At 44.8% G+C, this 143110-nt stretch overlaps 9 protein-coding genes across 10 annotated transcripts in view; 6 read left to right on the top strand and 3 right to left on the bottom strand.

Annotated features, from left to right (window-relative positions):
- The first annotated feature begins 39822 nt into the window (after positions 1-39822).
- On the top strand, positions 39823-54655 carry xpnpep2 (X-prolyl aminopeptidase (aminopeptidase P) 2, membrane-bound). Its single transcript, XM_080008570.1, has 20 exons — positions 39823-39866; positions 40035-40145; positions 41746-41809; positions 42659-42763; positions 43371-43457; positions 43583-43726; positions 44147-44248; positions 44574-44655; positions 44814-45018; positions 45428-45517; positions 46018-46127; positions 49843-49920; positions 50039-50110; positions 50706-50766; positions 50977-51046; positions 52845-52949; positions 53138-53197; positions 53363-53439; positions 53526-53615; positions 54370-54655. Exons 1-20 carry the CDS (start codon positions 39825-39827, stop codon positions 54568-54570), a joined length of 1956 nt encoding a protein of 651 aa, XP_079864696.1. The 5' UTR covers positions 39823-39824; the 3' UTR covers positions 54571-54655.
- A 2117-nt stretch (positions 54656-56772) lies between these two features.
- On the top strand, positions 56773-65273 carry sash3 (SAM and SH3 domain containing 3). Of its 2 annotated transcripts, none has more exons than XM_080008354.1 (8): positions 56773-57007; positions 59344-59436; positions 60197-60331; positions 61857-61995; positions 62350-62507; positions 62719-62931; positions 63074-63218; positions 64195-65273. In XM_080008354.1, the coding sequence occupies exons 1-8, from the start codon at positions 56942-56944 to the stop codon at positions 64413-64415; spliced, it is 1170 nt and encodes a 389-aa protein (XP_079864480.1). In that variant the 5' UTR covers positions 56773-56941; the 3' UTR covers positions 64416-65273. The 2 variants fall into 2 exon arrangements, with proteins under 2 accessions (XP_079864480.1, XP_079864479.1); XM_080008353.1 differs by having other exon boundaries at positions 60188-60331.
- Positions 65274-67880: 2607 nt separating this feature from the next.
- Positions 67881-93849, bottom strand: zdhhc9 (zDHHC palmitoyltransferase 9; the record flags this gene model as incomplete). Its single annotated transcript, XM_080008700.1, is given in 9 exon segments — positions 67881-68129; positions 68847-68949; positions 69818-69921; positions 79078-79182; positions 79185-79216; positions 81046-81183; positions 84511-84669; positions 86915-87075; positions 93413-93849. Coding segments are annotated over 9 exon segments (1215 nt in total). The 5' UTR covers positions 93577-93849.
- Positions 93850-96977: 3128 nt separating this feature from the next.
- Positions 96978-98966, top strand: trmt12 (tRNA methyltransferase 12 homolog). Its single transcript, XM_080008643.1, has 7 exons — positions 96978-97086; positions 97211-97379; positions 97573-97705; positions 97788-97938; positions 98009-98118; positions 98257-98414; positions 98557-98966. Exons 1-7 carry the CDS (start codon positions 97034-97036, stop codon positions 98920-98922), a joined length of 1140 nt encoding a protein of 379 aa, XP_079864769.1. The 5' UTR covers positions 96978-97033; the 3' UTR covers positions 98923-98966.
- Positions 98967-100743: 1777 nt separating this feature from the next.
- sytl4 (synaptotagmin-like 4) lies at positions 100744-108605 on the top strand. The gene is made up of 17 exons (XM_080008227.1): positions 100744-100767; positions 102659-102840; positions 102944-103159; positions 103440-103549; positions 103665-103773; positions 103864-104001; positions 104085-104199; positions 104291-104390; positions 104495-104592; positions 104887-104979; positions 105412-105590; positions 106061-106163; positions 106692-106853; positions 107107-107212; positions 107298-107406; positions 107939-108147; positions 108454-108605. Exons 2-17 carry the CDS (start codon positions 102725-102727, stop codon positions 108600-108602), a joined length of 2112 nt encoding a protein of 703 aa, XP_079864353.1. The 5' UTR covers positions 100744-100767; positions 102659-102724; the 3' UTR covers positions 108603-108605.
- Positions 108606-108689: 84 nt separating this feature from the next.
- On the bottom strand, positions 108690-115971 carry srpx2 (sushi-repeat containing protein X-linked 2). Its single transcript, XM_080008676.1, has 10 exons — positions 115777-115971; positions 113020-113094; positions 112615-112806; positions 112343-112519; positions 111060-111183; positions 110840-110961; positions 110244-110423; positions 110009-110142; positions 109761-109882; positions 108690-109624 (listed from the first exon to the last, which is right to left on the bottom strand). Exons 1-10 carry the CDS (start codon positions 115856-115858, stop codon positions 109444-109446), a joined length of 1389 nt encoding a protein of 462 aa, XP_079864802.1. The 5' UTR covers positions 115859-115971; the 3' UTR covers positions 108690-109443.
- Positions 115972-117271: 1300 nt separating this feature from the next.
- Positions 117272-121124, top strand: tspan6 (tetraspanin 6). The gene is made up of 8 exons (XM_080007931.1): positions 117272-117485; positions 118875-119063; positions 119151-119225; positions 119314-119409; positions 119669-119824; positions 119977-120060; positions 120214-120295; positions 120441-121124. The coding sequence occupies exons 1-7, from the start codon at positions 117399-117401 to the stop codon at positions 120280-120282; spliced, it is 756 nt and encodes a 251-aa protein (XP_079864057.1). The 5' UTR covers positions 117272-117398; the 3' UTR covers positions 120283-120295; positions 120441-121124.
- Positions 121125-123146: 2022 nt separating this feature from the next.
- mid1ip1l (MID1 interacting protein 1, like) lies at positions 123147-125100 on the top strand. The gene is made up of 2 exons (XM_080008573.1): positions 123147-123261; positions 123747-125100. Exon 2 carries the CDS (start codon positions 123894-123896, stop codon positions 124371-124373), a length of 480 nt encoding a protein of 159 aa, XP_079864699.1. The 5' UTR covers positions 123147-123261; positions 123747-123893; the 3' UTR covers positions 124374-125100.
- Positions 125101-137164: 12064 nt separating this feature from the next.
- The window catches only part of bcorl1 (BCL6 corepressor-like 1), a gene marked incomplete at both ends in the record, with an annotated part of 15648 nt that continues 9702 nt past the window's right edge, over positions 137165-143110 (bottom strand). Inside the window, 8 exons of the mRNA XM_080008226.1 lie at positions 137165-137567; positions 137818-137992; positions 140044-140121; positions 141086-141231; positions 141647-141813; positions 141931-142194; positions 142486-142673; positions 142950-143110. The exon at positions 142950-143110 is cut by the window's right edge and continues 220 nt beyond it. Of these exons, the coding sequence (XP_079864352.1) occupies positions 137165-137567; positions 137818-137992; positions 140044-140121; positions 141086-141231; positions 141647-141813; positions 141931-142194; positions 142486-142673; positions 142950-143110 (1582 nt within the window). The remainder of the gene's footprint in view (positions 137568-137817; positions 137993-140043; positions 140122-141085; positions 141232-141646; positions 141814-141930; positions 142195-142485; positions 142674-142949) is intronic.

Genomic DNA, 143110 nt, shown 5'->3' with positions numbered 1-143110 from the left:
TATGAGGCAGATGGTTCATGTTCTTAATTCTAAATCTTGTTATGGATGTCTGAGTTATTTACTGAGAATAGATATTTGGATGAAGTAGAGTGAAAAATAAATTAAAATCAAAGCAATATGTCATAGATAATAATAATAATAATAATAATAATAATAATAATAATAATAATAACATTAACAATAATAATGATAATAATAATAATAATAATAATAATAATAATAATAATAATAAGTACTGTTCAAACAAAGTTATTTTCCCAGATATATCTGAAAAAACGATGTTAAACTAATTCTGTTTGACTCAAGCACTCAAAGGGGTCTTTGGATTTAAAGAAAGGAATTCTGCACTCACCCCCAGACAGCGATGGTGTTTTGGATACCTGTTGACAGGTTGCAATGGTTTTCTGACCCCGGGGTCGTGGACTCAAAGAGTGTGGCGCTTCCCCATGAATAGGAGAATGATTAACAACTTTGAACTTTATTTTCACGTATTCAAGCCTTAAACTTGAGAATTCTCGCAGTTCAACTTCAGCGTGTGAGAACCGAGAAGAGGGGGGAGAAAATAATATACTTGCAGTGTTTTTGATGCTTTGTCTCTTATGTCTCCGTGAGATTCCCCTTTGATATACCGTCTTCTTCTGCATTATGCATTCTCTTTGCCTTTTCAGGGTACAATGACTTCACAATCTGCATTTCGACATTTGCCGTTTCTCCAATGTGCGCAATAAACATAATTTATTCATTGTCACATGCGCTATAAAGTTAAAGTAGGTCTGGCGACACTTTTTCTACAGCTGCTATTGTTGTCAGATAAAAGAGGAAAAGGGCACCAAAAGGCAACTTTATTATTGACACATAATGTTTCATGGCTGACTTAGAACTTCAAATGTGCCGAGCATAAATTGTTTCTTTTTATATGTGCCACCCTGGTCCCCACCTGCCTTGTGTGGAGTCGATAAAGGGGCATTTCTCTACATGGGCTAAGGGACCCATTAAACAGGGTTTGACTTTTTTTTTTTTTTATATTCACCATAACTGAATACAGATGGAGGGGAAAACCTGAGAGTCCACCGAATGACGACCATATTCCCGGAGTTCAGTGGATTTACCGTGTGCGAGTGTAGGAACCGGTTTGCCTCGAGTAGGACACGAGACTCAGCGAGATTTAGTGGCGCATTAAAAATGCGAACGAGAAAATGACGTAAATCAGCTTGAATGGCGACGTGATGTTTGGAAACATTAGCATCTACTTACAATACAGCAAACGCACGTTAGTTGTTTGTTTTCCGTCTATTGGAAATGCCTGCATGGTAAAAGGAGCCGGCAAAGGATGACCTGTCCTTTGCATGCTTGGCGCGTTGGCAGCGCTTGATGAATGGATGTTTCTGGAGGAACTCCGTGGCTCCGGCGAGGCCGCCTGACCTCGCTGGGTTAGGTAGCAACGGCGCGTTTGATGGCGGGAAGTGGAGTTCATGTCATTTCGGCCCGTGAAAGCGCACAGGACATAAATCTTGAAAGGGCGATACGTCTTTCATTTACCATCCACTACAACATTTCTCTCAGTTATGCAAAGGTCAAGTGAATGGTTCCCGGCATTTATCTGCTCGACGGCCAGACGGAGTTTTCCTGGTATTATGTCTGACACAAAAAAAAAAAAACTACCTCGTGCTTTAGGAAAACTTGGTAAAACACACACACACACACGCAGACACACGCACGCACACACACACACACACGCACACACACACACACAAAATATTGAATTTCACACTAAAGGCTACTGGGATATGGACACATTCAAAAACACATTTTGACCACAGCAAATGCAAATGCAAAAAATAAAAAGGCAAAAAGGCAAAAAAAGAACCCTAACAACATTCAAATTAAGCCTAAAAAGACCAGATAAATCACATTGTTCTTTCCAAAACCCTGTTTCATTCATTGGCTCCAGGCATTCTTCCAAAGTACTAATGAAAGAATGTTTATGGTTATTGTGCAGGAATCACAACTTCCCCATTGATTTTATAATCATCGACTGCCAGCTTGAGATTCTCTGTGTTCAATCATTTTGCTGTAGAGTGTTCAAAAACGTCTACTCCATGGTCCAAATGATATGAAATAGAGTTTTGGAGTGTTATAGTGGAAAAGTAAAATACAAGTGAAATATCGAGGCATAAAGTCAAAGTATGAGGAAAAACAGCCAAAAGGGATGTTATTTATCTATGTTCATTAAGGAGCTAATTGAGAAAACTAGAATTAAAATCCAAAGCACAGTGGCTATAGATAGGCAATTGCTGTTTATATCCTTGTTATTAAAATGTTCTTTGCAGGTCTTGGTCCGACAGTGACGACCAGACTGGTATTTACAGTTTGCCGGTGACTCTCGCTGGACATTGACACCGGTTCCTGCCGCCTCAGGTTGCAGCCACGGCGTCATTTGACATTCCGCTCACGCTCTCCGTGCTCAACACCGGCTCAGAAGCCGCAGGAAAGCCACCCCCGAGCCGCGCTCCAGCCAGGCACAGGGCTGGGTGGAACAATGGCTCCGTCCCAAAGATGCAAAGACAGGTGAGCGCGTGGTCTCGAGCGCCGCGTTCCATCCAATTCCCAACTCGGAAAAACGCGGCCTCGTCGTGGAAAAGTGCGGAAGGGAAGGCCATTTACATGTGAGTTGGAATTCCAAGTCGGAAATTGCCGAGATGACGGACCTGACGTCACGACAACGGGGGGGCTTTTAATTTGAAAACCCGTCTAACATCCGTCTGACCTCCTCTTTTTATGTTATTATCTTTGTTTTGTCACCTGTAGAATTCACAACCTTGCCAAATAAATACAAGTTTGCTGCCGGCGTCCGTGGTTTCCCGAACAGAATCGATTATGAGCTCGGAAACCGGCTCGGAAATACCGACTCCCAACTTCTGATGGAATTCATCGAAAACAAACCTGCTCCCTCGCAAAAAGCATTTTTCCTGCATTTGAATTAGCACCCACGACCCTGACGTCCTCGTTCGGTGCTCAATGTCATCGGGTGTTTAATGCGTCGCTTCAGGCTTTTTACCGAGAAGAGCTGCATCGGTGCGTCGGGCTTTCGGCTCCACGACCCACACCTGAAGCCAGGGAACGTCACTGAAGCGCCCGCACATCGCCGCCCATCCTTTCTCCTCCCTTCCTCCCTCCCTCCTAAATTCTCCCGTTCGTCCAAAGGTATTTGGCCAAAGGCGATGGCCCGTTCCCGTCTTCCGTCATCACCCCGGTTCAGATGGTTGAACGGGCGTGCCGATGCTGTATTTTTGTACTGCTGGGCTCTATGCGTCGGGAGGCCAAACGGGTTGCCTGGGCCTGCGTCACGCGGCGGGAGGCTCTCCAGCCCAGATAAGACCGGAATGCTCAAGGCGTGGCGCCGCTTTACGTGAAACGGCACGCCGCATGTTTGTTTGTTTTTCCGCGGCGGCGGTGACTTGGTTGTCTTTTCTTTTCTTTTTTTCTTTTTTTCTGTTCCGTTTTCGCCGTGGCGTAGAAGTAACCGAAAGGATCGGATCGTTTGAATCCCCCCCCCCCGAGAAAATTCTCCCGTTTGGACAGAATACAGCGTTTTTATGCGTCTCGCTTTCCTTTAAAGGCGTGCTTTCGATTCCGTCTCCCGGACTGCTTCTGGCGTCTCCCGTGGCTGCGGTTGGTTTGCACGCGATAAACAAAAACAAAACAAAACAATACAGTCAAAAACATGAACACTTTCTGTCGATGTTGATGCACGGCGGCGGGGCTCCGGAACGTCTCCTGCCCACTTCTCTCCGCGCTTCGCAGTTGGTAAATGAAATGATTTATTTGGTTTGGGAGGACTGCGGCACACAATCAACTCAGTAATTATGTGGCTTCGATTTTCATGTTTGTTTCCAGCTGCGACAAGCTGGTCCGTCTCCGAGAGGAGAGCGCCATGATTTATTATATATTTTTTATCATTCCGGCATCACAACACACTATCATACAAAATATAATCACAATAAGTGATAATGGGTGATGACATTGATTGCACAGATTCAAAGTGAAATTCAAATTATTTGTTGTTAAACTTAATAGGTAATGGTTATTAGCATTTGACATTATCGGTATGTATGTGTATGAAAGCATTGGATTTCTTGCCTATACTCATTAGACTCTTTGTAAATGAAAAAAACAATGTACAATTTTATCTGAAGCAATGTCTTTAAAATGGCTACCCACATCAACGGTTAGTGACTGAGGTTATTGCTGGTTCCCTGTTGTTCCAGTTAAAAGTCTTCTGTTGCTTTAATGCACAAATAGGAACCGCATCACATGAAACTTGCCCGGGGGTGAGAAACCATGGGGGTGGACGGACCAAACTTTGGTGTTGGCCATCTGTGTGCTATTTAGACCAGTCCCAATAGCCATGGCTGCTTAATTCAAAAACTGTCAGGGAGTGTCATTAGGTGCAACCATTTAAAAGCTTCAGATTTCATTAGCCACAGGAAGGGCCACATTACCCTCAGGATTAATGTCAGGTTTTGCGGTTCAGTGCCACAGAAATGGACTGCATTAACATGACTGCAGCTGACCCCCTTGTTTAAATACACCCTAACTCAGTAAAGATTATGTAGGCCAAGGGGAACCCTTAAATAGACCCTGAATTACGGCCATTTTTTACAAGCGCCATTCCGTTTTATACCACAAAAAAATCCCATCACCCACTCTTTCCTCTTCCCGAGACTCCATTTCGGAACGTTAAATCAGAGGTGTGTCGTCCCTCGGCCAACGAACAGTCTGTTTACATATTTGAAGGGACCTTTGTTTTCGGCGCTGCATTGTCCTGGGTGTTTCGCAAGTTTTTGCGCTCATTTCCTGATTGGGTGGCACTGATGAAATGCCAAAAGCCCTTCTCTCATCAGGAAGCGCGCGCCACTGCTAGGCTATCTGTCGGAAGACGCGGGGAGCTGAGTCAGAGCGTGGCGGGTGCACCGGGGAAGAAAACACTCGCTCGGGATGAGCCGAGTCATCACTCCTCTTATGTTAATTAGGAAGCGCCAAACCCTTCAGCGGCCAATCATGTCATCCACTTCCTTCCCTGCCATGATTAAAGAAAAAGGAGTCGTATCGCTTCGCTCGGAGCCGGTCCGGATGAAGCGCTGCGGCTCGAAATTTTTTAGGGCGTATACTTCTGTGCCGCGTTTGAGGGGATTTCAGTATCATATTTAACCCGCTGCGTAATGAGAGGGGGATATGTCAGCAATGGCGAGCTGGATGAGGCTTAAACGAGCGACGCACATCTCCCTCTACAATTTTGCCACATCATGCTGACATCTTCCCAAGGCCAGAGGCTGTGAATGTAATATATTCTGTTCTCCCGAGGGTTGGCAGTGTGTGTGTGTGTGTGTGTGTGTGTGTGTGTGTGTGTGTGTGTGTGTGTGTGTGTGTGTGTGTGTGTGTGTGTGTGTGCGTGTGTGTGCGTGTGTGTGTGCGTGTGTGAGCGTGTGCGTGTGCGTGCGAATGTGTGTATGTGTGTCTGTGTAAAAGTGTGGGCGGCATAGAGTCTCTGTGTTTCATCACTCAGCCATTCATCACGATGTCACCGTGTGCCTGCATGTCAGGGCTCCCAGCGTGCATTTCCAGGTGTGAGCGGAGCCTGCGCTTGTGGCTCCTAATCAGAAAATGATTGCAACCCAACCTGATTCATGTTGTGCCCTGGCTGCATAATGTATATGTTAAACTCCAGAAGTGCAGGCTTAAGGTCAAAGTCTACGTAGCAGCACGTATTGTTTGTTTTGTAGTTGAGATGAAGTGGACGCCTGATATCTGGCTATTCCAATTCGAAAGAAATGCATATACATATGTACAGTATATACTGTATATTCAGCGTATATACAGGTGGTGGACAAAATAATGAAAAACACAGCAACATATGAATATCAAGAACCTCATAAGGAGTTAGGACCACCCTTTAGAACAGAGCAGCTGCAGTCCTTCATGGGAAGCTTTCATACAAATCGTGAACTGTGTGTAGTGGGATATTGCACCATTCCTAAAAGAGGAACAGCCTGCAGTTCTCCGGGCAATGAAGATGGAAATCTACTCAGGACTCGCTCCAGAACGTAACCCATAAAGGTTTTCGATGATGTTCAGATGGCGCGATCCAGGAGACCGTTGACTGCATCCTGCCGTTCCTGAAAGCCGCCGTGGAGTTTGTCAAACGGTGTGTGCGCGTGAGGACGTTGTCATCCTGTGGAAGCGTCACGAAGAACCCGTGTTTGCGCCGCAGGGTGCACCTGGTCTTGTAAAATGGCCTGATAGTCCTGGCCCTTACACGACCACGGGGAGCAATTTTTAGACCCAGTGATACCCATGAGGCGGCTGCCAATACTGTTAGGGATCTCCCGCAATGTTGGACTTTGAACATCAGACATTGCAGGTTGGAGGCATCCTTTGGCTTTCTCCAAATGTAAAACCCGTCCAGATATAGGATATAGGTTGAAAGGTCACCGATTAGACCATATTACTTTTTCCCAGATTTCGGGCTCTTTAAACCAGGTTACTTGATCTACGGCCACTTGATCTACGGTACATGTCGTTTTTTGTTGAGACTGTGGCACAGCGCCGCTGATCATTTTTTAGGCTGTATTTTTGTTGCACTCTTCTTAGTGTCCATCTATCCCTGTTGGTGAGCTTTGACTTACCACCACTGAGATTCACTGTCGACACGGTTTGTCCATGTTTCTCATATGCATGTGTAAATTTTCACTGTTTTTTTCTGTTGCTATCTAGTTTTCTATCCCAATTAAAAACGCTGTTTAAAAATCCTTTGAGAATGTTGTGTTTTAAAACCCTGAAATGTCAGCCAGTTCCAGACAGATTATACAGAGAAGAAGGAGCATTGAGGTTGAACAACAGCCGTTAACCATTGTTCGGTGACTTTTTGCAGCAATTGATCATATTCAGCAAGCTAGTCTCATTCATGTTTTAAGTATCTTGTTAACTTCTGACCCACTCACAGGAAACAACGTTCTAATATATGTCAATTGAAAGGACCTTGGCCTACATTCATACAACGAGCCATGAAATGGCAAGTGGCCTAATAAACGAAATGAGCCAAAAATGAGTGGCAATTGCTTGTTTTTTTCTAACTGTTCATTCATAAAAGTCCGGTTTTGGCAGTGCCTACACCCAGAGCATGCCACCAAGCATCGTATGGTTCACTGCTGCGGAAAAATCCTAATGATGACTATTCTGAACAGTGAAGAGCTTATTGAGCTTCCCCCCAGGAAGCCTCCCCCGTGCATCATTTGGAGCTGCAGCCTTCCACTGCAGAGACTCCAATTACTGACCAAGTCCCACCCGGATGGCTGCTAACTGTGACTAGCAAATTAGAAAAGGAGAGGGGGGGGGGCATTTAAAAAGGGCGAGCTGAAAGTTTAGTTGCAGCCGAGAGGAAACTAAAGAAGACAGACTTCAAGCAGAGTTTTAACAAGTGCAATTCTTTAGCGGAGTGGGGGAGAGAGGCACCTCTGTTCAGGAATTGGACGTGCTCCAACCGCCTGCGCCATAGGATTTTCTTCGATAATCCACCGAGTGTCTGATTTATCGCCAGTATAAAACTGTTGACCAAACCTCCTGTGTAAAATATTTCCCTTGAACTAAACCTCTTGGATGTGTAAATAGATATCTGTATTTACAACTTCATCTATATCTATATTTATATCTCCATCTATAGCTATAGCTATCTGTATATATGTTATCGGCCCCCGCAAACAAAACCAATTATCTCTGGGCCTCAGAGCGGCTGTTTTTTTCCAACAGAGTAACGCCATGTTTTTCGGAGCACTTTCCCTGGACCCGAGGCACTTTCAACCCACAAGTTATTTCTGTTCCTCTTCTGTTTTGACTTGATATCATGTTCCTCAAGACAGGAGCTTGTACTCCGGTGGGATGGGGGGGGGAGTCAATGTGCCACATTTGACATTTGAGGCAAGACTACCCCGTTTCCTGCGAACAGACAGACATTAAACAAGAGGAGATCGGGCGGAGAGGCAGGTCGGAGGTTACCGTGCACGTGTGCACCTCCGCACGGGGCTTTGAGATGGAACTGACAGCTGGTCCAACCGTCACTATTTCAGTTGTGTCCAGACTCCCGAGACCGATTGATGTCTTCTGCACACCGCACGAGCTCATAGTAAAACCATGTCCCTACATATGATTATTATTCTGCTGCGATAACATAAGCATGAAATATCGATAAAGTAAATTAGATTGTGGAAGAATTCACTTTAAATGCCATATATGGAATTAACTTTTTAATTAAATGTTGGAGGAATCCCTACTCCGAGTCACATAGTATGTGGCAGACATGGTAATAATATTGGACAAGAAAACAATACATTCATACTACTGGCAGTCTCGAATATATCGAGATATTAAAAGGAAAATGTCATGATGAGAAGCCCGATTGGACTTAACTGTTGTGTGTTTTGGTTCGTTGAACTTCATGGCATGTCATCATTTGTGATTTGTTCATCAGATTTGAATTAGAGGCTCATCCGCATACAGTTCTAGTGGCTAAATTCACGTCTCAGCATTCACCTTTCGTGGCAAATACAAAAAAATGACTCTCCTAATGTATTGCACTTAGCCTACTGCTATCTTAACAGAAACGGTGTCTCTGGGTCGGTTTCAGTGAAAAAAGACAGTTTCTCAGATAGTTCCTCATGTTCAGACTGGTTGCTTATCTTCACAAGGTTTACATCCGTGCTTTGCGTTACACGGAGCTAGAGCCGTATCTTTTCCACTCCCACCTTTTCCACTTCCACTCCCGTGGGTTTGGTGACACTTTGATGAATATTTTGTCAAACGTAGTATATGTTGAGCTCTCCTTTAAAAGTTTGGATAATATATATTTCCCGTTGGCAGAAACGCTCCCAATACTGTGATAATGTTTTCACATGGACGATAACCTTTGAGAAGCAGCTTCTGGGCTCTTTGCATTTTTGTGAAGGGTATAATTGTGATGCTTTTACTGCGTATGTGGAGTTTTGCACATTGAATTCCAGCAAAAGGAAAGGTCAAGTGTGCATTGCAAGCAAGCTATTGAGTTCAGCCGACCACTCAAGGCGAGGTGCGCGGAAGACAGAACAGTGCACCTCGCTCCAGCTATGAAAACATCCAATGGATGTTAATTCACGCATGGCTGATTCAGTAGACAGTACCATCATAACAGCTTCGTCTTGATGTTCTGCAAAGTGTGTGTGTGTGTGTGTGTGTGTGTGTGTGTGTGTGTGTGTGTGTGTGTGTGCATGCGTGCTTGTGTCTGTGTGCGCACGTGTGTGTGTGTGTGTGTCTGTGTGTGTGTGTGTGTGTGTGTGTGTGTGTGCGTGTGTGTGCACGTGTTGGACTAGAGGATGTGAGTCCCATGTGTGTGCCAAGAAGTGACCCCCGAGATAACCCGAGGATTAATGGTCTCCAGTGGTCCAGGTTTTTAGGGGGGATGTGAATGTGGTCGGTGTACGGTGGTCCGCCATACCCCAGCTGTACCGCTGCATCAAGATGTGTGTGGAGCCATCTGAGAAGAAAGGGGGAGAGATTTTCTCCAGGCAGTCATGTGACCCAATAGTCCCAAATGGCAGGTATGGGAAACCGGATGCAACCGTCCAAGGGCACCCTTGGTGGCAAGTCAGGCTTCTTGATCTGTGCCATGGCACTTTTCATCAAAAAAGGTACAAGGGCACTCTTTGAGCGGCCATATTGGCTGGAAATGCAGTCTGTTTACCACTACACTGAGGCACAGAGAACACCAATAACATTTTCTTAATTTGTTTAGTTTTGATTCGTTTAAAAGTGAGCTGAAAAGTAATACGGGCAGGAATGCATATCACTCCGCTACATGAGAAAATGTGAGGCATTGTGTTGGTTTATGCAACCTCTAGAGGGGAGTGACGGTTGATTTGGTTTCTGATTGTTCACCAAAGAACATTTCCCTCGACCAATAACCTCCTTACACTTTATTTAAGGGCTTTTTGCCGTCTTAGAAGAAGAAGCGAGCGCAAGCAAGATCTGTTGCTTTCTTCTTGCGGCAGGGCTCCGTCTGCCTTCTGTGACCTCTGCTACGCGTCGCACACGAGGAGGCAGACAAGAGGGCTGCTATTGAACATCAAGAGGGCCAAGGAGGCGAGCCACATGCTGGTGCCATCTCACTGTCTCTCTGTATGGCAGCATGAAAAAAAGGTCAAACAGCCAAGGCTTCTCTTCATGTCCCAATCTATTAGATTTTCTGATGCCCTGCCTTTCCCAGAGATCAAATCACTTCCTGCCGACCAGATTATAAGTGCTGGCGGGTGGGGTGGGGGAGTGCGGGGGTGGGGGGGTACACAGGCTTGGAGAGGGGTAACAGGCTTATATTAGAATGGACTCCTGCTGTTGACAAGACTTTGAACAGGGGTGAGGGGTACGTACCCGGGAGAAATGTGGCCCTTTCCCAAAAAACACACCTTTGAAACACACCAAGGTGATACGACTCCAAATCCCGCATTTTTTCACTGCGGCAGTTACAGTCTACAGTTGTGTTTTATTATGCAGGTATGAAACTGTTGAACAAGCTTTTTTGTCTTTCTTGGCTCCGTTGCTCCTAAACAGTTAAGTATATTCCGTATTTTTCGTTCATGAGTCGGGTTTATCTCACCTTGAATTATGTTCTGATTTCCCAGATAGTCGGTTGTGTTATCTGGGTGAAGTAGACGGTGCATAATTATTCATGGTTTTTGTAAAATATGTTTTGTACTTCTTGGCTAAAGGGGTGGATTAATCTTTTTATCCATTCTCTAATAAAATGGAGTACATAAGTTGATTATTATAAATAATAGCTCATTCATGATGATATCAAATAACTAAGTTATTACTCTTTAATCCTTCTATAATCATGCTCTTATTCCATAGGCAATTTATTTCTTTAATCTAATTAAATTCTTTGCCAAATTTTGACTTTTAGTTTGTTTAAGAAGGCTTGTTTCCTATCACTTCAATCTGCATAAGTACATTCAAGACTTAGAGAGAGGTTTACATGACGTTCCATTTGTGATCATTTTGTAATCTAAGAGTTTTCAGCTTATCCCAAGATCCACTGATCTTTCTTAAATAGTTAATTATCTAATTGGTGAAATCTGTTCACCAAAAAGCCCGGCCGCCACTCTTTTTCCTGCGGGGCTTACATTGGCACCGGCACGGCCCGTCTCTGTGTCCTGTCGTCATTAATCTGAAGTCGAGGCTGTGCCAATGAAATGAACAGGCTCCAACCCGCTCCTCGTAGAACGCGGGGGCGGGGTCTGTTTCCAAAAAAGGCCCGGCCATCCAGTCGGTTTCACTCATGTATATCCCCTAATCTGACGACGGCTCTTTAAGGATAGCGGGCGGATTTAAAAGTCGAGCAGACGGACAGACAGAAAAGCAGAGTGCATGGCGGTGGCCTGGCCCAGGATGTCAGTATTCAGGGTGGGTGACAGTGTTATTCGCTGCCATCTGCTTCGCAGGCTGCGGTCCAGCAGTGCTGCATTGGACCCACAGGAATGCGGGCGAAGGTTGCGGCCCAGCTCCGCCGCACGATGGGAATTGCGGAATACGACGCGGTGGCACGCGGCCGGCTCCCTCGCTGGGGGAAAAAGGCCACGACGAACCCTCCTCTGTGTGCCGCAAACTCTGACGTGGCGCTCTGTTTAACTTAGACCGTCTCCTGTCCGTCTCTCGGCCTCTCCTCCCCATCTGTCTGTCTCTCAGATCGGTGGCACCTTCCCAACGGCCTTTTTGCGAGGAGGCCGTTTCGCTCCGCATTGCTGAGCTATAAAGTTACAAATGGCCGACGGCGAACAGCGAGGTGATTATTGATTTAGAGAAAGTACAACTGTTTTTGCCGTCCCCGCGTCCAGGCTTCGGGCGCTTCGCCACCGATCGCATAAGGGGACCCGCTTTGCGTTTGGTGACGCGGCGCATGCCTCAAACGGCCGTATCGTCTTCTCTTTGAGTGTGTTACCCAAACACCACCGGAATGTTATGGGAGCAATGGGGTCTCATCACTCAACTTTTATATGGGAAGACCTCACAAAGGCCCAAGTCACTCTCTCGCTCCGTCCCCCTCCATGTCTCCGTTGTCACCCTCAGGAAAAGTGATTAGGCCGTAAATCACCTTGGCAGCTCTGTGTTTTGGAGCGTCAGCCCGCCTACGGCCATTGTCATAGTTGGTTGCCCGGCTCATCGTGCCACGGCCAAAAGGCTCCAGAAATCGCCCTGTTTTGTTTTTTTCCCACCGGTGCAGATACGTCGGCCAAAGTAAGGACGAATAGAAAGAGGCGTCCGCAGAAAGCCGCCGAAGGGACCTCCAAAGCTTCACCGGAACCTCAGTTCAACCTTTGTCCAGCGTCTGAACCCCACGGAATTCAGTTAATTCCTTTCGCGACCAAAGCGAAGGCTTTCTTGCATGTTATGAGGATGTGAACCCGAACGTATAAGCACTAACCTGCATTAACGTGCACGCTTTTTTGTACACAATGAATAACTTTGTGAGCGGGGTGAGGGGAAAGCTGAAGAAAGAAAGAGGAATGTGGGAGCATTTAATCAAGAAGGAGAAGATGTTTACCAAAAAAATAAATAAAATAACCTTCAATTTCAAGCCCAGAGAGTTAGGTATTACATCCTCTACTACTGCAGAGTGTAGCGTACAGCCATACATGTACAACAACAACAAAAAAACACATTTGTGTATGTCTACATACATGCGTGTTTATGTGTAAATCCAAAAACATCCGGGGGATTAACGGCCGGATTATTTCTTTCCCCAACGCTCTTTGTTTGAAGAAAATGGTGCTGATTGACAGCTCAGCTCCCGGAGCCGACTCAGCCGGGGTTCAACGCGGATGCCTGGTTAATGAGGTCGACTACGGGGATTACAATCAGACAGGGAATATTAGCGTTCTCGCGTGTCAGCCGAGACGGGAAACCTCCCGGTGCTGCGGTGTCAAAATAAGGGTTTTGGTTTTTTTCGGCTTCCGTTTGGTTCATATTTACCGCAAAACAACACACCGTAGACTCCCCAGGGTGGCTTAAAGCTGTCTCAAGTCCGTGACAGGTCATAGAGGAAGGAGTTATGGTGGAAAATCTCACGATGGACATTGAGGGCAACCCCCGCAAGAACAAATTAGCCTTCTAACAATAAAAAGGCACTAGTTTTAACCCCGCGGCCTTTCACCCCAAACCACATCAATCCCGCCCAAAAGGTGGACTTCAAGCCGAGACAGAATCGCTAATTTGGCCCTGAAATTTATTAATGGGCATAACCCCCAGGCTCTCCAAGCTCGAGAGCAATCACCTCTTTCTCTCTCTCTCTCTCTCTCTCTCTCTCTCTCTCTCTCTCTCTCTCTCTCTCTCTCTCCTGCTCAGCCCATTAAAATAGAAAAACAGAGGATGAGACGAGAGAAGGGAAGAAAACATGGGGAAAAGAGACGACTCACACGAGCAAGTGATGTGACATATGGAAGCCGTCACAAGCCTGGGCTCCCATCTGTGTGGGCCGCCGTGGCCTGCTGGCACCCACTAGTCACTGTTCACGATGGGAATAATCCACCCGAAGAGGATCCGCGGAATTGTGATGAGAAGAGGAGGAATCCCTTGAGGACAGGACTTAAAAGGTTTTTTGGGGGTTTTTTTGGGGGGTTTTTTTAAACAGGGGCTGGAGCTTGGACTCGGACGGCTGCGGCAGAGGGTGTTATCCTGGGAGGCGTGGAAGCCGACTGGTGCTTACAGGAAAAAAACAGGTGCCAGGCGACTCAGCGGGGTTCCGACGGGTTTATGAGCTCTCGATTTCGCAGGTTTCAGTTTGCGACAAACGCCCCGCGGACGTTCAAAATCCCCTGCGATTCCATCTCCTTGTCTTTCACCGACTTACATTTAACCGCTCATATAGGCAGCACATTCTGGCCCCCCCTCCCCTACAGAAACTGTTTGTACAGCGGATCCAACTGTGCGACGCTGGGCTTTCTGCACCCCAACGCTTTTGATTTATGTCGACTTCACTTCTGTTGAAAAAAGGCCAAAAACCAAATCATCAGTGCGTCTAATCAACTGAAATGAAAGTAAATGAAAGGCATAATTGGATAAGGAAATTGGCTTTCCCTTCTTAATTCTCATGTTTGCATTGCTGCATTAGCCTAAAGGAACAAAATTCAAATCCATCATTACAAGGCGCAGAGTTAAGTGGTGGGGTAATTTAGGAGTCTCCCGGCCACATTTAGTCACACACCTTACTGTGTTTTAGTGCAGATCTAATCAGCGGCGTCAATGGTATTCACACCCTCCGGTCACGGTGCATTTCATTGCTCTGCTCCATCGCAACCTTTCTGTCTTTGAACAGTCATCTTCAGGCAAGACCTAATTACCTTTTTTTTACAAGAATAGAAACAAACGAGTTTGGATATTATCTCTCCAGCGGCGCGAGAGAAAGAACCGGAGGACGGGTTTCGCACGTCTTTTTCCGGGGTTCCACGAACGCCGTCTTCCATGCCCTCTCATCCAGGGCTAGAACTCGCAAGCTGGAAGAGCCAAAGTTTTTATCGGTGAAAAATTTATGGTCAGGCGGTAAATTTTTTATCATCCCATTTCAGTGGACTCCTGATGGTATGGTTTGCTGGGGGGGCCGTATCAATCCCGCAGTGGATTTCCCCCAGCATTTGCTAGCATGTGCCTCAGAACACACACACACACACACACACACACACACAGACACACACACACACACACACACATACACACACACGTGTGCGCACACATACACACACACACCCACACACACACACACACAAACACACACACACATAACACACATACTGTATGAAGTATCTCCTTGATAGCAATAGCTGAAATGGCCGTCTTACGATAGAGACCACCAGAGAGAGGCTTCACCTCCAGCAGAACAAATTGGTCATATGCTTTGAACTCTGCGCAGCTGAATGAAGGTAACATGTGATCTTGTGTGACAGTGCGGTCGGGTCCCCGGGGTCCTCGGCCGGGCCGGGGTCAACGCAGCCCAGGGGGCGCAGAAAGAGCGGAACCCTCCCGACTTAACACCTCGCAGACATGTAGGCACCTGGGATTTATTACCGGCTGCTCACACATAGAGACAACAGACTTGGGAAAGCCTTGGCCTTGCTTTTTGGTTCGTACAAAAGGGAAAGGAAACCAGCGAGAAGCCGCGTTCTTTGTTCTGCATTTGTTTTATCTGCATTTCATCCACCCTTGCTCCTCATCCATCTTCAGCGGTGTGAAGAAGCAGGCGACGGTTGAGGGGTGATGGGGCGGGGTGGGGCAGGAGGGGGGGGGGTGGTCTTTTCAAGCTTGACTAATGTGGTTCAGATAGCGTGCAGCGGCGATGATGGTGGAGCACCTTGATCGGGGCCGCACCTTGTTTGTTGTGGCGGCTGCACCTCCGTCGCTTCTACCCGCCCTCCCTTCTCCTCTCCCCTCCGCAGAGAACCCTTCAGCGGTGCTCTGCCTCGCTAATCCGGCCAAATGAAAGAACAGCTGTCTGACCCCCTTTTCGGTCTGATTGCGTGCCGGAGAGGCACGGAGCGCTCCACGGTCCACGGCTCCATGGTCTTTATCTGCAGGACGGAGCGTCAACCGGCAGCCAATCATCTGGAACAGGACGTTGGCCTCCGCATGACTACGGCCGCTTCACCTCTAATCACCAGCTTCTCTTATCACCAGGAAGTATTTGTGGATAGGATGTTTTTGTGTTTTGTTTTGTTTTTCATTTGTTTTTTTGGTTTTTTTTTGGTATGGTTTCCTCTACTGCAAACAATTTGACGATATCCTGGGATGGGGAAGGGAGCCTTGTCGTGCTCCATACAGCCGGGGGTGACACAGCACGCATCGGTACAGTAATGGAGTCATCCATCAGCAGGCTCCATTAAAACACCTTGACAAGCCAGCTGAGGCCACCCCAGTGGCCATGGCGACCACTCTCAAGGTTGGCAGCTTCTTCTCAGAAAGAAAACCGGAAAAAAACACTTGCTGTGGATCTAACATTGGCCCCATTCTAACCCCTTGATGCTCGCTGGCGCTTCCGAAGTGTTGCTCTCACTGCCTTATTCTCTCAATCCATGTGTCTGTTGATGCTTCTCTTTATATTATGAAAATAGCTGGCTTACCATTACTAGCACTAATATTTTATTGGTAAAAGTGGCTTTTTACTGGTATTGGATTGACCTAGAAAAGGAGTGAAAAGTTGCCAATGACTCACACATGACTTCAGCTCGACAAGCTGTTTTCGCTGTCCATAAACTAATAGAACTCCTTTAACTTTTATTTACCTTTCCTTATTGCAATCTCAATTGGAATAATCCATTTCATTTTAAATGGCATTTCCCCTTTTTCAGACAGATTTATTGGTTTCCCAAGGGCTCCATAGAGCATTTCACATTATTTGGCAGGAGATACAAGCTGTGTCCAATATGGTGACTTAACAAAAATAAGAGAGATCCATTTATTTACCCATTTTAGGAAATGTAACTGTTATTATGACTGTATGTTATTTATAAATACAATTTATACCAGGAAGAGAGATTTAGATACTTTCTTCAAAATGATCCTTATTAAAGAAGACTACGTCCAAGAAGTGAAATGTACTCTGGGTGTGTATAAAATGGTACAAGACTCAAGATGTATTTAGCTTATTTGACTATTTAAGCTTATCTTGGCTGCTAAGTCCAGTTCAATAAAGACCAGTTATCCAGACAGCCTAGTGCTAACATATAGTACAATATACTTGTGCAAATTTTGGCAATTTTATTTGTTAGCAGATTGTGTTAAAGCCACCAAAAGAAGATAAAAATGTCTAAACATGGTATTTGAAAGCAGAAAAGGATCATGTGTATCCTTTGAAGAAAGGGACGTTTTCTGCCGTTTTAGAGCTCTATCCCTAATTCCCTCTGCTTTAAAGCCTCTGTGAACTCAGAGTGAGAGCAATTATGTGCAATTTCAGCTCTCAAGCCCATCTGCAGCAATCACCATGGCGATATTTAAAATGTGGTTAAAATCAGAAAGCAGACACAGGACCTGGTAATATGTTCCCCTTTTCTGACCTCCTTTTTGTTCTCCTGGGCTCCAACTAATTTACAAACAAATCAATTTGCAAACAAACCACCGACGGTGACCTCCTTTTTTTAATGCTAGTTAAAATGACATTTGCTTAACCATATAGTGAAATCAAGATTGCATCATAATTATGGCTGTAATGCTTTGAATTGTGCAGGCTGCACCCACAGACACACAGATTTCTCCCCAAATTCCACCCCATTACCCAGGGGCATCATGCAAGCCAGAAATTCATAGTTAGAGCGGCAGACATGTTACATCTGGCACATAACGGCAACATGATGGCCATACTATTATACCACTGAACAACGTTCCCTTTGTATGGATTATTATTTATTTCAACATGTACAATGTGGTTTTGAACTACAGAGAACCAGGAGAAAAGACAATAATTGGTGCACAATAGTCAATAATAGTTGATTGTGCGCAAAAAAAGCTCCACAGAGGGAGGTAGTGACTAGGAGCACTGAGCAGTGGAGCCAGAGCATGTGCATATGTGCATACAAAAAGCACGTTTACTCAATTTCTCAATCCCTAACTTCTCTTATTTCACTTATTTCCATTGAAGATTGGAGAAACGTTGTACTTTCCCTCTCTGTCCTATCTGACTGGGCTTTCACGCACGGAGAAATCCGGTTGACCGCTGGTCAACAGCGGGTCGGCAACATGGTGGCGTGCACCGTTAACGATGAACTTGCAACTCTGTGCATAGCTGCTGTTGTGAACTTTTGGAAGAATCCAGTACCATAGGAAAAGGGGACGTGTGACTTTTTGAGGTATGATCTAATACATAATTAGAAGAACAAGTTTCACTGTTAATATAAAAGGATCATAACGACATATTATTAAAAAAAATAATAGTAATAAAATAAAACATAAAAAATCCACGTATTAAAATCTGGTGGAGCATGTGCCCCCCCCAGCTTGAATGGGCATGACGCCCCTGGTATTACCTTTGTTTTTCCTTTATTTTTTTCAAAATTTAGGACATAGGGCAAAAAAACGTCCCCATTCCCCAATCCCCAAGTGTATTTACTATACAAGTCCAGTGATCAGGGTCTTATTCACAAGAATCTATCTCCCGATCTGCGGCATTTGGACAGGCATCCTCCTGCATTCCAGTCCCTTTGTTTGCAGAGCTGGGGGAAGGACATTAACGAGTCTTCCAGTGACTTGACATCCTTGGAATGGCCGCACACCTGCTACCTATAGGGCGTTGGAATCCCTGCTTGACGACTGCCGAGGATGTGTTGCCGAAACTATGCGGGCTGCACAAGGCCACGAGGCAGCGCAGCGTGCGTCGAGGAAGCACTAAAGAATGTCAACCTGAAGATCGCCTCCGCATCCACATCAGCGGCCAAGAATGTGGCCATTGTTTGAAAAGAAGTGCGCTCTCCATCATGGATATTGAGCACCTGCAGACTTAATATACTCTGATCTGCCACCGTGCTGTCCTTTGTTTTGGCGGGGGACGCCGGGTCAAACAGCGGCAGCAGGGGGGTTAACCGATCGCGGCTGTTCATGCCACGTTTTTCGTGCCTTGGCGGGGATTTTTCCAGGGCTTAAACGGTTGGATCGCGGCACCGTAGGTCGATTATTCCAGTAGATATTGGGTCACATTAAAAAGCCTCTGCATCTTAGGTAAGTGTAAAAAAATAACGCCCGGTAGCTAGAAAGGACAGAGACAAGAGAAGGAATGCACCTCACGTTGGTGTTTGATTAGATTCGCTCTCAGTAAAGGGTCAAGTCCTGAAGAGCAGGCGGGTGAGCCTCAGAGATGGACTGTGATGCGCACAGGTATTTGTGATGATGAGTGGGTGATCATTCCCACCTGATTTGACCTAGATGTTCTGCGGCACCGTGCCCAGCCCATACATCACATCCGCCGTAGCCCGTTTTATCTGCGCTATGACTATTTGATAATAATTGCTTCTGATCTGTGCTCTCCCGGCGGAGTAAGGACGGCAAAGAACAGATCACACGTTGAATAACTCCTCAGTATAAATACCGTGTGAAGTGTGAACCCCGGGTCTTAGACTGATAAAAGGGAGAGCTCATCACAATAAATCTGTCAAAAGGAATATATAATGCGACAGGCATATAGGACGCGTTGCCTTTTTAGGTGCAGTGCCTATGCATCAAATGAATATAAATTAGAATTGTATTGGAAAACTTGTTTCTGTATATCTGGCATCTTAAATACTGTGTCCTCTTAACAGGCTAATAAAGACTCTATATGAGTCCGTAAACAGCTCAGGTCTATGCGTGTTAATGCCACATGCCCTTGAATTGACTCATCCTTCATCTTTGTGCGGAAAAGTGTGTGTTAAGCGACGACGGGGGATGCACCGAGCTGAGTTTATGAGGTCATGGGTCAGCGAGAAAACATACTTGACTAATTGTTATAGCTTCCTCAGTTGACATATTTTCCTTTCGCTCTCGCCGAATCGATGTTTAAATCATCAACTTTTACGACGGTTAACCCACCGTCCCTGGCCTAAAAGGTGTGAAGCGCCGCAGGCGTATTCAAATACTGCTGAAAGGTTAGATATACAAGAAGGAAACTCTCCCGTGATGGCCGCAGCTTCCCAGCAGGGCTTACGGATCCCCAGCAACACACCAGTGTGTTGTCGTTCCTTTTCCCTCTCTGGCCCAAAAACAACACGGTACCCAACAGTGCTGCCCTGCGATGATCTGTGGCTCCAGGGTCTCCCAGAAGAGCTTGGGCTCGATTTATGAGTGCCATGCTTTTTGTTTAACCAAGAGCGTCCAGCTTTGTTTTGGCTCCCCTTTAAGAGGCTACGAGCTGAGATAATGAATCAACAGAAGAGGACGGAGGCCATGTGTCCACAGTGAGCCTCCCCTGGTCGGTCATCTGGTTTGACTGTTTGTTCAATAATCCAAGACATAGGGGTTGTTTCTTTGGCCTTGCTCTCCTTCTTCCGTGTCCGTCTGTTTTCATTTCTTTGTCGCCGTCTCTCGCACTTTCTCCGGTGATTAGTACCGTGCGCTGTATTATATCACGCAGTCGGTCTGCCCTGTTCGCCGTGTGCAAATTAAAGAATATAGTAATTGCACAAATCTCCAATAGAGAAACTTGCAATTAAAATCTATTCAAGGAACCTCAACGCCCCATTACACCAAACATGAACCCATCACCTGAAAGCCAATGCAGTATTATGGAAATGGTCCATGTGGCACCGTATAATTCATTATTCCTTTCACCTCTGTTGATACATTCAATGATATACAGGGGCTGTCGGAATGCCAAAAGCAATCTGTTTTCTAACATCTAAAAATAACATTTGTTCATGACCAAGCAGCCTGCAAATGGTAGAATGTGGGCCTGGTCGCTTCAAATGAAAAATAAGGGTGCAGTGAAAGGTGGGGAGTAGCCGCAGAATAAAAGGTGGAAGGGCTGCCGTAAGCTATAAATAGTATGTCACCAGAGTAGCAAGAGGAAGGCGCTTGGATGGATCACAGCTCGCAGTTGATATGTTGACTGAGGTCAACTTGTGCGTGCAGATCGCCGTGCCTGCCTTTTTCCATTGGTCACCGCGGGCGGCCATTAAAAGCCCGGTGCATGACAGCGGCATGCAGGTTTGTGTTTTTCTTTGCTTTTCAAGAGAGGTGTGAAAGCGATGCTTCCAGCATTTACAGCGTAAGGGTTGAAAAGCATGTAAATCACATCCCTTGTGCACATTTAGAGGTACGGTTTGTGAAGCTGAAAGGCTTTATTTTGATAACCACATTTAATACTGCGTGTCCCACTGCAAAATTTGTGTTTCAGTCAGAAGGAATTACATGCGCGGTATTTTTTATAAATTTTTTAGTAAACAAGGCAGTTTTAAAATCATGGTGGAATGAGGTTTGGTTGAGTTAATAGAAATGTTTATTTTATTTGGTTTCTTATTGGGTTGGCAATACAATTCAACATGCAATGCGGGCTTTTCCTACCTATTTTCTTGTTTACTTACATTAAGTTACTATTTCCCGCGCCTGCGTAGCAGCACCGCAAACTGCAGATTGCTTTTCTTCTCACTCTGAAGCCGTTTTGCACCGAAAGAGTTTTATTTGTAATCATGACATTCTACAGTCAAGTAGAGATGAAGAGCTGCTATTTTCTGCCCCTGCCTTTCACCCCAAACATCCCATATCTGCATCAGAAAGGCAGTTCACGGACCTAAGGCCTCCCTCCCATACCAGCCTCGGGTCTGTTTCTCTGTTTACGGGGGACGAGCTTAGCCCCCCCCCCAGCCAGTGTGCATAATGGGCCATCTTGACTGGCTGCCTTGACACGCTGTCCTCCCTTCATAATGGGGTCAGAGGCAGCTACAGCAGAGCAGTTTACAAGTGTCAAAAGGGGGGAGGAATTTGTGGCGAGGAGGCAAAAAGTCCCCGCAAATGAGCATCGGGCGCCTTTTCTTTACGGTGGTCTGTTCACAGTAGCTCAGAGCCCTCTGAGCCAGAATCACTGGGGGTCTCGGGGTCACGTTAGGCACCCAACTTATCCTATTTCAAGCCTATTATGAGCTTCTGAATGCGCCGGCATGAGCACAGCAATCCCGTAAGTTTTTAAGGCGGACCGACACTCTGGACGTTCCGCCTCAACATCTCTCACGTTTCGGCCCAACTAAGCACCATGTGTAAATTCTGAACTTCTCGTTCCTCTCTGGCTACGCAGATCATTTACACATCTTTTACAAGGAATCTGCTCCCAATTTCACTTGAAGGTCGTCGGGTTGATTGCTTGCATTCAAATCCGCTGGGAGCCATGAAAATATTCGCCATTTTCACAAGATTAGAAATGTACAGAAATGGGGGGAATTCAGTAATATGCAGACCAGCCGCCTGATCCAGGTGGTGAACCGGGCGCAGCCTCCTGCCGCGATACGTGAAGTGTTTACGTGTTTACGTACGAGCATTTGGCCGCTCAGAGATAAGCCGGCGGAACGGACTTCCCCCATACGGTCACATCCTATGTAATTAAAATGGAGCAAATTCCAATGACCAATAAATGGTACCAATTATAGATACCTTTGGAAAAACACGTTGGCATAATGACAAATTCACAGTTAGAAGCAAAAGCACAAACACACACACACACACACGCAGGTACACACACACATACACACACACACACACACACACACACACACACACACACACACACACACACACACACACACACACACACACACAGGATGTCAAGACGCGAGGAAACAGTGAATCAATAGGAAACAACGCTGCAGCAGCAGGAGTGTGTCCCTCGTCCCTGGAGGTGGCGTGCGCTCGAACCAGGTGCCTTCCCCTGTGTTGTTTTCCTGTTTACCGACTCGGTCAGTCGCTTGCTTTGGATGTTTTCCTTCGGTCCCTGAAGTCAATTTCTTCCTGTGGAGCGTGAGGAACTCGGCTGACTTCACCCGTCTTTCCTGGCCGCCGGACGTCATTAAAAGGCCCCAGAATATTGACCGGGGGGAAGTGGAGTGGACTCCGGAGTGCGGTGCATTGTTTTTCAAAACCACCCAGGTTTTGGCTTTGGCTATTTCTGGAGCCGCCCCGTTTGCCTCCCGCATGTCAACTGTATTCAGATGTAAGAAGCAGTTATTTTGCGCCCACGACAACGCGGCTAAATAAAACAATGCCTCTCAAGGACTTCCTTCAAGTGCAAATGTATTTCCTGTTGCTGAACTGTTTGCCTTTGCGCTGACAGAATTGTTGGAAACAGATTGGTCTCCAGTGTAAATGAATAACTTGGTTAGTAGTTAGTTGAGATGGGTGCGGAGATTCATATGTTAGGAGATTCAGATGTTCATATCATAGTTTAATACCTTAATTGTATATGTCAAGCGTTGGAGTTGCGGGTGTTAAAAATGTATATATTTTCAGGAAGTGGATCCGTGCCAGAATATCAAACTGTCAACAGAACGCGCAGCTCTGATTTTCTCTCGAATGTTTGTCCGTCACGTCCGTTCTTTGTCTCTGCATCGCTCTGCTATCAGATGGGCGTGCGCCGCATCCTCCCGTTAACCGCTCGCATTTCTTGGCCTTTTTCCTGATGGCTTGTCTGACCTTAGCTGGTGATATTGCACAGATGTGCTTCACTCAGACCCGATATCAGGGTCACCGATTGGTCCTTTATAGCTTGACCTTTGATTTAAGACATTATCGGCCACACAATAGACCCCGGACTGCACTGCACATTTACGGGCGCTCCGCACACACACACACACACACCCACACACACACACACACACACACACACACACACACACACACACACCCCGCACACGCGCACGCACACACATGCACATACTCGCACACATGCACACTTTTGCCTGTGTTTGTTCATTACACACCGAACACCTCCACTTCTCATCCACATCCAAGACAAACAAGAAGAAGGAACTGTTCTGGAGAATCAGTCGGGGCAATTTCTCCTGTGACTTTCAGCCGCTCACCAACACCGACCTTTATCAGTCGTTTATCAATCAAAGCCCTCCAGTCTTAACACTTCGACTATCTACTGTACTCAGGGCTGTGTGTGAGCTATATGAAGCGATTTCCTCAGCCGTTTGGAATTTGCCACTCAGAGATCGTAATGGAAGGCTGGCAGGCCCACACAGGGAATGTCTCCCAGCGCTGCGGTGCTGGAGTGTAACCCCCGTCACCCAACACCAAGCGCGCACACGCACGCACACACACACACACACACACACACACTCACACATTATCATCGCTGGCTAATGCCTCAATGGCTGGACTGCATGGTCTCAAATAGTATCTCTACAGTGTGTAGAATAGGAGCCCTTGTCCTTGAGTGTCATTGAAAATAGAGAACGAAAACCGCAGCAAGCAATGGCTTTCCCCCCCTCAAATGCAGTGGTGGTCGGGCACTGGTCCTATTTCATCTCGCACCAAAGTGGATCTCAAGTCTCAAAGTGACTCTTATTATGTGGTCGGCTTTACTGTTAAATAAATGCAAAGTATTTACTTTCCAGTCTCACCAAAACATTGTGATTACCGCTAAACCGCCGCAGAGCAGAAGCCTTTTTTGTTGTTGTTTTCATTTGGTGAGTTTTTTATCATCGGGGCCTTCAGTGCTGTTTTCAGGTGTTGTTTCTTTAGTACAGTAGGAAATACTTTGCGGTGATTTCAGGCTGTTTTGTTACTCAGGGATTATTCTAGGGTGAATCCACATGTTTTCCCAACGCGAAACACCACAACACACATGTTAAAGCTTTGAATCTTTAATGTGCCCTTAAAGAACTTTCCCTGAGGTTGCCAAGGGATTCCTTCTGTTACACTTTGAGCCACAGTGTACTTGTACCGTAGGTATTTACGTGAGAAAATGATTCAATGGCCTTCAGGCAATCTAACAGATTCCATCTGATGGCCTGTCGGGGAGAATAACTCCACCACGCCACAAAGTTCTGCAAATTGCCTTAACTATGCTATCTTGTCAGCCTAAAGTCGATTACGTTATCGAAAAGACAGAGTTGAGGAATGGCAGGCTCAACCATTTGTTCCCCCGAGCACCACACACTGCTCCACTGTAAAACATGATACCTCTTCATTAATCCTGGTGATTGGAGAGAAGCCCAGTAGGATGTACAGTTTGAGGCCATGCAGTGCGGAGGAAGTGTATACGACTTCAAGTGTTTGAGTGTGTGTGCGTGTGTGTGTGCGTGTGTGTGTGTGTGTGTGTGTGTGTGTGTGTGTGTGTCTGTGTGTGTGTGTGTGTGTGTGTCTGTGTGTGTGTGTGTGTGTGTGTGTGCGTGCCTGTGTGTTCAGAAGTAAGCGTGCACATACTTTTGCATCTTTGCGCCGTCATGTGTCTTTTAATGCAAAGTGATGCCTATGTGCCCTGTGACCAGAACCCCTCCACCTCTTGAGTGTATGCATGTGTGTACGAGTGTGTGTTTGTGTGTGTGTGTGTGTGTGTGTGTGTGTGTGTGTGTGTGTGTGTGTGTGTGTGTGTGTGTGTGTGTGCATGTGTGAATTTGTGTGTGAGCACCAAAGGAGAGGTCTTGCATCAATCTCATTTGACAGCTCACAACCTTCTCTTAATCCCGGTTTTCTCTCACTATCTCACTCCACATTACCTCACACATACATAGACAAACACGCGGTTTGCACGCACACACACACACATACACGCACAGACACATACAGGCACAAACAGCATGCAGACAGCATGCATGTGACCTGCCACACATCAAAGCCAGTCGGCTCATTCATCAGTGGTTCAATTGACTGGAAATGGCACTCAGGACTTCATCATCTCCTGCTGGACAAAGTCTGGTGCCATCCTATCTGCATTCCAGTTGTGATGCTAGAAGTCCCTCAATCTTTCTCTATCCTCTGCCCGTCCAATCTGGTCGACTGGGAGAGATCAAATTTTTCCTTGAATGGAAGATATCGTGCAAGGAATTCCTTCAAGCCGCTTTCTCCGAGTAAATCCTTTTTGCTCAACTGTAAATAACAAGATCTTATTACCTCGGCCGTACAGTATGTATCTTCTTTAGCAACGTTATGGAGGCGCTGTATGACTTTGCAATTACACAGAACATTTTTTAACAACAGATAAAACTCCCCCCTCCTTGGAAAAAAACGTCAAAGGTGTTACTCCTGTTCTATCCGTGAATCTCTGGATGCGAGCCTTTGTCTTCCAACACTACCTGATTTACTGCATGCTATCCTCCGCCTCCCCCATCTCTCCCAACAATCTGGTTTCACTTGGGCTCCCGGCTCTATTTAAGAGCACTTTGTCAACACAATGGGAGGAGGAGATTGTCGTCCCCGCTGAAGCGGCCAAAATTATGTATTGTGTAGCAAAGAAAGGGAAGAATGATTTCATACAGTCGGCGCTGAAGTCTGCTAATATCTTCAAGATGTTGGGTGCTGGTGAATGCTTTGTGGTAGGGAAGAAAAATATGTATTTTTCCAAATGCAACTCGATGCCATGAAATGATGTTGGGGCGCAGATGTAACAGTAGCCCGGCCAGTTCAGACGAAAAAATAATTGCATCTAATCCTACTTTGCAGTTTACGATTTGGACAATGATGATTAGGACAATGGAGAACAAGAAATTCTGTGCCTTGAAGTGGGAATACACTGAACGTTTCCGGTGTGATTTAAAGGAAGGGGCCCGGATTTGCAATCTGCGTCGCTGGTTCCGTTGAAGTGGCACAGCAAACAAAGGCGGCTTGTAGATTGTGGAAGTGAACGACCCGACCCGCAAGTGGCCGGTTGCTGTTTACTTTATACAGAGACTGATGGCTGGGGACAGGACTGCACTGTGTGTACGTGACTGAGGTCACAATACCGCCATGTGGCCACATAACAGCTCAGAACGCCATTACTAAGTATTTCTCCATCTGCACATAATTTAGGCTTCTACCTTCATCCCCCTCAACCGCCTGTCACATATATTTTTCTTTCCCTTTTCTGGTACATGGTATATTTACTACACCACCTGTTGTTTTGTGTAAAATGTACTGGATTCGTAATGATTATATATCTTATCGTAATATAAGTATTATTAGGGGTCCATCCCATAGAGAAGGGTATTGTTGTTGTTTCGGATTATTATTACTTTCATTCTCCTAGGCACATTTGGGGCTAAAAGTGTTTGGAACAGGACAACAGCTGGAGCTACGGACAAGGTTACGTTTTATCCATATCGATCCACATACAGAGCAGGAATTTGTAAAAAAACGACGGAATTTGACCAAAAGTGGCCGAATGTTCGTGCATCACGACGCACCAATGTTCGTAGACCTCCGGTCGAGTAATGGAGCGAGATAAGTTTGTGGAATAAGACGCTTTGTGACATCATTCAATTGGCTTTACAGTAAATGTGCTGCATGTTGTGGTTCCGAACGTCCATTTGCACCGTGCAAGCTACATGGTGTGGACTCCATCGCTCCATAGTGGTTGCAAACTACGCGTGTGTGTGTGTGTCTGTGTGTGTGTGTGTGTATCGCCTTACTTGACGTTGGCAGGGCGTTTAGTTTGATATTTTATTCTTTTGCCCTTTTTGTGAATATAAAAGTATTCTGTCCGTATCTAACCCAGTGCCTCCTGCTGCATTCGAGCCAGTCCTAACATGCAAACTGTAGGAGTCCAAAACAGTCCAAAACATATTCTGTGTTTGCGTCCTCACACATGGATTTCGCTTGCAGCTCCAGAGCAACGGGTCTGTGGCAGTTTCTCTGACCACACGCCACCCAAGTGCCGTTTCGGGGACCTCCGGCACAGAGACACAGAAGACGGGGGCGTGTAAAACCCAGTTTATTGTAGAGCGTTGGCCAGTTGGAATTAGCCAGGAGCAGATAGCATGTGTCATGACAGGGCTCCTATCCTGAGTGTGTGTGGGGGTGGGGGTTTTACCTGCTGGTCGTTATACCAACCAACGAGCAACAGGTATGCAGCCACTCTGATCCCACTCACCTAGATCCAGGTGAGGTGTGGCTGCTCAAACCAGACCATCCCCCCACTACAGGGTCCAAATCGTATCAGTTTTATTTTAAGTCCCAACAGTTCAGAGAAGGTGATGAAATGTCTCTGAGGGACATGCAGCGTTAAATCCGTTTGAATGGAACCGTGTTGTTGTGAACTTCCACACGGAGGGATCTCCTTCCACAGAGACGCCGCAAGGCAGGACTCTGTGGTCTACAGGTAAAATCATGACACACAATAAGTGCATCCTTGTATTAGTAATTATGCGGTTCACCAGGACTTACCGGGTCATTATGTGAGTCGTGGGTGTGTTCAATGGAAACTCTGAAAATGTAACTAATTTTAGATGTAATCCTGACATAAAGAGGAGCGACAGCAAAAACCGATCTTATGTTCCATGGGAACGCAAAAATTTGTAATGGGTGTCGATAATGGACCTTGTGTATTGCTGCCTGCAGTTATATTTAGGGGTCCAGCCCGCAGGCCGGACTATAGTTATTCTCCGGCGGACCCTTATTGTTATTGTTCGGTAAAGAATTCTTGAACACCAACTTCAGCACAACACACCAACACATACTTGTTTGAACCGCACTGCCACAAACACCTTGTGGTTGAAGTTTCATCCAAATCGATCCACATAGGGAGCAGATTTTCATGAAAAACAGACCACAATTTGAACGATTTTAACACAGATGAGCCAAAACGTCTGACACCGATATATGTCCAACCCGACTAAAACTATCTGGAAGACATACTTGGGCATAACCTACAAAAACAATTGAGGTGTAGTTTAAACCACCATGTCACAGGGATCTCATGGTTTAAATTTCATCCAAATCATCCATATCTTTATACGAAGCAGATATTTGTGAAAAACCAGTAAATTTTACGCAAAATATTCAGGTGGTCTTGTTTAACTGACACGTCACACATCTCGTTCTAAAATGAACGCCATAAGATTTGCAGTAACGCCCTGCTACGCTTTCATTCCAGCATCCCCCACTTTTTGATCTCATCATATTATTTACTATAAATGTACAGATTCCAATTGAGAATGTCCAGTTGGACCGTGTCCAGTGTGCGGCGTGAACTCGGTCATTCTGTAGTGGGTCGAGGTTACCGAACTATCATTTTTCGTTTATATTTATATGGCTTCTTACTTGGTAGATGTCAGTAGTTCTATTTGATTGATGTTTAAGTCGGTGGTCCACATTACTTTGCTGGATTAATGACATTTTTTTTTTTAGAGAATCCTTAAAATGTCATCAGCGCATCCCTCGAAAACACTGTAATGTGCGACTCAGTGATGTGTTCAAGATCCAGCGAGGCATCAGAAAAATAAAAGCCATGCAATGGAAATTCCTCGGTAAGTACTCATTTCATGGAAACGTAACTTAAAAATCAACAAATAAATGACGTGCCCGACACGGAGTGCAGCTCTATTTCCACAGACACTGAGTTTTAACAATGGGAAGTTCAGGTTTACAGGCAAACATGGACGGTTGTTTTAAAGACAGGAGGGTTGCGCTGTGTAGACTGCATAGTGGTTGCTCCGCAAGGCGAGCAGCCAGGAGACGACAGACCGGCGGAGCCATGGTGTCATGGCTCCGCCGGTTTACTTGTAAACTCGGTAAATCGTGCTGCGTTTCAGAGAACCCGGGAAACTGTAAAATGCCACATGACTAAACTGGACCCCGTGTATTGCTGTCTGCAGCTATATTTGTTGTTATTACTACAATTTACATATATGAAATCTCATCAGTACAATTTGTTCACATATAACGAAGCCTCAGTTCATACAAGGCAGACAACTTAAATAAATCCATCACAAGTGTCATTATGTCATCATATCACAAATTAAAAATGTAAAGAATGATGAATCAATTAATCAAATTTCAAGTTTGCTTCAATTTCATTCCAAATGTGCGGTGCACAGCGACAGAGAATAGTCAACCCAATAGTCAACCCAATTTGGAACTATTAGAGCGAATCAGTCCAGTGATTGTATTGTGATGTATTGGATTCATTTAAAGATGATAGGTTTTCAGACGAGGCCTTATACACAAATATAGAGATATAAATCTCCCTTCTGAAAATTAATAATGGCCATCAAACTTCTCCATATAAATCACAATAGTGAGTGTGACAATTGTCCCAAGTGATTAATCAAATCACACTGTGCATCTCATGTCCTCAGATTGGCATGCAGGATATTTCCAAAAAAGTTTATGTGTATAATGTGATCTCTACAAGGTGGTGTCATCAGAATAGAAAAGGATATTATAGTGCTGAGTTGGGAAGGATCCGTAATTTATTTATAGAGTAAATAATAAGAGATCTTATAGCAAGAGGCTTGATGATATTACTTCATGAATGGCTGAGGGTTGTTAATAGGATGGGCGAGAAATAGAGGTGTTTCTAGGATGTCATCTTTTGGTGGGCAATTGGATTATTTGGCTGGGCAACAACAGAAATGTTTGGGGTGAGGGGGGAGTGACTGAGAAAGGCTCCCCGTAACGCACCAGGCTTTTTTGGTTTAATTCACTTAATCTACAACATCTACATCCACAATGAAAACAGACTGTTTTATGTCTGTTTTGTTTGGAAAAACTGTTTTTGATCGCCGCCATCAGAGTGGAGATCTGATCTCTCTGATCACCAACCTTTTTCTTTTTAGAACGGCTATAAAATACGGGAGATTTACGGGAAAATATTTTAACGGGGAGGACAGCGGGAGAGAAGGGAAAAAATACAGGAGAATCCCGGGAAAAATGGGAGGGTTGACAGGTATGTAACAGTGATTTTTTTCATTGGATGGGCAAATGATTCCTCTGGGTGGGCAAGGCTTATCTCTGGGTGGGCAACGCCCATCCCAGTCTACCCATAGCCACACCCCTGAAAGCTTACAGGATGGTAATCATTTAGATCAGTGATGTCAAAGGGACCATGCAGAGGGACCATCTGAGCTGCTTTTCTGAGCTATTAAACCCATTGAAAATAGTAAAATACACCATGTGAACAAGTGATGCCGTAATAAGCAGAGCACTAAAATACAGCAGATGCAGTTCAAAAATGTTATTTGTTTTAGATTTTATTTGTTAAATATGTTTCTTATATTACACTTTCCTTATTGAACCAATTACACAGTCTGGTGATGTCTTCACTTCTGCAAGCTTATATCCAGCCAAATATCTTATTTTTCACTCTCCTACCAAACCAAAACACTCACCAACCTATCAAGCTTAATAAAATTAAGGATGGAATGTGTCCTCAAGCTGAGTATTTTACTACTTTTACCTGAGTGGAATGTTGATTAGATGACGTAAACCTTGGGTTTTTTCACCTATACTTAAAATCCGGATATGAGTACTTTCAACATCATGGCCATCAGCTCAGGTGGTGGTAGCGATGGTGATGGAGTGTCTGACTTTAGTTTAATATCTGCCAGTGACCGTAGGGGCCATGTCCTCCCCACCGAGCCACCGAGCCTCCTCTGACTCACACACTCAACACTGTTGCCACGGCTACCATTTATTAATATTGGTCCATAACTTTGAGCCTCGGCACCGAGCTGCAATCAGTCTGAGACAGCGACAGAGTCCCCAGACACACACACACACACACACACACACACACACACACACACACACACACACACACACACACACACACACACACACACACACACACACACACACACACTCACACACACACACACACACACAGACACACAGGCATTTGTACAGTAGACTGAGTCTTCTGATGAGTGGAGGGTGAATCTAAACTGGATTATAGAATAAATTGGTCACCAGTGCCCCCCTCTGATAATTTACATCACTATAACCTCTTTTAAGTAGTGCTCTCTAATGCACTGTTACAAGGAAACAATCCAACAACGTATCACTGTGAATAAATCTGCCGCTGCCATGTAAGTTTAGGATATTTTTGAATGGCTTCCCCCTGTGCTGCCTTGTGAAAGTTTTTATCTGTCGATTCTGTCGTTACTGCTTCAAATACAACATATATAAAAAAGTCGACAAAGCAGTTCAAGGTTCATCTTCTTAAATGTATATCAATAGCATGTGCTCTATATTCACAATACGTATGCAGTAAACGTATCCCCCTTCCATTTGCTATCTCTTTGAATGCAACACATACTGGATCCCCAGTAGGGAGGTCTTTTTTGAAGCAATTTGAAGCAAACAATGCCAACTGTGTTTTTTTGTTTGTTTGTTTGTTTGTTTTCCATTTATTTATTTATCTTTTTGTTGTTGTTATTATTTTTATTTTATCCTTTTACCCCTTTTTAAAATACAAATAAAACCAATAAATACAATTCATTAGTCATCGACCAGCAGGGCTGCTCACTGTTTTTTGGGGTTTTTGGTTTTTTTCCAAAATCAATAATTAAAAACAAACAAACAAGCAAATTATTTTCAGTTAAATGAGCTCCAAACGCTCACCACCAATCATTGAGGTAACGTTACATAAAAAGTGGATTCATAGGATTATTTGCAATGTAACTATGGAGCAATTACTCCCCCATCTGGCCACACAGTGTCACCGACGCTTCAGGTTAGACCTTTAAAACGAATTTCCCACAGGTGTGAATGCTGTCTCCATGCATTATGAACCACGTGACCCTGGCCAGGACAAGTAAGTCAAGTAAATATTGGATGGATGGATGGATGGATGGATGGATGGATGGATGGATGGATGGATGGATGGATGGATATCATTTTCGAAACTCCATTGCCGAATACTGATATTCAGCAAAACTAGCTGTCTGGCATTTAATGTTGTTGGTATTTTCCCATACAGTTCTTCCTCTATTTCTTTCTCAACAACATGTTGTGGTCAAACATTAACAGCTGTTTGTGACAAGTGGCTTCCCCTTCAGTAGAGCAGGTTACTTCGGTCGGAGGTCAAAGTGCGGGGGAGTCATTATACGTCCACTGTTAATCTCCAGGACTGTTCAAGATAGTAAATTGCCAAAATAAAAGAGTGCAATGATTTTAATGTCTCATCATCGGGTTTATTTTGGGCATCCGCATGATCAATTCTAGGTGTTTGTGGCAGATATAAATCTTTGATTTTTAGCTTGGATATTCTGCACTTATGAGCTGTCTTGTCTCGCTGTACATAGAGAACCAAGTTTTGGTTTAACAAGCTTTGTAAGATAATAAATATCCAACATGTAAGGCAAGGCACGGCCACGTTTATTTATACAGCACATTTCAACAACAAGGCAATTCAAAGTGCCTTCCATAAAACATGAAAAGCATTCAAGTGTCAAGAGACACATTGAACATAGAATGCATTCAGTTTAAAAAATGAATACATAGAGACACACAGAGATGCACACAGAGAAGCATTCGGAAACAGCCTCAGACCTATTTATTTTTCATATTAATCCATATTTACACTCTCAGCCATTAGGCTTGTCTGAACAACTTATGTAAATGAAAAACAATTAAAAATAGAGGTGCAGCCGCGCCCTCATAGCTCAACCAGATCAGGTCATGTACCACATCATGACTGAGTTTAAATCCAGCCCGAGGACATTTGCTGTGCGTCTCTACCGCCCATTTCCTATCTCTCTCTAGCATTCCCTATAACAAAAAAAAAGAATTGCATGTAGTCTGATAACCAGCCTGTGGAAAACTGCAGGCCAGAATAAGACACAGGTAGTTGAGATTTGTAAACCGCTCAGACACAGAGTTGGTTGGCTCGTTTGGGCTTTGACACATTGCATTTTATGACATGGAGTGAGCGAAAAGTCTCCTCCCCCAAAGCCATGGCACTTGATTCTTATCAGGAGGGCCGCTGTGAGTGGAGATAGTGGGGGTGAGAGAGAGAGAGAGAGAGAGAGCGGGAGAGAGGGATAGAGCGAGAGAGAGAGAGAGAGCGAGAGAGAGAGAGAGAGAGAGCAAGAGTACAGTCATACACTCCCGTACCGTTAAAGGAAGAACACATTATAAAGTTAAGAAATAGAATGCATGAAATCTAGTAAGAGTGCGTGAAATGAATATTAGGTTCAGTGAAAGGCAGCGGCGAACGGGAAAAGTCTTCAGCCTTGATTTAAAAGAGGTTAGAGCTGCAGCAGACCTGCAGTCTTCCGGAAGTTTGTTCCAGATACAGTATGTGGTGCATGAAAAACCCAACGCTGCTCCTCCATGTTTAGATTTGACTCTGGGGACAGAGAGCAGACCTGTCCCAGACGCCCTGAGAGGTGTGGATGGCTCATAACGAAGCAGAAGATCACAAATATACAAATGTATAAAAATAAATTCTTTGACGGACAGGAAGCCAGTGTAAAGATCTGAGAACTGCAGTGATATGATCTACTTTCTTGGTCTTAGTGAGGACTCGAGCAGCAGCCTTCTGAATCGACTGCAGCTGTCTGATGGATCTTTTAGGGAGACCTGTACAGACACCGTTACAGTCGTCTAGTCTACTAAACATGAATGCATGGACAAGTTTTTCCAAATTCTGCATAGACATAGTCCTTTAACCCTTGCTATGTTCTTGAGGTGATGGTCGGCTGACTTTGTAATTGTTTTAATGTGGCTGTTGAAATTTGGGTCCGGGTCCATGGCGACACAAAGATTTCTGGCTTTGCTTTGTGGTTTTTAACATTACAAGCTGAGCGTTGACTTTCAGTCGTTCTTCTGTGGCACCAAAAACAATTACTTCAGTTGTTTTTGTTCAACTGGAGAAAAATCTGGCACATCCAATTGTTGATTTGTTAAATGCACTTGCTCAGTGATTGCATTGGATCATAGTCCCCTGGTGATATGGTTATGTCAATTTGTGTGTTGTCTGCATAATTCTGGTGACATATTTAGTTTTTTTCCCTTAATCTGAGCCAGTGGGAGCATGTAGATGTCAAACAGAAGAGGCTCCAGAATGGAGCTATGGGCAACTCCGCATATAATTTTTGTCGACTCAGATGTGTAGTTACCTATTGACACAAAGTAGTCCCTGTCCTTTAAGTGGAATTTAAACCAGTTTAGTGCTGTGCCAGGAAGTCCCACCCAGTTTTCCTGTCGGTCTCATAATACGTTGTGGTCAACTGTGTCAAATGCAGCACCGAGATCCAGTAATACTAAGACTGAAAATCTGCCACCGTCTGTGTTTAGATGGATGTCATTGAAGACCTTCACAAGAGTCTCAGTGCTGTGTTGTGGTCGAAAGCCCGACTGGAATCCATCAAAACGGTTGTGAAGTGCCAGTTGTGTAGCTTTAGCTATCACACTGTGATATGGGTAAGTCTTCTCAGCATATTACTGGACATAATAATGGAGATCTTAAATTAGTATCTGGGTCACGTACAGATCATATCGCCATTTGTGAGCATAAGAGCATAATTTAGGTGCTGGCTTATTATAAGATATATAATTTATTATATGATAACAATGTTTTTGCATCTGAGGCAGTTGTATGTGCATATTCTGTCTGTGGCACGCTGGATTCTCATTACGCAACAATGATAGATTCTTCCTTTTCTCTATGGGTGTTTTGAGGAGTGTCTGTGTGTGTGTGTGTGTGTGTGTGTCTGTGTGTGTGTGTGTGTGTGTGTGTGTGTGTGTGTGTGTGTGTGTGTGTGTGTGTGTGTGTGTGTGTGTGTGTGCGTGCGCGCGCGCGTGTGTGTCTGCGTGTGTGTATGTGTGTGCATGTGCGTGTGTGTTGGGTAGGGGTGGGGGCTTGCTTGCTGTTGCTATGCAGTAATTGGCCAGGGATCTGATGACAACCCAGACCGGTCTCTTTCTATTCCTTCGGTGGAGGAATGACTGGCTGTGTCTCTGCTTTCACACTGCAGAGCTGTGATTCTCCTGGTCCTGCATCTCAATCCTCCTCCTCCTCCTCCTCCTCCTCCTCCTCATCTTCCTCACCTTCTTCCGGCTCCTGCATCATTTCACTTTACACGAGGCTTACGCAAATGATGTAGAAGGCGCAGACTGATTACCAGGATGAAATAACCTACGACATTATTAGACACAGATTCCATACATATAGAGTAATAATAATAATAATAATAATAATAATAATAATGATAATAATAATGCTTTAATTTTAGCGCCTTTCAATCAACCCAAGGGCACTTTACACACATCGTCATATAGTCACATAGTGAGGCAATCTGAGTCTTGTGGTTCAAATTTGAGAGTAATGATGGTAAATGCAATTATTTAATTTAGAGTCCCTCTAACAAAAACAGACAAAAAAGATTTGATGAGAATTAAGGATGATAAATTAATCTATTTTGTATTTTATTCTCATGTACATTTTTTGACATATGAATGCAACACATGTTGAGCGGAAATTGAAATGTTTAGATGCACACAGAGAAGCAATAGGAAACAGCCTCAGACCTATTTTCTATTCTTATTAATCCATTTTTACACTCTCAAAATTAATACTTGTCTGAACAAACAATGCAATTTAACTACAGCTCAACTGGATCAGGTTATGTACCATATATGCAAAATGACTTTGAGTCAGTGAGTTTAATGAGTTTGAATCCAGCCGGAGGGCATTTGCTGTGCGTCTATACCCACCATTTCCTTTCTCTCTCTACTGTTCCCCATAATAATAAAAAAAAGAGTTACATGTAGTCTGATAACCAGCCTGTGGAAAACTGCAGGTCAGAATAAGACACAGGTAGTTGAGATTTGTAAACCGCTCAGACACAGAGCTAGTTGGCTCGTTTGGGCTTGGACACATTTTATGACAGGGAGCGAGGAGTTGACCCTCCTCCCCCAAAGCCGTGGCACTTGATTCTTATCAGGAGGGCCGCTGTGAGTGGAGATAGTGAGAGAGAGAGCGAGAGAGAGAGAGGGAGGGAGAGAGTGGGGGAGAGAGAGTGGGGGAGAGAGCGAGACAGAGAGAGAGAGAGAGAGAGACAGAGAGAGAGAGAGAGAGAGAGAGAGAGAGAGAGAGAGAGTACAGTTAAACACTCCCGTACTACTAGACTCCCACACACATCTCGTCCAAAACCCACACACACACACTTCCTAACGAACATACAGTGCGTGGCCACAGCAGCACCTGCTTTCCCTCTCTGTGAATCCTCTCCTGGTGGACTGGCAGAGCCAAGATGCCTCCCGGCAGATGGTTTTTGGCTCTTTTCCTGGCAGCTCTGGCAGGTAAAAGTTTCTTTTTTTTATAACATCCTGAATGCGTAGTTATTGTCATATCTGTGTCTGAAGTGCCTTTTTCTCCATAGCTATTCATTAATATTTTGACATGCTTGAAATGCTGATTAATGGTCTTCAATGCTGGACAGAACCAAAATAAAAAAAATATAGCTGCAGGCAGCAATGCCCGGGGTCCAGGTTAGTCACAGCAATTGCACAAATGTGAAAACAAGCTAAAAATCAGAAATTATGACTCACGTCATATACTACTATGTACATGTACATGTACTACATGTACTACTACACAATGTAAACAGGACTTCTACCATTCACCACAAATTATATGTTCACTTACTCAGACTCTTGGGATTATTTCATAGCTTCAAGGGGGGTGTGTGGGGTGGTGGTGGTGGTGGAGGGGAGTGGAGGGGGGGGGGGGTGGGGGTTTACCAAGATATGAATGAAATGAATGAATTACAGTTTTCCGAGTTCAGGTGGAAACGCAGCATCACTTCCTATCAGCATGAATTACAGTTTTACGAGTTCCCATGGAACGTAGCATCACTTGCTGCTGTATCTCATCCCTACCCGATAGGATCTTGGATCGTTTTCTTAACTTTTGATTTTGTGGCTTAACCACGCCCCCTCGTCTCCCAGATAACCCCACCGCCTGACTAATTATTATTATTATTTATTATATATATTTTTTAACCTGTGCTGTCAGCATGCTGGGCATACAACACAGAGTACGTATATGCCATTACATCTAGGACAGAGTTAGTCTGCAAGTAGAGTTCAACTTCTCAACCTGCAACGCAACTCATTATAGATTCTTTAATCATCAAGAACTGCTGCAATAACTGTCCTGTGGACGACCTGTAGAATGACAAGAGCACAGTTTTTGTCTCTTTGGAGAACTATTTATCATGTTTGGGTCTATAAACAACTAATCACTACGCCCGGGGGGGATTCACCACGCGTGAGACAAATAAACATAGAACCAAGCAACATTTACACGGAAAACATAAACATCGGACGATAACATGTATTGAAAAACAGAGTTAATCAGGTTCAGGAAAACTGGAACTTCAACTGGTCATGTGGCCTCTTCCTGTCATAATTATGGCAGCAAATGAGGGAGGAAAGGAGAGGAATGCAACCAGGAGGGTGCTGGGGTGTGTTCGAAGCAGTGATGTGTGTGTGTGTGTGTGTGTGTGTGTGTGCGTGTGTGGGTGATGGGACCGCCTGTGTGTGTGTGTGTGTGTGTGTGTGTGTGTGTGTGTGTGTGTGTGTGTGTGTGTGTGTGTGTGTGTGTGTGTGTGTGTGAGGTGTCCACCGGTGAGTGTACAAGACTTATCCCAAATTGGTTCTGGTGTATATGGTTGCTATTATGTCGTGGCGCCTCCAAGCAGCGAAAAGGCCCCGAAGCCGCCCCCCCCCCCCCCGAGCACCCCGCCCCGCAGCCACAAAAGACCCCCAGCAATCCCCGCGCCCGGCCCCCGAGAAGCATAACCCAGTCCGAGAAAGCACGAGGAGACCCCGCACCCCTGGGGCGCAAACATACAACCCACCCCCACATGCAGGCACAAGATGCAGCCGCAGGCGCAAAAAGAACAGGCCCGGAGTCAGGCCCGGAGCCGACAGACCAATACTCTGTGCGAGCCGGTGGGACCCCCATGCCCAGCCATGGCCCGCGCAAGGACGAGGCCCGCACCGCCCGCAGCCGACAAGACGCCCCACTGGGCCGCGAGCCCCGAGCACCCATCCACGTAGCCACATGGTGAGCCCTGCCCCGAGCACACCCGGCCAGGGTCAGGCCCCGCCACTCCACCCACGGCCCGACTTAAGCCGGGGAGCCTTTCGGCCGCCAATTCTCAGAATTCTCAGTGTGCGTCAGTGTCCAATCTGGGCCGCAGGCTCTTGGATCCTCCACCACAACAGATAAGAAAACTTTCCCAGCTGTGCCGCACAGTCCACGCAACGATTTGCTCGCTGCAGATCCTGCGCACACCAGCCAATACACACTAATGGAGTTAAGAGTGCAGCACAGCACGCATCGCGTCCTATGTGAAAGCCCCTTCAGAGTCATACCCTGCCCATATATCCAAATTGGATGATGATGTCACAAAGTGCTCTGCTGCACTACTTCTGCTCCCTCTGCTACTTTCGCTCTTGTCGTGTGTTTTACTCGCTCCTCCTGGAGATATGGACTGTTGTGAATCAAACTTCGACCACAGCATGTCTGGATAGCCCCAAATACATGTCAGTGATTTTCACAGTATCTGAGCGCCAGGCACTTTCAGCATGGCTAGAAGAATGACTAGCAGAATAATGATAAAAATCTGAACAAAAACTAGGGTTCCCGCACTTCCTGCAGGACCCCTGGCAATATCTGGCCAAGGTTTGATCAGAATGTGTACAGCCTACTTTGCAATTCAATCATTTTGGATTTAATCTGTTTGTAGGATGCTTCCCCCAAACGAATGTGAGTGCATATTGTCTGGTAAATAACATTCCACCATAATAAACTACCACCTGCTCCTCTCCTCTGTGCCTGTTGGTTTATTCATGCAGATTTGTTTGCATGAAAATGTTGCCATCAAGGAGTTTTAAAGGACGATTTCCATAGCTGTGCTGATCTAGTTTCCATTCCAAGTGGGATTCCCATGAAGACACAATAATTGAATTGTGGTATATTGGTTTATGATGTACCGCTAGAGATTAAATTACATTGAATGTGATTCATTTATTACGTAAAACCTCTATAAATCTGCATTTTCTACAGCTGTTCATTTTGGTCTCTGATATTTGTCCTTCACTTTGATTGGCCACTGGTGTTCAACCAAAGTGGTCCCAAACAGAGGTTGCGTTTAATCATTGATTTTTTTTTTTTTTTTTTTTAAGAAGGAACACCAAATCTGGCTCCAGAATTCACAATGTAAAACAAGAAGAGATAAGCTTCTGAGCGTGAGCAGTGTTCTGGATTTGATGTGAAAAAGTGCTTACACAGCCAATCCATTGTGTCACTTGTCAAGGTCTTTTCCCAACGCTTCTTTTCCATTTCAGGAAACAGTATGGCCGCTTTTATGGAGGAGGGTGCCGAGAGGAACTGCTCTGTATTCCCACCAGTAAGAGTGGAAACCCTGCCATGTACAAAACACACAACACACACCAAAGTGTGTTCTTCCAAATATATGTGTGCGTTCATGTGTGTTTGTGTGCGTGCGTGTGTGCGTGTGTGTGTGCGAATGTGTGTGTGTGTGTGTGTGTGCATGTGTGTGTGTGTACCTTCACAGTCCCTTCCCACCACGGCAGTCAACACAACTCTGAGGCTGCAGGCCCTGAGAGAAGTCATGCAGCAAAACGGAATCTCAGCCTACATCATCCCTGGCACTGACACTCACCTGGTATAGTGCGCGCGCGCACTGTGTGTGTGTGTGTGTGTGTGTTTGTGTGTTTGTGTGTGTGTGTGTGTCTGTGAGTGAGAGCGAGAGCGAGAGAGAGAGAGAGAGACAGAGAGAGAGAGAGAGAAAGAGTGCATCTCTGACGACCGAGGAATAATTCCAAATGTTAGTAGATATGAGCAGTGCTTGAAGTGGAAAAAAAGATGTGCCGGCACGCCCCTTATTCACATGTTGGCGGGGGCTATTTAAGTTGCAATTTAAGTTGGAATTTCAGAGCTGATCGCTCCCCATTTTACCAAGATAACAAACCTGAGATCACGGCAACATGGTGGCACGCACCGTTGACACGTATAGCGTCGTTATGAACTATTCTGTAGATTTTACGTTATGTTACCAAATTACAATTTTCCAAGCTCCCGCGGAACGCAGCATCACTTCCTGCCGCCTCTCCACCCGATACAAACTTGGAGAGCTTTCTAATCCGTCCGAACCAGGGAGCGCGGGCAGCAGCCTTTACCAACGATGGAACAGAACTGGTGGAACAGATAATGAGCGAAACCAGCTGTTTTCCACGAAAAAGGAAAAATAAATAGGGCAGAACAGAGCACCGGCCGCTTGTGAGGGGTGCCGAGGCGCAAGAAAAACGTCACGTTGGTACTTCATGAGTTTGCTCACATTGGCTGGAGATGCGCAGTTCCAAAAATGTTATGAAACATCAGCACGTGTTGCGCAAATGGATTACTCTCGGAGAAGCAATAAAGACAAGAGTTAGCGGGACAAGCAATAAATCCTGCTTTGTGAGACCTCGCAAAAATCGGCCACAGGACTTTGTCGCTGTTATCAATGAGAGTCTGTAGCTTTCTCTAGCCTTAGAGGTGGCACCCGTCAATGGCGAAAAACCTTCCAGAGTCCCCGAAAACGTGACGATGGGCTTTTTTTTTTTTTTTTTCCTACTTGTTTAGGTTGTCCAGCGGAGCGTAAAGCCGCACTTCCATCGTGTCCGGGCTTTGATACTCCAACAAACCTCGATACCGGCTCAGATGCTGCAAATACCCCTCGGTGGCCGATTCACGTTAACTGCTTGGTAAACAACCTCTAAAAGCGTACAGAGGTTTCAACTGTATATCAGGCACCTCAAAAAGATCTGGTGATGAATACACGTTTGACAAATTAAAATCACAATGCGGCGCTGAAACCATTCAACTTGCATAGAAATAAACTATTAAATATAAACTATATAAACTGATGAACTTCAACTTCAGTATGAACTGTAAAACATTTGCAAATATTTGATCGCCAACGCTACGTAACAGGTTTATAAAGTAATAAATGCTGAATAGATTGTGCCTGCTTGGCCTTGTATTCAGCGCCAATACCTTACCGCTTCCCTTGAGATTAATCAATAATTTGCTAACATGTATTTATGTCTAATAAATGATTAACACGCAAATCTCCTCAGGATGCCTCACGTCCTGTATAAAGTAAACACACATTATGCACATTAACCAATGATTTATTCCTGCATGAATGTATGAATGGTTTGTAAATGGCTTATTAATGAACATTATTATAAGAGTTTGAACCAGTTCTTATGCTCACGCAGAGCGAGTACATCGCACCTCGGGACGCTCGGATGGCTTTCATGACGGGATTTACTGGCTCCGCAGGTATTCGGTAACTCCCCTTCTCTCCCCTTTTCCCTCCTCTCCTACCCCCACCCCCTCCTTCCACCTTTGTCCTCCCTCACATTTGACTCTGCTCTCCTCCTCCCACCTCCTCTTCGAGCGGCCCGTCAGCTCCTCATTGTGCCGCTTCCTAGTTTTCACGCGTCAGCATCTGCCGATGAAAGACTGGAGACTCCAACGATGATGAGGTTCGGAGCAGATTGGCTCAGAGTCTGATCATCGCGGGAGTTAATTCTTGGCACTGGCAACAATAGACGATCCAAAATACCCTTGCATTCAGCAACGGCTCACACAAAAGAAGTTACGGATAACTGCCCAGGGCCTATTTCTTTTTCCCCTCCACTTTGAGAATCTGCAGCTCGGCATCTTCTGCCGACTCAGCAAAAAGATTATGCAGGTGCTGCATCTACAATGAGGTCGTTAGAGAAAGGGACATTTTTGCACTTTCACACACTGATAGCGCATTGGCATTGTCATTTCTCCAGGGTTTGCCACTGAAATCCTAAAAGTGCACTTATAGATTCTAGTTTAAGTACAGCCGTGTGATCCCCCCCAGCGTAAAATGTGCAATAGCGGAACATACGGTGGAAGTACAAGATGACAAGCGTCAATGTCAGCACTGGCTCGCTGTGCTTCCTCAATCATTTTCCGACCTGTCTGCGTTTGCACACGGCACATGTGAGATAATTACACGAGACAGGAGATCGAGGCCAATCACGTGGTGCGACAAGTCAACTGTGACGTGCACCGCCATCTGTAATTCTCCGTCGACACCGTGACAGAGCTTGATTAAGAACAGCGGGATACAGATGTTTTTTACTCCTTCCGCAGGCACCGCCGTGGTTACCCCGACCAAGGCCGGGCTGTGGACAGACAGTCGCTACTGGGTCCAGGCCGAGAGACAGATGGACTGCAACTGGATGCTGGAGAGAGACAGTGGGGTTTTCAAAGAAACATTTTAAGAAAGCATGTTTGATGCTTTGTGTGCAAACATTTAAATCATTTTTCAAATAATAATAATAACAACAATTATTATTATTATTATTATTATTATTATTATTATTATTATTATTATTATTATTATTATTATCATCGTTGTTATTATTATTATTATTATTATTATTATTATTATTAATAATAATTGTTATATAATAATAATAATAATAATAATAATAATAATTTATATTATAATTTTTTATTATTATAATTATTAAATAATAGAAGGCAATCAAATAGCAATACAAAGAATCAAGTAAACAAAATGTATTTAATTAAAAAATAAATCAATATTACAGTCAATTTCCATTTTGGGTCGCCAATTCAAGCCTTGAAGGATCATGATTGTATTTTAGAGAAATATTTTCAATCATTATTTCTCTTGAATTATTGGTTTTGATTTGTTGGTTTTGAACAACTCTAACCAATTTCCAAATGCTCATTTCCATCAGTATAACTGAATGCACTGCAGTGTACTTTGTGTACTTACTCATAACATCTAACGCTGTAAACTTAACATTTTAATATATTATGTGCCATTTCACAGTATCAATCGGCAGTGTGGTAAACTGGCTCCTCACAGAAGTTCCTGAGGGAGGCAAGATTGGCTTCGATCCCTTCCTCTTCTCCCTCAGTAAGAGCTTAACCTATAAGCAGAATGCTCAGCGAGCAGATAGAAACGTATTGATTTATTCTCAGGCTGTTTACTCGAGGCGGCTTCTGTCCATCAGGTAATCGTTGACAATTTCCTCCATTTAGAAACTCAGGAGAGCTACAGCATCCACCTGGCACCGGGCAATCGCAACCTCACATCTGTCCCCGAAAACCTGGTGGACACTGTGTGGGGGGACCGACCCCCCATCCCGCCCGACAACCTCACCCGCCTGCCGGACCACGTCCTAGGTCTGTGGTTTGTGTGTGTGTGTGTGTGTGTGTGTGTGTGTGTGAGAGAGAGAGAGAGAGAGAGCCTATATAGATATAACACAGATGTTCCTGTGCAATCCCCCTCTTTTTTAAAACTCTAATAAACCAGAGGGACAGGCACCAATCACAGACACAGCCATAAAATGGCCGTTCATATTGTTTTATTGCTGGTTGTGTAATCAACGGTGACAGAAAATGGATAGCGATGAGGAATACGTCAAGAGGAATACAGTAAGATCTTGTTTCTGTGTGTGTGTGTGCACGTACGTGTGTGCGTGCGTGTTTGTTTGTGTGTGTGTGTGTGCGCGTGTGTTTGTGTGTGTGTGTCTGTGTGTGTGTGTGTGTGTGTGTGTGTGTGTGTGTGTGTGTGTGTGTGTGTGTGTGTGTGTGTCCCTACAGGAAGGTCCTGGCAAATAAAGGTGGAGGACATACGGGATGAGATGAGAATAAACCCGTACAGGCCGACCGCTCTCCTGCTGTCAGCGCTGGATGAGACCGCCTGTAAGAAACAGTTTGATGGAGGCTGTCAAGTCGTAAACTCTCCCCCCAAAAACCGACAGTGACTGTCTGTCTCCAATCCAGCAAATGAGTCCATTTTTTTAAGACCTGACTCACCGCCTCTCCTGTACTGAGTCATAACATCATATATTAGTTGGCTTTTATTAAAACCAGATAATGAATAATTTGAGCGGTAATCAGAATAGACAATTTTCCATGAAGTGACATTGTGCACGTCCCTTTTCGTCGGCGCCACCGTGACGGGAGTCTTGGACGTGCTCGGACGTGATCGGTTTCCCAAACGAATCATGTATCGATGTGCTTTCAGGGCTGTTCAACCTGCGCGGTAACGACATCCCGTACAACCCCTTCTTCTACTCCTACGCTCTTCTGACCATGGAGCAGATCTGGCAAGTCGCCGCCCGGCCCACACGTGAACACTCTGCTCCACTTGACACTTCATCGCTTTGTTCAAGTCAAGTCTGACTCAAGACCGTACGGTGGATATTTCGTGGACGTCATATTCCCTCCCTCCCTCCCTCCCTCTCTCCCTCCCTCCCCTGCTCAGGCTCTTCGTCCACACGGAACGGGTGACGGACGACTTGAAGGTTTACCTCAACGCCTCCTGCAACGACACGCTGTGCGTCCAGCTCAGGCCCTACGACGACATCCGGGCGCACCTCGGCGCCTACGTGGCCAAGCCCGGCGTCAAAGTCTGGGTGGGCACAGAGTACACCAACTACGCCCTGTATGAGATCATCACGGCCTCGGAGGTAGGCGTCCAAAAGTAAAACGCTCTCAAAAATTTTTTTTTTGTTTTTTTTCTATTCTTTTTGTTATGAGAGCTTTCCCGTTTACTTTGCCTGCAAAGCATCAACACACTCTGCTGAAGAATATCACTCGGAGTCAATGAACAGCCATCACATGCTGATATTATATCCAAATCTTCAGCAACAATGTTCTGAGTCACTATGTGAGGCAAAAATTGCCTCAATGCTTCAATTGGGGCTTGAGTCTGTTCCAAACCAATGGCCAGACTTGGTTTTTCAATCGAATTTAATATAATTCAATTGCTATCATGTGAGTCATATTGTACATGGTCTCATTTTGTTACAAACATCATTATACAAGTTGGTTTTTTTTCAACTCCCAACTGCTCTCTCTCTCTGTCTCATCCTGCAGGATAAGCTCCTGACCAGCGCTTATTCTCCCGTTTTGACGGCGAAAGCAGTGAAAGACAAGACCGAGCAACGCATCCTGAGAGACGCTCATGTACGTCTCACACACACACACACACACACACACACACACACACACACACACACACACACACACACACACACACACACATACAGACTTTAAACGCACAGGTGCATTCATGAGCAAACAGGTACATCGACAGATGTATAGTATTTTGGGTTTTTTTCGTACACATACTGTACAAACCCGGGGAGTCACAGAGATACGCAACTGAACCAGCGACAAAATGCATTTGCCTTTTATGAAACCATAAACTGTACCAGACAGACGCCAGAAGCCTCCATATCTCTGCCGTCCAGCGTGTTATCAGCTCATTTACTGACCCTCACACTTCCGCTGTCTTAACAGTTTTATGAGTGGAGGCACATTGTGATCTGTGACGTCTTCTACAGCTGGATACCCGCAATACAAGTGTTTTTTTTTTGTTTGTTTTTTTAATAATGTGAGTGTTCTATTGTTGGGGTTTTTCATGATGTCTCTGGACGTCTCTCTCTCTCTCCCTTTGTCCCCAGGTAAGGGACGCGGTAGCTGTCATCCAGCTCCTGATGTGGCTGGAGACGGCTGTCCCCGAGGGGAAGGAGACGGAACTCACTGCGGCTCACTACGTCAACCAGTGTCGCAGGTAAAAGGACACACACACACACACACACACACACACACACACACACACACATACACGCACACACACAAATCCTTACATTGCATATTGTTTTCATGTCTGAAAAATGTAAAAAAAAGTGGATTTGTGGATTTGAGGTTGATCTAGTTATTGGATAATATGAAAAGTCCCAAAAAACGTTTTGATTCTTATAGCAAAATCATATTGTCCTGACTACTAAAAGCTCTTATATTTAGTCTAACCAGTGAACAAAAAGACACATTTTAGAACAAATCCAGTCGTTTCTTTCCCCATATTTCAGTATTTCTGGAAATGTATTAAAAATAGAGCAATTTATAGCAGTTGCATCATCCATCCATCCATTTTCCTCCACTTATCCGTGGCCGGGTCGTGGTGGCAGCAGGCTGAGCAAGGAGCTCCAGGCCCCGGCAATATTTTCCAGTTCATCCTGGGGGACCCCGAGGCCTTCCCAGGCCAGCTGGAATATATAATCCCTCCAGCGTGTCCTGGGTCTACCCCGTGGTCTCCTACCAGTTGGACGTGCCTGGAAAACCTCCAAGGGAAGGCGTCCAAGAGGCATCCTGATCAGATGCCCGAACCACCTCAACTGGCTCCTTTTGACGCGAAGGAGCAGCGGCTCTGTCGGAGCTCCTCACCCTATCTCTAAGGCTGAGCCCAGCCACCCTACGGAGGAAACTAATTTCGGCCGCTTGTATTCGTGATCTCGTTCTTTCGGTCACTACCCAAAGCTCATGACCATAGGTGAGGGTTGGGACGTCGAGGGACTGGTAAATTGAGAGCTTTGCCTTCTGGCTCAGCTCCCTCTTCACCCCAACAGTCCGGTTCAACGCCCGCATCACTGCTGACGCCGCACCGATCCTGTCCATCTCACGTTCCATTTTCCCCTCACTCGTGAACAAGATCCAGAGATACTTGAATTCTTCACTTGGGGCCGCAACTCGCTCCCAACCCGGAGGGAGCAATCCACCGTTGTCCGGATGACTTGGAGGTGCTGACTCCCATCCTGACCGCTTCACACTCGGCTGCAAACCACCCCAGGGTCGTGCTGGAGGTCACAGTCTGATGAAGCCAACAAAACCACATCATCTGCAAAAAGCAGAGATGCAATTCTGAGGTTCCCAAACGGGACACTCTCCTCACCTCAGCTGCGCCTTGAGATCCTGTCCATGAATATCACAAACAGAATCGGGGACAAGGGGCGACATTGGCGGAGTCCAACACCCCTGAGAACGTGTATGACTTTGTGCCGAGAATGCGGACACAGCTTTCACTTTGGTTGTACAAGGCCCGGATGGCTCGTACCAACGGCCCCAGTAGCCCATACTCCCTCAGTACCCCCCACAGGATCCCCCAAAGGACACGGTTGAAAGATTTCTCCAGGTCCACAAAACACATGTAGACTGGATGGGCAAACTCCCACAACCCCCCCCCCCCAGCAACCCTGCAAGGGTAAAGAGCTGGTCCACTGTTTCACGTCCAGGATGGAATCCGCATTGCCCCTCCTGAATCTGAGGTTCGACAATCGGCCGGAGCCTCCTTTCCAGCACCCTGAAGTAAACTTTCCCAGGGAGGCTGAGCAATGTGATACCCCTATAATTGGAGCACACCCTCCGGTCCCCCTTTTTAAAAATGGGAACCACCACCCCGGTCTGCCACTCCACAGGTACTGTACCCGACCTCCACGCGACACTGAAGAGGTGTGTCAGCCAAGACAGCTCAACAATGTCCAGAGCCTTCAGCATCCCAAGGCAAATCTCATCCACCCCTGGCGCCTTGCCACCGAGGAACTTTTTGACTGCCTCAGCGACCTCTGCCAGGCATATGGACCAGACTTCCCCCGAGTGGTCAGACTCTGCCTCTTCCCCGTGATTGATCGAGTTCAGGAGTTCCTCAAAGTGCTCTTTCCACTGCTCGACAATATCCCCAGTCCGGGTCAGCAGTTCTCCTCCCCGACTGAACATGGCCTGAGCCAAGCCTTGCTTTCCCTTTCTAAGTCGCCGAACAGTTGGCCAGAACTTCCCTGAGGCCAACCGAAAGTCCTTCTCCATAGCCTCCCCGAACTCCTCCCACACCCAGGTTTTTGCTTCAGTGAGCGCCGAAGCCACAGCCCTTCTAGCCTGCCGGGACCTGTCTTCTGCCTCGGGAGACCCCTGGGCCAGCCAAGCCCAAAAGGCCTCCTTCTTCAGCTTGACGGCTTCCTTCACCGCTGGTGTCCACCAACAGGTTCTTGGGTTACCGCCACGACAGGCACCGACTACCTTCCGACCACAGCTCCTAGCAGCCGCATCTGCAATGGATGTTTTGAACATGACCCACTCGGATTCCATGTCCCCAACCCCCCCCCGGGATGCGCGAAAAATTCTTCCAGAGGTGAGAGTTGAAGACCATGCGGACAGGGGCATCCACCAGGAGTTCCCAGTTCACCGTCACTACACGTTTGGGTTTACCAGGTCTGTCTGGTATCCTCCCCCGCCATCTGATCCAACTCACCACCAGGTGGTGATCAGTTGACAGCTCTGCTCCTCTCTTCACCCGAGTGTCTAAGACATACGACCGCAGATCTGATGACACAACCACAAAGTCGATTATCAATCTTTGAACTAAGGTGGTCTGGTACCACGTACACTTATGAGCCACCCTATGCTCGAACATGGTGTTCGTTATGGCCAATCCATGACTAGCACAGAAGTCCAATAACAAAGCATCACTCGGATTCAGATCAGACGGGCCGTTCCTCCCAATCACCCCCTTCCAGTTTTCTCCATCGTTGCCCAAGTGAGCGTTGAAGTTTCCCAGTAGAACTATAGAGTCCCTAGGCAGAGCCCCTTCCAGGAGGCCACCCAGAGACTCCAAGAAGGCCGAATACTCTGAACTGGTGTTCGGTGCATAAGCACACACAAGGGTCAGAGCTTTCCCCTCAGCAACTTGTAGTCACATAGAGGCGACCCTCTCGTTCACTGGGGAGAACTCCAACACAGCGGCACTCAGCCGGGGGCTCGTGAGTATCCCCACACTCACCTGGCGCCTCTCACCCTCGGAAACTCCGGAATAGGAGAGAGTCCAGCCCCTCTCCAGGAGTTTGGTTCCAGAGCCAGTGCTGTGCGTAGAGGTGAGCCCAACTATATCTAGTTGGTACCACTCCACCTCCCCCACCAGCTCCGGCTCCTTCCCCGTCAGAGAGGTGACATTCCACGTCCCTAGAACTAGTCTACGATGCAGAGGATCAGCAGGCTCAGGGCCCCACCTTTGCCTGCCGTCCGGCTGACACTACGCCCGACCCCAATGCCTATCCCTGCAGGTGGTGGGTCCACAGGGTGGCGGCTCCATGGTATTTTTTCGGGCTGTGCCCGGCCAAGCCCCATCGGTCAAGGCCCAGCCACCAGACGCTCGTCGGCGAGCTCCCCTCCCAGGTCTGGCTCCAGGAGGGGGCCCCGGTTTCCCCGGGCGAGGTACCATGTTGCCTTGATTGTCGTTGCATTACGGTCCTTTGAATCGCTTTTTGTCTGGTCCCTCCCCTGGGTCCACTCTGCCTTGGGAGACCCTACCAGGGGCTAATGCCCCCGACCACACAGCTCCCAGGGTCACAGGGACACACAAACCCCTCCACTGCGGTAAGGTGGCGAATCCTCAGGGGGCAGTTGCATCATATTTAATGTATTTTATTTACTTCTAGTAGCTAATCCATGTTTTTCTTTAGCAAACAGAAAGACAGTCGCGGCCCGAGCTTTGAGACTATTTCTGCAAGTGGACCTAACGCTGCTCTCGCACATTACAGGTAATAGTGTAAATCAATAAAAAAAAAAAAAAATGTTTTTATCTTTTTTGTGACGCAGGCACACTGCTGTTCCTTTATCTCAATCTCAATATTTTTCTCAATCTCTCTTGTGCCTCAGCCCGACCATCAAAACCAGCAGGAAGCTGACGGTTGATGAAATGTACCTCGTTGACTCTGGAGGCCAATATCTGTGCGTAAATAATTTCAGTTTCGTATCAGGTCATAACGACGGGGTCGGGAGGGGTCACCACTGCAGTGTAAATCTCTAAGGGATTACTCCTCCCTTTTTGAACTGAGCAGCCAAAATGTTTTCTTTCAAAAATATTTCAATTTAAGATCGACAACATGCAAGGATCGAGCTTCCTGCACACGATGCAAATCTTTTGTGAGAGTGGGACCACATGTGGCAGGAAATACAGTGGTGGAAAAACAGAAGCAGGGGTTTCGTTTGCTGCAATACAGGCACCTGAAACGCAGGAAAACCTGTTCTTATCCTGAATTAAAAATGGGCACGCGGGCCTCACATCAATACTACACGACACTCCGAAACATGAAGAGTTTGCTGTATCTCCATCCCATTCAATGCTTCCAACCTGCTTGTCAACTGCATTTAATTGGGGGTATTTAAGTATTTAAGTCAATTTAGATCATGAATGTAATCCGAAGAGAGACTAACAACTACAAATTCACCATTTGAGCCTGTAATTCAAAAATACTTACACTTGAGTTAATTGGTTTTCAAGTAAAGTAACAGTAACAGTTACTTCTTTTTTTTTTATTCCTAGCGATGGTACGACTGATATCACGCGGACTGTACATTGGGGAACGCCGACTGCAATGCAAAGGGTATGATCTGGATCGTCATTTTATATTTGTTATAATTTTATTTTTATTTTTTTCAGCATGAGTAGTGTGGGCAAAGGCAACATTTAGATTGTTCTTTGTGCTATGGCATAATTCAGATATTTGAGCTTTCTTAAATATGTACCAAAAATCCTGAAGATTCACTGTCATATCAATTTCTCTAAAGTTAAGCTCATGTGTCTGGCTCTGCAGGAGGCCTTCACTCGAGTGCTCATGGGAAACATTGAAATATCTCGAACCATTTTCCCCTCCGGCACAAGAGGTTGGTATGTAAATTGATATAATAATAATAAATATAGCTGCAGGTGGCAAAACTCGGGATCCAGTATCAGCACCGATTACAATTATTTGAGTTTCCAATGAACACAGTATTTACTCACATAAGGATGCGGTGAAACAAGTTTTCTGAGTCCTGGTGACACGCACAGTTACTAATACAAGGATACACTTGTTGTGAGTTATGACTTTATCCAAAAAATGAGATGGTGGCTGTCTACAACCTGTATTTCACAGAGTCCTTCCTCAGAGTGTCTCTGTGGAAGGAAATCGCTCCGTGTGGAAGTTCCCAACAACACGGTTCTATCCAAACAGTTCAAACACTGCATATCCCTGAGAGACGTTTCATCAACTTTTTAAACTTTTAGGAATAAAATAAATAAATGTGCTGCAAGCAAACTCCATGTGTGAGGAAGCAAAAGCGGAATATGTTTTGGACTGTTTGGGCTCCTTCAGTTTGTGTGATAGAACTGGCTCCAGTGCCGCGAAATAAGAAAGTACACGGCACTGGGTTGGATGCCAACAGACAGTTTTTATATTTACAAAAAAGCAAAAGAAGAAATATCAAATGAAATGCCCTGCCTGCCTCAAGCAGGTAAGACAATACACACACACACTTACTCCACAAACTCACCCCACTCCACCACCTGACTGGAAGTTTTAGAACCTTGGCCTGTGGGAGATACAAGGTTCGGCTACTTCCAGCCCGCAGGGCTGAAGCCCTAATAATAGTAACAATAATAATAATAATAATAATAATAATAATAATAATCAGAATCCGAATCAGAATCGGAATCGTTTTTATTTCCAAGTAAGTTTACACAAACAAGGAATTTGTCTTGGTGTTCGGTGCACACATTAAACATAAATGTAAAACAATAAGTAAAATATTAGTGAAATATAATAACAATAATAATAATAATAATAATAATAATTAATAATAATAATTAATAATAATAAATACATTGAGCATAAACATATTTAATAATAATATAATTCATGATAATAATAAACAAGAAATAATTCACAATACAGATTACAAAATACATTGTGATGATGATGAAGTAAATATAAAAAACAAATCAAGCAAATACCATTTTAGAAATGGGTGTGCGAGCCAGCAAACTACATTTCAACGTTGTGCCACTGGGGGGCTTTATTTCACCGTTTGCTATGACCAGAGGAAAATAAGAGAAGACCATTGGGGTAGAATACAGAGTTCTTTCATGAAACCAGTCGGGGTGAGGGAAGACAGTTTAGTGACAAGGACATTTAAAGGAACCCACTACTCATCGCTAATCAGCCAAGGGCGGTTTCCCTGTTAACCAGGTAATCCGGACCAATAATAAGCTTACAAAACCTGAAAACATAAAAACATAAGCAGCACATCAAGTTCATTGTGGATAAAACACAACGATTTAAACCATTTGAAAAAATTAACTCTGGAAAGAAAGCCTAGAAAGCTAGAAAGCCTCCAGTAAACCATTAAATCACAATAGGTTACATGAAACCAACCAACCATTCATTCCAGGTGGTTTAAATGTGTGATTTATTGATTCTATGCACATATTCCACTTTTACATGTGTGTTTCTGTATTTATTTCCCCACGCCGTTTGATCTGCTCCAATTGGCTATTATTTATAAGTCACCCTGTGTTTTTTAAAGTCGTCTGTATGTTTAATTGTCTGTGATGGACCTTGGTGCAAAACGCTGCCGACCCTTTTCCTTTCCGTGCAACGCCTTGTTTGAGATGCAGACTGTGACACTCATTCATTCTGAACAGGAGTGAACATGGAGATGCTCGGCCGCCGGGCGTTGTGGGAAGTGGGTCTGAACTACGGCCACGGCACCGGTCACGGTGTCGGAAACTACTTCGGAGTTCACGAGTGTGAGACCCTTGGGTTTTTTGTTTTTTTTTGTTTGTTTGTTTTTTTAATTCTGGAATCTTGTAATCCCACGTGGACTACAGATGTGGGTATAATCCCAGGGTAAAAGGGAGTAAATGAAATGTGAAGAGTTGCAATTCCATATGATAATTTTCTATGTGTTTTTTTTTTTGTTTTGTTTTTTTTCCAGGGCCTGTTGGCTTTCAGAGCAACAACATCGCTTTCAGAGAAGGCATGTTCACTTCCATAGGTGAGACTCCACCAAGCCGTCTCACATTTCTAAAGATAATGCCTCAACAACACCTCCGTTAGTCTGTTTGGCGAAAAGGGAAGCTGGTTTCTGCTGAAGGGTGTGAGCGTGGGCGACATTACAAAGTGCGAAGTTAATAACAACTTGATGAAATCCTTTTCTCAGAACCAGGATATTACAAGGAGAACGACTTCGGGATCCGGATTGAAGATGTTGCTGTGATTGTCCCTTTCCATACTAAGGTAGAAGTCTTAAAGCCTTTTGGGTGGTCTGATGCGCGATGTGTCAAACCTGAATGATCATCCACGTTGTTTACTCCCCTGCTTAGTATGGCAACAACTATTTGACCTTTGACACCGTGTCGCTGGTGCCGTACGACAGAAAGCTGATCGACATCTCCCTCCTTAGTTCTGAACAGGTGAGACATACAGTATGTGCTGACATTTAAAGCAGAATTTCGAGGAAATTCAAAGGTCCCGGGCGTGTGTGTGTGTGTGTGTGTGTGTGTGTGCGTGTGTGTGTGTGTGTGTGTTTGTGCGTGCGTGTTTGAGAGAGAGAGCTCAAGCGAACGAGAGCGAAGCTCGTCAATACACTTTTTATATTTGATATATTTATATTATTATTTATTGTATTTTTATTTGAAGTTATTATTACTTTATTCCTTTATTATCATTTTCATTATCATTATTATTGTTTTTTTTTCCATTTCCCCTTTTTAGATGGAAGTTGTTACATTATGTACTATCTCTGCAGCTCACAGCTGAAAATATTATTAGAGGAAGCAAAGCCAAGTGTGACACAAATACACGTGTGTGTGTGTGTGCGTGTGTGTGTGTGTGCGTGTGTGTGCGTGTGTGTGCGTGTGTGTGCGTGTGTGGGTGTGTGTAAGGGGGGGGGGCGGTGTGGCTGGCTGTGCACGTGGATGAGTCTGTAATTTCAAAATTCACAATTCAAGAGGTTTAATTTATATACTACTCTAATATTTCAACTCAGGCCTTGTTAACATTTTGGTTTTGCCGTTTCTAACTGTTGATAACACCACCTCGCTGAACGCCTTTAGCGTTTAAGCCTTAAAAACAAAAAGGAAAAAAAACAAAAAAAACATGGACTCTGATCGAAACGTCGACCTCTCCCCAGTGTTCCTCACACGTTCCCCTCTCCCTCCGCTGCAGCTGCTGTGGCTCAACACCTACTATGAGAAAATCCGTGCGCTGTTGGTGCCAGAGCTGGAGAGACAGGATCTGGAGAAAGAGAAGGAGTGGGTGGTCAGAAACACAGAGTCCCTCCAGAAGGCCGGATCCCCCGCCGCCATCTCGTCCTTCTCTCTGATCGTCACCGCCCTGGCGGTCGCTCTTCTCCAGAACATCGTCTGAGGAGCTGCTTGGTTTTCACACTCACTCCATTTTCACTCTCATGTCGTCAACCCCCCCCCCAATAAAAAATAGTGTGTTTATTGTAGATGTATTTATTAATTTTATTTTATTGTATTTTCCGACACAAAAAAATCCTGCGGCGTGGTGCTCGTGCTCGGAGCAGGGCAACAAAAAGTCGTAACAAACAAACCAGCGTCAGTGAAGAAGCAACTCAAATTAGTTCAGAAACAGATTTGGGTGGACTGATAAGGTGAAATCAGTGAAAGTTATGGAGTAAATACAACGAAAGCCATAAGCCGTGCTCCAAGGCCGTTGGCTCACAGAACCTGGAACTTGGCTCAGAACTGGGGGCCTGGCTGCTCATTCACAATTAAATCTACACACACTGAAACAGCCCAGGTTTAGAGGCATGTCACAATGGCTTGAATGCATAATCTGAGTGGTATTTTCAGCAAAAAGAAAAATTCAAAAACATGTTTTGGGGACCTAAGAGAGCTACATTAACGTGTGTAAAGAAGGAGCATAATAGGTCCCCTTTAAAGAATTAATGTGTCTTGGTTTTGAAAATACAGTGATGTGTGCAGTTCTAACGTTGGACAAGTACATTTACAGGATTTAGATTTGGAGTATTACATTCAATCTCAATTACATCAACACTTTTAGAAAGTTGAATTAGATAACTGTATTACTGTTTTATTTAGGGCATTGTATAAGACTTTTATGATATACAGTGCCTGTAGTAAACCAGTTTTAACCCATCTCAGTACTTATGGAATCGTCTCAAGGGATTGACGATTTAAACACATAACTGTGCAGAAATGAATGTCAACTCTGACCAGCTTCCATGGTTTGCTTTGTGGTGAAGAGGCCCCGAAAAGAGGAACAACAGAATAACTACTGAGGTCAAAAATAGATGAGATCATTGTTCTGTCAAATGTTGGTAAAAAAAAAAGTACAAGAAAAATGTCAGTGTGTTTTTGTGTTTTAAATAAATATTTGAATATCCGGATTTATAGAAACAATTTTTACACAACAAATATACACTTTCAACCAAATGACTGTGGTGCTACAGTAAAATGTTTACACAGTTTTTGCTTATATTGTACTCTATCCTCCCAAAATGTGTATGAAGTCAAAGTTGTTACCAACCTCTATTTGAAAAGACAGGAAACTAAAGTAGGGCATCCTTCTGTCATGTGGCTTTGCACCGCACCAGAACGAGTAACATGCAACACTCCTGCTCTTCTTGCCCACATACTGTTACCCCTTTTTTCCATTTTAATCTTAATTCTTTATTGCCAGTGCAGAGTCTGCATTGACTTCTGCCTCAGGTGCTGTCGCCATAAGTATCCCTAGGTCTCTAAAAATGTTATCTTTAAATGCCTCTCACTTCAAAAACAGCCTTTAAGGGGAGTATGAGTGAATATAAATCAGAATTGTATGTTGTAAGTACAGTTTGTACAGTTAGTACATAGTAATAATTCATATTTAAAACGTATAACCTATATACCCATAACAATAGTTTATCCTTGGCATAGTATCACATTTCAAATATTCTGTATATTTTCCTATATCTGATTATTTCTGCTTTCTGGTTTATTTTTATTATTTGGCTATTTGTATTATATGACATTGTATTATTGTTTGATTATTTCTTTATTTTTCTTTTTATTCAATTTTATTTATATTTGTATTCTGCATATTCAGACTGTTAAGCTTTTTTTTTTAAATGCTAGTTGTCTATTGAGAAATGCACCAAACCTCACCAGAACAAATTCCTAGTATATGTTAATGTCACTGGCAAGTCAAACATAATTCTATTATGTCCAGTTGAAGTGAAAATAATATAAAAATGGAGAAGGTAGCCGGCCCTCACATTTATATTCTCAGTGATTTTTGAACTCAGTCTCATCTGATTGTGTTTTGTCATATTACCCGACAAAGTGTGTTGTGAAAGTAGAGAACCTGTCTGAAGCCAGGGGGCTTAAAGGCACACAGCTACAAAAAACGAAACAGGAAAGAAAGAAACCCTGCAAAGCTTAAACCAGAAGACCAAAAAAAAACAAAAAAAAAAACAAAGCGAGTTTGCCTCTTTGGTTCCTGTGTGACCACGTGACTTCCTGTCTGCAAAGGTAGCCCTGATCCTCCCCTGTGTTTTGATCATCTCAGCACTGGAGGCTGCACCAACCAGAGTGACAGTGACAGAGTGACAGAGTTACCCCCCCATCGAGCCGAGGCCCGAGTTCCCTCCAGTCCGAGCCACCGTCTGGCCGCCGGGTTCCCGGCAGCAGCAGCAGCAGCAGCAACAGCAGCAGCAGCAGCAGCAACAGCAGCAGCAGCAGCAGCAGCAGCAGCAGCAGCAGCAACAGGGATGATGCTGAGGAGAAAACCCTCCAACGCCTCGGAGAAGGAGCAGGTGCAGACGCAGAAGAAGAAGGTAGAGTCTGATCTGAAAAGAATGTGACGATTGCGGAGCATGAAGCACATTGCACAGGCCACGGTGTGGGAGAAGATCCAACACTGTTTCACTGAACCGGTCTTCAACTCCACTGTTATTCTCAAAACACTTCTAAATGATGATATGCTTGCTCTAATGCTCTATGCTCCAATGACGCCTCATGTGCTGTTCTTCACTATATTTTTCAACTATCTGTACTTACATAAGCACTTAAGCGTATGCAGTTTCAGAGGCTTTTACTCCACTACATTTCAAACAAATACTGTATCTATCGCTTTTGTTTTGTTTTTCTGTCTGGGTTTATGTTATGTATTACATATTACACGTATTGTAGGCACTTATATCAGGTTATATCAGGGCACTGGATATGACAAGTACGTTTACTACTTTAAGTACATCTAAGATCAAGTATTTATATACTTTTACCAAAGTAGAAATGTCAGTGTGCTGCTTTTACTTTTACTAGAGTAATCTGTGTCAGGGCACACTCAGAGTACTTATTCCACCACTGTTGATGTAGTACACACACACACACACACACACACACACACACACACACAAGCATGCACGCACACACACACACACACACACATGCACACACACACACACACACACACACACAAATGAAACTTGAAGTTTGTTAGAATTTACATCTGGCGGAATCAATGTGAAGTGTCAGGTTCGAAGCGGGTTTTAAAACAGCTGCTGCAAGTTCCTTTTACACAGTGAGTCATCTTGCGGATGCACATGAGTCAGAATCTGCTCTGCTTCTCGTTCTCGGCCTCGACTCCTCCATTCAACGCCTGCGCCGCGTTTCTTTTTTCCCCTTGTTCGCTTTTTTGTGGTCTCAAGCCAACGTTTCTGTTACACATCTCACTACCTGGGTTGTTGTCCCAACACCGCTCGGAACGTCATCGCCGGCGTCTATACCGCTCCGCCAAAGGTCATTGTTCACCGTTTGGACCTTCGTTTTGAGAATCCGTAGAAAATTTGTTTTTTTGGGGAAGAGAACTGAAGAGTGACAAGTTCCGCATAATAAGTCACCGTGGATGCATTGTTGGATGGAGACACAGAAACACAGCAGAAAGCACCAAGGTTCAACTAGATATTAGAAATCATTGGCTGCTGACAGTTGCTCAAGCTGTGCTTCCTGTGGCTTTAACCAAGAATCAAGAAGGACGGCTCGAGATAAGACGATTTACTGGACAGCAAACCGTGATGACGTGCCAAAGTATATCTGCGATTTCCACACACGGTGGTGGAAACTGACAGAATCTACTGGAAGGTGATAAAGAACTTCTTGGCACTGGGGCCAACTGGCTGTGACTCCCAGTGACCTCCAAGACAAGTTTAAGCAAAGCGCTCACAGACACAGCTCAGTTTTTAAAGTCAAGATAAAAAGGGAAATAAACACCCATTAAAGTACCCGCGGACGATATTGGCACAGATTCATGACTTCTTTATCTAAGTACCGTTTGATAAATAGTTCATGCAAATGGGCGTCCTGTAAGTAATCCGAGAATAAATGGAAGGCTAATGTCTTGTACAATGGATCGTGTCCCAGAGTACATTGTCCGACTGTTTTCATGCTATAAATAATGGCATTTAAACCAATTCATTTGAATGGGGAGATTGGATTTTCTTTGACTTAGAAGGGGGCATGGGGAACGGGGGGGCTGCAGATACGTACAGTAAACTAAAACTAATAAAGGCAGGATACTGGTTTTGCTTTTTTTGTATTGAATCGTCAATGACATTCAAGCTTGGGTGTGACTAGGGATATAGGGTCATACTCTCAGTGTGAATTCCATTCATAGATACTATTTAACTGTATATAATATCCGTGTTTGCGCGCCTGTGTACCCATCAGCCAGTGCGGTAAACATTTCCACGGTAACAGCAAGCTCCACCAATCAGAGACGTCGCTGTGACACTTATATATAGATATATATAGATATATATATCTATATATAATATATAAAAATAATAGTTATATGTATATCCCCCCACTCCTCCCCGTAGTGGCATACTTTCATCATGTTAGTTTTAGTTTACTGTACGTATCTGCACCCCCGCCCCTCCCCCATGCCCCCTCGTCTAAGGAAATCTCAACATTCAAATGAATTGGTATAAATTTTGTTATGTACAGCACGAAAAAAGTCCGACACAATTCAATAAATTCATTTTTGTGGCCATGAGCAGGGAAAAAAAATGCAAGGCCGGGTTGCAACATACTGGTGTACTTGCAACTCACATGCTTCTGTTGGACTTTTTTTTTTCCTTTTCGTTAAATGCAATTCCCAATGTGCTTCCAGCTCAGCCTGCAGAGGTCCAGCAGCTTCAAGGACTTCATGAAGTCAAAGGCAACTTCTCCCACATTCGACAGGGAGTTGAGCTTTGATCAGCCCGTAAGTGACTCCCCTCCCTCCCTCACTTCACAAAAGCAGGGGGACACACAGGTGGTAGGGGAGTAAAATGGCAGGACATCCGTTTTGAAAAATATAAGTTCTCTATCTGTCATTGTGTTTGAAGTTCCTGGATCGTAATTCCCTTCAAAGTAGGAACACCATGGTTCCTCACTGGCGGCCATGGTGGCGTTTGAAAACACAACCCTTTCACCTCAGTATCACTCTGCTGTGCACACACACGCAAAGACCGGCCGGACTGGACTACCGGCTTTGGACGGTTACAGAAGCGTACAGTTTTGGTTTACGGAAAAAGACATCCCACAAAAATGTCTGTCGGGCCCTAGTTTAACGGTGCACAACAATACATCCATAACGGGGGAAATATTCGAAATTACTGACAAGCACTTTGCACGCCGTGCCCAGGAAGTCGGCAGACGGCTAAGACGAGGGTTTAGAAGCAGAAGAAGGAAGTGAGAAGGATGCATTGCAAAGCACTCAGACAGGATGTCCTGAGCGAGAGTCAAGTGGAGGAACCTCCGTCTGAGACAGGCGGAGCATTTACCAGAACTGATTGCCCCATGATAACAAAAGACGTTACCTTTTGCGCCAATCATCATTATAGAAGGAGTTTTTTTTCCTGCTCACCAGCGATTAGACCCAAGTGGTTCTGTATGTCTATACATGTGTGTGTGTGTTGTGCACGAGTAAAAAAAACAACAACATTTGCCAACATAAGTAATGACTAAAACAGCCTTTTCAGGTGGCAGAGAACATTTCAGAGGAGGAAGCTGTGAAAAGTGGAAGCAAGCTGGGAAAGAAATGGCGCAATGTCATCTCACGCACCATGACGCGTAAAACATCCAAGATGGTGCAGAAAGCCCTGGCGGAGGAGGGGGTAAGACGTGTTCTTACAGATTGACGTAAAGAGGATGATGTTGATATTTTTCCAACGTGCAAATTTTCTCGTGGTGTTCTCCTCAAACAGCCCCCCGTAAAACCAGAGGTGGAAAATCTGGGTTCCGAAACTAAAATTCCTCCCCGGGATTTTGAGTCGGCCGTGTGGATTTGCTCAGTGTCAGTGACCCAGAGGTCCAGAGGCAGATGAGTGAAAGCCTCTGATCAGTGCATGGGTGGAACATGAGCCCGACATGACTTCTACTTTCTGAACCTGGAGTTGTCCGCCCTAAAAAACGCACAAAATCTCAATGGTCGGAGGGGAGCTGTCTCAAAAGATGGGAAATGATGCCACCTAGTGGAAACACTGCAAAAACACCACAGCACCAGAGCCACTCGGTTCTCTTCAGTATTTGATCATACATAACTGTGCAGTGCTTCCCAAACTGGGGTCCGCAGCCCCCGAGCGTTCCTTGAAGTAAATGCATAGATAGATAGATAGATAGATAGATAGATAGATAGATAGATAGATAGATAGATAGATAGATAGATAGATAGATAGATAGATAGATAGATAGATATAAAAAACAATAGCCAGTAATACTTACAAACAATAGAAAAACAAAAAGGAAAAATTCCAATATCTGGGGAAAAAACTGAAATGTACAATAAACCTCACAGTTAACTGTACACAATAAGGTATGCCAGGATAACGGAAAATAAAGCATCCTGAAAGAGTAACTATTACACAATGAAATATACAAACCCCAATTCCAATGAAGTTGGGACGTAAATAAAACAGAATACAATGATTTGCAAATCCTTTTCAACCTATATTCGTTTGAATACACTACAAAGACAAAATATTTCATGTTCTAACTGATAAACTTTATTGTTTTTTTGCAAATATTCACTCATTTTGAATTTGATGCCTGCAACACGTTCCAAAGAAGCTGGGACAGGGGCAACAAAAGGTTGAGGAAGGTTGAGGAATGCTCAAAAAAAACCTGTTTGGAACATTCCACAGGTGAACAGGTTGATTGGAAACAGTTGAGTGTCATGATTGGGTATAAAAGGAGCATCCCCGGCTCAGGCTCAGTCGTTCACAAGCAAGGATGGGAAAGAATTCCACCTACAAAGCTTCAACAATTAGCGTCCTCAGTTCCCAAACGCTTATTGAGTGTTGTTAAAAGGAAAGGTGATGTAACACAGTGGTAAACATGCCCCTGTCCCAGCTTTTTTGGAACGTGGTGCAGGCATCAAATTCAAAATGAGTGAATATTTGCAAAAAAACAGTAAAGTTTATCAGTTTGAACATGAAATATCTTGTCTTTGTAGCGTATTCAATTGAATAAAGGTTGAAAAGGATTTGCAAATCATTGTATTCTGTTTTTATTTACGTTTTACACAACGTCCCGACTTCATTGGAATTGGGGTTTGTAAAACATGCCCATACCAATGTCGGTTTTAAATGTTCGATCAAATCTCCAAAATCTGAACCATACCGTGACCCTTTGTGTCCCCAGGGGGATAGCAGTGAGGAGTCTTCCCTTTCCCCCGTGGCCGACTGGCTCCCAGATCTCACTGCAGGACAAAGGACGTCTGTCTGCTCCTCTGGATCAGAGGACACCGTCTCCATCCCCGTGACCCGGCAGCTGTCCGGCAGTAAGTTGCTGTCGATGATACCCCTCCGCCAACACCCGGGCCCAGCCCCAAACTTTAAGTGTACATACCGAGGACTGCCTCAAGCCATTCCTCAAACTGAACAGTGCAGAAATGGACCGGGAGTTTGGGGCCAATAGAATAAAATTACATTTAAATCAAAATTTCTGAATTAGAGACAGCCAACATCCGGACCATTAAGTTATTTTATTTGCTGCTACTTTATTAGCTGTCCACGGACTCTGTCATATGATACCACCTCGCGTGCCAGGGAAATGAGATTAACGCGTCGAGCGTCCGAGGGCATTTGACTCGACGAGAACGCTTCATTCTGTATGTTTCATCGTGGCTGTCCAGGTGGCGACAGACAGAGCCTCGATAGCGGATACAGCCAGAGAGACAGCATGCGACTGGAGGAGAACGGCCTCGCCTACAATGGGCCCTTTTGTGGCCGTGCACTGGTCCATACAGACTTCACCCCGAGCCCCTACGATGTAGACTCGCTCAAACTGCAAGTAAGTTCCCCCTGGATCGAGCCTACGTGTCTTCCGGTTATGGAAATGTATTTGAAATGCGGGGAGGAAATACCTGGGCTTCACTGAGGAAAAGCGCTCCGTCAAATTGTGCATATTTTCTCCAGTGATGTCACCTCAAACATGCGGCGAGCGAGAGAGCCTCTGTGAAATCACCCCCCTCGTTTTAGTAATCCTCCCCTCCTCGCCTCAGAAAGGTGACATCATCCACATCATCGAGAAGCCCCCCGTCGGGACCTGGACGGGGAAGCTGAACACCAAAGTGGGCTCCTTCAAGTTCATCTACGTCAACATCCTGCCCGAGGAGAGCCCGCCGGTCAGGAGGAGACACGGCCCCGGCCGGAGCCGCCGGGACAAGACCAAACCTCAGACCCTGGAGGAGGTGCTGGACGGCATCGGCCTCGCTGTAAGCTTCTGATTCCAGAGTTGTATTATTTGTTCCCCCTTTTTTTTTGTATTTTTTTTTTCAGCCATGCAAGCAGATACGATGCCCTGTGAGAAGATGAGATGAGCTTGTCTTTCAATGCCTTCCCTCTTCCACGCTCCAGGAGCTTGGTTCCCTGCTCTCCATGCACGGATTCCAGAGCCTGGAAGACTTGGGAGGGCTGAAGGAGTCTCACCTGAACGAGCTCAACATCACCGACCCTGAGCAGCGGAGCAAGATCCTCAACGCCGCTCAGCTCCTGAGAGACTGTACGCTCACACCTTCATGTTCCACACATTCACAGATGACAATACTTGGCTCGCCGCCAGCTGGCTTAACGATCCCGATCATTTCGGGAAATAAATGAATCACACATATATCGAGGACTCTGAACAATGCAGTTAACTTATAGCCGTCGTTACCTTCTCGTTCAGTATTTTATGGCGCTTAACTGTCCAGCTCCGGCGTGGCATCTCCGGTTGTTCCCGGAGGAGCGCTGTGTCCGGGGCGTATGGTCTGTTTAATGTTCGTGTTTTTGTTTTTCTTTGCTTCGAGGCCTCAGGTAATTGGCTGCTCCGCTCACAGTTTTGCAGTTATGTTCGCTGCCTTGTTGGTTAGCTTTGCACTCAAAGCAAATAATTTCTGAGCTTGTCCAACAGAGGATAAGGTGTGATTTTGACACCGCTCTGTAGCGATGCTTTGAATGCAGCTTATGGATCCCATCCCATTAACCCCGGAGTAAGCTGCCCTCACAAGCTTTGTCGTGTAAATTACAGTCACAGACTGACTCTGATCTCATTAGCGCCACAATATTGCCATAACCTACGGAAAACAGCTGGAAAGTAATGTTGCTCTATAGGACTAAACAAAAAAATTGTGTACTAGAAAAGCTGGTTCATTTAAAATGTATACACACGTACTTGCATGACACACTGTAGTATCCCTCAAAAGGCTTCAAAGGGACTTGAAAAATGATGAAGATATGTACATATAATCTTTTCCATACTAATTAAAAATATTTTTTACATTATATTTTTTATTAGATATATATGCATATTGATACCGAAATGATATTAGGCCTATATACACGTCTATTATTTTTTTATTTTTCAAATCCTTCCAAAAACAATTCTCATTTTCCTTTTAAGGCCTGGATAAATTCTGGGATATTATGTCATGCAAATACCTAGCGTGTAGCGCTGTTCTGTTTCCAACTGTGTTGTCTGCCGTTCCATTTAACCGAAGGTGAGTCCGATTCGGAGGTGGAGGAGGACACGTCTGAGGACAAGAAGCCAAGGGACTCGGGCTGTTTCGAGAGCACGGAGAACCTGGCCAAAGACGGCGGATGTGAGGGTCCGACGGCGGAGGATGAATTTGGCCGTGAGGAATCACAGGAAGCAGGGGGGCTCCAGGTGGACCCTCTCCAGGAACAACTACAGGACCTGACCGTGCACAAGGGTTCTTGAGGGAACACACACAAGAGAAAGAAAAACAAAAAAAATATCCAAGCACTGGGAACTTCACCGAATTCTCAGATCCTCAAACTTCGGCTGAACTGCATGTAAAGCCATCAACAGGGTTCTGTAGGTTCATTACACACCTAAAAGTGAGAGTAGTCAACGTGATGAAGGGAAATGCCCACGGCGAGGTGGAAAACTATTTTTATTCCATCACTTCTTTGGGCTGGGATTTCACATTTTCCACGTCTTCAGAGACCTGGACTTAGCAAGAACGAAGTCTTCAATGTCCCGAAATGTCTTAAAGCGGGACATGGGTCACAGGCACATGCAACTTCTTTTATGGATGAACTGGGACGTCATCTGCTCTCCCTGCTGAGAGCTGCATGACAGTGTAAGATGAGAAATGTATTTGTATTATTTTAATGTGCAACTAAAGAAAAACTGAAATACGATCGTGTAAGATAGACAGATAGATAGATACAGTAGACAGACAGACAGACAGATACTTTATTCAACATTGCTGAATAATAACTATAATAATAATAAACAAGTTTTCCATATTTAGTAATGTCAGTGTTACATCTCAGTTTGGATGTACATAGATGCCGCAGTCATCAAGTATATTTGCCTTGTCCTGACTGACACTGCATGCTGTTTCAAAGAACATTTCAATTCGATTTATTTTCCAACTTGTTGTGAACTTGTCGATTTTGCTGTAAATACAAATAATACTTTTGCGGTTGTTTTATCTTTTGTGTCGACGTTGTGTGTGTGCACTTCTGGAGCTGGATTGCGCTATTTGTTTTTTTCGTATGTAATTTGTTCTCTTGTAACAGTGGTTTTGGTCTAAATGAGACGACCTGACAAAATAAAGCTTTCAAAAAGACTCCAAATGAGTTTCATTATTTTTATCCTAATAATACCTCAGGCTGTTGAAGGAATTCCCCGATCAAGATGACAATGATAAAAAAAAATATATATATATATATATATATATAATTAAAAGGCGAGACTTTCGATAATAAGACAATATTGTTTATTTACCAGACACATCAATCATGTAAAAAGAAGTGAAGTAAATTGAATGTACGTTGAATCACAGTGTTATTACTAAACAAAGTGAACATAAATAAGACTTCCATCAACCGTACTGTGTAGGTTTACATGACTGATCAGACGGATCAATCAACCCATCAGGTCTAAGCCGTGTCACGTCATGATCCAAATGAGGAGATAAAAATGTTTGCAAAAAAGCTGACTTTCCCTAACTCATATTGGTGTCATACAACCCCTCAGTATTTTGGAACTGTAATCCTACGGAGCTCATATACATAACATAATGACCAACAGTCTCAGACAATTTGCTTAAAAAAAAAACAACAAAAAAAACCAAAACACCCTCCTACGCCAATTCAACATAAATATGATACATTTTGTGAGTAATCGATCACATACATTCTGATTTCCCTGTGACAGTAAAGCGATGAAGTCGACTGAAACCATCAACGGATACTCTCAAAAAAATAAAATGAAAAAAAAATGTTAAATAAACTTTCAATGCCTAAAAGTCAAGCGATCAAGCAATATCCACGGGTTCTGAAACGCTCCAAGCGGAGTCAATTCCGTTATTTAGGCAGAAAAGACGAAATTGCTTTCCTCTGGGGTCTCAGGGTCGAGTCAGGAAAAAAATACTGTAGTTAAACTGGAATATCTACACAGGTATATTTGACAAGCATTACCTATTTCTTGCATACGGCACAATGACAAACACAAACTTGCTATTAACTTCAATCCCTATAACATACAGAATCTTCGTTGACTTCCTCCCTCCTCGGCGGGCGCACGTTTCCGTGTTATTTGTTAATATAGAGCCTGGACGGATGCTGCGCTCCATTCCATGCGGCACCTGAAAAAACACTGATGTTTTCAGCAGTTGCTGCCTGGGCATCGGACGACTCTCATCATCTCTGGGAAAATAGACGGTATCGGGGAGTAGAGGGGATTTACTGTCTTGATCGTCGGACGAAGGGAAGAACACCGAAAAAAACCCGACATTTAATTCCCTCTATAGATTACATCTCTTGTGTGGATTGCTGGAGAATATGATTATAAACAAATGTATTAACACTGACGACCATTATATGTATATAAAAAAAATTAATAAAAAAAAAAAATGTCCGACACCTACTTAAACTACATACACTTCAATAAAACTGCTCGGCTTCTACTTTCACTTCTTCTCGTCAAATCGGTAATTGGTAGTGTTATAAAAAAAATGGAAACGGGCGTGGTCGGACTGGACTCGCGGGGCTTCTCCTTCGTGGAGCGTCCGTGTTGCACGGGGCGATTACAACTGTTATTTAAGGCACTGTTACTAGTGACTAGTATCAACAGCAATCAGGCCCTCGCTTACACACACGTTTAGACGCCCGCCGAAGCGGTCGCCTTTCAAAACGCGTCACCAGCACACTTTTGCCAAACGGTGTGAGAGCACCGACGCCCCGCCACGTTATAGACTGTATAAAAACGGAATCACAGCGGTCGACGTTGATCGAAATTAAGAAAGGAGAAAGAGGTTGTCGAGAACAACGGTATTAAAATGCAGCAGTATCAGAACGGAAGGTAGAGTTTGGACTTTTACAGGATGGGTTTTTGGAGATATTGCTTAATATCTCAGCCTCTAGACATCATAGTGTACTGACAGACATATGCTTACTAGTGTGTGTGTTAGTGTGTGTGTGTGTTAGTGTGTGTATGTTAGTGTGTGTGTGTTTCCACATGAGTCCAAGAGCTGCTGTTCGAGACTTCCCACCATTGCATAGGGCATGTGAATGTGTGCACTGGAGAGGGGAAAAAAAAACAAAAACCCAACAAGTGAACTTACGTATTCTAGACAATACATGTGTCCAGGGAAGAAATATTGTCTTTGTTAGACACTTGCAATCCTAATGGTATATTTGAACTGGCCTCTTACGATAAAAGTCATCACAGCTATAATAAATAACGTTAAAGTATCATTGTCAATCAGAGTCAGCCCATGGACGACCTGTTGGGATGTTGTACGCTCGGAGCATTTCTCTCTCTCTTTTTTTTTTAAACAGTTATTCCAGAGATTTTCCCCCTTCCCCGTTTCTTTTTGCATGCAATGCTCGGGGGATTGAGGAAGCTGCTGGATTTTCCGTTATATGACACTCCTTCTCTTTGTCATTGACTGTCAGTCCAACAACTCTGCGGCTGCCGCTTAGGGAGACGAACAAAAAAAAGAGAGGAACGCGGTCGCCACAGTGTCTTTGTAATTTCTGCTGGAATGCTGAGTATTGAATAACTGAGTAAATCGGAGAACGACTTCAGTCAACCTGCGCATTAATCAGAAAAATGATTATCAAAGTTCCACTTCCTGCTGCCGAAACCAAGGGCAGGCGGGCATGGCCGTCGGAGGGTCTGCGAAGGAGGCTCCGCCCCGTTGCGTAGCTAGTGGGCCTTGTCCTTGGCGATGGAGGCTTCGGCGTCCGTCTCGGGCGAGGCCAGGGGTGGGGCCGTCAGGGGCGGGGCCGTCGGGGGCGGGGCCGTCGGGGGCGGGGCCGTCGGGGGCGGAGGCTCCTCCTGCTTCGGAGACGGGCTTTTCTCCGCCAAGGCGGCGATGCTGGGTTTGGCATCGTCAGGCGTGTGCTCATTGGGGATGAGTGGCGCGGTGGGTTTCTGTAGGCAGAGAATTGCACGCTGAAACAGGAAAACAACAGAGCGTTGAAGAGATTCTGAACACCAGGGACAGCAAGAAAGAAAGAAAGAAAGAGTCGATTTTCAACAACATGGGTTTAATGGGTTGTACAAACTCCTCAATTTCACTCTATTGATAGAAAGTACCAAGCACCGGGCACCAGATCCAAGCACAGACCTGGCGTCCGGACAACCTGACACCGGGATTCAGACTCTGCGGCCGGATCTGTGGCCGGATTTCGCGTGCCCGCGAATACTTCCCGGTAAAACGGCGATTCTTTTTGTTTAAAGTGTTTCGTCATGGCGGGGCTCACTTGCACCCTTCCTGCTTGCTCCCTATTTGATATTCTTCATTGGATACCATTGCATGCTGTGCATACATACATATATTACAGTTTTTCATTTCACTGCACCATACTTGTATTAATGCATGTGACAAATGGAGAACCTTGAAACGGCAAGTGTTACCCGAGGCCTGAGGCCAAATCGAAAGTGTGTCTGTGTCTGTGACTCATAAGGTGGATTATCGATTTCGAGGGAGAAGAAGAAAGAAAAAAAAGGTTTTCAACTCAGTAGGAAATGGTTCTCCTCCCAGATCTTTTTTACTCTCTCATATTCTCCAGTGCTCTCTGTAATTAGTTTATACTCTATTTTACGAGTGTGTGTGTGTGTGTGTGTGTGTGTGTGTGTGTGTGTGTGTGCGCGCCTTTCAAGGCTCACCGTGGTCTGTGGTGCTGTACTGCTGCTGCTGCTGGAGGAAGGCGTGGCGGGCGCGGCAGGAGCCGGCGAGTCTTCCGGCATCACTCCTCTTCTGTCCAAGACACTGGGGAGTAAAAAGCAGGACATCAGTCAGTCACAACCTCCTTCCTTTTGGTTCAGCAGCGCCGGGCACGGAGGAGAGGTGCGGGCCGACTGAACAAACCAAAAACTCAAGCTTAAGGTTTTGGGTATTGCAGTCATAAGACCAGGACCAGCAAGCGTTCTCTCTGGAGGCCTTTTAGCATGACAAGAGTGCAATATTGTTGCTAAATATCCCATAGGAAAATACAGTACTGTGTCAATCTTATATATTGTACATATACAGTACAATTCAATATTATACAATTATATTTAATCAATTATATTTAATTATAAGTTTTGTATATGCTAGTTTAGTACGACACATACCACACACATATACAATATGTTTTGTACATGGCAGACATGTCATAATAATGTGTGTGTCTATATATATATATATATATATAAATGAACTAGTATACAGCAAAACATTTTTATTATTATATAATACATATTTTTCCACATGAGATTTTGATAAAATAAATGTCATAAAATAAGTAAAAATCCAATAAACATTCAACAAACACAAAAGCTAAAAAAAACACATCTCGGTCTAAATTGATGACCCATAATTATCATATTTACCTTTGTTTATTGAATGTATGTTGGTTACTTGCTTTCTTATTTTTATGACCATGTCTCATTAGACTTAAAATACTTTGAGTTGCACTGTGTATATGAAATAAAGGCTATTATTTGATTTTTTTTCAACATTATGACAGAACGTGCATCGATTGTTGTAAACTATCGATCCCAAAAAAAAGAATGGCACTGATCTGTTCATCCATTTGTAGGTGGTGTATTTTGAAGTACTACTTGGTGGGTGGGATGTACTGAGGGTCCTACTGTACCTGGGGTACGTGGGGCCACACAACACCTCACAGCAGTTCTTGAAGATGTTCTTGTGGCTGTACGGGTTCTGGACCCGGTTCTTTCCTGACCAAGAGCCTTTAATCTGAAGAGGTGAAATTAAAAAAGCAAGATATATGGGGCTGAACATCTTCCACCAAATCCATAAAAAAAAAAAAGAAGGAGGCGGAGCATTTCCAAACGCACGGGGAAAATTGCTTGTCCTCCCTCTTGTAGGAAGGATGTTCCTGTGCTTATACCTTATTCAAAAGCAGAGTTGCATTTTCAGAAGCTGTTCCCACAGGTTCGGGTTTGACCTACAAGAAAATGCTGTAATCCCGAGTTAAATTCAAGGGGAATATTAAACGCTAGGTGTGTGAAATATGCAAACCGATGATTAAAACCCTTTGAATAATTAATTGAATATAGATGATTTTGTGCTCTTCCAATAATTTATACTCGCTGTCACACGTAGCTCACTGCAAGTTATAGGATCTCTCTCTCTCTCTCTCTCTCTCTCTCTCTCTCTCTCTCTCTCTCTCTCTCTCTCTCTCTCTGAGTGATTGGAGGTGTGAGCGAGCGGAGCGTGTGAGCGTTTGGTAGAGTGAGTGACTTTCTAACTTTTTCTATCAATTGCATGTTTATAATTATTTGTTGGTGACGGGTTTAGTTTTTTTTGTTGGTTGTAGGGTGTGCGCACAGCGGGTGGGGGGTGGTGGTGGTAGTGGTGGTGGTGGTGGTGGTGCGGGTCCGCGGCCATGTCGGACCTCACCAAGCTAACGAGGAAGCACGGCATTAAGTTGCCCGTGGCTTCCTCGGTCTCGGTGGAGGACTGCAGCCTGGCGGTGGGGAAGGCTGTCGGCTACAGCAGCGTTGTGTCCGCAGCGCGGATGAACAGCGCGGTGGTCATTTTCCTGGATGGCGTAGACAAGGTGAACGCGGTGGTGGCGAGCGGCGTTACGGTGAACAAAATGTTTGTTCCCGTCCTGCCTCTCTCCACACCGGCGAGGAGGGTGAATTTGGCGAATGTTCCGCCGTTTATTAAAGATGAGACCCTCACTAAGGAACTGGCGAGGCACGGGAAGGTGGTGTCGCCAGTTAAAAAAGTCCCGTCGGGGTGCAAGTCGCCGCTGCTCAAGCATGTGGTGTCGCACAGGAGACACGTCCTGATGGTGTTGAACAACAGGGATGCGGAGCTAAACGTAGCTTTTAAAATCAGGGCGGATGAGTTTGACTACGTGGTGTTTGTCAACACTGACACCACCAAGTGCTTTGGGTGCGGTGGGGAGGGACACCAGGTCAGGGCATGTCCAGGTAAGAAGGCAGGCGGCGAGACAGGTGAGGGGCAGAAGGGTGGACAGGACAAGGAGGGAGCACAGGAGGGGGCAGGTGAGGGTCAGAAAGGGGAAAAGCAGGCGAAGGTGGGGGCACAGGAGGGAGCAGGTGAGGGTCAGAAAGGGGAAAAGCAGGCGAAGGTGGGGGCACAGGAGGAGGCGGGGGAGGGCCAGAAGGAAGGAGGGGAAAAGCAGGTGAAGGTGGGGGCACAGGGAGAGGCAGGTGAGGGCCAAATGGAGGCAGGGGAAAGACAGGTGGAGGTGGGGGCACAGGGGGAGACAGGTGGAGGGCGGAAAGGAAAGGAGAAGAAACAGGTGAAGGTGGGGGCACAGGAGGGGGCAGGCGAGGGGCAGGGGAAAAAAAAGGAGGGGGGGGAGGGGAATGTGGAGCCGCAGGAGGGAACGGGTGGAGGTAGACAGCGCAGCCAGGTGAGCGTGGAGACACGGGGGGAGGCAGGCGAGGGTCTGGAAAGAAGGCAGGTAAGGGCGGGAGGACAGGAGGGGAAGGAGGAGGGTCCGGAAGACAGGCAGGTGGGTGCGGGGGGACAGGAGGGGACTGGTGAGGGAAAGGAAGCTACGGAACAAAGTCAAAGGAGTGCAGGTGACGTAGCTAGGGAGGAGGAGGCACTGGAAGGAAGTGACTTTGAGATGGGGGATGAGGACGATCGGTTGAGAGTCCCCCGGCTCAAAAGAAAGTACAACAAAATGGCAGGAGACTCTCAGGCGAAGAGAGGGACAGCAAGCCAGGGGAAGGCAAGTCAGGAGGTGGAGCAGGGAGGCTCGGAGTCAGAGTCCTGGATGGAGGAGGACTCTGCTGCAGACAGTGAGGGGCAGGTTTTTCTCGGCGTAAAGAAGAAAAAGGGCAAAAAAAGCTACAGTGTGGGCAAAATAAAAGCGTTTCTGCACAGGACGAAGAATGTGAAAGGGATTAAGGTGGAGGACTTTTTCTCAGACAAGGAGTTGCTGGCGAACGCGGCCCAGCAACAGATGAGGAGTAAGGGGAGAGGAGGGTTCACGGACCAGGAGGTGTACAGGTTAAAGAAAATAGTGCAGAAGATCAGGAAGGAGCTGAACAACGGAGAGGATGGGGAGGAGGTGGAGGTGGGTGCTGCTGTTCGGGCTGTTTCCCTTTTCCGTTGCAATGAGTGACTTTAACATCAGCACGCTGAACGCGAATGGGGCCAGAGACGCAGCTAAGAGGTCTCTGCTGTATGAGCTGATGGAGCAGAAGAGGCTGGATGTGCTGTTGGTGCAGGAGACCCACAGTGACTCTGGCAATGAGGCTGACTGGAAGAGGGAGTGGGGGGGGGAGGTGGTGCTAAGCCACAAGAGCACCACCAGCGGTGGGGTGGCTCTTCTCTTTTCTAAGAGCTTTGCCCCAGCATCCTTTGAGGTGGAGGAGGTGGTGGAGGGCAGACTGATGGTGGTGAGGGCAGCATTTGAGCATCATAAGTTTGTCTTTATAAATGTGTACGCTCCCACCACAGGACCACACAGAGTCACTTTTTTGCAAGTTTTAAATGGGGTTTTAAGCAAAGCTCGTACTGGGGAGTTTTTGTTTCTAGGAGGTGACTTTAACTGCACCGAGAACGACCTGTTAGACAGGAACCACTGTGAGCCGCACAGAGCATCGCAGAACGCGATGAGGCTGCTCTCAAGCGAGAACGAGCTAACGGACGTGTGGAGGAGAACCAACGGGGATGAAAGACAATACACCTGGGTGCACTGCAGAGGCACCTCTTTATCGTTGGCCAGACTAGACCGGTTTTACTGTTTTAAGCACCATTTTAACATTTTTAAGGAATGTAGAATGGTGCCTGTTGGTTTTACCGATCACTCCCTGGTTGTTTGCCGTGTTTTTATCGCCAATGTAAAGCCCAAAAGCGCATATTGGCATTTTAACACCACCCTACTATGTGACTCCAACTTTAAAGATGCTTTTAGGTTTTTTTGGGAAGGTTTTAGAGACAGAAAGCAGGATTTTATTTCCTTAAGACTGTGGTGGGACTATGGGAAGAGGGAGATAGAGCAGCTCTGTCGGCAGTATACTCTCAATGTCACACGGGACATCACCAGATCTATGAGGGATCTGGAGACTGACATTGTGGAGTTACAGGGTGTAGTGGAACCCACTGGGAATCGAGATCACATTAAGGACCTCAAGTCTAAAAGAGCTGCTCTTGCAGACCTACTAGGCACCAAGGCGCAGGGGGCGCTGGTCCGCTCTCGCTTCCAGAGCGCAGCACTGATGGACGCACCATCTAGTTTCTTTTTTAGCCTGGAGAAGAGCAACGGGCAGAGCAGGTTTATCCACGCCCTGAGATCAGACACGGGACAGGAGCTCAGGAGGCCGGAGGAGATCCGGACGAGAGCCGTGGACTTTTATACAGAGCTGTACAGAAGTGAGTACGAGGAGCAAAAAGAACTGTTTTACTCCTTTTGTGGGAATTTGCCCAGGGTCCCGGAAGATGTCAGTGCGGTGCTGGGGGAACCTCTGACCCTGCAGGATCTTTCCACGGCCCTGCAGAGCATGAAGGGGGGTAAGGCCCCTGGCATCGACGGGATTCCTGCGGAGTTTTACAAAGAGTTCTGGGAGGAGTTACGGGAGGACCTTTTAATGGTTTTTAATGAAGTTTTTAAAGATAAGTTATTGCCAGTCAGCTGCAGGAGGGCAGTCATCACTCTCCTACCCAAGAAAGGAGACCTGCAGGAGATCAAGAACTGGCGTCCTGTGTCCCTTCTGTGCACGGACTATAAAATCCTGTCGAGGGCACTGGCCAACAGGCTGAGGGAGGTGATGGACCTGGTCGTCCATCAGGACCAAACTTACTGTGTGCCTGGTAGGTCCATTCTGGACAATGTGTCCCTAATTCGGGATATTTTGGACGTCTCTAGTTCTCTGGGCATTGAAACTGGGCTCATTTCGCTAGACCAGGAAAAGGCGTTTGACCGGGTTGAGCACCCTTACCTCTGGAAAACTCTGGAGGCTTTTGGCCTCAGCCCTGGTCTGATAGCCATGATCCAGGTTTTGTACCAGGACATCGAGAGTATACTGAAGATTAATGGAGGGCTGAGCGGCCCTTTTAAAGTGCGTAGAGGGGTGAGACAGGGCTGCCCCCTCTCAGGGATGTTGTACTCTCTGGCCATAGAACCATTGCTGTGTCAATTAAGGACGAACATCGAGGGTGTGTTTCTAAACGGTCTCGAGAGAAGCCACATTCTATCAGCCTATGCGGACGACGTCATTGTCTTAATAAAGAAACAGGACGAAATCAGCAAACTGGAGGGGATCGTCAGGGACTTTGGGCTGCTATCAGCAGCGAAAGTCAACTGGGGCAAAAGCGAAGCGCTGGCTGTGGGCGGATGGAGGGGGGGACTTTTAAAACTGCCAGGAGGCTTACGGTGGCGAAGGGATGGGTTTAAGTATCTGGGAGTGTTTTTAGGGAGCGAAAGTGTGGTGGGGAAGAATTGGGAAGGACTGCTAGGAAAGATACAGGGCAAGCTAAGAAAATGGAGGTGGGCACTGCCACAGCTGTCCTATAGGGGCAGGACGCTCATTATTAACAACCTGGTGGCCTCACAGCTGTGGCACAGAGTGGCGTGTGTCCAACCACCAGACCTGCTAGTTAGGAAGATACAGGCCGAGCTGATAGACTTCTTTTGGGGGCGGAATTTCCACTGGGTCAGGAAGGAAAGGGTCTTTCTGCCTAAAGAGGAAGGGGGGCACGGTGTGGTGGACATCAAAAGCAGAGTGGCAACTTTTAGGTTACAGTTTGTGCAGAAGTTGTTAACGGGGTACTTTAACGTTTGGAAGGACGTGGCGGGCTTGGTCTTAAAGAGGACTGGGAGGATGGGACTTGACCGCTCGTTGTTTTTAATGGACACGAGTCTTCTAAACAAGTCGGGCTTACCCCGTTTTTATCAGGAGCTTTTTAAAGCATGGGGGTTATTTAAGAACAGGAAAAGGGAGGCCGCAGATTCCCTCCACTGGCTCCTGGAGGAGCCGGTGATCGGAGGAGCCAGGCTGGATGTGCAGGACGGGGCCACTCCAGGACTGAGGAGCATCCTGAGGGAGGCGGGGGTCCTGACCCTGAGGCAGGTGGTGGCGGCGGCGGGGAGCGACCTGCAGGACGGCGAGGCCATGGCGGAGCGGCTGGGGGTGAGGTCCACCAGGATCGTACACCTGGTGCTCAAGAGGTGGAGGGAGACGCTCACGGAGGAGGAGCTGGCCCTGCTGAAGGAGTACGGCGAAGGCGCGGAGGAGCCAAACTCGGAGGATCCCTTCCCGGAGATGACCCTGACCCCCAACCTGGAGGGGTCCTCCGGGAAGCTGCTGCACAGGGCACGTTATGCAGAACTGGACCTGCACACTGCCAGCGGGAAGGCTTTTTACAAAGAGTGTGTGGTCGTTTTAAATAGGAAGGGACTGGAGGGGCGGCAGGACACTGTCTGGAGGGGACGGCTCCAGATGGGGGGACAGGAGGAGCCGTGTTGGAGGAGTTTTTACAAAGCTCCCTCCAAGAAAAGGACGGGGGACCTCCAATGGAGGGTCCTACATGGAGCCATAGCTGTCAACAGCTTTGTTTCTGTTTTTAATCCCACGGTCGCAAATGAATGTCCATTCTGCAAACTGCCAGAGTCCGTGTTTCACTGTTTTGCAGAGTGCGACAGACTTTTAGAGCTTTTTAGTCTTTTAAAGGAAAGTTTTAAGCTCTTTAAGGAGGAGTGGTCCAGAAACTGTTTTATTTTTGGGGCTAGATACTACAGGGCCAACGCAGAGAAATGGCGACTGCTTAATTTTCTAGTAGGGGAAGCGAAGATGGCCATCTACCTCACGAGGAGGAACAAACTGAGGGGAAAGGAGAGTGTTTTAGGAAGAGTGTTTGTAGCGTTGGTCAGGGCCAGAGTCTTGATTGATTTTAACTTTCACAGACTGATGAAGAGTCTGGACGTCTTCATCAAGCTGTGGTGTTTTAACGACGCCATCTGTTCCCTGGTGGAGGACGACCTGTGCTTCCAGTCTGTTTTTAACGTGTAGGACTCTGTTAGTGAACCAAGTGTGTTTGTTGTATTGTCTGTAACTGTGAACTAGAGAAAATGTTAAAATAAAGATGCTTTAAAAATCAAAAAAAAAAAAATCTCTCTCTCTCTCTCTCTCTCTCTCTCTCTCTCTCTCTCTCTCTCTCTCTCTCTCTCTCTCTCTCTCTCTCTCTCTCTCTCTCTCTCTCTCTCTCTCTCTCTCTCTCTCTCTCTCTCTCTCTCTCTCTCTCTCCCTATTATTACACCAATCACAGTTATAGATAGGATCAGGCTGACAGACATTATTTTGAAAGCCCCAGACACCGCTGGTGCGTTTTGCATTGCTTACTACTGATTCTAAAAACAAAACAAAAATCAAAACTAAAGACGAGACAAAAATAACACATAAGGCATGCCAGCCCGTGGGGATGAATAGGAAATAAATAAATAAATAAAAAATATGAGAATGATGAATTAATTATTACCAACAAGTAGGAGGGGAGCATGCTGCAGCTTTCAAAAGCCGTCTACAGCCTTCCAGCTCAGCCATCTCTGCCTCTGCAGTGAAATGTTGGCGAACAAAGCCCGAGATAAATACTCACCAACGCAGAAACACACCCAACGACTGCTGCCTAAACACTCCCTCTACGGGCTCATCCAGCGACAACACCCCTGGCAATTTACTGCTTATCCTCAGGGTGTGTGTGTGTGTGTGTGTGTGTGTGTGTGTGTGTGTGTGTGTGTGTGTGTTTGTGCGCGCGCGTAAACAGGCCAACAGCGAATTAAATACAGACTCTTTTATGACTCTGTGTTCATATTCATATTTTAGGGGGTTCGTTTTACTCCGATTCCTGGATTCTTCTTTTTGCTGCCTTGGATTCAGCTGCGGACGTTTATCTCCTGCTTGCGTCCTCTTCACGCAAGAGGACAAACGGACCGAAGAAGATGGACCGAAAAGCGAAAAAAGGCTGATATTTTCTACCGTCACTGATCACTTGTCTCATCATGCATTTTGTCCAGTCTCTTCACTTGGAAAAAAATAACCGCTGTATAAAAACAAAAAGAAATTGCATAAATATAATAAATAATATTGGTGTTTGTATCCTGCCTGTTACTTAAAGGTCCATTCACGAATATTCATTAGGGTGAGACCACTCCCTCTCCGCTCTGGAGATGACATGGAGTCATGGATATGGGTAAAACTATAGAAACCATAATATAAGGCTGACGGGGTTTGTTTTTGTTTTGTTTTTTTTATAAATAATTTTGAAGGTCTGTAGACACAAAAAGTTAATGAGCAGCTTGAAGGTCGGCACACCCAGTGAATGCCTGGGGACGGCCGCGGTTTGTCACGACGTCACTCTGACATGGAGACCTTCCTCTTTACAGGAAATCTGCTGCGGGTTTCAGTGTGTGGGTGATTTCCCCACTGATTCATTCGTGGGGAAATGATGCGGCAATTTGATTTAACAAAATTATTATTTTAACTTTTCCCTTTCTTAGAATTACAGCTGGACTCATTTTTGTAATGCAATTAGCTGTGATGATCAGAACTGTGAATGGCAAGTAGAAGAAAAAGAGAGACGGAGCTGTCTTTCAGAAAAAAAGACATTGTGTTGTTGTTTTAGATGGAGATTTATCAGTTAGTTTAGTACTTGTATGAAACTTAAAACATGAAAACATAACTATGGTTCCGCGCCATCCCACTGGGAGCAGAGCCGCCACGCCCCTGTGAGTGTTTTATTTATTTTTTTAATTTTTTTTTAAGTACCTGTTAAGCAAAAATAAATGTGTAAATGTGTGTCACACCACAGAAAAAATGTGTTATCAACCACCCAAAACCACCCGCCAAATTTGAATGATCAAAAAAAAATTGCCAAGTATTTAAAAGTTAGGTTTTAAATCATGAAGAGAAAAAAAAAGGCAGTTCCCTCTGCTCTGAGACTCTGGGGGCGTGTCCACTGAAGGCACTGACACCACACCCAATCGTGTTAAACGTTTAAATCAGAGTAAATACCATGTTTAAATGTTCTGCTGAATATCCGATTCCGACCTGACGTTTATATAGTGTTAGGGGAGGGGCCGCGCCAGGAAGCCACGCGTTACCTCACGCCTCACTGATTTAGCCCCGCCCAAGAAATCTGGACCACAAATAAAATGGTGAGAAGCAGTTCAGCACCACATCGTTCACCGTCTTTTCACATGTTTTCAGCAATTACTTTCTAACATGTATAATGTGTTTAGAAAGAAATCACTGAATTTACTTTACGGGGACTTTAAAGCTGGAGTTTGTGCAACCTGCAGAGTTTGTGCAACCTGCAGAGACTCAGCACTGCACCGTCCCGTGAAACTAAAACCGACCGACTGACTTCCACCCTGCGGCACTTTTTTCCTGTATTTTTGTTCTTTCAAACCATCTTCATCATAAGCCCCAAATTGTAAATTTGTTAATAAAAATGTAACCTGATAGTTTCTCTTTAAGGCTGATTCATGATTCTGGCTCACCTTTTTAAGAGAGCCTTTATTTCAATGTGCCCTCTGTAATAGAAAATTTAAAAAAATAGTTTACATGATGAATAACTAAAAAAAAAAAATGGCTGAAGAAAATGTTAGTTTTGTTGACGTTAATTTTTGCTGATCTCTCTAGATAAATGAGTTGCTTTAAGCCTCCAGTATAAGGCAGAACTGTTGCCAAGGAAACAAGCCAGTTTTGAGTGTTTACACGAATACTGGGGTGTGTATATTTATCTTTCCAGCCACGTGAACGCTGCATTTGCGCACGCACGCACGCACACACACACACACACACACAACACCACCACCAAAGCAGTACTGCAACATTATTATGGACTTCCGGTGCAGCTTGGCCGTGACCGTACAGAACACATTTAAATTTAAGATGCACTTACGTCCTCGTTGGTCGTCTGGTTGAGGGAGATCAGATAAGTGTGGAATCCAGTCAATCCAACCACCGACCAGAGGGTGAAAAAACACACCAACACCTCCAACACAGTGAGCCGTGAGTTAAGAAAACAGCTTTCATGTTATCTGCCGTCCGAGGAGCGCTGTGCAAACAGCTGGACAACAAAATGGCAAACATGTCCCCGATCAAGGTCAGTGGTGTTTGACCACGGGAAACAATGTGTGTCTACGACCATGAGAAACAAAGCTAGTGTAGACATTCAAAACATTTTAGAATTGTTTTATAATACTTTCAGGATCATGTTCTTTTATATCATTTAGTAATGACACTGTTCAAGCTGTTACAACCCAGTAAATATACACACACACACACATATATATATATACACACACACACAGTATACATACATACATGTGTGTATCTATCCACACACACACACACACACACACACACACACACACACACACACACACACACACACACACACACACACACACACACACACACACACACACACACACACACACACACACACTAATAATAATAATAATAATAATACACACAATAAAAGAAAAGCTAGGGTCCCTATTTCACATCAGCTCCAAAATCGAAAAAACGTGGGGGAAACTTTTCCTGGCTTTATACTTCTATAATACAACCGTATGCACTGCAGCTGGTTTAATGATGTAAAAGGATATGTTCCTGGCGTTTCCTTTAAAGTGTTGAGAAAGCCCGAATCCACGGAGCCTGTGGAGAACATGACACAGGGAAGACACAAGGTCAGAAGGAAAACACCCACACACTCGAACCCGCGACGGATCTCCTCTAAAGAGAAAAGTCCCCAGACCACAGCGCTTTATCACCGCCCCCTTTTCCTTCAAATATCAGTGGTGGTGTTTACATGTAGCTCAACATGTCCATAGCTAATTATTTTGACTTCTCTAATTATTCCCCTGGCGGCGCCTATTTCCTCTGCACTGGGCACTGATGGAGGTGATGGGGGGAACTGGCAGCCCTAGCAGTCATTTAGTGCTGCACGTCACGACACAGAGAGAGGCCCGCTCCTAAAATAGATCCTAGTTTTGCATGTATGCATATTTTTATGTTGCTGTGGTGTGTGTGTGTGTGTGTGTGTGTGTGTGTGTTGCTGTTAACAGGTGGTTGTAGTTATCCTAGAGTCATGCCTTATCGCCATCTTTCCTGTTTGGTCACATTCCTTCGGTAGTGTGTGTGTGTGTGTGTGTGTGTGTGTGTGTGTGTGTGTGTGTGTGTGTGTGTGTGTGTGTGTGTGTGTGTGTGTGTGTGTGTGTGTGTGTGTGTGTGTGTGCGTGCGCGCGCGCGCTGCCGTCATTCCTTTCAAATGCGAACGATCGGCTTTTAGTCACAGACTCGTGTTCGTCTTTCGTTTGGGTTGAACTTCCCTGGATTCCGCATGGAAAACATGAGAACTGCTGTTTAATCAACTTCCCCGCTCACACACACACACACACACACACACACACACACACACATATAAACTCATTCATCTTTAATATTCATATTAATATTTTATTGATTTTGTTTGTAATTTGTTTCACCTCATTCGATCATTATATACTTCCTAAAGGTATTTTTAGATTTTAGATAGACAGAATGATAGATAGCTATGTCTCAGCAGCTCACATCCAAACAATAGGCAGAAATAATAAACAATCGAATAAAAATATAAAAATAAAAAGAATAATGGGAAAATATATGGGAAATACAATAAAAACTCACAAAACTTAACTGTATACAATAAAAAAATACAAATAAAAATTATATATATAAAGCAGGATAAACCTAAAGGATTTAAGCAGTAAAAACAGAATATCAGAAAATCATCGCTAAGAAGTAAAAATACACCTCTGTATTAACAAATTCACAATAACCCGGACGTGCAGACTCGGCACACAAGCCTCTGTGGAGCACTTACGCATGACGACGTGGACGATGTTGAACGTGAAGATGTAAATGGTCAGCAGAGAGAGCGACATGGTGAACAGGTAGAAGTAGCGGTAGTTTCTCTTGCCCACGCAGTTGCCGACCCAGGGACAGTGATGGTCAAAACGGTCTGAAAGGAGGAAATGGGGAAAAAAGGAGAGGGTTTAAAAAACTGTACACACCTGTATGATAGAACAGGATCAGATGCTCATGGTTAGGAAACCGTATGGCTCCCAGTCTGATGATGGACCCTCTGGAGAGGAAAACATCCAAATTTCAGAGAATTTAGAACCATTGTTAGAAATGTTGCGATAAAATAAAAAAACAATGGAATTAGGTGAGTTTCCGTCAGTTGGGTTGAGGAAAATTAACTGATCATTTCGATGTTCTGACCATCAATTTATAATTTATGCCCATAACAATAACTAAGCCTGTGCAAAAAAAAAAAAGTATTTTCTGTCTATTTTTATATGTTTGACCTTTCCTGTTTTGTATTGTGTCTGAGTTTTTTATTCTAAAGGGGACCTATGATGCAAAACTCACTTTTTCAGTGCACATACATTTTAGTCTCTGATGGGCTTGCTAACACACAAACCGTGAAATAAGACAACTCAGTCAGTTTTTTGTGAGCTGTGTATTTCAGAAAATGTCCTTAAACACCATAATATACGTCATCGCGGTAATATACGTACGTCACTTCAGTAGAATTAGAACCGCCACCCCTTCTGAGCAACTCCAACCACGGCTAGAATCGGAGCTAAGTGCTGATCGTGGGACGTGCTCTGTTGGCTGCAGAGATCAGCACAAATCTTTCAAAAAAGAGTTATTAATACCAACTGTCTGTGACAAAACTGCAGACGAGAGGAAAGCAGGTATCTATTGTGTGTGTGTATATGTGTCCACGGTAGGTTGATTATACTAGAGGCTGCGGCGCGCGATCCGCTCCGCGTTTCTCCAAACAAAACTGTAGATGTATTTATTTTATTTACAGACGTTTCCATAACCAATGAAAAAAAAAAAAAGCCCCAAGCCGCCTATGCTCCATGCTCCACGCTGCTCCGGACACCACGGTGAAAGTTGGAAAACACTTTTAAATGAGGCCTTGGAGATCTAATAAGTGTGAAGATTCAGCAACTGGATTGCTTATTTCTTGCCTCAAATTTGTTCAGAAACAGATTTTTGTGGACTGATGAGGTGGAATCAGTGAAAGTTTACAGAGGACATAAAACGGAGCCCACTGGCTCACAGAAAACGGAACTTGTGCTCAAACCCCATTGGCCCACAGAACTAGGGGCCTCAGGAGGGTGGCTCCACCCACTGAAACAGCCCGTTTTCAGTCAGGGTGGATTGGACACATGTTAGAATGGCTCGAATACATGACCTGAATGGCGTTTTCAGCAAAAGAAATTTAATGTACACACACACACGTTTTTCATGTTTTGGGGACCGCAGAGACCATATATTAACTTGGTGAAAAGGAGTACAATAGGTCCTCTTTAACTTTACTTTTTATTCTACATTATTTTATTTTTTATTTTTTCTCAGACGTTCAAGCTTATTAAAACTCCAATTGTCTGTAGATTCGCACCAATAATCACCATGACATATTTCTGATACATGTAAATGCATCTGGAGGAATAAAATAATTCTGAATGCCAATAAATGGTTCTTCTGCAATAAATAGACATGAATTACACTATTAAAGGTTTTTTTTTATACCACTATTATAGTAGCATTAAATGAACAAATGTGTTCCTCAGCTTTTTGTATGACAATCAATGGTCAACTTAAACGTCATGATTGTGACGGCCCTGGCTCTGGGCAGGCTTTTATGTGCCTTTGGAGATATTTCGGTATTCGTCTGAATGTAAATATAGTAAAGTCCGCCTCCGCTCCATTAGCGGCGCAGCCAGACGGGTCACTTTTAGATGACACACTGCATCCTGGATCCCATTTCAAAACAGCATCAGAACAAAAACACAGAGTTGAGCCACCACCATTTACAACCGGTATACTGAACACTGCAGCCAAAGAACAGTTATTATCTAAAAAAAAAAAAATCATCAGACACATATAGAAGTTTAGTGTTTATTATTCATTCTTTGATTTATTGTATATTACCACAATTTTCTATATTTTATTCTCATGACTTTATTATTACTATTGCCTCTTGTTTGGATGTGTGCTGCGTTAACACCACACTTTTGCTCCAGGGATGAATGAAGTATCTATCCATTTATCCATCCAGCCATCTGTTTATCCATCCACCCACCTACCGAGCTACCATCCATCTGTCTATCCATCTGTTTGGACATCCATCTACCTACCTAGCTATCCATCTATCATATTCCTCTATCTATCCATCCATCCACCTACCCATCTATTTGTCATATTCATCTATCTATCATCTATATCCATCCATCTGTCTGTCTGTCTATCCATCCTACTGTCTATCCATCTATCCATCCTTCCATCCACTTACCTATCTATTCATCTATCTATCTATCTATCTATCTATCTATCTATCTATCTATCATCATGTATGTATCCATCCATCCACCTACCCATTTATCTATCTCTATCTATTATCTATGTCATCTATCTATCATCTATCTTTCTATCCATCTATCAGTCTATCTATAATGGCCTTGTCATGCTGAGTCATGGAGGAAAAAAAACAGACATGTTTCAAGTCAGGGTCTAGAGAAAAGTGCTGTATCATTCTGTGTGTGTGTGTGTGGGTGTGTATTCAAGTTCAATGTGTGTGTGTGTTTCCGCAGCAGGTGGACTCGCCACACAAACGGACCAGTGTTCACAGTGACGGAGCCCAGAGGGCCCCTGGAACTGTCTCCTACAGAATATTACCAATGAAGTTACATGCACTTCAAAAGCATTCTTCAAACCACAGCACTGACACACACACACACACACACACACACACACACACACACACACACACACACACACACACACACACACACACACACACACACACACACACACACACACACACACACACACACACACACATTTTACATTATATGAATCATGAAAATAATTGAGGCATATGAAATATTTTAACATTTAACAATGCTAAACATTAAAAGCTTTCTTTTTTTATCCTTTCAAACCCCACGCACACACACACACGCGCGCGCACACACACCAAAGGCACAATTTCAAAGCCTATTTGATATGCTGTCTATTGAATCCGACATTTCTGTTCAGCTCATATTTAAAAATAATTGAATAACATCACGACAAATCTTCACAACGGGGGAGAGGTAGATCCAGGCTCCAGCAGAGACATACTCAGCATCACATCAGAGAGACTTTTCTTTAGTTTCCCCCACACTCAAAACAAAATCGACAAACCTTTCCGGGTGAATTGCATTGACACCTTCAGATGTCGTTTCTCCGCTCAACGTTTACTTTTAGGGGAAAGTTATTTTCTCACCGACACAGTTGTCGCAGATGCTGCAGTGGGACGCCCGGGGGGGTCGGAAGATCTTACACGTGTAGCAGTATTTGAGCTTGACAATCTGGTTGTTGATCTGGACGTTGCGAATTCGAGGAGGAGGCCGCTGGCCGGCAGGGACATTCCCATTGGCAGCCTCTGGAAAAAAAATAAAAATAAAAAAATAAAAAATAAATAATAATAATAATTAATAATAATGAAATAATAATGAAAATGCATCAAAAACGTGGAGAAAATCATCAAAGGTGAACATCGTCCCATGCAGGACAAATGACTCTCTGGTGTTCACACTGCTCTGCTGTAGGACCTGATATGAAACTCATTATTATAGCACTTATCACGGGACAAAATTAAATCTTCTTCTGAATTCAAACTGTTGTTCATCACAGTTATGTCGTGATGCAAATCACACCAAGCTCCTACCTTATAAATTAAACTCTCCTCAAATATTAAATACATTTAACGCCACACAATGTGATCATTGTTACTAATTTGGGGTGCAGCGTTGCGTATCTCAATGTCACTATCTCAATTTCAGGACAATATGATCCCACTGCACACCAGATAAACCATAATATCGATTCATCATCCTGCCCTATGTGCCCGATCACATCTGATACAGAGATCATGATGTAATGCATATTAACTGCATTAATTTGCGCTAAAAGCTGGTGGATTATTATTTCTAACCGAGGGAAATGCACATACTATATCATATCTATAAGCGGGCGGGAGAGTGGTCTCAACCTAACTGCATGTGATCAGTTACCAGGTGAAATGTTGGGACCTTGTGAATTTTAGAGTGCGGAAAAAAGGCATTCAAGAAAAATTAAAAAAAATTAAAATAGTTCCCCTGGTGGAAGAACGAGGCTTACAAGGCGGCAACAGCATCATACTGTACATCCTATGTATTCCAAGTGCCTCTCATCATATTAGCAGTCCCCCATGGACCAGTTACAAATGGGTTGAGGACACGGACGCCGCATTGTGGAGGTTCCACCAGCACACCTCTCTCAGCGGAACCTGGTGGTGGGGGCTCAGCGTCTACGGCTGCCATCCCAAATGCCTGCTTTCTGTTTGCACGCCCACACTCAATTATATCAGCGACAACAGAAGTCAGTTAACGCTGCATTTAAAAAAAAAACTAAAAAAACATCCTGCATAACAGCCCTATTTGTGGACGGGAAGTTTTTCAAATACAAATCGCTCGTTCTAGTCAATGCAGTCGTGCGGCCACGTTTCAGCATCCGTGTGACACGTCCTGCAATTTTTGGGGATATTTGCCTGAACTTTACAGCCTCGGGGCAAAAGGTGGCCGAAAACAGGAAGGAGAGGGAGTGGAAGTGGGCCGCCAGCGACGCAGCATGTTGCTCGGCGTGCACTGGTCGGGGTCGCGGCAAAGAAGAAAACCAGTGGTTCTGCTCCCGCTGCGACAAAGACGTCGAGTGAGACGGCGTCATCCCAGGAAGGGTTCCATCGAGGCCTCTTCTACGCTAATTCTGCAGCCGGTGATTCTTCATGATCACCGCCGGCAAGTGGACCCCTGAGCCATCATCATCGTCGTCATCATCCTCATCCAGTAAGTGGTATGACTCATGGCTGCGACAACGTGAGCACTACCTACTACATCTGGACCGCATGACCAAGCAGATATTTTACCAGCCCTCCTCTGCCCACCAACAGCTTTTTTGGGGGGTGATGGCCGAAGTGCGCCGTGAATCTTCAGCACAGACAAAGAATTATCACCGAAACAGCCGATCTCAGGGAAGCAGGGGTGAAAAGGGAAAGACGAACGGGGCAGGCGGGGTCTGTGGCGCAGTAATTGGAGAACGGCCCATCCCTCCAGCGTCTGGACGGTCCAGACCGTATCATAAAAAAGACAAAGTGCCGTAACTTCCAAGGGAAGAGGAAGGTTCTGCTTTTTGGGGGTGGGGGTAGGACAAAATGGCTTGCGCTCTGAGCTCTGCATCCGTGGACGAGTACAGTAAGCCCAAACTTGGACAACATTTGGCAAAACAAACATGAATAAACCAGAACAGCGGTGGTCCCACACTGCTCGGCCGCGTTCCCTGGTTAAGTATTCATGCTTCTGACATACTTTCATTTGACTAGATTTGCTGTGGAAAGCCTCAATCCAAGAAACCGCATGTTACGTTCAAAACGTATATGCTTACAACTGGGCAGTACAGACAGGAATATTGATTTGTCCAGTTGAGATTATATTTCTATGGATGGGACCAAGAGGCCTGTGTCTCTGGGGAAACCACGTTACCAGTATAACCAAATTCTTCCAAAGGGTCAGGCTTTTTTTGCCAGTCCCGAGGACGGCGCAAAGGGTTCCGGATCCAAATCTAATGAAGACACACATGGAGCCGTGACTCACCGATCTCCATCTCGATGAAGGTGGCCTCCTCTGAGAGCGCTCGCGGCAGAACCCCCGGGTCGCTGAAGCTGGTCCTGAGCAACATCGCCATGACGAAGAGGAAGAGGAGGGCGGCGAAGACCGGGATGGTTGGAGAGAGGTTGATGGCCAGGTAGGGGCACCTGAGGAAGGGGAGGGGGGGGGCGATCATATATGAATTCTAAAAGATGTTGGTCAGGTGGAAATAGCGTTTTCAGCATCAACATGACTAAAACCACTCTCTCGTCACATTTTGAATCGCCGTTTGAATAATGAGCTTGTGTTGCCGGCTCGCCCTCGCCACACCGATGAGACGCTTCCCCTCTTTAGGAAATAGGACCCCAGAGATACAGGAACGGGAGAACCCTCCTCCACATTTTTTAATTGTGGCCCAGCCGGGCAGCATATGCAAACTCAGCCCCCCCGACGACGACACACAAACACACACACACACCTCATGAAGCGTACCCAGTATGAGGTTGTGAACAAGGCTCTGTAAGACCTCGCCCTTTGTGTGTGTGTGTGTGTATATATATATATATATATATATATATATAAACTAATTTAAAAAAAAAATTAATAAAAAATAAAAACACGGCCTGCGGTACAAAGTGCTGCGACAAACAAAGGAGAGCCAAACGCTCCCGTTCGCAGTTATTAATAGACAAGCTGCACGGAGCCGCCATCTTCCCGCGTCAAGGGGTCCTATCTCCAGAATGCAACATTAATGCCGTGGTGTCGGAGCTTAACACGCTGTGCAACATCCTGTACAAGGTGAACCGGGCGTTGCATAAGCTCCGACAGCTGAATACAGTCAGCTCCATGGCATGTATTGAATATTGATATTGTATGTTTCGTCTTTGTCCCACTACAGAAAAAAAAGTTTGAACGTGTTTTTTTTTTTTGTTTGTTTTGTTTTCCTTACAATGACAAACGGGTGAATTGTCATAAGAACCGTGATCTAAGCGAGGGTGAAAAATACCATTGCACTAAATGCTGATTCCATTATTTGCTCTTGAGGTGGAGACAATCTCTTTTCCATTCCATTCTCAGTTTTTTTTTGACAACTTTTGGATAAACACCGGGTCATTTTCACCTAAGAACAACTTTTTTTGGATGTTCCGGACAGTTGATCATAGGAGGGTTTATATATAAATCAAAAATCAAACAAAGTTGAGTTTTGAAAAGTGGGCTAGGAAGCCACGTGAAAACTTAAAGTTCCGACACTTTGACTTTGTTAAATCACCTCAAGCTGTGTGCCTTTCCTGTTTATTGACATAAGGCTCAGGTGAAAGGAAAAATTTCAAAGGGAAATTTGTGTTGCTGAATAAATACACGCGGGCAGGCGCTGCACAACAGGGAACCACATCTACCCGTTCTGCCCCGCTCTGCACATGGATGGATCGGGTGGCTCAGCATACCTGTGCAACAGCAACACAATGGTGAACTGTACCTGCCCGGCCGGTCCGATTAGTTTCCTCACAGCTCTCTTATCCACGGCAACGACAAAAGACAAAAAAAAAAGGAGACTCGAGATTTGAATCAATGGAAATCTGAAGAAGGTGTGGGTTTTTCTTTTTTGGGGGGGGGGGGGCGTGTTGTTACTGCAGTGGCGTCAGAGGACATTCACGGAGAGGCGGCGGAGTGGATTCAGCCTGCGCCAGCGGCCTGGTGATGCTGTGTAATTCCAGCGCTGATGACTCGGAGACACTCGAGGCCCCCTCTATCATCGCCTCCCATCAAGCCGCCTCATCCGGCCAGGACAGAACTATTTCCCCCCTCTCATTACAACAGCAGGGTGGAACTGGCGTTGAATGTTTATCACTCAAAGACGCAGCAAACAACCACAAAAATATGATCTTTTTTATTTTTTATCCAGCTCAGTCTGACGGGCAATAATATCAACCAGACCGCAAACTAGGGCTGGGCGATATTGGAAAAAAATCTAATATGACAATATTCTTTGACGAATACCTCAATATTGAAGATTTGATGATATTTTGGGGATGACTGTTGGTGCTTACCTGAGATATTTACACATGAAATATTTGATAAACAACCATTTGTAATGGGGATATTACGATCAAGCAGGTAGTGTTGATGAGAACAGATAGAACAGTCTATGGGTTAAGAAAACAGCATCACTTCACTGTGACTGTGGCCTTAAAAACAACATTTATCTATATCAAGATATTAGGATAAACAAAAACCCAGACAATATCTAGTCTCATATGACGGTATTGACTTTTGTTTTTATAAAAGCCTTTAATTTCAAAGGATGTCAAGAGCAGGGTGTAGTAAATGCAAATCATACAGCACACCCACAGAATGGATGGCCGAATGGATAGAGCTTAATTCATCCGTATTAGGTCCAACCATTATATTCTTAAAAGCAAAGACAAAAAAAAGCAAGGAACCCTTTCTTTTTTTTTTTCTTTTTTGGGAGCCAGAAATTATAGCAAGGTTAAACAAAGCCAAACACCTCTGTTAACTTGACGATACGAGGCGTTAGAGTTACAGTACACACAGAGCCGAACCAAACTGTGTCCCCTGACTGGAGGTCTGCAGCGGAACTCCACTGTATCCACTCTCCAATAGGTCTGTGGCTCACGCGCACCAGAGACAAGCTCTACATGCATCCAAATCCCCCCCCCATGTAATCTACCGTAAATTGTTTAGTTGTTTTTGAAATTTCGGCAAACGCGATCCCACAGTGTTGATAATGATGTATCGCCCAGCGCGACCGCAAAACAGTAAATGGGGCTCCTGTTCTTTCCAGCATAATTAGATACTTAAAACATACAGTGCATAGCAGGCTGGAGGTTGTGGTTTTTAAACATACCTTAGTCCCTTTTCTTTAAATAATTAGCCGATGCGCTCCATTTCCCGCACAATGCTCTCCGCAACAGCAGCCTCCGTAAATTATTAGTAAAATATTTAGCGAAGTGAAGTTCAATATGCTCTATCGCTCTTCTGAAACCAAGATAGTAAAGGGAAGTTATTTGAATACATTCTGAAGATAAGGCTACAGAAACTACCACTGTCTGCAAAATAAACAGTATTCTTGCAGTTCCCCTCAAAGGTCAGTACAGGGTAGATAAAGTGTTGGCTGTGAGACACACTACCCTGCTATAGGGTTTGGGTTCAGGGAGAGGAATGTGGCGTCCAAACTGGACTTTGATCCGAGGCGATCTGCCCAGTTACAACCTCGGAGATGGACCGGCTGTAAAGTCACGGAAATAAAATAACCTCAACCGCCGAGCAAATGACATAACAGGAATCCAGCGCTTGGCGAAGTTGGATGTTACGCTGTAGCCACATCTTCACTGAGAAATTTCATGCCATTCCCTCATTAATACTTTATGCATTAAGCCATTAGAGAGCTGCATGAATCACAATACAGTTAAATTATGGACTTTCTGCGCTGGCGGATCCACACCGGGGCCGCGCAACGTCGTTCCGTCATACGAACATCTGTGATCCGATTTACCGGGGCTCTCTCTCTCTTCTGCTTTCCCCTTTGTCTCTCGGGCACTGACGGAGAAAAAAGTGTATCTTGAAACCGTTGTTTGCTCCATCTTCCCATTTTAGACACAAATGAAAAGAGAGACCCATCCACTGCCAACCTAGATGACTGACTCTGATCTGAGAACGCCTTGATACAGACCTCAGTAGAAAAACAAAAACGGAATAATGTTGTTTTTTTCCCCCCTATGATATTGTCATAATTCTTATTATAGGGACGCAAAACTACTGTACAAAGGAAGCTGTCTGGAGACTTATCTGTAAAGCTTATTGAAAATCCAATCTAATGTGTGCCTGTAATTTGGTGATGATACACCGAGGCTCCAAAGGGTACAATCCGTCATTAAATCCAGTGCTTTTATTATGCAACACTTAAATACTATATAAGTGAGGGATTAACCATGAGCTACAGGGATCATTAAATCCAAAATAGATAAATAAATAGATGTGCCTGGGATTAAACCTGTTATATCACCAGGGTCTGAAAAAAAAAAAAAAACAAACAAAAAAAAAATTCAAATGGATGATAAAACAATGATTCATAAAAAAAAAACAGATCGGATAATAAGGATATGAAATCAGACACGTGGAATGAAAATTCAATACCATTGACCTTAGAACACACACACACACACACACACACACACACACACACACACACACACACACACACACACACACACACACACACACACACACACACACACACACACACACACACACACACACACACACACACACACACACAATCTGTAAATTGAGTTGAGGCTGAAATATCATACAACTCCTGCCACCATGGCTGTCCACAGGTTTTACCGAGATCCAAATTGAAAATTTCCTGGTACACAGGCCACATTTACAACAAAGTAAACAGACATGATTGTACCATGTTTCCATCTCTGTAATATGTGCAATCTGTACAAGTAATCTGTACATCCCCCCGTTGAAGTACAGCCCACCCTTTTACCAGGGAAGCGTTGGGAGAACAAAGACCGGAGAGGGTTGTTGCTGTAAAAGGAGCGTGCGCTCTCATCTTGGCATAAATCATATTATTGAGTGGTTGGTTTCAGCCAGGAGCCACCACTTGATTGGCCGACCAGGAAACAGGGGTGGGGAGCGATGGATGAGGGAGCTCAGCGGCTTGATACAGGATCTGCTCTGGCCAAAGTCACATTGCAGGCTCAGCACTGCCACCGTCCCTCCTTCTCATTACACTCCTGTGTTTCAGGAAACCCAGGAGAAGATGGCAGGACACCTTGGGACAGTGCAATATGTCCTTCACCTTAACTAGAATATATAAATATCACACACACACACACACATAGACAAAGAGCCGTTGTGGGACACATGCATCCCTGGCCCAAGGGTTCAGGGTCATGGGGTAGAAAGACAGATGACACTCTGTGCTTGTCTGCCAAAGCCCTGCTTCTTCATCCAAGCCATATTCACACACACACACACACACACACACACACACACACACACACACACACACACACACACACACACACACACACACACACACACACACACACACTCTGTAGCTTTGTTTGGCCAAAGCACAACTGAAACCTCCCACCATAGATAAGCTCCTATTCACAACATAAGGCTCTCTGTAATACACTGAAAATAGGATTAATGGACACCGTAGTTGCAATCCCTATAAATTGGGTGTATCCACACCATCATGTATCCACCGGGCGAAGAATCGTGACACTGAAAAGCCGCCGTGCGTGGAGTGCTTGACGGCTGATGAGAATGAGCGATCCACCCGTATGTTATTGGACATGGTCCAACCTACACCAAATGACACTGCCCTCTCCCATCTCAGCTGCCATGAGTATGACATCTTAAATTATATCAAGTGAGAACACTGAACCTATTTTCAGCCATAGGCCGGGTGATTACAAAAGGAGACTGCACTGACTGTGGTTTTGTTGTTATTATAGGTAGTTCTTAATAGAAGACTGTTGGGGGTTTAATCAGATAGGTCTTTGCTCTCTAATGGGGAATTTGGAGTCATCGCCCGGTTATCTGGCTCCACCACCATGTTAATATCTATCCCACATGAGAGATAATTATGTTCCACTGTAATATGAACGTGGCACTCTAATAACCTGCAGCCATTAGTCACCGCAGGGCCTCCTCCATAAGTCCTGGCGTTTAGCACAAGCAGTCTAACTCTTGTCACTTTTGCCCCGAGCTAGACAACAGATTCTCTCTGTCCAGACTCAAAAAAGCCACGTAGGACTGCCTCGGTTGTGCCGGCGGAGACAGAGATTGCATGGGCTTGGCTCTTGGAGAGGACAACTGTTTGGCCTTCTCCGCTCAGCTGCTCGTGCCCACACCAACTGCGTCTGCAGTCAAATGGTGCTATGTTGAGCAAAAGACCTGGCGCTGCCTCACGGTGCCATAAGAAAGGAATAGATACATGAGAGCGAGAACAGGCCAGGGGTAGGTGTGAAGAGGGAGGGGACAAGAGAGAAGTGGGGGAGGTAGGAGGAGGCCATGTGAAAACACTGTTATTTATTAAGGGTCATTCACAGGTATATTCTTCATGTATTGTCTTCCCACTGGCTGACTGACTGGTTTGCGCTTGTGGCTTGACATCGGAGAGAACTGCTGAGACAACAAAAGGCAGGTTTGCCTCTTGAGCAAGAAAGCTCTCTCACTGGACACGGCCAGTGGGAGACATTAAACACTGAACACACCCTTAAATCCCTTTCCTCGTCGCCCAGGCCCTGAATTCTGGACCAATGAAACCCGGGAGCACAGAAACGGCGATATTTGGATGTATACATTCTGCCACGACCATGAACCTGCAGAATGTGATCCAGAAACGCAATCTGGCTTCTCCACACACACACACACACACACACACTCTTTCAAAGCCAATAAATCAAGACATAATGATTCTCGATTGCAATTAGTCATCAGTTTGTCCTTAATACTCACTCGAACGCAAAGAAGAGGGCGCAGGTCCCCATGATGAGGAAGAGCGTCAGATAGAAGACGCCTTTCTGCCGGGCCATCATCACCCGTCCATCGCAGCAGAAAGTGTTTTTCCCGGGGAGCTTCTCCCATTTTCGCACCTTGCGTGCGATCATCACCGCAGACATGGTGATTCGTTGATTATCTGAAGACTCGCTCGGTCAGTGTAGTCCACAAAATAAGTCACCCAGTAATGAAGAAAAAACGATGAAGATGATGATGATGACGGCGTTACACCCTGGATGGTCTAACCTGCACTGCTGAATGAAAACGCCATGGGATCCGCTGGCAGCTCGACAGCAATAATAACGATAATAACGATCTCTCCTTGACGTGAAGGTTGAGAAACATCTTTTTTTTTTTTTTAATATTGGTTTACTTTAATCCATCTTCTTAATTATGAGGCGGTGCCATTATTGCACCCCGTTCCGTTCCCAGTGAAATTTAAACAAACAAACAAAAAAAACGGACCTCCCTTGGGACGTTGCGGGTTAATAGTTTAAGGAGAACAAAAAGAAAAAAATCATCCAAACGATTGCGGCAAATAGTTTTCAAAAGACGCACGAAGCCCCGGTCCCGGTTCCTGCATCGAGACACTGGACCTTGACCGCTTGACATTCATATCATCTCGAGGGATCATAAATGATCAGCACGGCTCCGTCGCGCCAGTGAGCTCCGATCAGACGTTTTCCATTTCGAGTAGGAAATTTTAAAAATGTTAACACTTATCTAGAAGACAGTAATACCGAGAGTCGCTCCCTGTGTGGGGACGCGCTTTGCTGAGCTTTCCCGCAGGGTGCGAGCCCTCGTTTTAGTCAATGGCAGCAGGAAAACACGCCTAGACTGAAATGCCTAATCTTAAAGAGACAGGACAGGTGGACCGGGTTAAAAAAAACAAACAAAAAAATACAAAAACAAAAAAACAAAACAAAGGAATCGCGGATACCTACGGAAAGCCCTTATAAACACCGAATCTCAACCATTTTTTTCATATCAAGGCCCCGCAGTTTGGTCAGATTTACTCTCTGCGACCCTGATCTGAGAATATTCTTATTGTTAGAAACGATTTGGCCCCCAACACCATGTCTATACTGTATATAGATAACGATGAAACTGTGATGATTATTGTACGTTCTCTAACATCTTTACAATTAAATAGTGGTGACGTTTAACAACTACTCATCTAGCAAGGGACCTCTTGAAGGACCCCTGGGGGTCCCCGGAGCTCAAATTGAGAACCATCGCTTTACGTCAGAAAAAAAGATAATGATGATGAAAACCACAGTATATTGGGCGGGCGACGGGGTTAGAGGGTGGTTTTATTTTTATCTATAATCCGTGGTTAACCCACAATGCGCTTGTGGTTGTGACCTATGTGAGAAGGAGAAAGGTATATTTTTCTATTTGGGTTTTTTATGCCCTGGTACTTCATAGTTTAGTATAGTATAGTATGGTATAGTATAGTATGGTATGGACACACTTTTAGAAAGGTACAATCATTTCAATTTGTGTCGAATTTGGCATCTCTCTACATTAACACAGAAAATGCTATAGACCTATGACAAGATGACTTTTGACCTCACAGCTCACACCTAGTGTGTCGAATTGCAGCCTATTTTCTGTGTGCCCGGTCAATGTTTGCTCTGTCTATCCCTTGCGAACTACTATTTAATATGAAAGCAATACAGTGGATTACCAATGGGATGATGGAAAAAAGGAACCATCATTATGGAATAAAAAAAAAAAAAAGGAGCTAGAACTACGACATACACCAGCATGTATAAAATGAAAAGCTTTCAAGTTGGCAAATTATTTGACATTCTTCATTTGGTTGGGTGATAGACTAGTCCTCCAATTGCTACTACAATTTGCAGTAGTTGCTATTTATGTCATTTGGTCAAATTAGCCTATAAGAAAAAAATGGCTTCCATTTAATTCAAACCGACTATCAAGGCAAGGACTGCAAAGCAAATGAAAGCTAAAATGTTCTTCATAAGAAATTACATTTACATTACATTTAGCAGACGCTTTTATCCAAAGCGACTTACAATTATTCAAACACCGACGGACGCAGCCATCGGGAGCAATGAGGGGTTAAGTGTCTTGCTCAAGGACACTACAGCATGCTAGCAGGAGGAGCCTGGGATCCAACCAGCAACCTTTAGATCACTAGACCACCAGCTCTACCGCCTGAGCTACCATCCCCGGTAGAAAGAAATGTACAAATATTGTCAGTGCTCATACAAAAGAGATATACTGTACTCCAAAAATAGATGCACTCCAAACATTACATTGAATATTGCTGAGCAGAAGGGGTTTGGATGGTTATAGTCAGCAATCAGCGACCAGTTCGAAATCGTGGTCATAAAAAAAATCATTATCATTGTTAAATATTGGCTCAAACCGGTCACATGTAATCATCGTTTTGTTGCACAGCAAAACGTGCACTGAGTGAGGAGCATTTTCAAGAGCAGCTACAGTGTACAACCCATTTGAACGACATACAAACATCTATTTATAGCATACTGTAATCCACAAAATCAAATTCCTTGTATGTGGAAATACACTTGGAGAATAATTTAATTCTAGATAAGATACATTAAGGAGAGAGAGATCAAGATCGGAAAAACTGTTAAGAATGGTGAAAGTTCATAGCCCTCTGGCCAGCCCTATATTTCACAGTGGTAATAGGTCACCCGTTTTCTAACATATCATGTGAACTGTAATACATGAATAATACAAGGCTTGCTTTAATAATGTACAAAATATAATTCCTTTTTTGGTGTATGTTTGATGATGCCCTCTGTTCACTTTTAGGGTGCAACGTTTTTTAAATCAGAGTAGAAAATCAACAGCAAATAGAACAGAGAACAGATAGGTTCCATTAACAACAATAAACATAAGATTTCGATCACCATATCCTTACACTACAATAGTAACTGAATATAGTAATTAAATTTAAGGTAAAACAAATACAAAGGGTTAAATTAAACAAAAGATTTAAAAAGTCTAGAAATACACGTGAGGCATTTCTCTTCAAAGGCATTTCAAAGATAGACTGATATTTTTTAAATATATTGCTCATGATATTATTTGTCATTAGGGTTCACTTGTTTGGCGCCACCCGTTGGTCAATGAGGAAACTTCCTAATGTGCCCGTGGAGGCGTGGTCCATGCTCATCGTGGTAGTTTATGTATTTATCCAGTTACATTTTAGGCTTGATTCACATTAATGACGACTTGGCTTACTTAACTTAATTTATTCCTGCGGTAATTAAGCCCAAATCGCATCCCAGTATGTGGTGGCGAGGTTCAAAATAATTACGAGAAGATCGTCGCACTCGTCGTGGATTGTCTCTCGAAATTGTCCGACAAATATTGTTGTCCGACTGGAAACCATGTTAAAATAATTACCGGCAGAAAAACGTTGCTGCGCTGGAACGTCAGTAAAGTGTGTCCGTCCAATATTGTCGTCCGACTGGCAACTGTGATGTGGGCTTACGGTTCCGATACGTAACAATCCCCTGTAAACAATTTGAAGGATTGTGCAATACAGTCGTAAAATATAGGAGAGATCTTCTCGGAATGGATGGAGTGCCGTGTGTCCGTGTGTCCCGGTGTGCCGCTCAAAGATTAAGGTGAGCCTACACTATAATAAGCCCTCGATTTTGCAACTTCCCACGCTAGCTTGCTGGCGTGGGAATTAATACTCCATATGCATTGATGTTAAGAACTGTTATTTCGTGTTTTTTAATTATAAAGAAAACATCTACAGTCCCAAGGCATGCTCGACCACAGATTCAATCTCCAAAAGGACCTTGGTGGTACCGTGGTTGTACCCATCCTGCCTTGGTGTGTATCCACACTTGATCTTCAAGTCCTCAAAGAAGAACTGGCTTCAGATAGCCTCTGTGAAATAGTTTGGAGTCAGGTAATTGTTGCAGGAGGTTGTGGCACAACAGGTTGATCCACATTATTAGCAACACATCTTTAAAGGGGAAAACACACGTTCTTGAATGCATTGTTTATTTATTTATTTATTTACTTACTTATTACTATAGGTGCCTTTTAAATCAAAGAGGGAAAAGGGAAAGACAATGAACGAACTTGCAAACTCCATCCAGGAGATGTTGGAGTCCCATGGACACAGTTGGACAGAGGCTCTGAGGAGGGACATTCCTCACAGCTACCAGCGCCATGGTGACCTGGTTCTACTGGGAGACAACTGTTTCTCTCTGCCAATATGGAGGACATATGGTAATACAGTCAAATTACACTATGGTTTTCTTCAGTTAGGTTTATTTGGATAACAATAATTTTAATCTGGATTATCCTATAGGTGAACAGCTATGGCCTGCAGTCGCCAAAGGGCTGGGTGCGAAACGTCTCGCACAGATGCATCGAGTGTCCAAGGACAGATTCAGAACTCCTGTGGTGGCCATGCTGTTTGGAGAGCACAGCTGGGTAACTCACGTCGACAACGGAATCCGGTACGATCAGCAACTGAGTATTTAATCATCCATAACTAGATGCATGTGTTTAACGTCTAGTCTCTTTCAGGTACGAGTTTGATGTCACCAAATCCATGTTCTCGGCTGGAAACGTTACAGAAAAGATCCGCATAGCCTCATTTGACTGCAAGGGAGAGACAGTGGTAGATTTGTATGCAGGTACTGTTTCAAGTATACATTCACAGTTGTACTTGTATTATGTTTCAATATCAAAACTTTTGGCACTCTGAAATATTTCCAACAATTTTTATGTGCAACTGAAGACATGCATCTTACAAAAACTATATTTTAACATAGGTATTGGATACTTTACACTTCCGTACTTGATACATGCGGGGGCCAGCCATGTACATGCCTGTGAGTGGAACCCTGATGCAGTGCCAGCGTTAAAAAAAAATCTTGAGGCAAACCAGGTTTCTGATCGATGTACTGTTCACCATGGTGACAATCGCAAGGTAAGAAGCAAGAAGTGTTTTACCTAAATGCATATTCCTTCCATGTTTCATATTCTCTCAACTGTAGTTGACATACATTACTGACTGGCTGTTAATTGGACTAGTTTGGCATATAATAGTGTTGTTTATGTTTATTTCATAGCTCCAACTTTGTGATCTTGCTGACCGCGTCAACCTGGGGCTCATACCGAGTTCTGAGGAAGGATGGCCCGTTGCCTGTCGACTGCTGAAGAGAACAACCGGAGGCGTATTACACATTCACCAGAATGTCACTACACCATTTCAGAATGCAATACAACCACAATTGGAAAAGAAGACTGACCGAGATGTTTGGCAGGCCTGGGCCATGGACACAGCAGGCTGCATCGCCAACATGTTACAGGACGTCACTGGGGGACAGTGGAAAACAAGCATCCAGCACATAGAGCATGTTAAGTCATACGCACCTCATATCCACCATGTTGTGCTTGACTTGGAATGCAGACCTCATCAATTCATCAGACTGTAATACCAACACTTGCTGGATTCTATGGCTAAGAACCCAGTAAGATGTTAGTTTTTTCTTCAGCATATCACAGCCAAAAAAATCCCTTGACAATTGCAATCTGAGACTTGACCTTGCAATATTTAACTCTCATATGACTTTGTTATTGTTTTTTAAAAGTCAGAATTTATCTATCCCTTTTGAAAATATTGCAAACAACAACAAAAGTAGGATACTTACACTAAGTTGTTTAATGGTTGAACTGAATATTAAATGTATGTACACTGAGCTTTCTAGTTCCCATGATTGAGGCCTGAAATGAAAGCTGAAGGTATAACTTGGAACTGTATGGAGTTTTGACAGATCTGACGTGTGAGTTATTATGTATCTTAAATGGCTGGCAAATGACTTTAATTGAGAAGGCAAAAAAAAGAAAACAACAGTTATCATGTTTTATACAGTATACACTACTCACAAAAACTTAGGGATATTTGGCTTTCGGGTGACATTCATGTAAAATGTAAAAAGTTCACGCTACAGTGATATTATATCATGAAAGTAGGGCATTTAATTAGAAGCATGCAATGGTGATTTCCTCATCTCAAACTATTTATTGAAACAAAAGCCAACAACAGTGGTGGTTAGACCACAACAAAAAATGTCAGTCTCAATAACTTGCTATGTCCCCTTGAGCATCAATTACAGCTTGACAACCACGTCTCATGCTGTTCACAAGTCGATTTATTGTCTGCTGAGGCCTGGCCCCCCACTCTTCTTGAAGGGCGGCCCTCAAGTCATTGAGATTATGGGGTACAGAATTACAAGCCTCTACACGGCGACTCAGCTGATCTCATAGGTTTTCTATGGGATTCAGGTCTGGAGAAAGTGCAGGCCACTCCATTTGAGGTGCCCCAGTCTCCAGCAGCCGTTCCCTAATGATGCCACCTCCATGAGCTGGAGCATTGTCGTCCATGTAGATGAACTTAGGCCTGTGTTGTTCATGCAGGGGCACAATGACTGGATTAATGATGTTATTCAGGTAGTATGGGCTTGTCACTGTACCATTCACTATCATGTTGTCATTCATCTAATTCATTTCACACAACTGAGTTTTATCTTATTAGAAAAAGAAACACAGGATTTACATTTCTATTTGTAAATTATTTTGACTCCAGCCATACAAATTTGTGTGAATTATAATCAGGATATGCATGGCCTTTCATCTGCAGAAGAAAAGCTACAGTAATACTCAATTAAGTTTTATAGGCTCATTTATATCAGTGGCAATGGAAATGACGAGTACTTTTACTTTGAATGATTGAAGTACATTTAAGAGCAAGTACCTATGCACGTTTACTTAATAAATGTCAACGTGGAACTTTCAGTAATGCTGTGCGCACTATTTGTATGTTCTTCTTAAGTAAAAGGTCTGCACTTCCACCATTGGCTGGGAAATCACGCGAGTCAATTTTTAGTATAGGTATTTTTAGAATTATTATCTTTTATTATTTTTTCACCTTTTTTTTTTTTTTTTTTTAACGCAGTGGCGTGTCTCTAAACACAATGAACGAAAATAAGAAAGGCTCTGTCGAAGTCCATGCAGGGTTGAACTGCTGGAAGAACGTGCTGACTTTCAGCAGTGGCTCACATTTTCCACATTCAGCCTGACTGTGGTAAATACAGCAAATTAAATGCACCTGTCATGGAAAATATGCAGAAGCTTCCCCGTGTGCAGCCTGCAGCCCTCAGCACCGCCACTAACTTTCCTTATCTTCCTGCTCCGAGACTCCACACACATACACGCACGCACTGAGTCAACAGGCTGACAAGCAGAAGGAGCTTTACTGGATATTTCACAGGAAAACCAAGGTAGATTGTTTTTCATTGTTTTTATCTCGAGACTTGCATTTATTTTTATTAATTTTTTTTTACGTAGTGCAATCTTTACGTTTTTGTTCCCCCCCCCCGGAAATCGTCCGCAGGGGTTTGAACGTGTGGAAATGTGAATTAATTCTCTCCTGGGGAATATTCCAATCGAGAGTCTCCTTTTTTTTTTTCTTCTTTTTTTTTTTTAGGTTGAGCGCCTATTCGGAAAGTACAGTGTATTTGTGTTTCGTTACACTGCTTGCGAAGTGGAAAATATCACATTTAGAATTCACATGTCGACCTATATTTTATTTGATTTATTTTATATATTCTCAAGAGAATAATATGCTGAGGTGAATTAACTAGTTAGTTTCTTACTTTAATTCATGTCGCTTTATTTTACCTTGTATTTCGTGCGTCTGTGTTTTCTGTTTAATCTGGACTCTCTCACGCACATACCCTGAAAGGTGCGTGTCTTCAACCCGTTCAAACAATGAGGAAGAGCTTCTCTTTAAATTCCACACTCGTCTCCTCTCGATTGCTGCGTCCCCGACACTTGGTTGAGATCTCTGTGTGTGTGTGTGTGTGTGTGTGTGTGTGTGTGTGTGTGTGTGTGTGTGTGTGTGTGTGTGTGTCATGTTCCAGATTATAAATTTATCATGTTTTAGCTGGTGAACTCCACCCGTCTCTGTGTCCTTAGAGGGTGGGAACCCCCTGGAGATGCCAAGCTTGTGTTGTTTCTGCGTTTCCCTTTCCCAGCGACCTTTCACCCCTTATTTGGGCTCTTTCTGCACTTTTAAACCACACACATCAAGTCTTCTATCTTTAGTAAAACGAACGTGGGCCAAAGGTTGACTATATAAATGTATCTTGTGACTTAATATGTTGCGATGTCTAATTATTTTCGTTTTAATGTGATTTGGATCTGATGGTAAATTTATGTGGAAATCCATAAGATTGTCTGTCGGGTGGATCACACTACAATTCCATTCAAAACTGCAAGTTTGTTTTCCCCCAACGTTTGGGTTGACCCTTGTCTCCACCCTAACAGCAGAGGCATACTCAAAAAGAAGTGTCCTATCTTTATTTATCCTTATCTCGCTCTGAGAGCTCCCCTTGTGGGCAACGGCTCCAAATGTCCCTGCGTCATGGCAGGGGAGGGGCTTCAACCTCCTTTTCATTTTTGTCGTCTTTTCATCTTTAAATACACCAAAGCCACAGCCGACTCGGCTCGCTGTCTCGTTCGCGCTTCTTTCACTGCCAATGTCTATATCGGTTTCCGGCAACTCGCTCTGAAGATCGGTGACGCGGAATCACTTTGCCATTCCTATTGGCACGGAATGACGTAAGGAAGTAAACAGTTCTTATTAAGTATTCTGCGACATATTCTCTGGTGATTCTTAGGCCTTTTTTTTTTTTTTTTTAAGTACGGCTCCACCCGGAGACGGTCACTTTCTTTTCTCAAAATGGTGCTTCCTTGTATAGGTACTAAAGTAATCCTAGTTTGATTCACAATCCCTCGTCAATTTTACATATTGACATGTGAGTCACTACTGTGACATCTAGTCTTCCGTAATGTCTCCTGCTGTGCATTTGCTGGTCTCCTCGATGAACCGCGTCCAGCAGGGCAGCGGGCCTCGCTGCACGGCAGAGGAAGGACAACAGTTCGCTATCGTTGTTTTATCGCCATCGCCTCCGCCCATCTGCATCCTCTTCCCCGCAGTGCGTCCAGTGACGCAGTTCTCAATTTTTGCAGAGCGCTGTAAAGCTTACTGTACACGGAGGTTGGAGTGTTTCACTGACCGGCTTAAAAAAAGAAATGGCTTTCTTAGTTAAAGGGGGCTGTTTGAATAATTGGATAACTTAGAATTGAGTTGATTATGTTGTCCAACAGTTACAATCGGACAGTATATCGGGAGAGGCGGTTCACCAGTGCAAAGGACCTAATGAAATAACCAAGATGCCCGAGGCTGGAGACATGAACCTGGCCTTCCTCTCCGAGTCAGAGCGAGAGCTCATCCTGGAGGTTCTGCGTCGGGACGAGGAGCTGAGGCAGGCCGAGGAGCAGCGTGTGCGGTGAGAGGAACACAACCCTGATATTTGGATGTTCTGGTTTACTCGTGTATGTAACCCCTGCCCCCACCCCCCCAGCTGACTTTTTAACTTCTTCTCATTCCAGGAAGCTTAAGGTGGAGCTGCTGGACATCAGGAGGAAAGGAGCCAAGCGTGGCAGCGGCAGATACAGTCAGCGCAGCTGTGGCCGGTGCCAGGAGACTCTGAGCCGGCTGAGCGTGGGCTCCAGCCAGTGCAAGGCGTGCAAGCACCACGTGTGCCAGAGCTGCCGAACGGTGCACCCCGGCGGAACCTGGCTGTGCACTTTGTGTGCCAAGGAATCGTGAGGCACTCTCTTGTTTTATTCAGTCGTGTGTTGTTATTGTGATGTGCTCATTGCACGTCCAAAAAAATCCAGAGGGACTATGCTATAAGTACACATTGTTGTCTGAAGTAGTCAAACCCATTGTATAGCCAGAAAAACATTCTATAGGAATAATGTAATATTAGTAGAGTTTATTTTTTAAGGGGGGAGATGAGGGATAGAGAGCTGATATTTATTTTCATACCATGACCTCAGCATATATAAGAATTTGTGAGGGAGTGTTGTTTCGGTTACCTAGGGATCTTAAGAAAAGCACAGGCGACTGGTTCTACGACCAGAGGGTGAACCGCTTCTCCACCAGGCCTGGACACGACCTCGTGAGGAGCTCGCTCAAGAACCGGCCGCCGTGTGAGTGCAGGAAGAGGATGTGGGCATGTGCCGCTTAGGAATGTCAACAGACTTCCAAATGTTCCAATTTTTATTTTTTCATGGGGGGAAAAAATAGTGTTGTTACTTTGCATAGTAAAGAAGCGGGAGACTGCTGGCGAGCTGCTGCTGAGGAGCACGGAGATGCACGCCGACCCACCAGTGCCTCGGCCTAGACAGAGGGATCAGACGGCCGACAGAGAGAGGCGAGACTTAACACTTGTCGTTGAGCGCGACGTATGTTCAATTTTACTGACCCAGACTCTTAACTGGCTTTGATGTGCCATTTCTGACAGGCCAAGCGAAGACACAACCGAAGCAAAGACACAAGGTGGTGTCAAGCCTCAGCCCAGCGACACAGAGTCTACCGAGACAGACAGTCTGTCCAGCAGTCAGACTGAGACGTCTAGCAGCGGGACCCCCGACCCAGCAAGGTGCACACGCGGCCATGCTGAGGGAGAGGGGGTGGCTGTGTGTGCGCCGTTCACTCATTACATATTTGGTGCTTGTCCCACAGGAGGGGGAAAGACAAGGTGGGGTCCAGTCTGGCAGGTTCCAGTGTTTCCAGTCTGAGCGTCCCAGGAAAAGCCAACAGTCTTAGCATTCACAGCGCCTCCTCCGAGGCAAACACTGTAAGAAGCTCTGTCAGTGATGATGATCAAACAAGCCAATGTCCTGAAAAAGGCATTAACTTTGTACTGTCTGACGGAATTATCAACACAGGCTTCAGAAAAGCCAAGGTTCTGCCCGAGCCCGGAACTGAATGGCACGGACGTTGAAAGGATATTTAAAAAAAGTATACGCCGTTCTCAGAAGCCACCGGGTGAGTGCTTTGTGTGTTTTTGTCTTTTTCCCCCGAAGCACTTAAGAGTTTCTCCCATCCAGCCTAGAGGTAATGTCCCGTATCGTTTCCTGGGTGTGTCGCAGAGCACATATCGTCCCTGGACCTCAGTGAGGAGGGAGGCCGTGCCTCCTCGGCCTCAATGGGCAACAGGAGCCATTCTGTCCCCGGCCTCGATATACAGGTGATAAATTGGCTCCTTACCGATTCATGAAATCGCTATGTTAGACGAGTTTGTTTGACTGGCAGGTGAAGTTTGCTGCTAAGTCTTTAGGATTGGGCTTCTTATATTATTCATCTTTATAGATCTTTTCAGCATTTTCTTTGGCAACCCCAGATTCTGTACTTCCTTGATTCTTACTCACTGCCTTCTTACCTTCCCTCTGCGTTTTCTTTTATTTCTTATCGTCTTAACTGTTTTTCATACCTCTGGGGGACAAGAAAGGCTTGCACTTAATTGTTTGTAATGCTGCTACAGGGCGATGAGGAGGAAGATGAGGATATTGATAACTTGGTTAGTATCCATAAAAAGACGGTGGCTTCGAGTTCTTCCAGTCTGCACAGCTCAAAGGTAAATTGAGTTGAATGATATTATTTTACAGCATTACACACGTTCCTTTCAAAGGCACGACATTAGCTTTGGTAAAAGACGATTGGTGTTAATTAATTTAAGTGCAGCGCTGCAGGGTGTTCTCCTTCAAGTGGGGGGGGGGGGGGAAATGTTCCTATAGTTACCGAGCATGGAGGATGCAAATGAAATGCTTAACTCGAATTTCCTGCTGTCAGTCTCCCTCCCTTTCTCTTTCTTTATGGAGAAATGGGGATTTTTACGCGCTCTATTGTTTTTGCTTTTACCTCTAGCCAGAGCCATTTATTTTCAGTCAGGTTGTGCTTTGAAGAGTTATAAATGATCGGAACCGCGTGCGTGCGTCAGTCAGAGGGGTAATGAACTCTCCCCCCCCCCCCCTCTTATCTGAACCTTCTCCCTGTCTTGTTTCTCCAGAGCACCCTGGGGAGTTTGATGAGTATTTACAGCGAAACGGGGGATTACGACAGCGTGGACGTGAGTGGGGACATCGTATTTTCTCTCGGCTACGACGATCTCACCAACAGCCTGATTATCTTCATCAAGGAGTGCTACGGGCTGGCCTACGGAGACGCCTCTCACCAGCGCTCAAACCCGTAAGTGTCCCAGGGTCCAGCCCCGTTGGCGGTGATGGTTTAGGACACCTTTCTTATTAAACAATCCCACAAGATGGACTGCAAATTGCTTTTGCCACCGACCGTTTGCAGGCGTTTCACCTTGTGGTATTCTGTTTGCCTTTTGCCTTGGTATTTCAGCCCCTGCGTACTGACATGAGCTGCGGTGTTGGATGGAGCTACCAAACGCACATCTTTGTTTCTGTTCTGTTTCTACTACACACATACCCACGGCTGATGCGCATTAACATGGCTTTGATTAGACTGGATAAAGGCAGGCTGTGTTTACAAAGCCGTGCAAATGACCCAGAGATGATTAGTTGGATTTCCCAGGAAATGCAACATCAAACTTTTTATTGATATAACACCACATATTCAGCTTGACTGTTTTTGATTTTTTTTTCAGATTTTTTATTTAATTTTTTTTAATTATTATTTTTTTTGCCACTTAGGTACGTCAAATGCTACCTCCTCCCAGAAAAGTCTCGCCAGAGCAAAAGGAAAACGACGATTAAGAGGAATACCATCAACCCAGTCTACAACGAAACATTAAAGGTTTAAACTCATTTTATAGGTGGATGTTAAAATAATTGTGGGGTGTGTGTTTTGTTTTGTTTTTTTAATATGTGTGGACTTGACACTAACAGTGACCGTGCTCTGTGATGGCTGCAGATCATGGCCACACCTACATGGACCTAAGATTGATATTTACTTGAAAGATTAGGACAGTTACTAGTAAATATTGATTCTGTTTCTGTCTTTTGAATCAATATCATCAAACTAAATATTATAGCCAGCCCATGACTGCCAAATAGAAACCTACCTTGATCAATTAAATATATAATTGGATACAATTTGCGTCCAGCTTATTTTGTTTTGGAAGGAAGAAATGTAGAAATTAAAAAAATACATATTTTAAAGTGATATGTATTTTATAGTTGTTCTCATCATCTTTAATTTAAACAACACTTACAATGCCCGCATTTAATAAAGAACTCCCAGTTGCATTATTTGTGATTCAGCTATTTCTCCATGATGCATTTCCTCCCCTCTTCTACTCCTTTATCTCTTCTTCTTCGTCAGTATGGCATCATCCGCTCCCAGCTGCACACTCGCACCCTGCTGATAGCCGTCTGGCACCATGGTCGGATGAGCCGGAACACATTCCTGGGAGAGGTGGAGCTTTCCCTCGACTCTAGGGAACTCGACTCACCTCAGGAGGAACGCATGTCACTCATGGGCAAGGTGTGTGTGTGTGTGTGTGTGTGTGTGTGTGTGTGTGTGTGTGTGTGTGTGTGTGTGTGTGTGTGTGTGTGTGTGTGTGTGTGTGTGTGTGTGTGTGTGTGTGTGTGTGTGTGTGTGTGTCATTAGATGACAACTCGTAGTTGCTGAACTATCCAGCAAAAATAAAATAGTGTTAACCATCACTTACTATGCAGAATAGAGTGTCAAAGAATATATATTTCTCTCACTGTCAAATGGTTTGCCTTCCATTCAGACGGCCTCTCCTGCGCAAGCCTCGGCCTTTGCCCAGTGCAAAGGGGAGTTGGTGATCTCCTTGAAATATATCACGCCCAAAAAGCCAACAGAGGACAATAGGAAAGGTATATAGCTGCGGAGTGTTGGAAAGTAATCTCATTCAGCTGTTTGATATCCTTATCCCTCAGCATGTTGACTGTCTCCACCTAGGCAAGAAATCGAAGACCGAAGGAGGCGGAGAGCTGCATGTCCTCATCAAAGAGGCCAAAAGTTTGGTGGCAATGAAACCGGGGGGCACGTCAGATTCCTTTGTGAAAGGGTCAGTCGCCCACCGTTCCCTCTTAATGAATCAGATTTTTTGTGTGTGTGTGTGTCGTCTTTCTTCAAATATCAACCTGTAGTCAAATTCTAATACAGTAAATGCCGGCGGCGTTATCAACATGAACAAATAAAAGCCTGCCTCAAATACAGACCGGGTAGATGTATTTAATGTACTCTATTTCCTTCTGCTGTGTAGCAGATCACTTCATGGGGCGAATGCTCGGAGTGCTCTCGCTTTCCAGCACTCTAAAGCACAAAGGGCCGTGTTCTGAGGGAAAGTAGGAAAACTGTAATTTCCCTGTCGGCTACCACCACAAGTGTGAATTTTAGAGTAGCTACGAGCTCTTTTTTTTTTTTTTTTTTTCCACCATGCATGTGTTTGCATAGCTTGGCACGCAGACAGAAATTTGATTTCAAAGTTGATCAAATACACTTAATAAACAGAGGGAATTGGATATATAAGCCTGCTTCCAATAATGACCCCGGTGACGATCTGAGGAAATACTGTGTATGTTTTTGTTGTACTGAAGGTATTTGTTACCTGCCAACGTCAAGTCCACAAAAAGGAAGACTCCAGTCATGAAGAAAAATCTGAACCCGCACTTCGACCACACATTCGTGTACAAGGATCTGAGCCTGGAGCAGCTGAAGGGCATGTGTCTGGAGCTGACTGTTTGGGACAGGGAGGCCATGTCTAGCAACGAATTCCTGGGAGGCGTTCGCCTGAGCACCGGCATAGGTACGAGGTTAACAGCTGGATAGCCTGGAGGATTCGTCTGCATTATGGTTTGGCTATGGCCTGTGAATTTTCCTAGACAATTAACCATTTCCTATTGGAAGATCAATTAAATGTAGGTTAATTGGTGGAAGTAATTACACGGTCCTGTGGGATTTTAACACGGTACACCTTTCTAGGGTCAGTTTTATCCTTTATTTTTTTGCCATTAATGTTAATTCTGTCTTCCTGTGAGAAATTGGTTTAATAATACTCTCATAACCTTCGGTACTACAATCTGCACTGATTTTGCATTGTTCTCGCTTCCAGGTACTCTGAAAATCGAAAAGCTCGAGGTGGAAATGGACTCCGTGGGTGAGGAGGTGAGTCTGTGGCAGAAGATGATGCAGTACCCTGACTCGTGGGCGGAGGGCACCCTTCCTCTGCGCTGCTCCATGGGGAAGGGAAAGGGCAGTTAAGGACACTGTACGCCTGGATCCTGGATGGAAGGCTACTCCCGGGATGAGAGGGAGCTTTTTTTTATGATGCATTTTAAGGTCACTTAATTGAAGGTAAACACAACCCAGTTTATTGGTTGCAAGAAAGCATCGAGTTAAACAGCCTGCCGAACACTACAAGTCTAATTCCAGACTCCCTTTAATACAAATATGTGAATTTTTACAATAGCACGGCTGCCGCGCCGTCTATTCACAATGCACCGTTCTCTCTGCTCAGGCTGAGCGGCAAAGCTTGCTATGTGTACATACATATATCACTTTTAAAATGCTATAAGCAACACCACCCCGAACTCTTCCTTAAATGTAATTATGTCCAACTAAGAGATGGGTGTTTGGCTTTTGAAATTAAAGGTGTGTATATGTTTGTGCAGTTTTAATTAGCACACAGCACTTATCATAATATTAATAATAAATGGTGTTGCACAGTTAATAACGGTTTCTTTACATGTATGTACAGTTGCATAGTTTAGCACAATTATATTTGGTGTTTTTAACATTAGCCATGTTTTATTTTACAAATTGTGCTTGTCATAACATTTCAGTTTTATTAATGAACGTAGTTGTTAATGTTCTGAGATACTGCATGCAATGAATAAAACAAAAGCACAAAATGTGAACTTCGGGCCCCGTCATATTGTTCTATAATGTTTTCTTAACCTTGAGTGCCTGACACGCCCCATTCTCACATCAACCGCAATGTTCTTTAGTTTGCGTTGGTTCCGTAATACTGTGTGTGCGCGGCTTGGTGGTTCAGTGTGTCATGAGTGAAGGCTCCTTTTGGCCGCCGGAGGACGCGCTCAGATCAGTCGCAGTAATCCCTGTAGAGCTCGAGCTTCTCCCGCTCCTCCTCGTCCAGAAGGTAGTGGTCGATGTAGGAGAAGAGTTCGTCCGAGCTCACCGTGGTGATGAACCTCTCTCTGTCCGCCCCGAGCTTGTCCAGCAGCACCATGCTGAAGTACGATCGGGAGACTCTGAACATCCGCCTGCACAGTGGCGCGGGACAAACAACAATTACATCCTTGCTCTATGATTTTTATTTACCAAGAGCAAATATCCTGTGGGATTTTTATTTATTTATTTATTTATTTATTTTTTTGGGGGGGGCCGGGCATTTTCTACCTGAGGCCCTCGATGACGTCCGGCTCGAGCTGCATCTCCTTGATGCGGCCTTGCTCCCGAGGCGGGGAACCCAGGAGCTCGACGACGGTCACGTGGCGAAGGTCCAAGCCGCAGTCGGATTTCTAGTCGAAGAGGAAAAAACAGGAGGATTACCTCGATCCGGGAACGACCGGGGTATTGCAGCTTATCTGATGACAACAGCAGTTGTGGTGCCCAAATTTCCCTGGGGGCGAATTTAATTTCCTCACCTGTAACATAAGGTTCTGCATCTTATATTCCTGCAACGTGATATCGGGTGCAGAGATGATCAGCAGCCTCCTCTTCTCATAGAACTGATCCAAGAGGGCAGTAGCTGTCTTCGCGTCAGGTTTGATCTCCATTGCTGCACAAACACACCAGAATCTTCAACAATCAGGGTTCTCTCCCATTCTTAAACCCACCAGTGTTATTTCAGGCATTTTCATACGGACTGTCCACACTCACAGACACATTCTGCATTATTTCCGCTCCAGCTGCGGTTAAACTGGCACACGCGACTCGCCGTGCCCATCTGCTCGTAACCGCCATCGCAGTGGTACTCGCACACTGCGCCGTAGTTGTTTCCGTCGGAGGAGCAGGTGAGGTGGCCGTGCATCGGAGGCTTCAGCTCCGGACATCTTCTCACTGTCAGGAGAGGGCACTGGAAATAAGCTCTTCACCGCAATAAAAGGCTGTTGGAACAATTTATTCTACATCTTCAATGGATTAAAGGCATGTTTGCCTTTACATATTTGTGCATTTTAAAAAATGTATATAAAATATTTTGCATACAATTTATGCACAATTCCTGCTTTCACACAATGAATGTTGATGAAGGTTCACCTGTTGTATACCCCCCTCAAAAAAAGTATTAATGTTTTGTATAGTGCCACATTTCTTCTATTTCTAATAATTTAATGTGATCGCCTTAATTGATTTGCTTTGATGTGAGCTGATGTATCATTGCAATTTCCCTCCAGGATTAAATAAAATCTCCAGCTGATCTGTTCTAATCTAGACTTTGCGGTAAACCCAGATGGTTTTTATATCAAGTTACTGACCCTCAACGCGGACGATGAACTTGCAAGCAGCTCTGTTCCTGGCTTGGTCGTATACTTTGTACCGAACAATGGTGGCCCCCTCTTTAAAGGGGGTCTCTGACCCCTCTCCCACCAATATTACCCTGGGGAGAAGAGAGAAGGAAAAAGACGATCACACACTTTGACAGTACAGTAAGTGAACAAGAAAAGGGGGGGGGGGGGGAGGAAAGAGAAGACTTACTGAAGTGTTTTATCAGCTGTGTCCGTGGCAACGGGGGGTTCCCAGGACACGCTGGCAGTCAGCTGTCCAGGATCGGCGACCTTGACTCTGGAAAAGGGGCACTTTATCTTTGGAGGGTCATCATCTGAAACAGTCAAACGATTAAAAAGAAAATTGTCTCCAATATCATAGAGAATAGACTGGCCCCGCTCATGGGGCTGGGCTCGCTGTTAACATTCTCTGTTAGTCTGAAAATGAAGCCTGGTGTTGGAGGCGCTCCAAAAAAACAATGAGGAAACGGAGAGAAAATATGTGGCGAGCAGGGAAGTGGAGATATTTGTTGTGTTTGAGTGCAGTGGGAGACGGAGCACTAGGAGAGCTGGAATTTTTAAAGACTCAAAAACAATAACAAAAGAACAGCATTATTACAGTTGGATTTAATTAAAGTCCAACTCCTGGCGGGAAAGGGAAAGCACAACTTTTTGCAGTTGCATAACAGTTTTGACTGTCGCTTTCCTGAAAATGATAAAATGATCAACTTAAATACTTAAACTAAACTGACGGCAACAGGATATTAAAATATGGCTTTACTTGATGTCATTGTGGAAGAAGACCAGGGCAATATTGAATCCAGCGGCCTATTTAGCCACCAAAACCTGCTCCTTCTACCTGCAACAGCCTGCAGAGGGAACTCCAGCTGAATGACTCGCGCTCTGTTTGAAAATTGAAATCTCTCGTCAAGGACGGGGCTTTAAATGCAGTAAGTCACTGTAACTGTTTTTAAACTTGCCTCATTATAACCACATTTCGCTATTTGATTCATATAAATGGACAGCATTCATATAGTGCTTTTCTCGCCGCTAATGCCACTCAGGGCGCATTACACCCTTTCACACACCAACGAGAGAGTCAGCCATGCAAGTCCATTTTTCTGGGAGAAGGTAGTATTTGATGTACCTAAGTGGCAAAAAAAAAACAAAATAAAAAAAGATAATCATAAAAAAAATATGAATCAGGTCAAGCTGAATATGTGGTGTAAAAACAATAAAAAGTTTGTTGATGTTGCATTTCCTGGGAAATCCAAGTAATCATCTCAGACTTGTTGGAAGCTCTCAGGGGATAGCTGTCTTGCGCAAGGACACCTCGGAAAATTAGCCAAGAGGAGCCGAGGCTCGAACCACCTCCGGAGCCACTGCTGCAACGGGGTGTTGCTGTGAGAAACCATGCGAGCCAACCCACCCTGTAAAAAAAAATGTCAAAGGTGAAATAAAATAAGATAATATGAACTGAAATAGAAAACATACCGATGCAGACGGGCTCCACACCGCTCCAGGACCCCCCGGCCAGGCAGGTGCGCCAGTGTTCTCCATTGATGCGGTGTCCCGGGTCGCAGGTGAAGTCGCACCTCGAGTCCACCACGAAGCCATGGGTGCAGCTGTACGTGCCACGTGGGATCAGGGGCAGGACGTGGCAGCGCACCTCTGCAGGAACAACAAGAACCGGCCGAATCATTCTTTGGAGCACTTCCAAATCTGAAAAACGGAGAGCGTAAAGCCAGTGTCCACCTCCCACATACGGCGGCAATGGGCCGTCCCGGACCAGCGTCGGTTTGCCAAGCACCGGATGGAGGACTTCCCCAGCAGCCGGTAGCCGCGGTCGCAGGTCATCTCACAGCGGGTGCCCAAGGTGCTGCGGTAGTTTCCTCCGCGAGGGGAGAAGCAGGTCAGCTGACCATTGGCCAGGGTCGGATTATGGCACCACCTGGGGTCTGTATCAAGATGTTTCAGAATAAAAAGCTTTTTTCCCCTCCAATGCTATACTGTCAGAGCAGAACTACAGTATGCCAGCATGTGACTAACCAAAGGCTATACAAGCCTTCACTTGATTGTGTGTGTGTGTGTGTGTGCGCGCGTGCGCGTGCGTGCGTGCGTGCGTGCGTGCGTGCGTGCGTGCGTGTGTGTGTGCGTTCTTCCATACATACTGTTGTAGTCCAGTCTTGGAGTGTAGTCTTCCTCAGATGACAACTCGTAGTTACTGTATGTTGCCTCAGATCCAGCTAAAATAAAATATAGTGTCAACCATCGCTTACTATGCAGAATAGATATATTGCATAACTGTGTGTGTGTGTGTGTGTGTGTGTGTGTGTGTGTGTGTGTGCACGTGGGCCAGCTCCATAACATTCCGATCCACAGTCACCTGGACTTGCAATCAGTGAAGCAGTCGGTGATCCTGCAGACATGACCCCAGGGCTGTGAAACACACACCACTGTCCAAACGACGCGTGTATTGGAGAGAGGACGTGGGAATATCATGTTTGTAGAGTTTCCACCTTTTTTTCCTAAAGGCTAGACACAGTCATACATGCCCAGACCCAAACTTAAACCGGAGAACAGAGACACTTTTAACGCAATGATTTAAGCGGCTCCTGTTCCCGCAGCTGCTGAATACCGTGACGTGAACGACTTGATTGACAGTTAATTACTGCAAACATCATCATTGCATTCGTTTGTCCCTATTTTTGACAAGTTTATTAATACTCCCTTGCTGTACAAAACGTTGGCCGTGTAAGCCGCTCTTTCCAGGAGTTTTTTTTCCCCCTTTCCAGGAGTTTTCCATACCATTAAGACTCCCCCACTGACATAGACCTTTCTCAGCATTTTTGGTTAACGCAAGTTGTCCTTTTTCCTTTCAGATCTTGAAAAAATTACTTTTATTTTTAACAGTCGCTGCCAACCTTCCTTCCTCCAATCCAGTTCATAACCCTTAATTCCCACCCTACCGTGATGTGTTTTCACATTCGCTCTGCTGAGTCAGCTCTAACCCAAACCCTGTTATATAATTAGATTTTGTATTGTGTGCCAAATGACAATTATTTGCTCAATGGTGGATTTCAAATATAAAACCAATACTGTGACTTGCCATCCTCTGGAATCTTGGAACATTTTCCAAAGGCTGTTAATCTCACCTTTCCACGTTTGCATTTAGACGGCTTTCTTTCACAAGCTTGTCCCACTCAGTAAAATCTTCCTCCCGCTAACTTTTTCCACGTGCCTCTGACAGGAAATGAGCCAAACAGACTGTGTACCAGTGTATGTCATTGTGGAAAACAAAGGGGAGCGAGGTAAAATGTGAAGAAATAAATAGAAAATTCTCGGTGTGATATCAAAACATGTCTTTTAACATATCATCCGCCGTGTGTCATCGTGCTGGTCGTCAATGGAAAGGGTCTAGAATTGCCAGACTCTGACGCACAAACGCGTCGGGCACATTCCCCACAGCTGAAAGCACTGACTATACCACGCAGGGAGACCGTCAGGGAGAGCGTCTAAGAGGCGGGTGAGTCACGTTACGGTAGACGGGGTATAACTTCTGATCCCAAATCACGGCGCGCAAAAAGAGCTTGTTTCAGACACCATGTAGACCAGTGATTCTCTACCTTTTTTCACGTCAAGGACCCTGAATTTGATACGCACTGGCCCACAGAGCCAGTGCGCACATTTGGCCCACAGTTGATAGGATTTGGTCCCTGGGACCCCCGGTTAAGTCCAAAGCTCCACACCTGTCTGTAACCATAGTTGGGGAGAAAACAGTGAAACTACGTTCAAAACAGTCTTTATTGTAAATTTTCTCACGGTGCTAACGTCTTGAAAATGTAACAATGATGAATAATGTTGAACTATTCATCATTTAGCTGAGGCCCTCTGGAATCTCCTGAAGGGCCCCCGCGGGTCCCCTGACGGCACATTGACGTTGACGACCCCTGATCCCGATCTACAGTTAACATTCATAAGATCACGAGGGCGATCAACTTGTTCCGGTGAAATAATATAATTACTCTGATTTAAATTCTCAGTGGATGTATTTTCTGAATTTGGGTCTCCCTAAGTCAGTCCCTCAGGTCAAACTTAAGTCACTTACTATCTAGTGGCATTAAAATAATAGCTTTTCCACAGTGGGTCCTTGGAGACTTAGTAATTAGCTGGTAGTGATTGATAGAGTGTAATAATTACTATACCAACATCTTGGGACAAGCCCAATCAAAAGAAACTCCCCTGAGCAGGCACATACACAAACAGAAACAGAAAAAGAAAAGTGGAACAGCAGAGCAATTAACCTGCGACTATTAGTATTATTAGTTATTATCGTTAAATGGTGTCAATGTGTGGATGTGGATTTCTTTTGTATGTTCTATAAACAAATGTTCTCACTTTGTTTCTACAATCAGTGATATCGGAATTAACAATTTGCCTTCCCTGAATGAATACAACATTTAAAATGTAAGCAGCATGAAATCACAGTATTGGTCTTATTTTACGGTTTAATAATTACGGTAGCACGGGAATAACTGTAATCCACTTTACATGAGAATTTCCGCTATTGCAATAACTTTAAAGGTCAATTAAAGTAGGTTTCTCGTCACTTCCAGTCAGTTAATCACTGTAAAAATCGCAGTACGTTTTTATCTCGTCCTTGAGGGATGAGTACGACCCCTGTGTTTATTCCAGCGGTTTCCTCACAAATCCACAACATCTGCATTCAATACCAAGCGGAGATGCGCCTATTTCCCCACTGAATTCATGATGTTTGGGATACAAAGGGAGGAAAAAAAAAACAAAAAAACACAGATTTCCACTGGCAACAAACAAGCATGTTTACAAGTTTCCATCCTTTCTTATAATAAACTCTGCATCTGTGAATAACCTGAAGGTGCCTCGGGCGTCCAGGTATCGCGGCTCACCTGCGAGGTAGAAAATCAGCAGCGTAACAAAGCGGTGGAGGGAAATGGCAAAAGTTCTGTCGTCCGCAGCTCCACAGATCATTGTGCCTTCTGTTGAGTGGGGTGGGCGGGAAAAGGATTTCCAAATTGTCTGCGGTTTGTAATCTCCGGTATAAGAAGAGAAGGTAAAAACGGTACGACCGACCACCGATGGCAAAGGGGAGGACCGAGCCGAAAGAGGGTCTGATCAATGTTCTGTAGACCGGGGGGTTCCCGGGTCCGCGCCCCCTACGGACCATCGAAGGTATCGCAGGGGGGTTCACGGCTCAATTACTTTTGATATGATTTATTCATTTTGTTTTATTATTTTACATTCTTCCACTTTACTTGTTTCACTTATTTTATTTTTTTCTTATTTTATTTATTGTAGATATATTTGTCATGTTTTTTTTCACAAGCTATATACTCAACCTCGCTAATAATAGTGGGGGGGGGGGGTTAAATTGTGAGATTTTCACTTTTTGTGAGCAAGATTTAAGTTTAAATGTCAAATCACAATCCAGAAAAAGCGTTTTCACCGTTTTAGAAGCGTGGGTGGTCCTCAGCCAGACCCCGGCGGGGGGCTCTCCTGGTGTAGAGCGATGATCATTGTCGTTTACAAGAGTTGGAAAATGCCGCTTGGGGGCACAATGGTTACTTTTCACTTTAACCATATTATACCCCCCACGTTGGGCAGGGGAAATGTAAAGTAGGAGTTTCCACCTTTATGGCGAGGCACCCCGTTGCAAGCTTACTTATACCCCTGTCCCACGGCACCAAAACCCCCGGTAAGCTCTGGCTGAGGACGCCCCTCCCGCCTCCTTCATAATTAAAAGGTCATAAACTACCGTGTGGTTTAACTAAAAACCCACAAAAAGTTGAACATCTTTCAACGAAAGTCAATGGAGTGGAGTTGATTTGATTTATCTGCAATTCCTCCCAAGACCCCAAGGCCTAGTCTTGCGTACTACCCCGGCCCCGGAGTGGCTGGCTGTGGTTTAAATCAAACGGATCCGAGCAGTTTACCAGCTTTAATAGGAATGTTAATTGTTATCTCCACGCCTCTGATTTGATTCAAAAAAAATTTTCATCTATTTTTTTGCCAGATTAAATGTTTTGTTTTGTCGCATGTACAAGTGAAGCGTAGGGGCGCGTGCGGTGTAATTAAGTGCTTTTATCAATTAATTATTATTATTATTATTATTATTATTATTATTATCATTATTATTATTGTTTACTTTTTTTATCTTCACCCCTGGTGATACCATAATTGGGGAAAAAGTATATCCAAACATTACCGTAGTAGTTGAATCAAATATAAAATACATAGAAATGTAAAAATAAAAGAGATATACAATAATTTGTAATATTAGAAGTCCTTTTTTTTTTTTTTTTTTTTATATTGTATTTTATTTTTCCACAACGTCCCCCCCAGGAAAGTGAACGCGGGTTCGTGACGACACTTCCCCCTCTCCCGCTTGGATCTCCGGCCAAAGTTGCCTTCCTCTCCCGCAGACAGGGCGCAGCGAGCGACCGAACTTTTCTCTCCCCGCCCGCGGAAGGAAGGAAGGAAAAAAAGAACACAACCCAAAAGGAACCCCACCATGGCAGCGCCGTCCAGACGGCTTCAGACGAAGCCCGTGATCACCTGCCTCAAGACCTTCCTCATTTCCTACAGCCTCATATTTTGGGTGAGTCCGTGTGCGATGAACAGGGAAAAAAAAAAAAAAAAAAAAAAAAAAAAGGGGGAAAAAAAAAAAATGGGGAAAAAAAAAAAATGGGGCCCGATGAACCGCGGTAACGACGAGGCTGAGGAGCGGTGCCGGCGCGACGCGGCACCCCCGGGTCGAAACACGCGAGCGCAGCGCTTTCTGGGGGAGCCGCGGGCGGACGCCTTGGACCCGCCGCGTCGGCGCCAGCGAAGCCGCGTCGCTCGGGGTCCGATTTATTCCGTTTTCTCACCCGAGTCCGTCCGCACCGCCGCGGCCGCCGCCAACCCTCCCGGTGCCCTGACGCGTCGCCTTCTCCGGACTCACCCGGCGCACCCCACACGCACCTGGGGCGGGGGGGACAGGTTCTCCACGGTCCTCTTTTTTTTTTTTTTTTTTTAATTCCCAGTTCCTGCGCCGCTTACTGACCTAAAGGGAACTGTTAACATATAATAATATAATAGAAACCGTTCATAGAACCATTGTAGCACATAACCTACCCACTTTCCACCCAAAACTTACCAAATATATGATGCTTAGCTTTTTAAATCGACCTTAAATACTTTATTAAATAACAGAGAGAGATCATTTGGCCAAAGATTAATTCTATCATTTTGTTCATGTTTCTCTGGAAAAGCGCCAAAGTATTTAATGAGATACGAGTCAAATACTTGGTATTGACTCTTCCATGATTTCCAAAGGCAACAGGTGAGATAATTTACTGTAATATGACACTGAATCCAACACGAGATGGAAAACAATACTTTATACTGTGCTAGTGTTCACACGCTCCAGCTACAAAAGGATAATGTTAATCCTTATTATTATTTTTTTAATTTTTAAGTTTTTTTTCTGCCCATTGTCGCCCTTTTTTTTTTTTTCTTTGCGTTACCAATGTGACACGGCTGTTTACTGGGTGCAAAGTTCACCATGGCTTTTATCTGGTTGTTTATGGGTCCTGGTTGAACGCGCTGATGACTCCCATTAGGGACTAATGGCTCGGGAGAGTAAGAGCGGTGAGTGAGGAAGATGCTCCAACTGAAAATGTTGACTCTGATCACGTCAGAGTACAGCGGTCTGAGGATTGATGGGTCGATTTATTAAAAAAAAAAACACACGCACATGCTGTTTCAGAACAGCCGCGTGAGCTTTGGTAAGGGGACGTAAGACCTCAAGGGTTTTTCCCCCAACTCTTTTAAGAGACGGTTGCCACAACGGGGCTTTTTCAGCCGGCACGGCGGTGGGGATCAGTAAGCGTGTGATTAAGAGGGTGGGCTCCGCGCCCTAAAATCCTAAGGTGGTGTCTCTGACCCGGCCCGAATCTTTTGAAGCGTCCTCTGAGATTTGAGCTGACTTGTTGTGCTTCCTCAGTTCACAGGAGTGATCCTGCTCGCGGTTGGTGTGTGGGGGAAGGTGAGCCTGGAGTCCTATTTATCCCTGGCTTCCGACAAGAGCACCAATGCGCCATATGTCCTCATCGGGACCGGAGCCACCATTGTTATTTTCGGATTGTTCGGTTGCTTCGCAACGTGCCGCGGAAGCCCATGGATGCTCAAACTGGTCAGTATATTGCAGGGGTGGTATATTCCTTGAGGCACGTCTTCCATGTGGGCCCCTGGTCACTCATGCTGTGTGTGTTCTGTCCAGTACGCCATGTTCCTGGCCTTGGTGTTCTTGGCCGAGCTTGTGGCCGGAATCTCGGGCTTCCTCTTTAGGCACGAGGTGAGACACGGACACACGACATTTGAGGCCCGCCATTAAAAAATGTGTGATGTCCGAGATGTAACGAGCTTCCCTCTGGATTCCCCAGATCAAGAATATTTTGGACATTTCCTATAGAAACGCAGTGCAGAACTACAACGGCACCGAGAGCCAAAGCGCAGCTGTGGACACAATCCAGAGGACGGTGGGTGTTGTACCGCCGCCGATATCTAGATTAATAATTTTCTCCTGTTGCTAAGTAAATATTACATTAATGTGTGAATGCGGTTTGCGCCCGCCCCTCCCTCCCTCCCTCCCTCCCATGCAGATCCGGCCACTCTGTGTCCTTCATTAACCAATTATTCTTTATCAATAAAAACTCATACCCCCTTTGTTCTGGCTGAAAGACATTTGCAGCGCCATCTTTATTGTTTTACTCGTGGTTTTTTTTTTTTCCCACGTAGTTGCATTGCTGTGGAGTCAAAAATTACACCGACTGGTTTGAGACCGCCTACTTCAGGCAGAGCGGCATACCCCCTAGCTGCTGCAAGGACAACACCAACTGTACGCCCGAGACCCTCAAGAACCGTGAGATGGCCGGCACCGAGGTGTACCAAACCGTAAGCTGAGGTGGATTTTTATCCGCCAATATTAAATCAGCCAGCCTACACAGCCAGTCAGATTACGTTTTTTTATTTTTATTTTTATTCATTTTTTTATTCCTCAATTGTCTCGCTGCGGTGTTTGTTAAGTGTCTCTTGTTTAATCTTAGGGATGCTTCTCGCTGGTGTCGACGGTGATGGAGGGCAACCTGGGGATCATTGCGGGGATATCTTTTGGAATTGCTTTCTTCCAGGTGAAGTTGCTTGACGTTCACTCGGACGTGTTTTTAGATGTTTGGTCTCGGAAACAGTTGCGTTTCTGCTGATAAGCTCGTTTGTTTCTTGTAGAACGAGGATTGATTTGGTATTTTTGGGTTGTTTTTCTTTGTTGTTTTTTTTTTACTCAGCTCATTGGAATATTCCTGGCCTGCTGCTTGTCTCGATACATCACCAACAACCAATATGAAATGGTCTAGCAGTGTCACACAGGTAAAACGTTATGCACTGGTATATCACTCGTAATTTTTTTCATTCCCAAGTAACAGGATGAAGCGGTAAGAAAGTCAAATATTAATGCTCATAGCTAAAGGTCTATTTTTGACACACACTTACACTGTCTTCTCTCGTTTCCTAGGTTACTGACAGGCACCCCTGGATTGAAACCGAATGAAAATTTTCTCATCATTTTATAATATTGTGTTAGTTATATTTTAGAGGGGGAACAAAAAAAAAAACACTTGCTGCTCATTTTAATTGACTTCTCCAACGACCACCAAAACAGAAGGGAACACAGTCGAGGACATCATAAGGGACAGAATAGGCTGTCGGGGTTGGAACGTATGCATTTTGTAGTTCATTTCAACGATGCACAGGTATTATTCTGATACTTTTTCCGTGTAATTAACTTTATCAATTCATTAGCATTTCCAGTTCTTGTAAAAATAAGTTAGATATTGTACCCGCAGTGTTTTGCAAGTCTGCCAATGTTAAGCCCGTGTGCTAATGATAGAGGAAAATAGTTAAAGTGGCACAAAAAAACCGAGTGAACTTTTGAGTGTGAAAATTCTTGTAGCTGGAGAAACGTCAATAGGCCAGTTTGTGATGGTGATAAACCACAGATTAATCGAAAGGGAAATTGGGGGAAAGGAAAATAACATTAGCCTTTTTGACGGGCACAGACTCGGCCCGCTTCTTTCAGTCTGCACTTGTGCTTGGTTATTATCGCCACACTTTCTTCCTGCTACAGTTGTCAGTGTTAAATTGTTTAGTGTTTGCATGTGTGTGTAATACTTGAGAAATAAAGATAAAAATCATGTTCTTTGGCTTTGTCGTTTGGGGAAAAAATGGTTTGTTAATAGCGGCTGTGGCAGATGGAAAAGCCCAGGATCAGTTTGATGTTCTATCTACAGCACGAACAAGTCGGGATTCAGTCTCACATCAACTGAAATGAATTGACTCAGAGACCTTGGTTCAAGATGTCAAAGTATAAAAGTTGGTTTAAGTTGTCAAAGCAGTTCCCAGCACAGCAAGTTACTGTTTGGAAAATTCAAAAGCATTGGCTCAAATATAGGTGGGTTCATATCTTTAAAAATAGAGTATCCATTATTTTCTTTATTTAACTATTTTGAGTGTCCCTTATGGATAGAAGGAACGGGAGAGTTAGTGACATCCCAGACTCTGACAGACAGAAGGTCAAATGTAAATTCTGACAACCATTTTGCAGAGAACAGCCTTGTCTGAATATACGTTTTTAAAGGCATACTAACATAACAATCGTAATTTTACTTCCCAGAAACCCACTTCATAAATGTGCTTTCTATACCATAGGAAGTGTGACCTGCATTCAGCTAAATATTCCAGCTCCCATAAATGACATAACCTGCAATTTTGTTCAGTTTGTCTGGGAGTCTTGTGTATATTACACTTTTGCAGTGCAGCCCCAAAAAGAAAGGGGAGGGAGTTCTATTCATATGCATTCATCCACCTCACTTGGGGCTGAGCCGCCTCGTCGATTTGGCAGCCAGTGCTTTTGGAAGAGTTTCTATTCATTTTGCAAAACATGATGGAGCAAGGTCGTCTCACTCCTCCTTCCTTTTGCTCAATCTGTGCCAGGTCAGTAGGGGAGTAGACAGCAGGTCTTGCCTGTTGCCAGAGATGTTCAATGGGGTTAAAGTTGAGTCTGATCTGGTCGCTCAAGGTCATCGGTGTTCTTATTTTTAAGCCGCTCCATTATCCACTGAAAGGAAAAGTTCCCGCCCAGGATTTCTGTAAATTGTGCACCGTCCGTCTTCCTATCAAATCCCGACCAGAGTACCAGTCTCTGCTGCTCTAAAACATCTCCATCGTATGAATCACCAAACTTGACAGTGGGCAAGGTGTTACCTGGCTGGTTTGCACTGTTGGATTCACACATCGCTTAGTGTACAAAAATTGTTTTTTACCAGTTATGATTTATTTTCATTTGGATTTTCAGTCAGTATAAATACCCTATCAACATCAAGTGTACTGGCGGCACCGCGCACCTGCTATTATTGCCCTTTTTCTTAGTATTATTAGTATTATTATTATTAGTAATAGTATTATTAGACATTTTACCGTGCTACACTTTCCACAATTTCGAGACCCATGAAAAACATCAAAATGACACTTGAATATACTGTATTATGCTCGTGATAACTTTGAAAGGAGAAATACAACTCTTGTGATGTCACAACTCTCAAATAGAGTGCAGCAAAGAAATCCAATCTGTGGTGTCACAACTTCAAATAGAGTACTCATGCAAACAGATAAGGGGGGGTTGTTATTATTGTTGTTGTTGTTGTTGTTATAAATATTATGGATTTGTTTCATTTTTATATGAATATCCAAGTAAAGACTCAATATTTAAAAATATTGGCTTGGAGTTCAGTTATTTGAGGCTGATGAGTTTTGGGTGTAAAATTGGTGTGAGCGCCAGGGGGCGCTGCTGCACAACATGACAAACTGCCAGTGTGCCCCTGGGTGGATTTAATGTAGTTTAATGGTCTAAATGGAGCCTTAAAATCTCTACCGATAATAGCATTCTGAAATTTTCTTTATTTTTGAAATTTACTTCCAGAATATAAATTTGGCAAGACTTCCTGTGAGGGCCGCGGCCGGGCAAGCCCTTTTCACATGTTTGATTGACAGTGCTAAAGCGACCTCTGATAGGCTCGCTCAGTATCAGGCGCCCTAAGAGCCCGCCCACCGACCCGTCACTATCCAATCAGCTCGGCTGTAGGGAGTAAACGGGAGGGGCCTTCCCCCGCCACCCGGCGCGGCTCCTATAAAAGCCGATATCCGCTGCCTGGCGACCGGGGAAATCCTTACGTTTCTTCCCGGCGGGTGGTGTGAGCAGAGCCCGAGAGCAGCTGGAATTAAACGTTAACCAAAAGCGGCACCACCAAGAAAGCACTCCAGTTTGCCTTATCGTCCAGGTCAGCGGTACATCTTTTTTTTTATTTATTTTATTTTTTTTGTTTCGCGCTGTTCTCCTCTCTCGTCTGTGGCGATGGGGCAAGGTCACAGGCTTTGTTGTAGCTGTAGCACACTGCGGTTGTGTCGCTGCAGTTGGGCGGTTGGTCCTGAGCTGCCCCGTTGTTTGTTTTCCGCCCCCTCCCTCCCTCCATCACACAGGGGTGCGTGTGTTTGAGCCGGCCTCGCTTCAGTGAAATGGATCTGGACGTTGATGTTATTGCGAGTCCGCCCCTCTAAGCCTGGCTGCACTAATCCATCTGATCTGACCCGTGTGTGACTATGTGGCTTAGTTATAAATCCAGTGTTTATACTATGTTTTACAAGTACTCCATGTGATCGCTATTATTTGTCGATTACATTTCACGAGTATAGTATTGTCTCTAATGTAGCCACTTTGACCTGACGTATATTCTCTTGTGTTGTGCTTTCTGTCACTTTCCTGCAGTGTGACATTTTGGACCATCTACCTCCTGTGCGTCCAGCAGCTCTGCCTTACTCCACCTGTCTGCCACAAGCAAACCCCGCAACAACAACAACAACAACAACAACAACAACAACAACAACAACAACAACAACAACAAAAGCCTTCAAAATGATGCAGATCAGCAGCGACTCGGCCAGCAACAAGCACTCTCTCATCAACGTCATGCACCGCTTTATCGCCGCCGCCAACAACATGGATGAGACCATCATGGTGCCCAGCCTCCTGCGGGACATGCCGCTGGAGGAGCAGGCGGCCACGGAGACAAACAACAACCAGCCGTTGTCCAACAAGCAGAGGGACATGTATGAGCACTACCTGCTCCTCAAGTCGATAAAGAACGACATGGAGTGGGGCCTGCTGAAGCGGGAGATGAGCAGCGGCGCCAGCTTCCTGGAGATGGCCGTGAAGCAGGAGGAGCAGACGCCGGTGACCGGAGACCTTCCCTGCGCCGGCAACTCTGACTTGGAGGACCAGTTCCACTTTCACCTCAGGGGACTTTTTGGGGTCCTGTCGAAGCTCACGGTGCAGGCGGACCACCTCACCAATCGCTACAAGAGGGAAATTGGCGGGGGGAATTTCATGAGATAAGCCGGTCCCTGCTAATTTGTAACTAGACTGCTAAACTCGTAACACAACGGGGGGGCGGGGGTTTGTTTTTGGGAAGAGAAGTGGGGGCGGACCCCCACCCCCAGCGCACCTAAAAGATCGTCAATGGACTGAAGTGACCGGGGGCCGCTTTTATTTTATTCTTTTTCTCAATCCTGCCCAATTTGACACTCTAAAAAGAACTCCCCCCCCCCCCCCCCTTTTTTTTTTTATTTTTTTATTTTTTTAAACCAGCTTCACTAAACTATTTCAATAACACGTGCTGCACATGCCCCCTGAGCCCGTAGGGGAAAGAAATTTTGAGTACACAATGTTTTCAGTGAGTATAGACTCACTATCACACTACACTATCTGTTGGTGCGCCACGTTTCTTGGGTCTTTTCATTTCAAGTGGTCCACATATCTGGGTGCCGGATAGGTCTCGCGGTAGAAGTTTTGGAATGCTGGTTGTCCTGTCTCCAAAAAATGGTCTTATGGTTGTCATCGCCAATACTTGTGTAACATTCTGTGCCTTGAATTTTTTTATACAATTTAATTTGGCCCCCCCTCCCCCTCTTTTATCAGGTTCCTGTCTTCAGATTGGCTTGAAAGTTGTAATGAACCACTCATTTGTTTGTCCTTTGGAATATTTCGGAACTTTTTTTTTGTTTTTTTTTGATATATTAAGCGAAAATGCAGTATAAATGCTGAATAAAGAATTGGAAAAATTGATGTGTCTTGTACTTTATCACAAACAGAAAGTGGTTTTATAGAGGGGAAGTGGGAACTCACCCCCCCCCCCCCCCCCCCCCATGGAAACACTTGCCAAATGTGTGAACGCAAGTCACGTCAAGCACTTGCCTTGCTGAAATGTGGGGCGATGCCCGTATGCCAAGCCAAAACATTGCATGAGTTGCAACTTGTCCATTCCACGGACCGGTATGTCAATGCAGGGCATGTCTCGCAATTGTTTTAACATTTCAATTTTGGCGACTGACTTAACCGGTATCATTTGCTTACACCTGAGTTTCCTTCTGGGCACCAATAAAGTGTTATCTTATCTAAAAGCAAAATGTGCAGCCTCCCAGAGTAGTACAGCATTAAGGACTAATCAATATTTTACTGCTTCTGAACAGGAAATGCATATTATGCTTGCTTCAAATCAACTTATTTTTTTTCCTTCTCCCAGTATCCCTCAAATATTTGAAGAATCGCTCTTGCATGCACGGCCGTTGGATAAAGACTATCAGATGAACACTTTCATATTCCATCAACTGAATATACAGAAACACTGGACTGTCGTACCAGGGATAACGGATACAGGACTAACTATAAACCAGCACCGCTGATAGATGCTGCTGTCTCTGTAGGGAAGTACTTTGAAGTCTAATGTGAATTTTTAGGATTATAATCTATTTCAATCTCTGCTGCCATTTGCAAATGTGTTGGATAGGCCGAGGTATAACGTCTCGATGGGGGTGCAAGCGGCTATTCAAACAAGTGGCCACACACTGTATATCAATCATGTGAACCCTTCCCCTTAGCAACAGCTCCGCCAAGAGCAGCCAATCCCAGAAAGCTTTCTCTCCCTCTCCCTCGCTCCGCCTCACTATCTGAAATGCACGGCAATAATTAAGGCGCTGTGGTCGGGGGGTGGGGGGGGTGTAGACACAAAAAAGAAAGGGCAAAGGGTTATGGAGGCGTGCTATCAAAGAACCGGCCCGCTTGTTTCGTGCCCCCTCGTGTCCTCACGTCTTGCACGAGCAAGGGGACGCGCAGACCTGATTTTCTGCCGCCCCCCCTGGGCTGTAATGACGAGGGGCGCAGTCGTTCCATTACCCTTCCAGGAGTCAAAAAGGGCAACTGTCGCGGTTCGAGAAAGCATCAGAAATGTCCTCGGGAGAACGGGAGGCTCTGCACGTTGCGTCTCATTCTCGTCGGATTAGAATACATGTAACAATGGGTTTTGTGCTCAAGGCTACAGAAGTTGCGCCCGTTTGGTGGCTGAAAAGGAAAAGGATTCTCTGAACCTGGACCTATTCTCCAATGCCCCCGCTGACAAATGAATGGGATTAAAAAAATGATAATAATAATAATAGGTCAAATATTAGATGAGCTTTGTTGTGTGAGCCAGTTGTATTCCTCCGTTTTGGCTCATGGTGACCTATGCGAATGGTTTCAAATCGAAATGGCTGTGTTGGCCAATCTTTCGGGCTATTTGGGTGAACTGGGTCAACTGTGGATGACAGCTGGCAAGACAGACAATATGAATGAAACTAAGGTTTCCATTCAAGCAGGGGTCAAGATTTCTCCAGTGTTTTTTGATGCCTTTGAAAGGGAGACAAAACAACGGATTAATATATTATGGGATGTATTTAGGTTGTCGGAATGAAAAACAGATATATGTCACAGTTTGAAGTATTGTTCTCGATGTAAACTTCTCAGTTTCATTGCATTTAAACATCATTTTTTAACCCTGTTTTTTTTTTTGTTTTGTTTTAAAAGGCAAGAAATGTTATTTCCTTGGACTGTTCACACGAACCAAATATTTAAGGACTCGGCCGTGGAAATGGATACTTATTGTTGTACAGGGACGACCAGATCACCCGGACTCTCTGTTCTAATGTTTACAAGTCTGATAACGTCTCGAAAAATTATTAAAAAGACACAAAAAACCCCGGCGTTAGACATTTGAGTTTCGCTTTGTGTTGTACAAACGTAATTACGTTATTATCAGCAGTTCTGTGTGTGTGGGAAGCAACAAAATCTGTAATAAATCCCCCCCCCCCAGCTTCCTCATAATGGGTTATGTATCCGTGATAGTGCTGATGCTGTGGTGAATGTTTCATAAGAGGCTACGTGACCGAGGGAGGCCGGAGCTGCGAGCCCCTGGACACGGGAGACATTTGGGGGTTGAAACGCCTCCCACGGGTCTGCACGCCACTCACGGGTCTGCGGGGCCCATCCGGTGGGCCGGCATGAGACTTTGTGCCAAGGCTTGGCAGACGATGTCCATGTCTGCCGTCGCGCTCGAGCCAACCGCCCTGGCGGTGGCCGCCGCCTCACTTTCACACCGAGTGTCCAGGGAACGCACAACGGCGCAGCGTCACGCACCCACACCAATGAGACAGACAACCTTATCTTTATGAGGGTGGAGGACTTAACCTGGAAAGGTCGTGGAAGGTAATGACTCACGTCAGATAGACGGTGATCCTAAAAAAAAACACAACAACCTTATCTATTATTTTTTGCAAACATTAGTGGTGGTTGGCTGTCCTGCCTGTAACCTGTTTAACGATTCTCCCCGGTTAGTCTCCACCTTGCTATGGCAACAGCGTTGCTGTCAGAGCTCCATTGTGGAGTTTGCTTTTAGGTCCTTGCGTGTCCTGAGCAACGGCGAGAGCGGCCGACTCTCAGGCGCGTGTTCAATTGCGCCGTAACGTATGGCGCTCGCATTCCTGACGTCAGTTGCGTTTGTGGGTAATCATCAGATCCAGCGGGCGCAGCCCACATCACAGCGCACGCTCAGAGTCATAATGTATTGCTTTGTGCTGTAATGGGAACCGGCACGCTCCATCAAGTCATTAGCATTTCCTCGAACCGCAACGTCTCTGAGACCGCCGGGGAGCAGCGACGCTGGCGGAATCTGACGGCGGGAACCGTCATGGCTCCTACAATAAGAAAGAGTTGCTTTTCAGGAATTTTTTTTTTTTTTAATGTTGACGCAAGGTCACTAAAGAGTATCGTTGTCAGAGCAGAAGTGTATTTGAATAGAAACAAGTGTAACAGGAACCAGCCCTGTGTGCTATGACACGCAGTAGTTCCTTTTCAGTATTCTTCCATAATTTGCATGCCCACTGCTGCCAAAAAATGCACGCACACCCATTTCACAGCTTTTGAAAGGCTTTTGTAAGAATAAACAGAAACGCATCCTCCTGTTAAGATTTAAAAAATCGACCGTATCGACGTTGGGGGGCAGCCTTGGATGCAGCTGTTACGGTGGGGACGCTATGTTCTTTTTTTTCCAATTATAAACAGTCCTGTTTTCCCACCAGAGCTCCTTCTACACACTGCCCCCGCCCCTTCTCTTCTCCTTCACTTGTTGACTGGGAACTCCAAGCCTGAACTAGACTCGCAGACTCATGCGAGGACATAGTTTGAGTCCCCTTCGTGGTGGGAGCCCACGTGAACGGAAAATGTTGACTATATGAACTGAAGTGATTATATAAAGGTATACCACAACTCTAAAATATAGTAGAAAAAACGACAACTGGCGTGCAGTGTAAAGATAGAAACGAAAACAAAAACGGATCCATACGATGGTAAAAGAAAAAAAAATAAAGTCACATAATAACAACCCTCGGATCAGTGTTTAAAACCATGTCGACACGTACAGTGTGCCTTGTCTGCGCTGAACATACAGGACTGCAAGCAATGCAAGTGGTTATGTAAGAGGCCAGTGGGCGTGGATCCCAGCCGGTGCTGCTTACAGCCTGACACAGACAGACAATCCCCTCTACCACGTCTGCCGCTCGCGCAGGCTCCTTGCATTGTCCCGCTTTATCTGTGCCGCCTATTTAGGTCAGTACTGCAGGGTTGCACGTCCGGCACGTATTCCAAGTATCAGACCTGGAGTCCGCAGTCTGTCAAAGGCTATGAGAGACAGATTTGTGGACAGCAAACATAAACTGTTTTGTTTTTTGGGGTTTTTTTTTACTTTTGCTCCTTTAAATATGGTATTTATTTGCATTTTGTCCCATTTAACAGCGTATTATCTCTATCCTTATCGATGGAATCCTCAAAGGAAGGTAAGAGGGGTCAGTTCTCTGCAGGTCAATGCACGCCTTGCTGCTCAATGTAATTTGCGAGACAATGACAGGACTGTTTGCGTGAGCGGGGGTGGGGATGTGTGTGCATATGCCGGCGTGCGTGTGCATGCATGTGTGCGCAAGGTCTGTAGTATCAATTGAGGCACTGTTAAACTATACAATCTACTAAAAAGTGCTTCTCACGTTACCGAAACGTTGTGTCTTCGCTTTTATCGAGCCTGACCTTTATCTTCCGGCATGAGGCGCTTGGAGCCATGGGTGCGCTGTGAACCGGTCCAAACACAACAAAAACACATCACGGGAGGAAACAAATATGTACCCTATTGGAAGTACAATCTAATTACTTGCTTTAGGGTGATACTATTAAAATCAGTGAAACTATGAAAGAATGTTTGCAGCTTTAGAAATCTGCATTCAGAAAAATAAATGCAGTGATAGAAATCTGCAAACTTTGAAAAGCAATTATACCTCTCATATGTATGTATAGCTTAAATGTGTTCTATGCAAGATGGATATTAAATTGCATTCATTTGAATGGTCAGACCACCTATCAACCATTTTCTCAAAACAACAACGGACAGAAGCGCCACAGTCAGCACTCAGTTTTCCATCTTCTCAGAGAAGCAACCAGATGCATTATGGGGAAATAGCTAAATTCTCTCTATACCGCTTTTCAGGCAATAAGGGTGTAGTCATTTCAAGGAAAAAAGGCAAACACTTCAAGTTATAGATGACAGGCTGCTTGATTAAAATAAAGAAAAGTTAAAAAAAAAAAAGGGAAACGCCCTCCTCCTCTTCCTTCAAAAAGTGGAATGACCAAAAACAAAGACCTCCTTTTTGCCGCATCTTGCCCACAGCCCTTGCCCCTCTAAATGCCTGCAGGTCCCTGGGGGCACCCATGATTGACAGGTTGGTAACCATGGAAACAGAATGCAATGCATGCATATAATATCTGTCTGAAGCAAGACAATTTTTGAAAATGTAAGGTTTAAAGGGTATTTCATTTTTAGGTCCATACAATTATGCTATAAGGGAAATGAAAAGGCAATATCCCAATTATATTTGAATTTCTCTTTCCCCAAATGTATTTTTTTCCTTCAATAAAATTGTATTTATGCTTCCATATCACAAAGGACAAAGAGCATATTTTAATTTAATCAGATGTCGTAAATAAATATACCCAGGGAGCAGAGGTACGTGCAGACTCTCTGAATGCAATAACGTGTCTGTTCAAAAGTCGATCCATGACAACATAAAAGTGACTATGCACGGCCGGGCTCACGCCAAGGGTTATTCTTGGAGGAAAGGGGTGAATCCACCAGGTCGGCCAGCACCGAAAATGTTAACACTGACCAGGGTCTGGATGTTTACGGCAGCCAAGGCACTATGACACCTTATCCATAACATTAACATTAACTTATATTTAGCTCACAGCATATTTCCGAAGTGGGCACAGGCATGATGCGGCGATCCGACTCGAAAGGACAGATTAGTTCTTTAAAAGACTCAAATGTCTGAAACACCGCCAACATTCTCAAATGTTGCACCTCTGAACAAACGAAATTCATTTTCTACCTCATGTCCCTCTCTATTGTACTGAGGTTTGGTTTCCAAAGTCCGTAGAGCAATCGCTTGTCCTGTCTGTCCGTCTGTTCGGGCCTGCTTAATATTCTCGCCAGCCCTTTTACAGAGGGTTATGGCGAGCGGCTTGTATTCATTGGGAGAAAGGGAGGTATTCATCCTGAGATGAAGATGCAAGCCAAGTGCGCCGGGCTACCCCCTTTGTGGGGATTTCAAAGAAAGCTGTTACGCAAGGCAACCCAAGGGTTGCAGGCTGGGGACCGAGACAATGACGAAGGCCTCGGTGAACCTGAAGGAACGGGGCCGAGCGACAGGCACTCAGAGGGGATGAGGCTAATCGGATGTTTGGGAGAACTTATTTTAGGAGCCGCTGAGAAATAATGACGCCGTGGACGGGTTGCGAAAGCAAGAGCGGGATCTTCCGGGAAGTCGCTTCAGCAGCGCCGTCACGTGTCCTGCTTGATTTATGTGTCAAATGTTTAACGGATGTAATCTTTGCATAGACAGTACAACAGAAATAAAAAAAACAAAACCTGTTCTACCATTTAAATCAGTAATTCAACCGAAACCGCCCCCTCACATTATGTGGAATTGCACATACTGTACATATGGATAATATTTTTCGCTTGCTTTCCTTCTGTGTCAACCGGGTCTACACATGTATAAGGACAACACCAAACTCCATTCACTTGCCCTTTCCATGTCAGTCCGTCAGTGGGCGTGGTGGAGGCCTGCCCTTGTTTCGACCCAATCACAATGCACAGGCAGACCGGAGGGCGCCAATGAGCAGCACAGGAGCCCAGGGGCTCGGTGAGGGGGGCGGATCCCGAAGCTGAACTCCATGGACGTATGATGTAATGCGGCTCGATTTCCAGCGTCAGAGTCAGGCTTCGCCACTGAGCGACCGAATACACTCAATGAATGCCGCGCGATTTCTGATTAGTCCCAGAGTGTTCTCAAAATAGTTCAAGCTTCCGAGAGGAACCTGCTGTGGATTTCAAAGCAATGAGAGCTGACTTTTGTTGTTGTTGAACTTACACTTCAAGTAAAATTGTAAAGTCACCCTCCCTCCATCCTTCCCTCCATAACAACAAACAACAAAATATACATCTAAATGGGAAACCAGAAAAACTGGGAAAAGGCAGACGCCCCACGTGCCTTTGTGATAAGCGCCCGGCTGCTCCGCAGTCACTGAACTGTGGTAACCTCGTGGGGACTGCACAGGTTAGTGTTTTACACCATCTGTCTCACGGAGGCCCCCGTGCAGGGGCCGTGGCTGGTGTTTTCATGTCGCAGCAAAATGCAGCTTCTCAGCATCGCACACAACAATTATAAACAGTCCTGTGTAACCTCAGGGACTTAATCGCTGTATCGGAAACACTACAGCTGCCCCGTTAAACTCTGTTGCAACGTGGGAAGTGTCATACTGTTCGTAGTGAGTGGACCTTTGATTTGAATATTATAATTACTCAGGGAAATAAAAGGCTTAAACCTTTTTTTTTTTTTTGCCCAATAGTGAAGAAGCAATTAAAAGTTGAATGTTTGTTTTAGTCTGTCACATATGATTCAAGTATTTAACATTTTCACAAGTGCAGTACATTCGTGGCACCTCTTTGTATACGCTGTTTGTGTGTGCACTTGCTTACTTAAGGCAGACTCTGCAACTCGGCAGGTGACCAAACGCTGCAGGGTAACCATAGGTCAGAGCCGTCGCACATCGGGTCACCCTCTGGTCCGGCGCTTCACAAGCTCACTCCACTCCTACTATGTCGAACGGCCAGGGTTTTGGGTGGAAAACGACGTTTGTGGAAATACCTCTTGTCAAGGTTATATTTCAAGGTTCAAAGTTTGTCTGACGCTGTGCTCAATATCTCAAGGAGTCAACGTGTCCTCGCCAGAGGCCGTTCAGAGAGAAGAACAACACCCTGATGTACAACGTTGGGAAAGGAACGGATCTTGTTCAAGGCCCTTGAACCTGTTCCAGGTTTCCCTATTTACCCTGCAACCAAAAAGGATAAAGGTCCGGCGCTATATCCAACCGTTCTTTTTATGGTCATAATATTTTAAGTCAATGCTGAGTGACCGAGAGAAAAAACACTGGGAGGGGATTCCGCCTTTCAGCTACAGAGGATTGATTCTCGGTCACCGGTTCCCTCTAGTGGACTTAATCCATCCTTTTTTTTTTTTTTTTTTTGCAAATAAGGTTTTTCTGATGATATGGGGGCGCATAATTCATTTTTTTTGGGCAGTTGAAAGTGGCTTAATGGCGGTTGCCACTGGTTAGGGAGAGGAGATGAAACCTGGATTTTCTGTCCAGAATTGTGGTATGTGTGTGTGTGTGTGTGTGTGTGTGTGTGTGTGTGGGCGGGCATTTCAGTTGGAGTTAAGTATTGAATGACTCACTCACAAAATAAGGAAACTGAAACAGGAACTACATCGTACATACTCAGTCATATCAAACTAGAAGGTTCCTGCCAATTCCTATAATATTTAGAGTAATGAGTTGTGAATGAGTGACCCAACAGTCTTTTATATGCAACCACTACACTGCAACCCTGGACCTGCTTTACTTTGTCTAGGGTTAGTTGCACTAGGTTTAGTAAGGCTAGGGTTAGTATAACTAGGTCTAGTAAGTCTAGGGTTAGTAACACTAGGTTTAGTAATGCTAGGGTTAGTAACACTAGGTTTAATACGTCTAGGGTTAGGAAGACTAGGTTTAGTAAGACTAGGGTTAGTATAACTAGGTTTAGTAAGTCTAGGGTTAGAAAGACTGGGGTTTGTAAGACTAGGGTTAGTAAGGCTATAGTTAGTGCAACTAGGTAACCCTAGTAAGGCTAGGGTTAGTAAGACTAGGTTTAGTAAAACTAGGTTTAGTAAGTCTAGGGTTAGGAAGGCCGGGGTTTGTAAGACTAGGGTTAGTAAGGCTATGGTTAGTGTGACTAGGTAACCCTGGAAAGGTTAGGGTTAGTAAGACTAGGTTTAGTAAGACTGGGGTTAGTAAGACTAGGTTTAGTAAGTCTAGGGTTAGGAAGGCTATGGTTAGTACGACTAGGTAACCCTAGAACGGCTAGGGTTAGTAAGACTAGGGTTAGTAAGTCTAGGGTTAAGAAGACTGGGGTTTGTAAGACTAGGGTTAGTAGGGCTATGGTTAGTGCGACTAGGTTATCCTAGTAAGGCTAGGGTTAGTAAGACTAAGTTTAGTAAGACTAGGTTTAGTTAGTCTAGGGTTAGGAAGGCTGGGGTTTGTAAGACTAGGGTTAGTAAGGCTATGGTTAGTGCGACTAAGTAACCCTGGAAAGGTTGGGGTTAGTAAGACTAGGTTTAGTAAGACTGGGGTTAGTAAGACTAGGGTTAGTAAGACTAGGTTTATTAAGTCTAGGGTTAGGAAGGTTATTGTTAGTACGACTAGGTAACCCTAGTAAGGCTAGGGTTAGTAAGACTAAGTTTAGTAAGACTAGGTTTAGTTAGTCTAGGGTTAGGAAGGCTGGGGTTTGTAAGACTAGGGTTAGTAAGGCTATGGTTAGTGCGACTAAGTAACCCTGGAAAGGTTAGGGTTAGTAAGACTAGGTTTAGTAAGACTAGGTTTATTAAGTCTAGGGTTAGGAAGGTTATTGTTAGTACAACTAGGTAACCCTAGTAAGGCCAGGGTTAGTAAGACTAGGGTTAGTGAGTCTAGGGTTAGGAAGACTGGGGTTTGTAAAACTAAGGTTAGTAAGGCTATGGTTAGTGTGACTAGGTAACCCTAGTTAGGCTATGGTTAGTAAGACTAGGGTTAGTAAGTTCCAGGTTAGTACGTCTAAGGTTAGTAAATCTAGGGTTGGTAAGAGTGGGGTTAGTAAGTCTATGGTTAGTAAATCTAGGGTTGGTAAGAGTGGGGTTAGTAGGTCTAGGGTTAGTAAATCTAGGGTTGGTAAGAGTGGGGTTAGTAAGTCTAGGGTTAGTAAATCTAGGGTTAGTAAAACTGGGGTTAGTAAGACGAGGGTTAGTAAGACTAGGGGCAGTAAGACTGGGGTTAGTAAGTCTAGGGTTCGTAACACTAGGGTTAGTAGGTGTAGGGTTTAAGACTGGGGTTAGTAAGACTAGGTTTAGTAAGTCTAAGGTGAGTAAGTCTAGGGTTTAAGACTGGGGTTAGTTACACTATGGTTAGTAAGTCTAGGGTTAGTAAGTGTGTTGCATTCGGTTGAATGTTGCACAGGGCAACTTCAGGATGAAGTTATTGTTTTTGGATAAATATTGCAGGTTGTGGATGGGAACTCCCCATGCAGATCAACTGTCTAGGTTGCAATCACAGACACACACACACACAGGCGCACGCAGGCAAGCAGACAGACAGGAAAGCAGACAGACAGGCAAGCAGACAGAGAGGCAGGCACGCACACACACCTGCCAATTAAGCGATTAGATCACCACAATGGAATCCAGGATTTGAGTATCCATTGAAATCGGAGCATTTTCTGGTTATTAAATACCTACAGTACTAAAAGACTTTTCATACATAACAAAATGCATTAAAATTAAACCAAAGTAAAAAAGAAAAACAAACCTTGCAAAAAAACAGTCTCCCAGTGACAGATTGATGGTTCTCTGGTTTCCTCCTTCATTAACCCCATTGTACAGGAATCACATGTGAGTAAATTTTAGTGATCATTTAAGACTAATTGGTTAAGTAAAAAGGTAAAAAAAAAAATATATATATATATGATTCACAATCATGCTTTATTCTTGTGGATTTCTTATAAAAGAATCAAACAAAAGGCTCTTTCCTGTTTTCACACAAGCTGCTCAAAGTCTTTTTAAGTCTTAGTGTCTCCTGTTTTTTTAACTATACTTTCTGTACATTTCAGCCTCATCACCTTAAATAACTTTATTTAGTTTGTGACCTCAAAAAACAAACAAAAAAAACCAAAAACATCATTGATTGTCAACACAAAATCTAGGTTAGCACCAGTACAATAAAACTGTACTTTTGCCGTTGTTGAAATACTGTTTTGCAATGAGGGTGAGAGAGAGAGAGAAAAGAAAAGATCAGAATAAAGGGAATCCTAATTTGTACAATTCAAAATTAAGCACCAACCATACAAAGCAAAATTTCATATAGATAGTTCTGTCAGATACACAAGAGGTCAAATATATTAGGTACTATTAAATTAAGCACAAACAACAAACAGTGTAAATAAAATACTCGCTATACAGAGCACAGCGCGACACCTCGGGGACGGAGGAGGGGACAGTCATGGCTGCGGTGAGAGGGCGTCGTCGGCTCCGGAGAGGGAGCTAACCGTTCCACCGAAAGAGATCCACAGGACTCCGTATCGGTTCGGGCGCGCGGGGGGAGGGGGGGACGTTGCCGCGGAACCGCTCTCGAAGCAAGTTCCCCTTCTCGAGTCCCGCCTCGGGAGATTCGACGATTGTCAGCCGGGCCTCGGACGGCTTTGGCGAAACGTTTCACGAGACGCGGGGGGGGGGGGGGGGAATATATATATATATATATAAATAAAAAATAAAAAAACCCCAACAAACTTCATGTTCATCCAGCAATGATTTGTTGAGTATGCATGATGGAAAGGGAAATACAAACATGTGTGTGTGTGTGTGTGTGTGTGTGTGTGTGTGTGTGTGTGTGTGTGTGTGTGTGTGTGTGTGTGTGTGTGTGTGTGTGTGTGTGTGTGTGTGTGTGTGTGTGTGTGTGTGTGTGTGTGTGTGTGTGTGTGTGGGGTGGGTTGAGGGGGGCCCTTGAGGTTGGAAGGTGTGTGAATGTATGTGCCGTGGTTTCCGCTCCGCGGGTCTCCAGTTCTCCCGAGGTCCGACAAAGAAAACCATCTGGGCCAACGGCCTTCCCTGACGCAGTTAGAGCTGGCCGTAATCCTCTTAACTTTACGCAAGAGTTCACCAAGATAAAAGCCTTGGATTATCTCCCATCCAGAAATATTCACTTTCCCTTAGGAACAAACAAACTCGACAAAAAAAAACAAAACAAACAAACAAAAAAAAAAAAAGGTCCTGAACGTGATCCGTCTCTCGCCACAAGAATACATTTATACAACCAAATGTTTGACCCTGATGGCAAGATATACATCCTGTACACACAACCATGTACATACATCGTCCTAAAAAAAAAAAAAAAAAAAAAAGTGTTCAATAGTTTTTTGGGTAATGAAATTTACCAATAGATAGGAACCTGAAAGCTGTTCTTTTTTTGTTGTTGTTGTTTTTTTTAGCACCGACCTCCCTGATACAGTCCTTGAGGTGGTGATACTGTGGCAGAGCAATCCCCCTTTCTTCTGAGGTCAAAAGGTCAGAGGCGGAGAGCCTCCATCGTTGTGAGACAGGACGGAGGGGTGTGAAATATATCGACATGGTGGAGAAGCCAGGTGCAACGGAGGGCTATCGGGAGCGAGACTTGGCTACGTCTGCGTTCTCCTCCTCCTCCTCCTCCTCCTCCTCCTCCTCTTCCTCTTCCTGCAGGATGTGAATGGAGGAGCCCACGAGTCTCTGGAGCTCCGGGACGCAGCGCACCAGCTCCACGGGCCCGTCTTCATCCTCCTCCTCCTCCTCCTCGTCCTCGTCCCCCTCCTCGTCCTCGTCCTCCTCTCCTCTGCCCCGGTCCTTACGCTTGCCTCTGCTGGGCGTTGCCGCAGCCGCACTCACCTGGCTCACCGACACCTGCCGCCAAAACTCCGCCCCCGATAGGCTCACCACCTCCAGGTGGGGGTAGCGCGCCCGGAATATGCGAGCGGACATCTTCATGCGTTTTAGGACGTCGGTCAGCGTGAACCAGTTGCAGAAGCTGTGGATGAGAGGGACATGGGTGATATTGAAAGCGGAAGAACAGTTTCTAGTGACAAAGGCATTTTGACACCTGGCTCCTGATCGCCATGGGTTTTAACAAATAGACTCTTCTGCTTTCAAAAAGTGGAGCTGGAAACTGTTCCTGACCATCAATTTTACTCTGATATAAGCAGGTTTTTTAGTGGGGGGGGTATATCTTTATATGGCGTCTTTTTTTTCGGACCGCATGTGGATGACGCCCAACTCACCCCTGGGTTAGCGACACCTGGATGTGGTAGCACGGCAGGAGGGGCTCGGAGGAGAACTCGAACAGAAGACAATCCTTGTCCGGGTCTCTCTCGGCCGCCCCCCTTCCCTTCTCCTCCTCCGGCTCCTCCTCCTGCTCAGAGAGCAAGAAGTCCCAGCACGGCTCCTGCTCGTTCTCTGAAAACAACAAGCAAAGGGACCGATTACAGGTCGAGTAACCTGCACCCCCTAAAGGGTGAGGACGCCCTCTAGTGGCCTGTTAACACAACACAGTGGCTCATGTGCCCACAGCTGGTTTTCCAACCCAGAATTAATGGTCACCAGAAAACAGCCACAGTTGATGGTTCTGAGTGCAATTATAAACGAGACGTGATTTTTTGTTATCTGTGAGTCTTCAAAGAGCATTCAGCCTATTAGCATATCAGGACTCACTGAAATAGCTAAAATATGTTTCAAGTACATAAAACCTGTAAGATTAACGAAGTTGGAAAACATTTAGAAAAACTCAGAAAAATCTCAACACAAACACATTGCTTGTATTAATTATAAATATTGAAATACAATATTGTAATATATTATAATAGTTATAATTGGATTCTTAATGATAGGGGCATAAAATAAATTTAAAAAACACATTTCATGATCGTGAGCCCGATTATATATCAAGTTTTACCGTCCAGTTTGTCACATTTGCACATTTTGATCCACACATCTGGCTCGGGGACGCACGACTGTCTGTGGTTAACGTTCATGTCGAAAGGAATGTGAGTGACCTTGATTTGACTCAGCTTCATACCATAGCATCATATCTCAAGGAAAATTTGAAGTAGGCTTCAGACCCTTCAACACCGCTTACGGCCGAAGCATAAGTTCAGAAATACTGGCCTGATATTCCCTCTGGAATGTTAAAACAAATCTTTGAATGAAAGTGGAACTGGATCCAGTGTCATTGATATTAGCTCCATCCAGCGGAGGAATAGTCTGGCCCGGTGATGTCACCCCTTCATTAGTGATGAACTGCACAAAGTGCTAGTGGAATGTGTACCGTGGGAACGCCTTACAATTCTCGTACGCTCTTAAACAGATTAATTTTATAACGTATGGAAAGCCCTGTTTGAGATGCTCGGGTCCCGGTGATTTCATTTCACAGGTTTCTCTGTGGAAAAAATACTTTTACGTCATTCCTGCAATGAGACAGACTGAGTGTTTGTATTGAATGCATGAGTATGAGTCACAGCACATGAGTTGATGATGTTGTTGACTAGTTGATATATTGCACTAACATACCAAAAAAACAAACAAACAAACAAAAAAAAAAAGTAAAATAAAAGCCTAATAATGCAATTGAATCCTTATTTGTTTCTGGTTTAATTTAGAAACAGGTGCTCGTGCACTTAAATTGGTGGTGGCTCCAACGGCGGATGTATGCATTGATTGTTTGGACAGTAGACTCCGCATGTAAGTCACAAAAGTGTCTGATCAATGAATTCATAAAAAAATATATGAATAAAAATAAAATAAAAGGTTTTCCATAGGTGTACTAGGCCTCATCTCTGATCTCTCTTTTTGTCCTCCAAATATAAATTACCGTTGAAAATGGAAGTCTAGGATGGGTCAAATGCAGAGGATTCATTTTGTTCTAGCCTGCTCTGCTATTCTATTTAACTGCGCCAGTGTAAAACACAAAAATTTACCAAAAATATATATATTTTTTCGCTCTCCATCGACATTGTCTGATGGATCTGGTGGCTCTGGGAAAAAAAAAAAACAAGGACTGTCTGAATGGATCACCGTGCTCTGGCACCGACGAGGGGGAAATTGGATTCAACGTCCGGGATATTATCTGCAGAAGTGTGAGTAATGGGCCTCAGATATGCCAATAAGAAAAGAACTACATCTTGGTTAGAGCCAGTTTAGAGACGTTTAGAGCGGAGAGTCTGAAATCCTCTGCTAGGTATCCGGAGCTTAAGAGGAAGCGGCGACATGAACCAAATCAAGGCAGAACGCTTCAAAGACGAATCATCTCCGTATCAATTCTTTCCCCCGGCCAATTACCCGTTCGTCAAGGACCAGCGTGGCGATAAACGCCGGCGTCCGACCGCGCCGAGGTGTTTTTTTTTTTGTTTTTTTTTTACGATCCCCCTCGAGGAAGTCACGTCACGCTCCTCCGTCAATAGAAACGAGTCAAACATTTGGACGGGGGGGACGGCGATCTGGTGTTTTCTTACCGAACAAGGAGCTGCCGAAGAAGTCCCAGTGCAAGCTGGGATCCTGCTCGCTGCGCCCTTCTAAATCCGTGAAATATTCTGGAAAACAAAGAGGGAAGTGCCTTGCGTTACATCTCACATTTGCATTACACCTTAACAGGGAAGCGCACCGTGTTTCAAACTTGGATCCAGGTATTAAAAAAAAAAAAAGAAAAAAAGGCCATTTGTCGTTTTAAAGACTCCAGCTTCAGTTATTATCTAATAATGAGGGTTGAGGGGGGAAGGTCAGAGCGGGACCCACAGAGCGGCACTTGTTGCGAACACATTCAACTCAGATTTCCACCGTTCAACGCCCGAATGTGAACACTGAATGGTCAGCATGGGCTCTGGTTTGAAGTGTGGAATTAAGTGTAAAAAAGCTGATCGTTTAAACCAAACCCTGATTCACACCAAGCTCGTTTGGAGCATTTATTCAGCTTCCCGGGCCACCCCCCCCCCCTGGATGGCTTCCTTCGGGCGTGTGTGACGCACTCGGTGCCGGAACAAATCAACCGCGCAGAGGTCGCCGCGGCAGGGTGGTCTCGGCTCACTTGCGATCGCTCCACGGAGCGGTTGGTTTGCGGTGAGAATGCAACCGACCCAACAAACTGCGCACGCACGCACACCCACACACAGAGGGAGAGGGGGCGTCGCCCTCGCTGCCCGCTGCCACACAGTCTACGGCACGTGAGGAGAGAGGAGGCACGGTCTGCAAACGAACTACAGGATCGAATACGCCCTTCATTTAAAAGCTTCATGTGCATCTAAATGCTGTACTTTCATAAACTGGGGTGGAAAAAAACAAACAAACAAAAAAAAAAACATTATTTGGGGCCCATTCCACAACGACCTGTTCACTGCCATTATAAATGAACTGGAGTTTGCATCAAAATGTTGTCTTCCTCAACAGCGACCTCATTTCAGAGAGAATCAAACTGCGTGGATTTGTCCGCCGACGTGTGATCTCTTTGCTCCGGATCCGTTTCTCTGAATTTGGAACGTCAGGATGAAATGGACGACGTACCTGTAAGGAAGGTCTTCATGCTGGGGCTGTGGGCCAGTTTGACGGCCGTGTGTCCGGAGTAGGTGGCCAGCGTGGGGTCGGCCCCGTGGTTGAGCAGCAGCCAAACTATGGGCAGATTATCACTCGCCACCGCATCGTGAATGGGCCTGGAAAGCACCGCAGAGGTGGTCAGAGCAACGGTGGGAAAATCAACGCCCAATAACACTTGTAAAAACAAAGACAGTTATTTGTTCAGGACTGATGTGTTTGGCCTTTGTCGGGGCTTTGGCTTTCAAGAAATGCAGCTGAGATTTTTTACTGCATCATCTTACATTCAACCTTGTAGGAGCAAGACATCATCTAACAACTGCAAATGGCACGTTTTGAATAGGACACACAATTATACCAACTGAAATTCACAAATATCTTCAATAAATCCCTTACCACGTCCATTTATTATTATTTTTTATTTTTTTAAATCAGTTACAGACATGTTATATATCTTGGCCGGGCACCACAGCTCGTCTGACAAGGTGATAAAGGGCGGTTCTCAAATAAAGACAACTTCAAGTGTTGACCTACCGCGTTCCGTCCTGGGCGCTGCAGTTGACGTCGGCGCCGTGTTTCAACAGCATCTGGACGATCTGCGTCCAGCCCCGGGACGAAGCCTCGTGAAGGGCCGTGTAGCCGGCGTTGTCACGGCGATTGACCTCCCGGATGTCCTTCTCCAGACAGTACAGAACTACTTCCTAAAAGAACATTGGAGGACGGGACAGGAGAATGTGGCCATTTGAGCAATTTTACACACAGTGTGTAAAATTACAGATGGAGAATTTTGAATTAAATCACAAACTATGCAACCTGACCTGGTAGCCCAATCTGGCAGCTCGCTGCAGCAAAGTTTCGCCAGCATTCTTGTTGACTATGAGCCGGCGGACCTCCGGGGGGACTGGTCTTCTGGGTGGAGACTCTGGCCCGCCACCCTTTCCAAGTGAACTTTTCTTACTGGGCAGAGGTGACAGTAAGCCCTTCTGAGCGGCTGGGACGGCAGCTGTTTTTTTCGAGCTGTTGTCGTCATCTGCAATGCACGAGGAAGAGCGCTTCCCCAAGCTGCTCCGTTTTGTTTTCAGCTACGATGAAGATAGAATAAAGACAGTTGTCTGCAAAATCTCACGTAATACAGTGCAAACCCAGAGCAACTGCCTGCCGCCACATGCCATTGCCATAGAAAACAGCTGCCATTATGAAAAGTGAAATGTAGTTACTTAATGAGGCCACAAGAGGGCAGTGTGAGCTAATCAATCTGTGGGGTGACGCTCTGTGGTACCCATTTCCCAACTGAATGCAGGAGTTTAAAAAGGAAAAAAAAAAAAAAAAATCTGCACGTCTACAAGAAAGGGAAACAGGCAGCCATACTCTACCTTTTGTTCGTCGCTGTCACACAAGTGCTTGCTTTTGAACTTCCTCTTTCCTGAAGGCTTGTCGCCGCCGTCCGGGGAGACCTCGCTCTCTTGCAAGCGAAGTGACCCGGAACGGGTGAACAGGGGCCTCTGGAGAGCAGGCTCCGGGCTGGAGGCACTGAGACTCGGAGACGGGCTGGTCTGCGAATCTGCAACAATAAGAGGTTTAGGGAATTTCCTCCAACTGAAAATGATGATCACCGGACATAAACCACGGATAAAATTGCAGGATGGTGTGTGAACAACGATGGTTTTACTCTCGGCCTGTCATCAGTATCTGGATCAGGGGATTATGCGTGTTTATAAAAACAACTTCAAGGAAAACATGTAAAAAACAAAACAAAAAAAACCCCATCACAGAGAATATTCCTTGGTCTTGTCACGACGAGAAGGCATGCCAGTAACCTAATGGGAAGAGTGAGTACCTCGTGCTTCTCCTGCGTGCTGTTTTTGGGAGACAGATCCCTTGTGTGGGTCTCCATCTTCCAACTTGTCTCTTTCGATGATGTACTCTCCACTCTGATACTTCCTGCTGCGGCATCGTCGGCGTTTCTTGGGCGCGGGCGCGTCGCCCTCTGCGGCGGGC

The sequence above is a fragment of the Zeus faber genome (genome assembly GCF_960531495.2).
Source record: "Zeus faber genome assembly, chromosome: 10".
Classification (NCBI taxonomy): Eukaryota; Metazoa; Chordata; class Actinopteri; order Zeiformes; family Zeidae; genus Zeus; species Zeus faber.
Note: the sequence above shows the minus strand (reverse complement) of the source record. Positions and strands in the feature narration are given on the sequence as shown.

Coding starts and splice junctions, on each gene's coding strand:
- xpnpep2 (XM_080008570.1), top strand. CDS start 39,825: ATGGAGGAGGGTGCCGAGAGGAACTGCTCTGTATTCCCACCA. Junction 41,810..42,658: donor GGGATTTACTGGCTCCGCAG/GTATTCGGTAAC, acceptor CTCCTTCCGCAG/GCACCGCCGTGGTTACCCCG. Junction 43,727..44,146: donor CCTGCCGGACCACGTCCTAG/GTCTGTGGTTTG, acceptor GTGTCCCTACAG/GAAGGTCCTGGCAAATAAAG.
- sash3 (XM_080008353.1), top strand. CDS start 56,942: ATGATGCTGAGGAGAAAACCCTCCAACGCCTCGGAGAAGGAGCAGGTG. Junction 59,437..60,187: donor AGTTGAGCTTTGATCAGCCC/GTAAGTGACTCC, acceptor TGACTAAAACAG/CCTTTTCAGGTGGCAGAGAA. Junction 60,332..61,856: donor AAGCCCTGGCGGAGGAGGGG/GTAAGACGTGTT, acceptor TTGTGTCCCCAG/GGGGATAGCAGTGAGGAGTC.
- trmt12 (XM_080008643.1), top strand. CDS start 97,034: ATGGATGGAGTGCCGTGTGTCCGTGTGTCCCGGTGTGCCGCTCAAAGA. Junction 97,087..97,210: donor TGTGCCGCTCAAAGATTAAG/GTGAGCCTACAC, acceptor TTAATTATAAAG/AAAACATCTACAGTCCCAAG. Junction 98,119..98,256: donor AGTGGTAGATTTGTATGCAG/GTACTGTTTCAA, acceptor ATTTTAACATAG/GTATTGGATACTTTACACTT.
- sytl4 (XM_080008227.1), top strand. CDS start 102,725: ATGCCCGAGGCTGGAGACATGAACCTGGCCTTCCTCTCCGAGTCAGAG. Junction 102,841..102,943: donor GCCGAGGAGCAGCGTGTGCG/GTGAGAGGAACA, acceptor TTCTCATTCCAG/GAAGCTTAAGGTGGAGCTGC. Junction 106,164..106,691: donor TCTACAACGAAACATTAAAG/GTTTAAACTCAT, acceptor CTTCTTCGTCAG/TATGGCATCATCCGCTCCCA.
- srpx2 (XM_080008676.1), bottom strand. CDS start 115,858: ATGATCTGTGGAGCTGCGGACGACAGAACTTTTGCCATTTCCCTCCAC. Junction 112,520..112,614: donor CGGGACGGCCCATTGCCGCC/GTATGTGGGAGG, acceptor TTGTTCCTGCAG/AGGTGCGCTGCCACGTCCTG. Junction 109,625..109,760: donor GACGTCATCGAGGGCCTCAG/GTAGAAAATGCC, acceptor GCCACTGTGCAG/GCGGATGTTCAGAGTCTCCC.
- tspan6 (XM_080007931.1), top strand. CDS start 117,399: ATGGCAGCGCCGTCCAGACGGCTTCAGACGAAGCCCGTGATCACCTGC. Junction 119,064..119,150: donor GCCCATGGATGCTCAAACTG/GTCAGTATATTG, acceptor TGTTCTGTCCAG/TACGCCATGTTCCTGGCCTT. Junction 119,410..119,668: donor TGGACACAATCCAGAGGACG/GTGGGTGTTGTA, acceptor TTTCCCACGTAG/TTGCATTGCTGTGGAGTCAA.
- mid1ip1l (XM_080008573.1), top strand. CDS start 123,894: ATGATGCAGATCAGCAGCGACTCGGCCAGCAACAAGCACTCTCTCATC.